At 29.5% G+C, this 122,788-nt stretch overlaps 10 protein-coding genes across 18 annotated transcripts in view; 6 read left to right on the top strand and 4 right to left on the bottom strand.

Moving 5' to 3' along the window:
* LOC124830741 (FACT complex subunit SPT16-like) overlaps nucleotides 1-819 on the top strand; it is a 5,236-nt gene extending 4,417 nt beyond the window's left edge. Inside the window, exon 2 of the mRNA XM_088116621.1 lies at nucleotides 1-819. This exon is cut by the window's left edge and continues 2,596 nt beyond it. Within this exon, the coding sequence (XP_087972747.1) occupies nucleotides 1-625 (625 nt within the window). The 3' untranslated portion in view covers nucleotides 626-819.
* An 8,074-nt stretch (nucleotides 820-8,893) lies between these two features.
* LOC124830740 (F-box protein At5g07610-like) lies at nucleotides 8,894-11,363 on the top strand. Of its 2 annotated transcripts, none has more exons than XM_088115297.1 (2): nucleotides 8,894-8,970; nucleotides 9,859-11,363. In XM_088115297.1, the coding sequence occupies exon 2, from the start codon at nucleotides 10,106-10,108 to the stop codon at nucleotides 11,213-11,215; it is 1,110 nt and encodes a 369-aa protein (XP_087971423.1). In that variant the 5' UTR covers nucleotides 8,894-8,970; nucleotides 9,859-10,105; the 3' UTR covers nucleotides 11,216-11,363. The 2 variants fall into 2 exon arrangements, with proteins under 2 accessions (XP_087971423.1, XP_047160494.1); XM_047304538.2 differs by lacking the exon at nucleotides 8,894-8,970 and adding an exon at nucleotides 9,135-9,487.
* Nucleotides 11,364-47,610: 36,247 nt separating this feature from the next.
* LOC124830738 (trans-cinnamate:CoA ligase, peroxisomal-like) lies at nucleotides 47,611-50,324 on the top strand. The gene is made up of 2 exons (XM_047304537.2): nucleotides 47,611-47,907; nucleotides 48,548-50,324. The coding sequence occupies exons 1-2, from the start codon at nucleotides 47,710-47,712 to the stop codon at nucleotides 50,156-50,158; spliced, it is 1,809 nt and encodes a 602-aa protein (XP_047160493.2). The 5' UTR covers nucleotides 47,611-47,709; the 3' UTR covers nucleotides 50,159-50,324.
* A 3,297-nt stretch (nucleotides 50,325-53,621) lies between these two features.
* LOC124830737 (ras-related protein RHN1) lies at nucleotides 53,622-58,581 on the bottom strand. 2 transcript variants are annotated; one of them, XM_047304536.2, is made up of 7 exons: nucleotides 58,333-58,579; nucleotides 58,168-58,245; nucleotides 57,501-57,668; nucleotides 55,547-55,595; nucleotides 54,666-54,739; nucleotides 54,070-54,163; nucleotides 53,622-53,901 (listed from the first exon to the last, which is right to left on the bottom strand). In XM_047304536.2, exons 1-7 carry the CDS (start codon nucleotides 58,369-58,371, stop codon nucleotides 53,801-53,803), a joined length of 603 nt encoding a protein of 200 aa, XP_047160492.1. In that variant the 5' UTR covers nucleotides 58,372-58,579; the 3' UTR covers nucleotides 53,622-53,800. The 2 variants fall into 2 exon arrangements, with proteins under 2 accessions (XP_047160492.1, XP_047160491.1); XM_047304535.2 differs by having other exon boundaries at nucleotides 58,168-58,581.
* A 1,948-nt stretch (nucleotides 58,582-60,529) lies between these two features.
* On the bottom strand, nucleotides 60,530-66,272 carry PAO4 (polyamine oxidase 4). Its single transcript, XM_047304534.2, has 10 exons — nucleotides 65,773-66,272; nucleotides 64,507-64,622; nucleotides 64,308-64,396; nucleotides 63,976-64,089; nucleotides 63,212-63,299; nucleotides 63,026-63,111; nucleotides 62,836-62,938; nucleotides 62,152-62,249; nucleotides 61,210-61,639; nucleotides 60,530-61,107 (listed from the first exon to the last, which is right to left on the bottom strand). Exons 1-10 carry the CDS (start codon nucleotides 65,810-65,812, stop codon nucleotides 60,793-60,795), a joined length of 1,479 nt encoding a protein of 492 aa, XP_047160490.1. The 5' UTR covers nucleotides 65,813-66,272; the 3' UTR covers nucleotides 60,530-60,792.
* Nucleotides 66,273-82,931: 16,659 nt separating this feature from the next.
* LOC124830735 (uncharacterized) lies at nucleotides 82,932-84,257 on the bottom strand. Its single transcript, XM_047304532.2, has 2 exons — nucleotides 83,816-84,257; nucleotides 82,932-83,479 (listed from the first exon to the last, which is right to left on the bottom strand). The coding sequence occupies exons 1-2, from the start codon at nucleotides 84,091-84,093 to the stop codon at nucleotides 83,143-83,145; spliced, it is 615 nt and encodes a 204-aa protein (XP_047160488.1). The 5' UTR covers nucleotides 84,094-84,257; the 3' UTR covers nucleotides 82,932-83,142.
* Nucleotides 84,258-89,464: 5,207 nt separating this feature from the next.
* Nucleotides 89,465-91,964, top strand: LOC124830734 (CASP-like protein 2A2). Its single transcript, XM_047304531.2, has 3 exons — nucleotides 89,465-89,739; nucleotides 90,512-90,629; nucleotides 91,548-91,964. The coding sequence occupies exons 1-3, from the start codon at nucleotides 89,525-89,527 to the stop codon at nucleotides 91,821-91,823; spliced, it is 609 nt and encodes a 202-aa protein (XP_047160487.1). The 5' UTR covers nucleotides 89,465-89,524; the 3' UTR covers nucleotides 91,824-91,964.
* A 4,609-nt stretch (nucleotides 91,965-96,573) lies between these two features.
* Nucleotides 96,574-111,097, top strand: LOC124838519 (uncharacterized protein At5g08430-like). Of its 2 annotated transcripts, XM_088115476.1 has the most exons (12): nucleotides 96,574-96,691; nucleotides 96,770-96,913; nucleotides 97,528-97,607; nucleotides 97,993-98,180; nucleotides 100,756-101,647; nucleotides 102,456-102,568; nucleotides 103,425-103,484; nucleotides 104,748-104,798; nucleotides 105,195-105,266; nucleotides 105,520-105,772; nucleotides 109,335-109,455; nucleotides 109,563-111,097. In XM_088115476.1, exons 2-12 carry the CDS (start codon nucleotides 96,822-96,824, stop codon nucleotides 109,954-109,956), a joined length of 2,316 nt encoding a protein of 771 aa, XP_087971602.1. In that variant the 5' UTR covers nucleotides 96,574-96,691; nucleotides 96,770-96,821; the 3' UTR covers nucleotides 109,957-111,097. The 2 variants fall into 2 exon arrangements, with proteins under 2 accessions (XP_087971602.1, XP_087971601.1); XM_088115475.1 differs by having other exon boundaries at nucleotides 96,583-96,913.
* A 203-nt stretch (nucleotides 111,098-111,300) lies between these two features.
* On the bottom strand, nucleotides 111,301-112,763 carry LOC124838520 (Cytochrome c oxidase biogenesis protein Cmc1-like protein). Of its 4 annotated transcripts, none has more exons than XM_047314147.2 (4): nucleotides 112,635-112,763; nucleotides 112,306-112,385; nucleotides 111,604-111,708; nucleotides 111,301-111,535 (listed from the first exon to the last, which is right to left on the bottom strand). In XM_047314147.2, exons 2-4 carry the CDS (start codon nucleotides 112,348-112,350, stop codon nucleotides 111,437-111,439), a joined length of 249 nt encoding a protein of 82 aa, XP_047170103.1. In that variant the 5' UTR covers nucleotides 112,351-112,385; nucleotides 112,635-112,763; the 3' UTR covers nucleotides 111,301-111,436. The 4 variants fall into 4 exon arrangements, with proteins under 4 accessions (XP_047170103.1, XP_047170102.1, XP_047170104.1 ...); XM_047314146.2 differs by having other exon boundaries at nucleotides 112,306-112,415; nucleotides 112,635-112,757; XM_047314148.2 differs by having other exon boundaries at nucleotides 112,306-112,436; nucleotides 112,635-112,745.
* Nucleotides 112,764-114,587: 1,824 nt separating this feature from the next.
* Nucleotides 114,588-121,275, top strand: LOC124838511 (uncharacterized). Of its 3 annotated transcripts, XM_088116729.1 has the most exons (11): nucleotides 114,588-114,721; nucleotides 114,804-114,897; nucleotides 115,970-116,545; nucleotides 116,745-118,112; nucleotides 118,247-118,571; nucleotides 118,716-118,977; nucleotides 119,061-119,277; nucleotides 119,593-119,957; nucleotides 120,054-120,185; nucleotides 120,272-120,363; nucleotides 120,694-121,275. In XM_088116729.1, the coding sequence occupies exons 2-9, from the start codon at nucleotides 114,814-114,816 to the stop codon at nucleotides 120,175-120,177; spliced, it is 3,321 nt and encodes a 1,106-aa protein (XP_087972855.1). In that variant the 5' UTR covers nucleotides 114,588-114,721; nucleotides 114,804-114,813; the 3' UTR covers nucleotides 120,178-120,185; nucleotides 120,272-120,363; nucleotides 120,694-121,275. The 3 variants fall into 3 exon arrangements, with proteins under 3 accessions (XP_087972855.1, XP_087972854.1, XP_087972856.1); XM_088116728.1 differs by having other exon boundaries at nucleotides 120,054-120,363; XM_088116730.1 differs by lacking the exons at nucleotides 114,588-114,721; nucleotides 114,804-114,897 and having other exon boundaries at nucleotides 116,408-116,606; nucleotides 120,054-120,363.
* The last annotated feature ends 1,513 nt before the right edge of the window (nucleotides 121,276-122,788 follow it).

The following is a 122,788-nucleotide window of genomic DNA, read 5'->3' as shown; positions in this document are numbered from 1 at the left end:
TGTTGTCTCGCTTAGTGAGATTGAGATTGTGAATCTTGAGAGAGTTGGGCTTGGGCAGAAGAATTTTGATATGACAATAGTGTTTAAGGACTTTAAGCGTGATGTACTGAGGATTGATTCTATCCCTTCTACATCACTGGATGGAATCAAGGAATGGCTTGACACTACCGACATTAAGTATTACGAGAGCAGGCTGAATCTGAACTGGCGTCAGATCCTTAAGACAATCACGGATGACCCTCAGAGCTTTATTGAAGGAGGTGGTTGGGAGTTTCTGAATTTGGAGGCTACTGATTCAGAGTCTGAGAACTCAGAGGAGTCAGACAAAGGTTACGAACCTTCTGACGTGGAACCTGAATCTGATTCCGAGGATGAAGCCTCTGACAGTGAATCACTTGTTGAGTCTGAGGATGATGACGAAGATGAGGATTCTGACGAGGACTCAGAGGAAGAAAAGGGAAAGACGTGGGAAGAACTGGAAAGGGAAGCGAGCAATGCAGACAGGGAAAAAGGAAACGAGTCTGACAGCGAAGAAGATAGAAAAAGAAGAAAGGCAAAAAGCTTCGGTAAGTCTAGAGGTACTAATCTAAGCAGTAGCATGCCAAAGCGGGCTAAGTTAAGATAGATTTTTGGGTTTTATTGTTAGCCGGATTAAGGTTTAGTTCAGTTTGTTTTATGCTGTTGCTGCGGTTAGCGTAGCAGGTTGTGTTTGGACTTTGGAGTTGTCCTATCGATGTAACTAAATATTTTTCTCCCAGTTAGTTCAGCCATTTGATAGGAATGTATGTCCTTATTGTTTACGTAATTTTCTTCATTCAATGATTGCTTTCATTTATTTATTTCTAAATATTAGTTCTCTCTTTCACTAAGGCAACAGGCTACAGAACCACCATGAATGTTGCCAGAGACCCAGGCTTAACCGAACTTCCAAACAATTCCCAGATTTTGCCTTGCTTTAATGGTCAGGTTTTATGTTAGGTTATGGATAAATTAATTGAGTCAATCACATTAACCACCAACGAGGTTTTATGAAATTACTACAACTTTTATCATTTTTACCTTACTTTTACATCACCAATATTTTATGTATTTTTAAAACATTACGGTGTGGATTCATTGAAGGAATTATGTGAGTATTAAAATAGAAATGTAGGTTATATAATTTTATAAAGTTTTAAGATTTGATTAGAGTACTTTTCTCTAAAATACCGAGTATTTTTACTTTGAGTACATAGGATGAATTTTAAATTTTGGCGAGAAATTAATGAAAATGAAATACATTGAGGCTTATTTAAGACTACAAACTAATTTGGCAAATAAAAAGAAAAGTTTTATGGTGTGATTATCAACTTTGTTATATTTTATAAACGTGAATGTGGGACTTTAAAGGCATAAATTAAAAAATTAGGGTAATAAAAAACGAGTGTTGAAAATGAAGGAGTGATTATTAAAAAAAAGATTAAATAAGATATAACAATAGATAAAATGCGACAATTATTGTGTAGATGACAAAATAGTTAGTTAAGGTAATATAAACATTTGAACCGGTAACTCGCGGATAATTACTACGATTTTATCATTGTGAAAATTAGTGTTGAGACAAAACACTTATAATTTTTCATGTAACGTTATTCTATTTTTTTTTATATCATTAGCCAATTGAAAAGAGTATTAATATATTGAGAATAACTTCCTTTTAAAATACCACCTCTTAACACTTTTATTTATTAATATAATAATAATGATAAACATAGAAGTTTAAAAATATTATCATTATTAACTATTATTATTATTATGATTATTATTAATATTAAAGAAATTATAATTAAACATTCTAAATTCGTGGAGATAGGAAGAACTCATATGAAAAAGATTGATGTTTTTGAGAAATATGGTGTCCAAGGGACATACCAAGTTCTGACAAAAGCATTTAGAGGGGTTAAAAATCTTCATAATGCATGTATGATGAAGAAGAATACCCAGTGGAGTGACGGATGAAAGTGATGCAGAAGAAGAAAAGAAAATTCCTAATCTATTTTTTTAATATAAACCAATTAAATTTTGTGTCACATTAAAAACTCTTCATTTAAATAAAAATTTCATATAATAAAACAATGTTACATCAACATATTAATTGTGCAACACGTCAGCATCAGTTAACACCGTCTATCAACACTTAACGGAAAATGGCTTAATTGACTCAATTTTTTCAAAATTTAAGACCCAATTATACTATTTTCAACAAAAGAATCCACTTGAAATTCTACTACAAATACAAGATCCGATAATTAAACCTTATTTTAAATAATTTTAAATAAGTTTAAATACTTTTAAATATTTTGATCTTCCCTGACTTTATTTAGGATCAACAAGGAAATCATATTTTGACCCATTAAAAATTAAAAGTAAAATACATAATTTTAATTTAAGTAATTTTAATGAAACTAATTTTTTTTAGATATAATATTTCGGAATATAGATGATAATATAGACATATGATCTGACAAAATATATTTTGTTTAATATTTTTGTTATAAAATATTTTGTATTTAAATATGGTATCTATATTATTATATAAAGAGATTCGCGTATACATGTTTTTTTTTCAATTCCATTTTTTAATTTTTTTTAAAATTAAAATAATTATTTTATAATTTTACTTTTTAAGTGATTTTTTTAATTTAATCATTCCTTTTATTTAACCTTTTTAATTATTTTTATTAAAAAAAGTATCTAAAAATATACATTAACTATAGTAGAATTATAAAAATTATTTAAATTTACTTTTATAATTCTAATAATAATAATTTTATTATTTTTATTATAAACATTCATATGTATTTTTACTGGTTATTTTATAAAATGAATTTATGAACTTACTGTTGGAATCGGTCACTTATACAGCAAATTAAACGGGGTGAATAAAAAAATTCATTTGGTTTATGTCTTAATATTTTACTTCAATCTAATCTATTTGGTAGATTTTTAAACTGAGTTATTGTGTTATTAACATCTCTAGTTATAATTTAAAGAAACCCACCTTAACAATGTACAATCCAATCATCCTTAAAAAGTTAATTCTTTTGCCTTAAAAAGTTAATTATTGAACATAACCAAATTCATTTTCCAAATAAATAAACTTCCAACACTTAGATTTTCAACATGTTAACAGGTTAAAAAAAATCATCAAATAATTCCAACTTATTTTGATAATCTAAGATCTATCATAAAGAAATAAAAATAAACATTCAAAATAGTTTTAAATTCAACATAATAGTTGTATCAATAGCTTGAGCAACTCTTCAATCCAACAACAATTTGACAATATAAATTAATTATTCTCAGCAACCTTTCCAATATCAAAAATCAAAATGTATCTATCAAAACTATCATATTCATATATTTATATTTTCAAAACATATAAAAACCATTCATGCACATCAAAATTACCATCCCTACATAAAACATAATTATTGTGACAATTAAAAAGTAAGATATTCTACCATAGGATTATGTCAAACTTTTACATAAAAGATTTTCATCAACAAGAATCCATATATGTTATATTCTTCTACTAATAAAGATTTATCTTTATTCTAAAAATCTTATATGCAAACTCTTATGAACAAGACATCCTTCTCATAAAGTCAACTCATGAAAAATATAAAAAAAAAACTTAATAATTTCTAATCCAATATAAATATTTTATTTTTCAACATAATTTTTAAAGTGAATTCAAATTTAGAAAGAATGAACAACTATTTTAATCATTAAAAAGAAATATAAATAAAAAATATATTTATAAAGAGATAGTAATTTTTAAAGAATAATATTGACATATTTTATATTCATAAACTTTTTACATAAATAATAAAATATGCATATTTTATGTTACTTAAGTCACACTATTCTTAAGTTAAATTAACTCAATTCTTATTTTTAGAATACAATCTCCAACCTTTCAATTGTAAAATTCAATGTATTGATAAAAAAATAAAATTTACAAGAGAAGAAAATAGATGTATTAAGCATGAAGTAATTTTCACCAAAATAAAAATTGTTAGACTATGATAAATGATTTATAATTTATAGTATGATCCAAAAAATTTGTTGCTTACGAATAGTTTGTTTAAAAAATAAAATCTAATTTAAAAAGTAAAGATGAAATAATAACTTTAAATTGATAAAAGAATATTTTTTTAGAAACACTACTATGTATTCTATTCTTTATTTTTTTTATATAAAAGTATTTTCTAAGTTATTTAGTATTTTCATAAACAGTGCATTTAAAATATTTTAATAAAAACATAACATAATTTAATTTTATTAAATTGGTTGCATTTTATATAATTTTAACCTTAAAACATACATTCATTTATCCACATATTATATATATATACATATATATATATATATATATATATTATATATATATATATATATATATATATATATATATATATATATATATTCTTTTAAAAGAAAGATAATAAGAGATTATTTAACGTAAATGGTATTGATGAAAATAAAGGTCCACTCATATGTATCCTAACTTCACTCTCGGTGTTGCTCCCTCCACCACCACACCTTTCTCTCTCCACTTTCCCTTTATTATTTTGCCCTTCAGTAAAATTTTATTTTAAGGTTATTATTTTTTAATTTTATCCATTCACAACCTATTTCACTAATAACCTATTCTAGTCTCGTACATGAGTAAAATAATTTTCTTTCATTTTAACATTATATTTCTTCCTCTCTTTCTTTCGTCGTTGTAAGATACTACAAGTTGCAAAGGTTGGTGGTGGTGGAAAGAATTATCAAGCAGTCTCCCTCTCGTGGTGCAGTGTCACTCTCGTGGTGCAGTGCATGGAGTGGTGCAGTATGTGTCGTGCTTCCTCGTATTCGAATAAACCTTGAAATAAAACCCTAAAATGAAAAACGTAAACGGAGGTGACATCCTTCAACGGATGTCAACATCCTTCAACGGATGTCAACATCCTTCAACGGATGTCAACATCCGTTTTACCTTCAACGGATGTCAACATCCGTTTTACCTTCAACGGATGTCAACATCCGTTTTACCTTAAACGGATGTTGACATCCGTTGAAGATGTCACCTCCAAGGTTACTTTTTTATTTTAGAGTTTGTTTTATTAGGGGACATCCGTCGAAGGATGTCACCTCCGTTGATGTATACTTTCTCACGTTGGTTGATGCTCTGGACGCTCCTCGATGTTCCTCCACACCATGACGGCGACGCTCCTTCAGACCACGGCGCCAATGGAAGCTTTCAAACCAAAAAAAAAAACTGGGAAGAAAAAGGAATGGAAGTGCGGGAGGTGAAACGAAAATGGGAAAAGGGGAAGAGAGTTCCGTGGGTGGGTGCTGGAAAAGTAAAATTAGAGTTTCAAATTATTTAAAATAGGATAAAAGTAAAAATCTTTTTAACTTAAGGATATAATTGTATTTAAAATAATGTGGGGAAGTGGAGGAAGTATAGGGTGGTGGTGGAGGGAGCAACACCCCTTCACTCTTCTAAGAAGTCCATTTCTTGTGTGGCCCACTCAAGATGTGGATGACCAATAATTCAACAACCTTTCTCCCTGTAACTCACTAATATCATCATGCACCTCCCATTTGACATATTTACCCTTCATTTATTAAACTCTTCAATTATGGTTTAATAATCATTTGTTTATTGTTGAGTTGTTCTTTGTTTGTGTAAGAGCTTGGCTTATATAGTTGTGCTATGGTGATACAGTGTTTTAGTGTGTAATTATTTGGACATTGGTAGTGGTTCGTGGAGGAGAAAGATGGTGCAAGACATTCGTGTGGTGAAAAATAGTTGAGGTTAGCAGTTGATAGCTTAAATACCTTTAACCGACGTTGAAACTGCACTTAAAGGAGTGTCGTTGTTGGAACGCCGACTAGAACTTATTACATTTTGAAGTTCGACAGTCCTCAACCGAATTTCGAAGTTCGGTTAAAAGGGGTGCACTTCAATATATTTTTAATGTATTTCAAACACGGTTTTCATTGTTTTATGTTTTTTTCGTTTATTTAATACTTATTATGTTTTATATATATATATATATATATATATATATATATATATATATATATATATATATTTTTTTTTTTTTATTAGTTTAATACTTTTACGTTTTTTATTTGTTTATAATATATTATTGTTTTATATACATTATTTAATTTGTAATATTTATGTGTTAATAAATATGTTGTTATTTTTTTATTATTTCGTTTTTAATATTTTTTTGTTATTTATGATGTATTAATTAATTTTGTAGATGCTAATTTTTATGTAGTAGTTAATTTTTTGTTATTAAATTTTTTTATTTATTATTAAGTTTTTAATGTTTTATACGTTTTAATTATTTTAAGTTTTATTTAGTTTTGAATAAATTTTTGTTTTTTTATTCAGTATTTAGGCCGATCATGTTTTACGCAGTGGTTATTGTTGATAATCATAATTTACATAGAAAGATTGTCGGCAGATAATCATGTTTTGAAAGTTAATGGTTCTTTAAGATCGTATCTTATTTTCAAATGCGGTATTTGATATATTTTATAATTATAAGTTTGGCGGTGAAAGTGTATTTCATGCAGTTTGAGGAAGAATTCGGAAGGTAGGATGCAAATGAGAATGAAATGCGGAGAGCTTTGAAGTATAAGGAGAAACTCTCTGAAATGCGGCAACCAAAATAAGAGGAAGGAAGGGTGGTGTAGGGTTTATTTGGAAATAAATGATTGTATTAAGCACTCAAAAATTCTTTCTGAAAAATCTGTACAAATTCTGACAGGGATAAAGTAGGAAAATTCATAAAAGTTGGAGGTGCAATCTCATATAGGTAAGCTGCAGGGAGAAACCCTCATAATTCAATAAGTCAACTTATCAAGATTGTGACTCAATCAACTTAATTATTACAAGTCAATTTAACTACATTAGAGACCAACAAAATTTCAATAATTAAATATGATATATTATATGGATCGAAAAAAAAAACTGAATTGCTCTAATCAATTTATTTTATTATAATTAATTTCAAGGAATTGTTTTTGTAACAATGCTTTTGGTCGGTTTTTTATAAATAAATAGAGACTTGGAAACAAAGCCTAGTATATTAGACGAGGGCAATAGGGTTTCGAACATAGAAGAAGAGAAGAAAAATTGGAGATTTCATTGATAACCAAGTCAGAGTTGAAAATCAATTTTTCTTTGACAGCGAATGCGTATGTGTTGAATTGGGGATTAGGGTTTAGAAAAAACAATAATCTTATGAATTGAGGATTCCTATAACGAAGAAGAGAAGCGATTTTACAGTATTTCGCAGATCCTCTAGTAGGAAAAGTCAATTTGCCAAAAAGATTATTGTCAATCTGTTTAAAATCACCAAGCGAGTTCGCTCTAGGAAAGAGAGGTTGAGATTTACTTGAAAAATAAAACATGCCAGCAATAGTAGCAGCTCTTGAACGACCAAAAGGAGAGAGTCTACCTAGCTACTTAATTTCATTAAAGTAAGTATACCTACTTGATTCATTAGTCCATTTTGTACTTTGATCATACTTGTCTGGTGATGCAACTCTTGAGCTTGATTGTCATCATTCTCTCCCACTTTTTCTATTTTACAAATTTACGTTCTCTGTCACAGTATATTTTATAGCTAAAAGAATATGATGTGTTTGAGGATCTAAAATTATTTGCAACATTAGCGTCATTTCCCAATTGTTGTTAATTTGTGGACTTTTCAAGGAAAGAGTTGGGGTTGGAGTTGGGACAATTGACGTCTATATAGGAGGTTGAGGTTGTGATCTATTATAATCTTTCGCCATTCTCAAAGAACACCGTTATACAATATATTTATACATTTTTACCTATAACAAATGCATTTTGTCACAATACCACACAATTAATGTTGTTTTTGAAAAATTAAAAGAATGAACTTGATTGATGTAGATTAGGAGAATTGTGTACGAAGATGACATTTTTTTTAAAGCAAGAAGTAAGTAAATACAATACCCTACGAATGGAGATCACCCGAGCAATTAAATCTTTATTTTATTCCCTCATAGTTTTCCGATAAACATACATCACTTTTGTACCAATGTCATGCACTTCTTTATGTTGCAATCATTCTATAATTAACATCTAATTCATTTGTTTGTTCTTTTATTTGATGTTACATTTTCTTTTTGGTTAACATTATAATTTTAGTTTCACATGCATTCAATTTTTCTCATTTTTAACTTAATTTAATTATATATTTTTTTCTTCATTTTTATTTTTATTTGTAGACATTCAAATACTCCTAAACATCTTCATTTATTTGTAGTTATTGGATTCAATTTAATTGAACGTTTTAGAATTTAATATTTTTATTTACTTTAGTAGTTTTATTTAATTTCTCGTAATTATTATAAATTAATGCTTGTTTTAAATTATTTAAAGTATTAGTTTTCTTTATTTAATAAATTGTAACTATTTAATTTTTTATTATTTTGTTTCAGATTATTTATCATTATTTTGTTTTATAATTATAAAAATAAAAAATAAAAAAAATTAGTTATTTTTCATTATTTTGTTTCAATTTATTTATTACACTTTGTTTTATAATTATTTTGTTTAGTTTTACAATTATTAATTTATTGTCAAATAAATTCTTTTCTTTAATGGTTCTTTTAGTGATAATAATGTTTAATAATAAATACATTTCCATAATTTTATTTTTCTGAGATTCAACATAAATTACTTACATTACATTACATTAAATTTAGTTAACTTATTAAATTCACAAAGGGCTACTCAAATGTTGTTTTCACACTCATTAAAATATATCTTTGAAATTACTTTATTAAAAGGAGGTTGTAACTTCTCATGAACCTCAAAATCTCCTTTACGAAATTTTTGGAGATCGATGTCGGAAGATTAACACAAAAACTTGAACTTGTGAGGTATGTGATTGTTTCTCTTTCGTGCTTCTTACATCCGAATCAGAACAAGGGTTAAAATAAAAAGGGTTCAGCTTTTAAATTCAAAGCCATTCCAAAGTTCTCATTTTTCTTTTAATTAGATAATCATTTCCAACGTAACTCTGATATTTTCTTCCCCAAGAAACTGCTTTTGCTTTCTGACCAAAAGGAATATATTTTAATTAATTCTATTACAGCGCAAGTTTTAGAGGGTGAACCAATTAACGGGGTTGACAAAGAAGTCAAAAAAAAAAAAAAAAAAAAAAAAACAGACATTACTTAAGGGGCAAGTCGGAGAAAAGCTCAAATAGTAATAGATTTCTGTTCATGATTCTCTTGTCTTGTTCTTTTTCAGTCGTGTCGAGTGTCTCCAAGCCCTTTTGTCCTTGTTTTGTTATCTCTGCTTAACGAAACAGAGGAAGTGATCTTCTGTCGTATGTTTTATTGATTCTAATGAAATTTAACTCACTCCTTTTCACGTTCTAGGCAGCAAGTCAAGGTATTGTTCTCCCTTTAGTCTACTCGATTACTTTGTTCAACTGGGGTTTTCATTTTATGCTACGGTTATCATCCTTTGTATATTGAATTATGTTTCCCTATATCATGTTTATTCATTGTTTTCTGTTTACTTCATTTTGTTAGTATTACTATTACTATTGTTCTTGTTGTTACTTTGGTCTAGGAGAGTAGACATAACTATACTGATTCATTTTTGGGTTTTGGGTTAGTTTTTTTGTCTCTGTTTTTCTAATTTCATGAATATATTGTATCTTTTGTGTCTATTCTTTATATCCTAGTAATGAATATAAGGTTGGCATAGAAAAAACTTCGTCTAATTTTGCCTTTTTCTTGGCTGGGGTTCATTTCTAGGGAGACTTCTTTGCTTGTTTCCACATAACTTTTGAGAAAGCTGTTTCCAAGGAAGGCCACAAGAAGTTTCTTTCAAGCTTCTGAATTGTACGAAGTCATGAAGCCAACCCGATTTGAAAGGCGTTGACGTGATTCCTCCTTCCTAGAATTCTTCCTTTTGAAAAACAAACTCCACTATCCAAAACCAAGTTCCCACAGATCTGATTCATCTTTTGTGTCTTGTGTTGGGAAGCAGCTGTTTGCATCAATGAGTATTACGAGAAAGGGAAGTTACAAAACTGTTGGCTCAACCTCAGTAGATACTAGTGTTGGTCTTGTTTGCCACTATCAATTTGAAAATGGGTCATCTCAGTTTGTGTTCATGGATATTGAAAGCGGAAAAGGAGCTTCCCTTAACCACTGGCTCTGCTTCTCCACCGAAAACTTTGTGCAGACCCTTGCTTCGAGCAATGGTTTAATTCTCATGTCAGGTTTTAGTGAGGAGCAGTTCTGTTATCATGTGTTCAACCCCCTCACCATGCACAAGTTCACAATCCCTCAAACTAGAATCCAAGAGCATGTTACCGGAGTTGGATTAGCCTTTGATGGATGCCAGTTTGAGGTTGTGGTGGTTGAAGCATGTTCTTCCCAATCCAATCAACTAAAAGTTCATGTTTTCTCTTCTGACACTGGCAAATGGAGGAGCCACCACCCCATCAACATAACTGCTCCTTCTTTGCCAGAATTTGAGTTCCAAGAACATGGCACACCTCCTCTTTACTCAAACGGGTCAATTCATTGGGAAATTGGTGGACACTTGTTGGTGTATCAAGTCCAAGAACGCCATTGTGAGCTATATGAACTACCAAACTATTCCAAGGATTTGTCTTGGCAACCAACATTGGCTTTTCGCCGTCGTTTGTGTGAATCAGGAGGCAGGATTTACTATTGCTACACTGATTTTGATGGCTTCCACATTTGGAAACTTCTCAACGAGCATGAGCATGAAGGGTTCCTGTATCTTTGGGATTACAAAACGTTTCCTTGGAGTTTAGTCCATAGTGTTGAGCCTGAAGTGTTCATGTCTAAACTCCAAAACTTTTGTGACGTCTTCTTCTATGATTGGGACCCTTTCAAGATTGCACCCATTGCCTTTGGTGAACAAGCACAAATCATATATTTGCAGCTTCCAGGATCTGTTGTTTCTTACAATCTTGACACAGGAACTCTGAAATCAATCTGCACCTACTCTTTTTCAGACATGAACTTCAATTGCTGCTCCTTCTTTTCTTCAACTTCTCACAATGCACTCAGTGACACCATTGGAGAAACAGAGCTCAATCTACCCATTGCAGAATTAGAAAAGTTAGCCCTCTAAATTACCTTTTGTTTCAGCCATGACTATTGGGTTCATGTGTCATTGAACTCCATAATTCTAGTACTAGTTTTTGACGTTTTGCTTATGTATGTGTGTAGAAGATACTTGAATGCTTATTCATATAAATAATTATCGTTTATCATTTGTATATATGTGTATGTGACCCACATGCACATTTTCATTTTACTAATAGATTAAGAGAATGTTTAAATAAATTTCTTGGATAACATTTTTGACACAAGAAAAAAATTAGTCAACTTGTTCAAAAATTCTAATTAATTTATATATTAAATAATTTTTAGATGTTATCTTACCTTAAATTCTTCTAAAAATTTAATTTCAACCTAAATTTTAATATTTAAAAATATTTTCTAATTTTTTTCTTTTATGAAAAGGGTTTCCAAGCCGATTCTTTTTAATAAATGTTATTCTTATTTATAACAAACCCAGTTTAGAACTTATGTTTTCTTTTTTTAAAAATAACTCAACCTATAAGTTTTGTTGTGTTAATTATATTTAGACTGAAATATTTTTTATTAAATCAACGAGAAAGAGAAACAAATATTATCGAGGAGTAATTTTGAAAATTGATTAAGATATATATTTGTTTTTATAGATTAAATCAACTACTGCTATTTTTTTTTTCTCTTTTTAATATGAATTAGATAGCCACGTCTTATATTGGGATGAGGTCACATAACTAAGAGTGCGTTTACAAAAAAGTACGTAACAATAGACAGTTACAAAATATCACTATACATATTGATATCTACTGTTTAAAACTAATTATTGTGAAAATAAGCTGTCATTAATAGAAAGGTCAGATAGACTGGGCCCGAATCCGCAGGCCTTCCATTTGGGCTTTCTGTGACCCAACCTGGGAGCAACTTTTACAGCGTTATTTGTTTCGGTGTTGCTCCCTCCACCACCACAGTCTTCTCCCTCCACCTCTCCTTTACTATTTTACCCCTCAGTAAAATTTTATTTTTAGAATTATTGTTTTTTAATTTTACTCATTTATAACATATTTCACTGATAACCTACGTAGTTCCTTGTATGAGTAAAATATTTTTCTGCAAAGCTCAGTGATCGTGAAAAGAATTATCAAGCAATCTTCCTCTTGCTTTCGGTGCAGTACGTGGTGTAGTGTGCTTGTCGTGGTTCCTCTCCAGGTACGTAGTCATAATCCTTCCAATAATCTTAAACCCTAAACCCTAAACCCTTCCAATAATCCTTCCAATTTCCAATAATCTTTCCAATAATCCTTTAACCCTAAAACGTAAAATGAAAACGAAGCCTAAACGGATGACATCCTTCAACGCATGTCAACATCCGTTTAAGGCGAAACGGATCCGTTTCGCCTTAAACGGATGTTGACATGCGTTGAAGGATGTCATCCGTTTAAGCTTTGTTTTAATTTTATGTTTCTGTTATTATTTTATTAGATATTTTAATATTTTGATTTATTATTTTTGAATATCTTTTTAATGTATTTTAATAATGTATATTTATATTAGTTTATATTTAAATATTAAAATATTAAAATAATAAAATAATAAAAGTAAAAAATTTTAACTTAGGGAGAAGGCTGTGGAGGTGAAGGGAGCAACACCCTATTTGTTTTCACCCCTATACTTTTCATGTGCAACCCATGGTGTTATCAAAAGACCAATATAACCCTGTGACCGTGACCCCTTGATGCTGCTGCCCCTTGTTATCGTCCCCTTCGTTGTATCATGAATAAAATCAAGGAAGAAATTGTTTTATATCGTACAATTTAAAATTTCTTTTATGAAGATAAAGATTATAGATTAAGTAATTTATTTATTTTCAAATTGAACGATTCAGAAAAACTTATAAATTATACAATGAAAAGCTTTTAATATATTTTTAAATACGTTTAATGAGAACGAAGATTTTAATACTAAAATATATTAAAATATATGATGAGTCGGTTCAAATTATAAAAAAATTTAATAGGAGCAGGAGTAGGTCAAATAAAATTAATACTAAATTTTTGAAAAAAAAATCTTTACAAATTAAAATGTTTTTTTGGAATATAAGAAGATTGATTTTTTAATATGTTCAAAAATATATTTTTTCTATAGTTCAAAGTATGAATGATTTTTTAGAAGAAATTATGAGTTTTTTTTATAATAGGTATTTTTTTTTACGTGTAAGATGTAATTTTATCATGGATTTTGTGTGGTCTTCTATTTTTTTTTAATAAAATCTCTAAATGATGTCTTAGCTTGGAAATGTTTTTTCTCATAGAAAATGGATTTGGGGTTGTTTAGTTCGGAAGTTTTTTCTCATATAGAAAATAATTTTTGGATTGCACAATATTGAAGAAATTTTTTACAAATCATAAGCTTTTTTTTTTTATGAAAAAATGAATTTTAAATTTCCCAATTCAATAATAAAAAAATATTTTAGATTACACAGTAAAAAAAAAATTCTCAAGCATAGTAAAAAAGTAAAACATGACTTTCGTTTTATGTATTGTAAAAACAATATTTTATCACAAAATAAGAAGTAAAAGAAGTTTCTTACTAGAGTTGTCAAAACGGGTCACCTGATCCGACCCACTATGGGTTAGTCACTTAGTGAGTCAACCCAACCCGGTTCATTTATTAAGGAGTCAGAAAAATTCGAATCGAGCCTGACCCATCACGGGTTGGTAGGTAAACGGGTTGGCTCACTGACTCACTTAATTACAATTTTTTTAAATAAAAAAAATTACAAACTTTCTATAATTCAAATCTAAAGAAATTTCACTTCCAAATTTCACTCCTAACGTGGGTGTTTAATTAATTTTGAAAATAAGAAACTTAAATAATTTTTTCAAGAAAAACAAAATAATAAATATTTTTTGTAAAATTAAAATTAAATTTTAATAAAATAAAATTAGGTAAGTGGGTTGGTGGGTCAACCTGGCCCACCACGGGTTCAACCCCATGAGCCAGGTTAAAATCTGACCCGCATAAAAAAAATACAATTTTTTCAAATCCAATCCGACTCAAACCCATGTAGACTGGATTGAACCGCGGGTTGTGACTCATTTTGACAACTCTATTTCTTACACAAAGTAAAAGATGATTTTCTGTTGTTCAATCTGGAAGGATTTCTATACTAAAAGTTAGTTTCGGACTTTATAATCTAAAAGTAATTTTTTAACAATAAAATATAAATTTTCTAATTAGGAATGTTTAAAAGAAAAATATGGAGTGAAGAAAGAAATCTCCTTTTAGAGTTGGGCTTCTGGCGCACTTTAAAACATTTGCCGAAAATGGGTTTTCAATATCCCCAGCTTTGGGCGACCTTCATAATTGTTTACATTGGAATGATGAAAATGAATTCATACACTTTCGAAAATGTAATGGGGAATCTTGTAAAAAAATATTGAATTACATAATTCGAATATTTTACGAAAAAAAGTTATGATTTACAGTATGAAATGTGTAATCCAAAATTAATTTTTAATTAATCTGGATAATATAACTACAAAATAAAATTTTCATAATTGTTTAAAAATACTCCATAATATTCTCGCAGAAAATATAAAAGTACAACTTTTTCAGAGTTTAGTGACTCAGATTATCTAACTCTTCCATATATCAAGTAAAAATCTAAAAAATAGTCTAAGAATAGCTGTGTTTTAAAAAAAATGACACTATACTATTTTAATTATAAAATGTTTAAATCTGAAGTTCATTTTATTAAAATTTACTATTTTTCTAAACTTTCTTTTTTAAACTTTATTTCTACTCTCTAGATTTATGATTTTTATATTCACCTTTTTTAAATTGTAGGATTCTTACCTGTGAAAGTTCTATACATTCATCCTATCAAAGTAAAAACTTGGTGTGATTCCTCAACTCACTCTCTCTCTCTCTCTCTCTCTCTCTCTCTCTCTCTATATATATATATATATATATATATATATATATATATATATATATTTATAAAATAACAAATTTAATTTTAAATTACATTAAAAGGAATTATAAAATAGTTTTTATTTTATTCCTTCTTTTAAAATAACTAAAACTTCAATTTGATATTTTTCATTAATTATTTTATATTATTTTTTCATAATTTTAATTTTTTATTTATTTTTCCTTCTTATTCTAGAAAAATAAAAAATAAAATAGATATATTTAGAAAAATAATATTCCAATATATTTGAGAAAATAATATTTCAAAAGGTCCAATTAAAAAACAATCTTTATAAGAGGATTATTTTGGAAAAAACAAATCCCTTAATATTCAGGCCTCAATCTATAATTTTGTTTTTTGGTTTTAAAAGCTATATAAACTAATAAAATCTATTTTCTGCTTTTAGTTGTTATTTTCTCAATCTTTGAACTTACTCTTCTTCTTTTTTTCTTTTCTTTTCTTTTTTCAAAATTCAAAGAGACAATACTATCCTCTTATTCAAATTGAAAACCATAAATCGGATTATCGAGTTGGGCACTAAGCACCTTACATATTTTATCATCACAACTGCAATGTGGATTGGACATAGTACAAGAAAAATATCTTTTACAAAAGTCCAATTATAGGGTTATCGGGTGTGAAAGATGTAAATGATGAAGACAAAAATACAATAGTATAATAATAATAATAATACTCACATGTCAAGTTATTCACACAGTTATTATTTATCAAGACATTTTTTTATTAAGTACATCCTTAATTTATAATTTTATGAAATTATAAAAATATAAATCTATAAGATTATAGAATAAAGTCATAAAATAACAAGATAACACATTATAAGATTATAAAAAATAAAAATATAAAACTTTTAAATTATAATACAAGGAGAACTAAATCAAGTTAACAACCAAATCACATCAACACGACTCAAAATTTAATGAAACATATTTATTAATATGATTAAACACAACACACATAACCCAGTATGCACGGATTCAAACTAATTTATCTATAATACAACGATTAACATTAATTAAGTTATAGTAAGTTCACATGCATTGAAATTCCAATTATTCCTATCCTTTGATTTAGATATTGAAATGGAAGTATATTTTTTTATATTATTTTTAATAGAAAAATATTGTGGTCCTGGACGGTTATTGAAGTCCTTGGGTGTGTTTGAAAAGGAAATATATAACAAACAGACATTTGGTTCTAGTAATTCCACTTACACAAGACATGTTTTGATTGAAGTGTGAAAGAACAATATTCAATTTAAAGTATGTTTGTAGACTTATGCTATTATGTTTGAAAGCTTTTTGCTTATAATTATACAATATTTTAGAAATGTTACTGTAAATTTAAATTTAATTTTAGAATTTTAGTAAAGTCTAAAGTTTTTTTAAAAATAATATTAAAATTATTCAAAATTTATGTTAAAAAATTTATTATTTATTAAATATATAATATCACCTACTATCAAAATATTAATATCTAGTTCAGATTCAAAATATATATACATTAACTTAAAATAGTATGTTTAAGACTTTACATTGACTAAAAATATAATAAATATACAAATATATAAACAAATATCTCACATTTCAACCTAATTTTACCGTGTGAAATTAAACTTAAGATTTACACTTTAACAGTAATTAAATATATATTTAATTTAATATTATATTTAATTGATAGGATATCTATTATATTTCTTTTTTAAATTTTTGATTGAATATTTAAATTAAGATTAAAAAAATCTTAGATAAAATGCTATATAATAAATAAAATAAATATTATTAAAATATTGAATAATTTTAATAAGTGAGCTAGTGTTTAGTTTAATTTCAAAATATTATTTTTTTAAAATAAGATTATATATATATATATATATATATTATAATTTCTCTATATTTAACTCGTAGTAATTAAAAAAAAAAACTTCCGTAGTTGTTGTGTGAAATGAATAGGGAGAAGGGAAGAATGTAAGTCTGTATGAACATAGTAACTGGGTCAATGCAAATTAAATGCATAAAATATTGTTTAGTTAGTTAAAAGAAAAAGAGAGAGAGAATGTGGTTAGGTATAGTATATATGCAACAGTCATAAGAATTGGAAGTTGTGAGAGAAAATGGTCTATGATTTCAAATGAGTCATTATCAAATCTTGACTTAGTCACTACACAGTCTACCATTTTTATGTATTCAAACATGACTACATTCCAAATACAAGTTTGTTAAGAAATATTTGCAAATCTTTTATATTAACAATTTTATCTTTTGATAAATTATGAGAAAGTAAACAGTAGCAAAAAAATGATGAGAAAGAAGGACACGTGGCAAACAGAGAAGGTAGGGATCCTACATTCATGTCTTTATACAGACAACACACAGAATCATTTCATCTTTTAGCCTCCAATTATTCATTTTACATATTCTCCATTCATTTCTCCATCCCATCAACCATTTTATATTATTTCTTTTGTGGCCTCTATTTAAGATCCTCCTTTTCTCTTCTGTGGTAAGTTTTAAGCAACTAATCAATATCATCATTTTCATTTTTAATTAATTCTTAATTCTTATGTGTGGTTTAAAGATTTTTAATATCTGATAGTGCATTAAATCTAAAGTTAAATTATGTTTTAATTATATTATTAATATAAAAATAAAAAAATCTTGTATGATTCTCACTAATAAATTCCTTTTTATTTTATTTTATGGGTTCATAACAAAATAATAAACAACAGTCTTTTTATATATGAAATTTTATTTTTTATATATAAACATTAATTATAATTAAAAATACAATTACTTTAATTTGGAACAGTAAATATCATTATATTTTTTATAAGATACCATGCATCTTTATCACATTAATGTATGTTATCCTTTGTAACTAACACAATTGTTCTTTTACTTATTACTAACAAAACAGAATAAAAATATATATTTCTTCAGAATATTTTGACATGGAAAATATATCAATTTTAATATGTTTATAATTTTTCTTACTAAATAAAATTACGAAACCATTTAATCTCTTTGTAACAATAATGATGTTAGTTAAGTAAGTTCTTAATTTTTTAAAATAATCTTCTTTTTTGTTTGTTAGTGTCATAAGCACGATTAACAGTATTTCATAAGCAATTAACGGTTGGACAATCTGCAACTTTGAAAAAGGTAAAGTGGACTTAAGCACACCTTTGTTTCAAATTATTATCATCTAATAACTTTAACTTATTTCAATTGAACAAGAATCCAAAAGTACTTTTAGGCGTTGTTCTTCAAAGAAGTAATTATTATGTCTTCAATGATAAAATAATAATTGACTCTAAATACTGTTTAAATTGTTGACTTTCTTTACTTTTCCAATACTCATACTAGATTCCAAAAACCTTTATTTCTATTATTTTATTTAGAAAATAATATGTCACAAAATAAGCTAACAACTCCCAATTGGATTAAATAAAAACCATGTTTACACATCATGGAATATTTTTTTCCTGATGACTCACATAACGAATACAATTAAGAATTAAAGAAAAATATTTTTCTTCTTTTATGATGTATGTAATGAAACTCTTAAAACTATTTGGCCAAAATTATTCATAAGACAGTGACAACTTTAATATGATTGACATAATCTTGTGTTATCATATCAAATTTTTAAAATGTCTTATATTAAAAAAATATTGTAAGAATTTTAAAAATACTTAATGGTAGAAAAGATTTTATAGGTAGAGTTTAATTATTTTATTATTCAAAACTTAAGTCATAAATAGAAAATTAGTCAATTTTATAAAAACTATAATCTTTCTGAACGTTTTTTTTACTTTTTTTTAAAATTTTGATTAATCTATTCATCTGTTTAGAGATTGAAATATATTATAAGAGTTTCAAAATAAAGGACATAAATTTAAATTTTTTATTATTATAAAGTATGATATTAATCATTTAAATATTTATTTTTATTTTATTAATGATAATGATTGAATATATAAATTTTAAATGCGTTTTTTTTTTATTTTAAAAATTATTAGTCAAGATTCATTATTAAGTGTAATTGATAGGGGTCTTGATATGTGAGAAATACTTGATTTTTAGGATTAGGTAGAGTTAGGAATTAGGTCATAATTTGATAAGATGTCATATGATAAGTGTAAAATCTTTTTTGAGTCTAAATTATTATAATGTATTTTGAAAGTAAGAAATGTTGTCATTCATGATTTTCTTTATATTAGTTGAATGACTTTATTGGGAATAAATGAAATATAAGATTCTAACTTATTTTTTATTTAAAATTATGTTTATTTATTTTTTATTTAAAATTATGTTTATTTTTTTATAAATATACACTAGTGTAGTCAAGGAAACGATAACAGTTATTTTCGTTTATAAGCATATACAAGTGAGGCAAAAAGGGATAAATTTTTTGCCTCGGTTTACAACCGAGGTAAAAAGTGGTAGCTTTTCGCCTTGGTTCCTTCTGAACCGAGGCAATATCTCGGACTCTACTACCTCAGTTGGGACCTGAACCGAGACAATAGAGTGTTTTTTATTTTATTTCTTTTAATTTCGGTTTCGCCAGCTTTTTCGCCTCTCGCGAGACCGATCGGTTGTGACCTGCGTCCACCATCTAGGTTGCTTTTTCGCTTGCATTGTCGAGACGCTTGATCATAAGGTGTCCATCAATCTTCAACACTACATTCTCACATCGGACCACCACCCAAAAATTGTGCAACCTATACCGGACCACCATAGGCCACCACGCAAAGTCTTCTTCTCCAACTGGCGCAACCATCAACAACCCTCACGGACCAGAACAGCGTGAACGGATCCCCAGAAAGAAATTTCCCAAACTCAAAACCCTAACTTTCTCAATCTAAACTTTAACCTCAATATTGCAACAATATCGGGCCAACAAGAACAACAACGCCAATGGCAGATGAAGAACGGTCCCAATCACGGCAGTGGTGCAGCCTAGAGAGAAATCCAGGTAGCCTAAAAATAAATGGAGGTGGACGCTTCGTTCACGAAATGCAGGCAGCGAGATGGAAGCACCGGCGAAGGTAGCACCGGCGACACCAATGGCGCGACAACAACGGAGGTGGTAGCAATGAACGCCGATGGCGATGACCTACGTAAACGGAGCGACAAAGGTACAAGGTCACACGAATCGCGAGGTATGAGCGAGTCCTCGCGAGGGAGGAGCGAAGGAGGCAGTCCGACAGCGGCCACAGAGGCGAGGCGAGAATGGCGACGGAGACTCGACGAACGCGGAGGGGAAGGCGCGAGCAGTGGGCAGTGTGGAGAGCAGTGTTTGCTTAGAGGAAGAAGAAAGATCGTGTGAAGAAAATTGTTCGCGAAAGTGGAGGTATTGTGCCATAAATGCTCTATTACCTCGGTTCCTCCACTTAATCGAAACAGAAACACCCTACTGACTCGGTCGTTCGGTCAACCGATGCGTAATAGTTTCAGTGAATGGCATTTTTTAAAATAATTTAAACCTATACACTTCGGTTAGGCGCTCAACCGAAGTCTTTCGGTCAACTAGTACCTTGGTTCTGAAAAAAAGCGAGGTCGTTCGGTCTCTTCAGTCTGTACATTACAGTGGCAACAGAGGGATTTGCAGGGAAGACAAGACTAAGTGCCTCGATTAGGCGCTTAACCGAGGTCGTTTGGTCAACTACTGTCTCGGTTTTGCAAACAAGCAGGTCATTCGGTCTGTTCAATCTACACTATAATGGCAACAGAGGGATTTGCAGGGATAACAAGACTAAATGCTTCGATTAGACGCTCAACCGAGGCCGTTTGGTCAACTACTGTCTCGATTCTGCAAACAAGCGAGGCCGTTTAGTCTGTACATTACAGTGGCAGCGAGGCCCTTCGGTCTCTTCAGTCTATACATTACGGTGGCAACAAAGGGATTCGTTGGGATGACAAGACTAAATGCCTCGGTTAGGCGCTCAACCGAGACCGTTCGGTCAACTACTGCCTTAGTTATGCAAACAAGTGAGGTCGTTCGGTCTCTTCAGTCTATACATTACAGTAGCAGCGAGGTCGTTCGGTTAACTACTGTCTCGGTCACTTAAACAATTGAGGCAATATTCTCTTTAGACATCAGTTCATTAATAACCGAAACATATAAGATAGTTAAAATTGTGGTATTGTCGCTGCGTTTTGATACGCATGTACGAATTAAAATACGCTTGTTTTACTAGTGATGATAAGTTACTAGCTTTTATGATTTTGATTTTCGTATGAAATGATTATGTGTTACACAAAACAAGAATATTGCAAATAGGAGTGTTCAATAATGGAAAAACTAAAAATAGTCTATTAAACAGTTATTATATTGTAGAAATGATATATATATATATATATATATATATATATATATATATATATTCCTTTAATGATGCATAAATTTTATTTTGAAAATTCTATTGAGAGGAGAATTGTAGACATAGTTATACTTATATAAAGTATTTGATGAGTGTAAGATGATTACTACAATAATGAATAATAATGTTACAACCATCATTATTGTTATAATTTTTTATTTAAATATTTGAAAATCCAAGTTATACTTACTAAAACATTTTATAATTACACATATTCTAACTAAAACTTGCCTCTAATGCCCTTTCTCTTTCATAATTTCTTTTTATATTTATGAATTGTTTGATTCTTATGTAATCTTACTTGCAATTTATTCCAAGTATTATATGTTAAAATTTATTACCATGTTTTTTGAGTTTTTCATTGATATATCTATAATATCTGTGAGCCTTCACTTGTTAACAAATTTCTTGTTATTTCATATACAAAAATAATATATTTTGTCAACATATTCTAAGTAAATAAACCATTTCTTTCACTAATTTCGCTAATTTCTCTAATTTTATTTCGATAATAATAAGCTGATGAAAATGTCTAGAAAAAAAAGTATCTTAAACACTATTCATTTCTCTTATGAGTCCCTTTTCAACTAAAATGGCTCTTGCATTATTATCTAGATCTCAAATCTAGAATTATAATAACAATCTAAGTATATAAAAACACTTTTCATTGTCAATGCCTAACTTTTCATTATTATATGAATTTGTCAAATCATTAGAGTCACTTAAATCCTAAATATTATCACTCCTAGCCTAACTTTAGCTGATTTTCATTATAAGAACATGTTTCATGAACAAATTTATCAATAGTTTTTTTGTTGTGATTTTATTAACATTCCCTCTCGTTATTTTTTCACTTCAAGATAAATATTTTGTAGGCTAACATCTTATAAAATAAATCAAATAATAAATAAACACACAAATAAAAGAACAATTACACTTGAAGTACAAGTCGAACTTGAATATCTTATCCCAAATTTTCTAATTCCAAATTCTAACTTCTGACATAATAAATATATGCCAAAATTAATTTAATAAAAAATTAACCACAAAAATAAATTAAACTTCTTCTATAAACAAGAAACGGTATTTACATGCATTTATGTAAATTAATATTATAAATATTAAAAATAACCCTTTCAAATTTATACAAGACCTACAACAGACTCTTAAATAAGCCATTATCACACGTTAACATAACATTCAATCTCATTAAAAGGCAAAAAGAGAAAAAAAAAATCAACAAATTAAACCATGATGCGAGTATTTCCTTTAATTCATGCATGTTATTGTGTTATTGAAAATTAAACACATCGAGAATGAGATAAATTTATTAAAATAAAAGAAAGATTAATATGATTATTAAAACTAATAAAATATGAATATAATTTACCATGTACATAAGTCAGTTTTTGCTTTTTAAGTTTTCTTGTTTTTCTTTTTAGGTTTTTTTATGTCATCTTCTTTAATATTAATAAGTAAAGTAATAATTTTATATTATAAAAGTAATAATTTTTACATTATAGAAAATTAGTATGATGTTAAATCTATGTAACATAATCAATCATATATGTTTAATTTAGGTTTTAATTTTATTTGAGAATGTACTTTGCTCATAATTGAATATAGTTTGACTAAAAGTAAAAACTTTAATAAAAATTTTTATTAATCAAGAATGAACTTTAATTAATTAACCTTTTAATTGATTTAGAGGTAAAAAAATAAACATAAATACTACGAATAATTTATAAATTTTTTGCTTTTAATCGAGAATATATTTTGTTCATAATGAAAATCTCAACAAATTAATTGAGAAATTATATTAATTAATTTTAAAAAAATTAAAATAATAATTGAACGGTAATACTTAGATACCCAATAAATAATTCTATTTAAAAAAACAAAAAAATTAACCTATCTTCTTTATTATTATTGTTTTTTATCTATTTTTATCTTTTTACAATTTTCTTTTTTTTCTTTCTCTTATCATTTTATTTATTTTTTTTTTCTTATTATGTTTATCTTATTTGAGTAAGTCTTTTGTATATTTTTTATAACAACTAACATGTTAAGAATTAATCTCATGTTGGTTGAGAAACAACTTAGAGTTAATCTTAACCTTACTAATTTTTTTCATTACTTTCTCTTTAATACTAAAAATGTTATAAATAAACAATATTAATTTGATCACATCAACAATAATGTTATCAAATTTGGCATCGTTGTCAAAAATACGATAAGGATTTTTATCTTGATTCTTATTTTATATTTTATATTTTTATTTTATTTTTGTTTATTATTAACTTTTTTTTCTATTGTTTCTATCATTTAATTTACTTTATTTTATTTTTATTTATTTAAATTTGATAAAAAAAATTAATCATAATTTTTGTTTGAGAAATTTTGTTGAAAAACGTGTGAAATTAGTTGTACATTAAGATATTCTTTTATTTTCTGGAAATCTACTCAAGAAACTCTCAACTTATTTATTTTCAAAAAAGCCTCTTTAAAAACATAATTTCTCATTTAAAAATAATCAACAATATAATTTTCATATTTAAAAAAAAACCTCTTTAAAAACATAATTTCTCATTTAAACTAATCAACAATATAATTTTCATATGGATTATAATTATTATTCACAACAAATACATAATTTATATAATTATCAATAAAAAAATTAAAAATGGTCACACCTACTGTTGATTAATATTCCTGTCCATGTGGTCTTGGAAAATATGTCTACATATCTCAAATTCATGAAAGGCAAATCTCTGAACAAGAGACACTTGAATAAGAAGTTGGTTTTAATGCAATTATAAAAAAGCTTTACCAAATTTAATAAAAACATTTTAATGAACTATGTTTGATTAATTTATAAGTTTATTTTACTAAGCAAAGATGTTTGACAAACGATCATATTTTACTACATGTAGTACTTCTAATAAGCTATTTGAATTAGGTTATTTTATTAAAACTGATTAACAGATGTTCATCTAAGTTCTTTAGCAAAATTTCTAATAAACGGCCCCTTTTGATATTGCAATATTTACAATGAATGTTTTCCGATTCATCCAAAGGTGAGCTATTTAAATAGTTTCACGTGATAAATAATAACCTCGACATTCACACTTCTGTTAGGTTTCTTTAAATATTAAATATAATGTTTTCTAAAACGAGAACCAGCTGCGAACCCTCCAAATGAAAATAGTGTGGTCCCAGGTATTCGAACAAGATGAACAACATTGCGAAGAAGACATACCTCAAAAACCACCCACCATTACTTTTGTCAACAAAAGAACTTTGCTTAATCAATGAAGAAATTCCACCGGCCAACAAAAAACTTAAGCCCTCTTCCTTTTTCATCATATACGAAACCCTAATCCTCAACTCAAATGTCTTTTAGAAACCACTTTTAAGTTTTCATCTCAGTTTCGTTTAAGTTGTCACGTATATAAAAAACTTATATCTCATTCAATAGTAACTCATTTGAACAGTGTGTCATTAACGATTTAGACGTTATCATAAAAAATAATCATATTGAACAAAAATTATAAAATTTAGAATCACCCTTTGAATAAAACTGACGAAAATAAAGACCAAAATAACTATTAAGAAAAAAAAACTACTTAATATAATAAATCTAACTCATTTATTCGAAAGTTTATCACACGAACTACACAAGATAAATTTAATTCATTTTGTCGTTCACAAATATGTTAGGACATGATACATTTTTTTTAAATGAAGGAGAGTTTTTAGTTTTTAGGAGATTATGAGTGATTCAAATGCTTCTTTGTCGATGACTGCAATACGAAAAAAAATGAACACTCTTCACGTAAACGAGACTTGTTAAACTTTTCAAAGATCATAATGTTATTGATTAAAATTAAATAATATCATACTGATTCGTAGTAGTGTAACTTTTTTTTAAATATATTAAGCGTGTGAAAAGAGAAATAAAGTATAATAAATATAACAACTCATTAACAAGAAAAATACATATAAATGAGAGTAAACTCATTGCATAGACTCTTCATATATATATATAAGATGATGAATATAAATTATGTATATCAAACCTATTATAAATATATTAATTTTAGGCCTTTGTAATGATTTAACAAATATGTATATTAGTTTATTGCAAAATTTTCTTGACATAATATTTTTTCAAATAGAATCACAATCCATTTTTATATGTTTGATTATTTCATTAAAGATAAAATTTAAACTAATATGAATAACAAACTTATTGTGACATGTTATTTGAGTCACCTCTACATGTCGTCTTACTGTGGTATGTCTTCAAAAACTTCTTAAATAAAACAATATATTTAACTTTAGTAATAATCTAAATGAAGTAGATTAAGATATTAGGTATTAAAAAATTGAAAAATGTTTACACCGTTATCTATATAGATTTTATGTAAACAACTGTCAAACATGTTTAGTACATGTTTTTGGAAAAACGTCAAACATGTTTAGTACGTTGATTTCATAAAGTAGACATTTGTATACTAAAATTCTTAATAATTATTTTAAGCATAATATGTGAGAGGATAAATATTGTAATAGATGTGACCGATTTAAATTAGTTCACTCTTATGTATTTATATAACAATTCATAAATAAATTTAAATTTTACCTTGTTTATCCATACTATTAACTGATTATATTTCATTCATTTCAAGTTTTATTTATGACAACTTTCACGTTACAGAAAGTCTTTAAAAAAATGTAATTTAAAAGAAATAATAGATGACTGCAAATAAAGCTACAGAATTTTTTTTTTAACATTTGAGAATACGTAAAGTAAAATAAATAAAAACAGTAAGAAAAACTAATAAAAAAATGAAAGAGAAAAAAACTCCTATTAATTTTAATTAATTTAAGGACTTAGAAAATAGTTTAAGAGTCTTAAAAGTTTTAATGATATATATACTCGATTATTTTATTCATAAGAAATTTAACTATAAATATAGATTGTTTATTGATTGAGTTTCATCTCATAACAACTATAATATTTTAAACCTTTTTTTGTGTTCTCTTTATATCTTTGACTCTACTCTTTATTTGTTTGAAGATCGAAGTACATCAAGACTCCTAACATTGCGATCTACAATCTTACACAATCAAAATTTTGAATAAAGTACGTTTATCTTTTGTCATTTTTTTTTGTGTTTTAAAAATTTGTTGCATGTGGGATAATTTGGACTTGCATGTGGCGCTTAAGGGTTCAAGATGAATTTTTGTTCAGTTATGATTGTTAGAATATTGTCTATATATCAAAGTTTTCCATGTGCAATTAGAGTAATCTATGTGAGGTGGAGTCTATGGGGAACACTTTTGGAGTCTAGGAGTAATATGATAGGATTAGTATGATGAATAAAAAGTAATTGAATGTGAAATATGTGTTACATGTTAACTTGATCTTTTATGTGTGAAATTTGAATTAAAACTATAAATGGTATCTTTGGCTACTGAAAGTTCATTTTATACGAACTGATATTGTTTTTACCTTAAGAAAGGATGGTGACACTCATTTAAGCCAAATGTATCCTTTGTTATATTTTTGGGTGTGTGGGTTATGAAGACTAAAAAATTGCCCCATGAGCGAGTGCCAAAATTAAGTTTGGCTGAGAGACAAGGGAGACTTTTCTCGTTGAGAGAACTATCTCTCGCTAGGTGAGCTAATGTTTCCTCTTATAAGTCATCTTGGGGAAATTGATATTTTCACTTTGTTAACCATGAGATTGAGTTGAAATTTTGATTCTTATTCTTTGAAATTAGATATTTAAGGTAATTATTTTTGTTGTCTTGATGTACTTAATGAAAATATTGTATTTGAATATTATGCTAATGCAATAGAAAATAAAAGATGAATTACTAACACATAAATTAAAATAAATTATAGATAAGTAATTCTATGAGATGAGTTTGGATTGAAGTAAAATACATATAGATCACATGGTGTGATAATTTAAGATTGTAAGAGAATGCGATGAATGAACTATGTCTAATATGTTGTGATTTTACTATTTTTCTTGTGATTATGTTTACCAATTTAGTAATTATTACTGTCAATTAATATAAATATGATGAGTTGGTTTTGTGTGGGGTGTATTGAGGATAAGGATTGGATTGGAATCATATAGATGAAAATAATTAGTTGGGAGAGTCAAGGAAGGTTCTTATAAAATTTGTCCTACCATATTATGTGGATCGGGATATAGCTCCCGAGAGGCAAGAGTGATTGATTAATGGTAAATGCAAGGTGAACGGGTTCTAGTGAATACATCATTCCTCTAGAAGTTATGTCGGTGGTTCATTGTTTATGAATGGTGTAACATCCCAAAAATATAGATGTAAATTATATTTAAGAGTACTTACATTTACAATAAAGTAGAACGGTTACAAGAAATAAAATTAACTTACAGTTATCCTAAAATAACCATAAATTTAAAACTTACTAAAATCCTACACTGAAAACAAACCATAAGAGCAAACCGAATGGTCATACAAAAGATGTATCAACCAAACGGTCCTAGCCTAAGAGGTTGAAGACTCCTCGCTTAGCACCTGCTCTAGAGAAAGCCTCTTTACACTTTGCTCACACCCACAGGGTGATCATTGCAAGGACACATACGATCGAACAGATAACATGACAAGACAGGAAAATAAGGGTAAGCTAGTGTGATTTAATTAATCATGTTAACATGCAATTCAAACAAACATATTATACAATAATACATGTACAGAAATCATACAATCATGTTATAACCGACCACTTGATTTTGACTGTCCGGACTAGTATGAATATGTAGCTATGGCCATTCTTGCACCCGTGGAAAGGTAAACTAAAAACCTCACGAATACCATAGCTGGAAACCCAAGTCGCCACACGGGGTTAGCCCTTCATCCCTCACTATAACTGGAAACCCAAGCTACAACATGAGTTTAGTCCGTTAGCTGGAACCCCAAGCTAAACGCGACCAGGCCTCCTGCTATTCTCACCACATGCATCATCATTCTCTACTTGAGACTCGGTGACCATTAGAATGTCAGGATGAACGCCAACTTAGCACATATCCATATTCATACTTTACAAATCAATAACCTTGCACGAGATATTCCTCCTTGGAATACTCTTTCATATCCATATTACACATATCATAGTATGGATTTCAATACCATCATACTTCCTCATCCATAACGTCTTTAAATAGAAATCACACCGAACAATAAAACAAATCCCACCCTTGAACACGACCGAACAGAAAAGATCAACACAACTTATGGACAAGGTCGCAAGGGAGAACACTCCCTATATGAGAACATGATCTAACGATCATTTAGAGAATATGACTCAAGCATGAGTCGAACACTTAAATCTTATACCGAACACATATAGCTTAGGCTGAACACTATTGGCTTAGGTCGAACACTATTGGCTGAGAACGAACACTTTGGTCTTAGACCGAAAACTATTGGCTTAGGCCAAACGCTAACTCTATCATAACTGCTAGTATAATACCGAGCACTACCAAGAATGAGCGCTAGTAAGGCCGAGCGCTAGTAAGGCCGAGCGCTAACAGTAGCATAACTGCTAGTACAATACCGAGCACTAACACTAGCATAACTGCTAGTACAAGACCGAATGCTAACAAGACAGTACATGACCGAACGGTCATTAACAATTAGGTCATATAACAGACTAAACGTAGTTTAAAATCAAAATCCATGACTAAACAGAATGTTATATTCAATTGAATAATAACACCAGACTGATCGGTCATTAACTGAAAATCCACAATAACAGAACTCAGTTAAGACCGAGCACCAAAGAAAAGTCGAACGGTCAATGAAATACCTTCAGCGAACTGCATAATTCTGTAGAATGAATGCAAAATTATGATGAACACCAATTCTTACCAATTTCACTACATTCACCCAACTTCTAATCCTCCAAACTTATATCATATACATCCTTACACATTAATTAAGAATATCTAAGTCTTTCTAACATCATTAAGAGAGTTTCATCACAGATTTAGCAGTCCATTCTGCAGAATCACAAACTCAATGACCGAGAATCAGATTTCCTAGTTTTGGGTACAATTTGAGTGACTTAAAGGTTCTAACAAGTCTTATATAACTTATCCAGATTTTCCATACAAACCAAACTCACAAAAGACATAGTTTCCCCATTTTCACTACCACACTTCCTCACATTCACTCGGTCAATGAACTAGAATTCTGCAGAAAGACATTCAACATGAACACATAACACACCAACCATGCCGAACATACAATCATTCAATCTCACATACATGCAAAAAACATCAATCAATATTTTCATACATAGTAAAACATAATTAAATTAGCTAGCTTCCCTTACCTCTTTGACCGAACCGAAGCTCAACAACTACAAACTCGATCACCAACAGAAATTCCTATGAACACCTACAGTTCACTGATTGGTGAGAAAAGACCACCAATGGACCAAAATGGAGTTAGAAAGGAGAAGAGAAGGTTGAAGAACACATGCAACCAGTAGTCTACCTTGCATGTAACAGAATTTTCCAGATTTTATCAAAACTCAAGAAATGAAACTTACCCGTTCAAAACACAAGTTTGATCGGTGAGAATGGAAGTCCTTGACACTAGGATAACTTACGCACAATCTGATTGTAGATCATATGAGGTGAGATGAGAGATTTTTAGAAAAAATTTGTAGAGAGAAGGAGGAGAAAAGAGAGATCAGAAGGTTGGAGAGAGAGTTTGTGCATGCAAAAAATGAGACAAATATTTTTGAGATGTTCATTTATATATGACTCTGAAACTGAACGGTCAAATCATGTGCATACACTTGTCTTCTCCAATTTCTTAAATTTTTCGATCGTTACAAATGGACTATGAGAATCTTTATGTTTAAAACTTGTACGTTTCTAATTATCTAATGTATCATGTTTTCTATGTGTTATAATTGTGGTTTATCCAATGTAATGATTATATGTTATATGAGTAGAACATAAATTATGTGATACTTTATGAGTGATATATACAAAGATCACATATGTACTTCATTTTATTTTATTACAAATTTTCTCTAATCTAAAATATATTTATGTTTTTGTGCAAATCTTATTAGGTAACTTATGAGAATATTATGATACATAAATCATATTCGTACTATTAATTAAATCTATTTCATTCTTTATAAGTTTTATTTAACAACTTCAACTTTTTATATAAAGTTTTAAAGAAAATACTGCCGACAATTTTTTTGAAAAAAACTTGAGAATATATATGTAAAGTAAAATAAATAAGAAAAGTAAAAAAAAAGAAAAGAAAAGAAACTAATAGAAAAAGGAAAGAGAGAAAAACAACTATTAATTTTAATTAAATATGTATATATATAACATTCCATAAATTAATTTTATTTTTACCTTATTTATCAATTCTGTTAATTAAATGTATTTTATTCATTTCCAGTTTTATTTATAATAAATTTCCTTTTTTATATAATTTCTTGAAAACGTGAAACACATTCGATCTCTGTAATAAATGAATGATGTTACCTACGTGAAACACATTCGAACTGTAAGAATATATATAGATAAAAAGTAAAATAAATAAAAGAGTAGAAAAAAAAAATCCAAAGAGGGTGGAAAAACAAAAGAAAGGCACCAACACCAATTTCCATGGAAAACTTTGTCACCTTCTAGATTTTGGAAACTACAAACAAATTTCGTCCAAGTTCAACCATCATTATATTTGATAATCCACCCAGCCTTTTTTAAAAGGTTAGACAAATAGTCTTCTATTTTTTCAAACTTTTTCACATCGATATTGCTGAGATGGTGTCCATTATGCACAACACGATGAGGACAATTTCCTAGCATCACCAACAGTCACACTCCAAATTCAACAAGACTGGAGCAAAAGGTAAGGAATTTTTCATTTTTCAAGAGTTCCACTCCAATTTATTTTCTTTTCTCAGACAATTTCCTCGAAATTTTGTGTCACGAGCTTTGGAATTCATTTTATTATAGTTGAATTGTGGAAACATGAATAATATTCAACAAGACTAGACCAAAGACATTTGAAAAATTTTAGGTTGGAAGGAAAAACTTTGAAGTTTGAATAAGGTGGAAAATGGAAAGTAATTTACATTAATTGCTCTCTCTCTCTCTCTCTCTCATTTTGGCATTGTAACTATCATTGAGTTGTTCCAGTGAAAATATTAATAGAAAGGAAACCATGATGGGATATGTTTATTTATGTTGTTTTTAATTGTTCCACCAAAGTCATGTAAGATGTAACTTTCTGTGGACTAAGAATATTTAATATAATGTATAAAATTTCCTTAAAGTAGAAACCTAAAATGATAAGTATAAAGTACAAGTTGTTGATAACTTTTATTTATTTAGGTTAATTAAAAATGGAAATTATCCAATTTAAACTAAAAAGACATTAGAGACTATAAAACAATGAGACACAAAGATTATGAATAGAAATAGTACGATCAATTAGAGACTGCAACATAGAAATAGTACCAAAAAAATGAAGTACTTAATGAAAGAGTATGAATAGTACGATCAATAATTGTAATAATACAGGTTGTGGTTGAGAATAATAAATTGATGGAAATAGGATGATAGCAGAAGAGATTGGTGGTGCTGGTGGAAGATATATAAATATCGGAATAATCATACTTTGACAATATTTTTTTGACAATATTTTAACATCATTTATGTATCATTCTATTATTGATTCATATTGGTGTTTATGGTTATTATTATTGATTGTAGAATAATTTTGGACCAATCACAGAATGACACGTAGAGGGTGTTAAAATATTGTCAAAAAAATGTTGTTAAAGTATCATTATCCTAAATACATAGACCACTTTAAAAAGAAAAAAGTAACGAGCTTTTAGGTGGGTCTATTAGTATATATAAAGTTAGCTATTTAAAATTTATTTCAAATATGGTTAAATATATGTTTTTGTTCAGCTAAGTAAAAATTGGAAATAATTCTTTTTCAGAACTTTGATTTAATTAAGTTCTTCGATTTTAAAAATATGTGAATTTAATCATTTTAACTAAATTTTATTAGATTTATTTGAAGTTTCAAATATATTTCAAGATAGCATTTGAGTTATTTATCCTATTTGAAATATTTTCATTTCAATGTTAACTGAAAAACGCGTTTGAAACATACTTAACAAAATTTGATTAAAAAGATTAAATTCATGTCGTTCTAAAGATGGAAAACTAAATTAGTCTAAAACTTCCAAGAAAGAACAATTTCAATTTTCACTTTAAGTTAAGAACTAAAAACATATTTAATTCTTAAAAATACTTTCTTTATTTTTTCATTTTTTTTCTAAATTTCTAAGAGAAGCCTATATTCATGTGATCAAGAATTAAGCTCTAATTATTCTATAATTGGTGTTTATAATTGTATATATAATTTCAAAAATGTCACATCATTTTTAAAAGACTTGATCTTAGTGTTAAAGTATAGATTTTGATTTTAAGTTAATTTGAAACCTATATCCTAAATGTATGAGTATAGAATTGGAAGCTTAAGTTTGAGTAAACAAGTTTTAACAATTATAAAATATTAGTTAAATTTTTATACTTTAGGTTAAATCATGTAAATTTGGGTGTGGTGTAGTTATAATATTTGATTTTATATAAGGTTTATGTTTTTCGAACGTTGGATGTTTGGTAACATGTTGATTTTAGTAATGAATAGTTGGATTATTTAAATTAATTAAATTTGGTTCAAAATATTATTATTTTGGAACAAGACATTTTATGTTAGATATAAAAGATAAAAGAAAACCTTAATTTGAACCAATTAAGAAATTAGATGAATTAATTGAAGGCTAGATTGGTTAATTCAAAATCTTAAGATTATTTTCCTTAATAAAAAAATAGAAAATATATATATTTAAGTGAATTTTGGAGGTAAATGAGAGTGGATTTGGAAGTAATTGTTTTTAATCGGTCACATCAATCAAATTCTGCACTAATACAAACTTTACTTCCAAATCCACTTTCACTTACTTTCAAAATCCACTCAAATAAACAATAAAAAATTTAACTTCAAATCCTTTCAAATCCATTCAATTACCTTCTCAAATCCATTCAAGTAAACAAAAAAGAGATATAACTTGAGTTGACTTAAGAATTATCATGAAGTCAATTAATTATATTAAATCATAAGCTTTTCTTAAAACACAGATAAATCACCTCTCAAAACTAGTAAAGTTTTATCTGTGTTGTAAAAAAAAATTACTTTGAGGCTTTAAAAAAGTTTTAGAACATAGTTAACTATCCCTTATTATAATTTAACATGCTTTTCATATATAAATACATATATTATTAACTATTCCTTTTATATAAAAATTTACCTTTTATATAAAAAGTTGTTTTTTATTTTGAGATTGAAATATTTCACAAGAGTTTAACTCTTTTGTTTCGTTCTAAGCTCTCTGTTTCATCTCTTTGTTTGAGATGTCTTATTTTTATGTCATTATTTGATTTTATTTAATTTTTATATTTTAAGTAATATGAGATGTTATATGTTTATTATTAAATAAATTTTACATTACCTAATAAATAACATTTTTTATATAACTTTTCATTTAGACTTTTATCAGGTTTTAATTAAGATATGTCATCTCTATTTTAGAAATGTTTAGAAGGTCAATATTTCATTTCATTAATTTCCATATCATAACGTTAATTTATTGTATCATTAACTTTAAATGCATATCATGTGGCTGTTCTAGTACAACATACTTTAGGTCAAGGTCATGGATTGTTCACTAATTGTCTAGACTCACAATTATACCTTTTAAGTTGCATCAAGAATCTTAGTTTAATCATAGATTGAGAAAATACCAACACAACATTATTCCAATAACATGTTTGGCATACTTCTACATATTCAAACATTTTATTAATACTTCTTAACTTAGGAAAGAAAATTTTCTTTTTATATCTCACATTTTTCCATGACACGTGATATTGTGTAGCACAATAACGTATATTACAATTCAATCATTATATATATATATATATATATATATATATATATATATATATATATATATATATATATATATATATATATATATATATATATATATAATATGCCGTGATAGAGGAAATTTTGTTCATGCTATATTTATAGGTAAATTTTGAATTGATTTCATAATAAAAAAATCTTATAAGAATAGATGGTAAATGTTAGAAAAATGTTAAAAGTATGTTTAATACCTATTTTGGTCTCTCGGTTTGTAGGGTGTGTTCAAAGTTGTCCTCCTTTTTTTCAAAAGTCCATTATCGTCCTATATTCTGCAAAAACGGTTCACGTTAGTCTTTTTTGCTTATGGCGTTAAAAAGGTTAACGACAGACTTGTTCCGTGACAAAAACTTGATGACTTGTATAATTATTGTTGACGTGACACTGTGAGGTCATTTGAGGTCAATAAGAAGATGCCACATGGCAGATCCCTTTTCACCCAAAGTTAGGGTTTAACAATTGCAGAATGGGCAAGGGCTTTCTCTACGTCGTCATGAGAACTAGAGGTTCTACCACGAATTGCTGTGGAAGCGTGATTTAGGTATTCACAACGACAGAGCGATTGTTGCGCAAAGGAGAACGTCATGGCACTACGATTTGGTCCTCGCGATGTAAAAGAGTTTCTGGTTCTATTTTGGATGCAGGTTGATGGTGGCACTTGCGAGGAGAATGGGTTTTGTGCACTTGTAAGTTGCGCGAGAACGATGAACTCGCGAGGAAGAAGATGCGATTTAGGGTTTATGTTTCTGGATTTTTGTGTTTAATTTTGCTCTCACTTTTTAACAGAGCAAGGAAAGAGGGTCTTGTGTTTTTCTCTATAGTTAGTGTCTTTATTCCCCCATTATTCTCCTGTTTTCACTGTGTTGTAGGTTGTGGCAGCTGTTCTCACAACCTTGCAACTACTAGTCTAGAAAATCTTTGTAGTCTGGGTCTGCTTACCCTTACTATTAAAGTAAATCTCACCAGTTGAGATCTTAGGGAGCAATTTGTGCTCTATGTAGTATCCTACATCACACAGATCCATAATATCTTTAGGAATCTTCTTGAATGGTTGAGGGACAGAGAATGATGCTTTGAGTGGTTGAGAGATGGAAATAGGGGCAAAGTTAGTTACATAAGTGTGGTGCAATTATTAGGTAATGCAGGCAAAGTAGAAAGTCCTTTGGGTGAAAATTAAACATGTTTATTTTGGGTGGGGGCAGTAGTTCTTTGTAGGAGCTTGGCGGTTGTTGTAGAAGGGTTTATCCACTATAATTTTGTTCTTTACAGAAACAATACCCATCATTTTCTTCATTTCATTTAGTGATTTCTATGTTATTATCTATACCGCTTCTTGATTTCATCAAACTTTTCCCATCTACTGGATATGTTAAGAGGGAAAGTTTGGAGGAAAGGGATCAGAATTTTAGGAAAGGGGTAGATGAAGGTCGCATTAAAAAATGGATGCTAAGATTGCCATTTTGGAGAATGAAATGACAAACCTCAAGACAAAAATGGATGCCTCTCATTCCAAGTGCTGACACATATCATTTGTGAGCTAGGGTTCATGGCGGCGGCGCTCGTGAGCTAGGGTTCATGGCAGCGGCGCGATTGGGTTGCCCTGGTATGCGATTTCGGAGTTCAAAAATTGGAAATTTTTCTGGGTTTTGTTGTGTCTGAATCGCGAGGAAGAAGATGGTGTTGATGGAAATTCCACATCATTTTAACCCTGAATGTAATTAACACCTCAAACGACCTCACAATGTCACGTCAACAACAATTGTACAAGTCATCAAGTTTTTGCCAGCGGGGCAAGTCTGTCGTTAGCCTTTTTAACACTGTAAGCAAAAAAAACTAACATGAACCGTTTTTGCAAAATATAAGACCTTATTGAACTTTTGAAGAAAAGGAAGACAACTTTGAACACACCTTACAAACTAAGGACTAAAATAGATATTAAACCTTAAAATATTAAAAAAAATTGTGTGACAGAATAAAATTTATGGTCTTTGGTTTTTATATATTGGCATAAAATATTCCTCCAAAATACTTGAATTTTGGAGACACGATTTTAGTAAAAAAGAAAAAGATTATGCTAATAAAATTCATGAAAATTATTAGAACTGAGTCCCATTAGAATAAATTTAATAATATTTGATAGGAGACCACACTTATGTTCTAGGTCGTGTACAGTGCATATCTTGATAACATTTCATTCTCACTAAAACTACAATCTCTTCTAGAAACCTATGTAAAATTATTACGACATATCCATCTTACAGTTAAAATAAGTTGTATTTCAAGTGGGAAATTTATGAAACATTATATATATATATATATATATATATATATATATACATATATATATATATATATATATATATATGAGTTTGTTAACGTGTGTACGTTTGTTTTTTAGTCAGTACATTTTAGTAATGTGTACCGAGTTTTAGCAGACAAAAATACCCTTATATATCATAGATTCTAAGTTTTAATGTTAACGGTATTTTAATAATTTTCATTCTCAAAACTAAAGAAAAAAAACCCAAACCCTTACTCACCTCTCTGATTCCTCTCAATCATTTTCCTTTCATCTCTCTCACTCCAACCTTTTCTCTGTCATTCCTACTGTAGTTCCAATTGAAAAAATCAGAAACACTTGTCGTTAAACAATTAGTCTTTGTAAAGAGTTGAGTCATTGACATGTTCTCCTTTAGGCAAATGTTCATTCAAGATCTCTTCAATTTCACAATCTTCACTAACCTCTCTAATTTATCATCTGCATATGTTGAATCATCATCTCTAAAAAAACCCTCCAGATCAATTACCAATTCCTTCGGATGTCATTATGCTTCTGAAAATTAGATAAAATTATATAAGACAAAAATTATAGAATGAAAACTCATTATAAAATCATTTTTTGTAAGAAATTGATTAACAACGAGTGTTTCTGATTTTTTTCCAAGTCAATTACCAATTCCTTTGATGTCATTATGCTTGTGAAAATCAGATAAAATTAGATAAGATAAAAATTATAAAATGAAAACTCATTATAAAATCATTTTTTTGTAAGAAATTGTTTAACACCGAGTATTTCTCATGTTTTTTTCCAGGTCAATTACCAATGCCTTTATGCTTGTGAAAATTAGATAAGACAAAAATTATAAAATGAAAACTTATTATAAAATCATTTTTTGTAAGATTATTTAACAGCCAGTGTTTCTGATTTTTTTCAGTTGAGACTACCATAGGATGATAGAGAAAATGTTGGAGTGAGAGGGATGAAAGAGAAAGGGTTGAAAGGAACGAGGGAGGTGAGCAAGGGTTTGGAGTTTCTTTTTTTTTTTTAGTTTTGAGAATGAAAATTATTAAAATATCCTTAACCCTAAAACATAGAATTCATGATATATAAGAATATTTTTGTCTACTAAAACCCGGTACACATTGCTAAAATGTACCAACTGAAAAATAGGCGTACGCGCGTTAGCAAACCCCATATATATATATATATATATATATATATATATATATATATATATATATATATATATATATATGTAATATGACAACTTTAACTCTTTTTTTAGGTTTAAATATTATTTTGGTTCCTATTTTCATTTATTTTATTCAAAATAAGATTTTTTTTTTCGGATGCTCAATATAGTTTGTATTTGGGTAATTTATGTTTGATTTGGATGAGGTATGCGATTTTTCGCTGACATGACGAGTCTAATATAGCATGGGACATTGTTTGTAGTTTATTGTTGCTTTCGTCTCATGGTGATTCGATTCTGAATTTGTATTAGGTGGGCTTTGCAATTAGGAGTTTCGAGAAGATGGATTCATATTATTTGTTGAAAACTGACAATGGTTCGTAGTGCAGGTAGAGAAGATAGCATAAAGACGCTGGTGGCGTGAAGTGGTTTATATGGATTCTTTTAGCTGGTGTTGCACTTGCGATTGTGGTGGAATCTGATGCATTACGATGGTGGAGGAACGAAGTTGCTCTAATTGTGGCTCCAATAGTTGACAACATTTTTCGCATGGTCAAGCTCCTGTGGTCGAGTTTATATGGTCTAGTTTCTATTGTCGAGCTATGTTGGACTGACCATGTTAGCAAAAGATTGCACACCTCATTCAAACATTGCCAACGTATACAGTCTCTTATTAACAATTTAGACGAAATCATAAAAATGACAAAATTGAACATAAATTATAAAATTTGGAACAACAATGAACATAAAAAAATCCCATTTTAAATAAAAAATAAAGAAAAATAAAAGTATTTAAGCTCTTTTTATACAACAATCAACAAATCACAGAGAATTTAATTAACAAATTCTCTTTATATCATGGTCTTAAAATATTAGTGTGATTTTTATCATACTAAAGGGACTTAATACTATTTAGTAAAAAGGTTGTATCAGTACATTTCTTAAATATAAGAATAAAACAAAATTAAAATTTCAATTAGAAATGAATAAAAATTATAATTAATCTTTATTTCTTTATATATATATATATATTCAGAAATGAGATAGACCAGCGCTATAATCGAGCCAACGAAAGTGGTTATTTAACTTATCTCCTGCCTCTAGTTTTTTTTTGTTTTTCTATTTTAAATCATTCTTTTTGTAAATAGAATATTTAACTTATTTAGTCTGCTAAAACTATGCCATTATTATCACGTCTCTTTTAAAATTATGTTGCTTTATATTTTTATTTTATTTCTTTCATTTTTACATGACACGTAATAATTTTCTTGGAAAAATAAAATGTGTATTGAATTAAAAAATTTGACGTTAATATAATATAAAAAAAATCTTGAATCTAAGATTTGTAAAACAGTGACAGTGGAGGGACAAATTTGTATGATTAAAATTAAAATTAAAATTTGTATAAAAAAAATTAAAGTTAAAAAATAGACGTAAAAAGGAGCAAATAGTCTTGTCTAAGGATTGGAAAAGCTAACTTTATTAATATATGAGTGTTTCATCTACACCTCCAAGATCTCATCTGCACCTCCAAAAATTTCACTTTTAATTTTTTGATATCTCATCATTATCTTGTACCTCCAACTTTTTCAAAACTTTATTTTTAACTTTAATAAATATTTTTTCATTTTTTTTTTATTAAAAATAATCTTCACTACTTTAATAATAATTTAATTTATTTTATTTTAAAATTTAAATATTATTTAAAATAATTTTGTATTTTAATAATTATTAAAATATAATTTATATTATAATAACAGTTATATTAAAAACATAAAAATAAAATAATAATAATAATAATAATAAATAATAATAAAAATAAATTTGATTTAATATATTCAAATATATTAAATTATAATAGAATATTAAAATAAATTAAATAATTATTAAATTTTAAATAAAAATAAAAATTTAAAAAAGCTTATTTATATATTAAAATCTATAAAATACGTTAATACTTTGCTTTTTATTTAAAATTTAATAAATATTAAACTTAAATAAAAATTATAATATTACTTATTATATTTTTATATTTTAATAATTAATAAAATATAATTTATATTTTTAAAATAGTTTTATTAAGAAAATTGAAAAATAATAACTAAAATAAAAATAAAAATAAAAATAAAAATAATACTTAAAATCATATTTAATATATTTAAATATATTAAATATATTTAAATATATTAAATTATATTAAAATATTAAATTAAATTTAATAATTATTAAAATTTTAAAGAAACAAAATTTTGAAAAATTTGTTAATTGAATATAAATATCCGATGAGTTATAAATCGGATAGATAAAGAATGGTTTTTAAAATTTTATTTTATATATAATTTTTAATAATTATTTAATTTAATTTAATATTTTAATATAATTTCGTATATTTAAATATTTTATTTAATATAATTTTATTTGTTATTTGATAAATAACCGTTTTAAATAACTGTTTTAAATTTTGTTCATTATTTAAATTTTAATAATTATTTAATTTAATTTAATATTTTATTTAATATAACTTACTTTTTTGTTATTATTTTTATTTTTAATTATTTTATTTTTATATTTTTAATATAATTATTATTATAACATAAATCATATTTTGATAATTATTAAAATATAAAATTATATTAAATAATATTTGAATTTTAAATTTAGTTATTATTAAGGTGATATAGAGTCTTTTTAACAAGAAAAAAAATAAAAATATATTTATTAAAATTAAAAATAAAATTTTCTATAAAGTTAAAGGTGTAGGATAATGATGAGATGTCAGAAGGTTAAAAGTAGAATTTTTGAAGGTGCAGAATGACATCTTGGAGGTGTAGGATGAAATACTCTTAATATATTATAGGCCAGTTAGCTTGGCCCAAAATCACATCCTAATTTTCTTTTATATATTTTTGTTAAAATTTAATGCGAAGTGTTGAGATTTATATGATAGTGGGAATCATATTTTATAAATGTATTTGACAGATAGATGTAAAGATTAATGGTTTAATAGGTTCGGAGGTCCCTATATTTGCGAGTTTGTTTCAATTGGGTTCTCCAATTTTGAAAGTGATCAATTGAGTCCCTAATTTAGTCAATCTGATTCAATAATAGGATCGTCGTTAAATAGAGTTAACGATGTTAACTTTGTTATGAAGTGGCAAGCTGAGACATCCAGGTGGCATTCTTTTGATCTGTATAGGTGGATTTATATCATTTTTATATTATTCACAAATAAAATAAAAGCTAAATGAAAGCTAAATGAATTTTCGTGGTTTAATTATAAATCATTAAACCAAACCAAAACAGTGTTTCCCCAATTTCGTAGATTTGCCCAACTTTGAAGACACGAGCTACCTGACCCCAACTTCAACTTCATCTTCCAACTATCAAAAACCCCAAAGCCATCTTCATTTTTTTCACGGAGACAAAAAAACATTGGATAATCATCTTTAACACACAAAAGTTGATTCCTCTCTATTCTCACCACAACCATTTCTTACCCACACAGAAAAACACCTCCCTCAGTATCAATTCATCTTTCATTCTCTCCTCCATCATGTTCAACACCTGAAAAACAGAGAAGAATTCACTCGGCTCCTAACCTCAACCATGTTTCCCATCACATAAATTCATCCTAACGCCCAAAACAGAAAATAGATATCAGAGGGTATGGGAACAATTGTCGGCAGCAAGTTCTAATTTCAAACTAAGGAGGGCAACTGTCGGAGTTAGGTTATGGCAGTGTTGTGTGAAAAATAAAGGGGAAAGGGATTTCCTCCTTGCAAGCGAAGAAGAGAAAGAGGGAGAGAGAAAGAGTGGTGCACGCCGGTGACGGTGGTTAGGGGCTGCACCGGCGCGAGTAGGGTCCAACGGAGACGCTGGCAGAACCTCTGGTGGTGGCTGTCTCAAGGTGGAAGGCAAAACAGCGTGCCCCAAGTTGGAGGGAGGACCCGTCTCACAGAAAACGAAGAAGGGAGCAGTACAACTGGCTTTAGGTAGCGCCATTGGCTCTAGACAATGCTGGCGGCAGGCTCGATAGTGGCGGCGACGCGGTGATGGCGGAGAAGAGCGAAGAAGGAGAAGGTCACGTTGACGCTGGTAAATCTTCCTCCTATGGTGACCGTCATCGCCGGTGGCAGTCCTAGCTTGACGGAGCGTGGTCGCGCAACGGTCGCTCGACTGGAGATCTCGAGGGGTCGCGACGGTTGTGGACGCTGGTGCAGGAGTGCTTTGCCCGAAGTGAAGCGGGGCGCTGGGAGAAGCCCTGGTGGTAATCGGCGTCGTCGCCGACGGTCCTGATAGCGAATAGCATCGTGACCTAAGGCAGGGGGTTGGGAAACATTGTTTTGGTTTGGTTTAATGATTTATAATTAAACCACGAAAATTCATTTAGTTTTTATTTTATTTGTGAATAATATAAAAATGATATAAATCCACCTATACAGCTCAAAAGGATGCCAGTTGGATACCTCAGCTTGCCACTTCATAACAAAGTTAACATCGTTAACTCTATTTAACGACGATCCTATTATTGAATCAGATTGACTAAATTAGGGACTCAATTGATCACTTTCAAAATTAGAGGACCCAATTGAAACAAACCCGCAAATATAAGGACCTCCGAACCTATTAAACCAAGATTAATTGTGTTCATTTGAGGCTGCAAATTTACAATAAATTTTTACTATTTTTATCTCATAATTCGCCATTATATTACCATGAATATAATTATAAGGAAAAAATTATAATATTATATTTTATATTAAAATAATTTTTTATTCTATTTTTTATAAACCTCATTCTCAAATTCATTCACTTTTATCTCTAAATCTCTTAGAAAAAATACAAAAATTTTATCCTAAAATTCATTCATCCACTCACCCTAATTAGTTTCGACCTTCTAACTCGCATGATATACTTCGATTTTAAAGAAACTAAAACATATAATGATGTAGTGAAATTTTTGAAAATTTAGTTAATTAATAAGTTTCGGTTGCAAAGAAACTAAAGCGATATATATCTTTTAGATTCGATTTAACATAGAATCGAAGTTTAAAAATGTGTCAAAATTTTTAAAACAATTTCATAAACCCTACTATTTATTTATTTATTTATTTTTGAAAAGGACATATGGCTTCGGGTTCCATAGAACCAAAGCATATGCATTTTTTATCTTAATTTTAAGAACAATTGAGGCTATATATTATTTTAGATTTTCAAAATTACCACTCTAATATAGCCATGATCAGATACACAACTCAATCAAGAAGGAATACAACACGCCCAAGGTTGGATACAGCTCGGCCAAAGTCGACACGCTCAATCAAAGTCAGTTACAACATTTTTTTTTTCTGAACAAGAGATATGACTCATGTTATTTGTCCAACTGATGCCATATCTTCTTTCTGCTTCAATTTTCTGAACAACCGAGGCAAGAAGATTTATGAAAATTTCAAAATTGTCACTAAAATGTATAGTTTTAATTTTATTACCAACATTTAGGTTTCAGTTTTATGAACAATAGAAGCCATAGGGTGCATATCGCTTTGATTATACGAATAATCGCGATCATGTCTTCCGTGAGTTAAATTCGCAAAAGAAATACAGGTTACACTTCTACAACTTTCTTGTTCCTTCCTTCTACTACAAACCTCTATGAACCAATGCACAACTCCATCGTCCATTGCTCGACTCATTTCGTCTCCGAATCCGAACGCCATCATCATTGCTCTATCGCTGTCACTACTTCATAATCACTAATGTTGTCACGTTGCATTTATTCCTCGCTGTCAAATTCGCACTACGTTCGTCTCCGTCGTTAGGTGAGCGCGATTGTCATAGTTTTTTTTGTGTTTTTAAGCTTGCATTCATTCCTCAGATTAATATGTTGTTAATATTTGTGTCCAGGTATTGTAGCATTATGGTGGGACTATATAGCCCTTCAAAATGCAGGTATTTGCTTTATCCTTTTCCAATGTTCCTTGTCGTTCACATTCCCAGGTTCTTATTATTATTTTGAAAATTTATTTTTAATATGAGCCTATAATTTTCTAGTATGTTATTTATTTTTTTTATGTTGGATATGTGATTAATTATATGCTCAAGTATATTGGTGTATTGAGTTAGTCTTACTTTCCCTTTGAGATTCAATACAAAAATTATTTAGTGTCTCCAAGCTTTTTGAAGAAATGTATTTTTAAAAAAAAAATGAATATAAGAGGAGGAAGTATTAAGAACTTTTAAGTATTGAATCTTAAATTGTGTGGTTGGACAATTTAAAAAGATTAATCATTTTTTCATAGTTTATTAGTGCATATAAATTTTAATATATATGTCTTAAAATTCACGAATATTTGTTAACTGTGTTTTGTATTGATGCTTGAGTGCATATTGCATTATGGTTTATAATCACTTTCATTTCGTGTAACCTGAAGATCAATGTCAAATGCTAGCAAAATTTCCTAAAATTTAAGATATGTTGTTTAAAATTGATATGTACAATAAACTAAACAAAATGAATTTTCTTGAATGGGATAAGGTCAAACCTTAAATACAAAAGCAATTGAAGTGATCATTCATTTAAAGATTACATAAATTGTGTAATTTTAGTATATATACGTATGAATCGAGATTCAATTAATTCACCACACATTAGTGCTGATTAAGAGAGAGGAGTAGAAGAATTTATATAATTTGTGCAACGTAACGAGGGTATAGTTGATGATAAAGTGAAATTTAGATGTCTTTGTGTCAACGGTTTGAATGAGAGAAAGTTGAACATAACCAAAATTAGGAAACACCTTATCTGTGGTAGTTTCTTTCAAAATTATACAATATGGACATGGCACGACGAATTAATAGACTTTTCAATTGTCTCCCAAACTAAACATGTTTTCTATTCCACCATGGAAAATCTATTAGAAGAAAACAAATTAGAGACATGATTTGCGATGTTGGCGCATAAGCTTTTGCCCAATTGCATGTATAAGACAATGTCCACTGATGCAAAGACTCATTTGTATGTCGATTTAACTAAGTTCACACGATTGTCAGTAATGTTAAAGCTCATGAGTTTAAAGGCAACAAATTGATGAACTGATAAAAGTTTGCACCATTAATGACTTCTTAGCTTACATTAGTTTGTCAAAGTTCAGTGTTAAGGGTCATTGTAAGACCTCGAAAAATTAAATAAATATCTAAAACAGTGGTATGGGTGTGAATGACATTAGTTAATATAATAAAGGGTTAAATATGTTTTTAGTCCCTCAACTATCAAGCGATTTTGTTTTTCGTCCCTATTTCAAACTTTGTACGATTTGATCCCTCTCCTTAAAGAAATCATAATTTTTGGTCCTCCAAAACAAACGGCGTTAAAAATTAGCTGAGGTGGCTAACGGTGTATGCCAAGTATATTTTTTTTTTCTGACACTCACTGAATCTTTCTCACCTTTTCTCTCTCTTTCACGGTGTATTGCTCTTTCTGGCGTAGGAGCAAAATCTGTTTTTGAGAAGGCAGATTTACCAGGATAGAGGAAAGGTAGAGCCAGGGAAGAAAACCACTTGGAGATCTATCCAATGCAGGGAACCTCATCAACCAATTTGATGGAAAGAAAGTCCTTGATGGTTCATTGAACATTGGCAAACCCTTTGTTAATCAGGCGCCCAAGTTGCAGAAGTCTAACAATCTTGAAACTGAAAAAAGAATCACCAACAAAGCTTCTGGAAAATCACTTACTGGTAGAAGAAAGTACTTTCTGACATTTCAAACTCTGGGAAATGATGAGCACAGTTGAACAAGGTGGTGTCACTGTTGGGAGTTGGGGAGGTTTAGCTTCGTCGTCGTCGTCTTCCCTTGCTGCGAAAGCTATCAGAGCTTCTTCGGCGTGTCGCAACTCTTCGCTATCCTAGATCTCTCCTCCACTTCTTCTCCGACAGCTCCTTATTCGCCATGAAGGAGCCCCTTGCAGCGTTTGAGGTGTCATCCTCGTCGATTGTGGATGAGAGAATGGCGGTGGAGACCCAGAAGAAACAGTGGACGACCTCCTAGGAAACAAAAAAATACCAACGTGGCAAACGACACGTGGCTAGACGTTAGCCACCTCACCCGACTTTTAACTCCGTTTGTTTTAGAGGACCAAAAATTATGGTTTCCTTAAGGAGAGGGATTAAATCGTACAAAGTTTGAAATAGGGACGAAAAACAAAATCGCTTGATAGTTGAGGGACTAAAAACATATTTAACCCTATAATAAATGATAAGTTGTATTAAAGTAAAGTGTAGCACACTTGATTAGAATTCTTTGTTATGGGTTCGAGGTCATGTGTTTAATTATTTCTAACTCTTCCTCAAATTTATCTTTAACCTGAACTCATTTTAGTTTTATTTGAATAATTCATATAATAAAATGTATCAATATATAATATTAATGTGCAATTTTAAATTTAACTAAATACAACACAAATAATATTTATCCAGTATCTAAATATTTATATTTGTTTTGTATTTATATTTGTGTTTCTTAAATATCTATCCACTATCTAAATCCGAAATTATTCTTTTACTTCGACCAGTTTACAATAACCTTCCACATTAATTAATTAATTATAAGATTAATTTAATCTATATAACAATGCATCATCTTATAAGTTATAGGTCAATTTCATAAAATTGAAACTTAAATTACATATACTTAGCAAGGAGATTGATGTAAAATTAAATTAATCATTGGCTTGTATTTGTGTATATATTTAAACCCAATATTAATTTTAAATAAATGTATGGTTCAAATGCAGTCTTCTTTTTGTGCACCCATATCAGAATATAATTGAATCCAGGTAATCTGAATATACTGAAATAGGACATTCTTGCAAAAACTGTGCAAGTAAGTTGAACGGGGAAGCTAGCACGCAAGTTAAGCCCAGCAAATATCTAATGTGACAAGTAATGGTTGGTTGATGTCCAAACTAAAAGCATATGATAGTGACTTCACCTTTTGAAAGTGTGATTTCCATTCATTAATTATTGCCTTATTGCAATTAATTAGTACTAATAAGAGGAAATAACAACCCACTGTTACTCACTTCATGTGGGCCACTATCTTTCTAAAAAATTTCAATCCACTTTTTTTGTTAAAAATATTCTATTTTTAATATTTTATTTAGTGTTGAAACATGTTTGGAGAAATTTGAAGAAGAAAAATAAAAAATAAATGATAAAGCAAGAAAGTAAGAGAACAACAATAAATTTTGAAAAAATGTGTTTAGACTCTAAAATGATCGAAGGAGTATCAAAGCAACTTCCTAGCATATGAACTTCCACACCCAAGTTTCACTGCATCTTCTTCTTCGTTTCACTTACTCGATGTGGGCCTAACAACCCTTCACAAATAACGTGGCCTTCTAACAAACCTTCTAGTCTAGTCATGTTCATCTTCAATGAAACTTTTCCTTTATAAATATATTCTCACTCTCATTCCCAAACTCAACAACCCTCAATTCAACCTTTTCTTTCTTTCTCTCTCTCTCTCTCTCTCTCTCTCCCTAATCTCTTTAGCAACATACATCATAGCCTTGAACATGGATAACCTTCAAAAATGTGAAGCAAACTACACCGCACTCACCCCTTTGACGTTTCTGTCAAGAGCTTCTGCATGCTATGCAAACAGAGCTTCTGTGATTCACGAAGGAACCTCTTTCACATGGGCACAGACTTATGACCGATGCCGTCGCCTTGCTTCCTCTCTCCGAGCCCTCAACGTTGCTAGGACCGATGTTGTAAGTCTACCAACTTTTCTTTTCTTCTCCTACCTCCACTTTCTTCTACTTCTTTTAAAAAATAAAAATAAAAAATCCCTGCAGTGTTTACAACATGGTGTGAAGTTCTATCATCCTCTTTTTCGTGTTCGCATAATGCTCTCTCAGGATCAAACCTTCTTTTTTATTGTCTCTCTGCTGAATCAAAACATCATAAAATATGTTGAAGACACGTAGACATGACCAAAGAAACTCAACAATAAACTAAATTCAAAAAATACCGTACAAGTTGTCCTAAATTTTGTCGTAAGAAGAACTTTTCAGAACACAAGCATCGAGACGTTAATTAACCTACAACGGTTAATGATTCGTGTACATGTACTTTTCAAGGTTGTACGTCTCACAAACTTCTGCATTGGTTTATAAAAACTACAAATTTATAAATGAGTATTACAGTGATGCTAATGGTACGGACACAAAGTGACATATTTTACACATATAATAAAATAATTATGAAAAAGTAAATGTAAAACATAGGTGTGAAAATATTATTATTCTTTTGTTTTATATATATTGAGGGTTGATGAATGCTCTGAAGGATTGACTCAGTGGAGAACACGTGTAATGATAATTGATTTGACATTTTTGCTTTATGCAACAGGTATCAGTGCTGGCACCGAACATCCCAGCAATGTATGAGATGCATTTTGCAGTGCCTATGGCAGGTTTGGTGCTGAACACCATAAACACCCGTCTTGATGCCAAGAACATAGCCACTATTCTTCGTCACTCTGAAGCCAAATTGTTCTTTGTCGACTACGAATATGTTTCAAAGGCACGAGACGCTCTTAGAATGCTCATGGACGACAACAACAACAGCCAACAGAAGGGAAATAATGGTGCCAAACCAACAAATCAACAATACGGGGCATTCTCCCTCCCACTGGTCATTGTCATTGATGACATAAACTCCCCCACTGGGATCCGTCTAGGTGAGCTAGAATATGAGCAAATGGTTCGTCATGGTAATCCAAACTATGTTCCTGAGATAATCCAAGACGAGTGGACTCCAATAGCGTTGAACTACACATCAGGAACAACTTCGGAGCCAAAGGGTGTGGTTTACAGCCACAGAGGTGCATATCTAAGCACCCTGAGCCTGATATTGGGATGGGAAATGGGCAGTGAACCTGTTTACCTTTGGACACTGCCTATGTTCCATTGCAACGGGTGGACCTTCACCTGGGGTGTGGCAGCACGTGGGGGAACAAACGTGTGTCTTCGAACCACAGCCGCACGTGACATATACAGGAACATCGTACTTCACAACGTGACACATATGTGCTGTGCACCGATTGTGTTCAACATACTGATCGATGCAAAAGCAAGTGAGAGGCGTGAGATAAGGCCGAAAGGGAAACCCCCGGTTGAGATTCTGACTGGGGGGGCACCACCGCCGGCATCACTGCTTGAACAAATTGAGTCACTTGGATTTCATGTCACACATGCATATGGGATGACCGAGGCCACAGGACCGGCACTCGTGTGTGAGTGGCAGAAAAAGTGGAACATGTTGCCACAGCAGGAGCAGGCTGAGCTGAAGGCAAGACAAGGGGTGAGTGTGTTGACCATGGCGGATGTTGATGTGAAGAATCTTGAGACAATGGAAAGTGTGGCGAAAGATGGGAAGACGATGGGGGAGATTGTGTTGAAGGGGAGTGGGATAATGATGGGATACTACAAAGATGATGAGGCAAGTTCAAAGGCTTTTGGGAATGGGTGGTTTAGAACTGGGGATGTTGGAGTGATACATCCTGATGGGTATTTGGAGATCAAGGATAGGTCTAAGGATGTGATAATTTCAGGAGGGGAGAATATTTCTAGTGTGGAAATTGAGTCTCTTTTGTATAAGCATCCAAGGGTGTTGGAGGCTGCAGTGGTGGCAATGCCACATCCAAGGTGGGGGGAAAGCCCTTGTGCTTTTCTCGCACTCAACAAAAACAACAACTCCTCACCAAAAAAACAGGTCACTGAATCAGAGATAATTGCCTATTGCAGAAAGAATCTGCCACACTTTATGGTCCCTAAGGTCGTCAAGTTCATGGAGGAGCTGCCAAAGACTTCAACCGGCAAGATTCAGAAGTTTGAACTGAGGCTGATGGCTAAGAGTTTTGTGGTGTCAGAGAATGTGCAGAGCAAGAAGAAGAATAGTAGTAGCCAAGTGGGTCAAAATAGTATTGACCACCAACTTTTGGCCATGTCTCGTCTTTGAGTTAAGTTCACTGATGTAAGTGAGTGTTCTTTTTTTTTTCTATTTGGAAGAAAAGTAAAAATGCACATTATCTGTTGTGAGTAAATATACTACGATGTCTGCTTGAATCTAAATGGTTATGGCTTCGAGAATCCAGCTATAAATTTGCTGCAGTTTAATATTTCAACCACTTCCACCTTCTTGGACAGTGTCACATATATGCTCTGTTCTTTCTTCTAACTATATCAGATTTTTTAAAAGACTTAATTTTTCTTCGTTAACTTATTTTAAGTTATGTTGAAAGTCCTAAATGGAAACCTCGTCTTACAAACCTACGGTTTTGTAGTATTAAATTAAGACTTAAAATTCACTCTTTTAACAAGTTTGAAAACAAAATTGTTCTGAACTAAGTCAATTATGTATTAAATGCCTTTTCCAAGACTATCTTTACTTAGGACAGTGAGCTTGCTACAATTTTATAACATTATGGTACAACAAGACTGTGTTATGACATCGTATTAAACATGGACTGATAAAAGTATAGATCTGACCAGTTAAATTTATAGTTTCTAAGATATTTTGCCAAACTTTTCAATTTTCGAAATGTACAAACTTATTGTTACAAATATAATATTAAATTAATAACAGTACTTTTACATTTCAAAAGGCTATTTTACCATTTTATTTACTTCAGAAATTAATTCAATTCATCATTATAGTTTAGTGACAACACTAACTGTTCGGTCTTTTTCCAGTAACTGTAATCAAGACTTTTCGTTAGTGCTATTCAATTAAATTTCTTAAATTCTCAATATCTTTATTAAATTTATTGAATAATTTTATATTATTTTCTCCTCAAATCTTACCAAGGAAAACATCATAAGTTATAAGCACAAACTTTTGTAAGTATCAAATTTAAGTCATTATACATAATTTTATATATGTTTGGCATATTTCTCCTTCAAGTCAACCAACTCCTCATTATTTTTTTTTTAAGAATATGTTTGAATTTCTTTTTTTCATAATCTTTTATAAATGTTGCAACTTGATGGAATGGGAAAAAAATAAATAATTGAAAAATAGAGCCAACATAATGGTTCACATCAACTTTGAATTTCAGAATCGATTGCACATAAAATAAAGGGTTAAATATGCTTTTAGTCCCTAAACTATTGGTCGTTTCTGGTTTTCGTCCCTCTTTCAAAGTAAGGTACAATTTGGTCCTCATTCTTTTCGAAACGTTCGTTTTAGTCCTCGAAAACTAAATACTGTTTAAAAATTTGGAGGACCAAATTGTACATTACTTTGAAAGAGAAACGAAAACCAGAAACGGCTAATAGTTTAGGGACTAAAAACATATTTAACCCTAAAATAAATTAGTATTCTACCGCATTTCTTCTAATATGATATCTTTAATTAAATATGCAAAACGAATGTGATCTTTCTAAATATTTATTTTCCAAAAAAAATAAGAGAGTACGTAAAAGAAATAAAAATTTATTTTTTAACTTGACTTGAGAAAGATGGATCCCATTCTTACCTATTTTCATTCAGAAATGAAAAATCAGAAGTTCCATAGTTCAAAATGAAAAAGCTATTCGAAAAATAATTTTAGAATATTTTGATAATAATTGATTTAATTATATTTATATTCGTATCTCCATATATAATAGAGAACTACGAATTACACTTAGTTCTTTGACAAAAAAACATATGTAGATATAAAAGTTTTAATATATCATTATTAATTTTAGTATAATATTTTGTAACACCAACATTATGAATCCGGAAAAAAAGATTCCAAATAATTTTAAAACAACTAAATTATAAATGTATACAAATTGATTTTAAAATATTGAAATAAAATACATCCAAAGAATTTAAAATATTGAGATAACCAAATTAAAAATGCATCTAATGTGGTTTTAAATTTGGAAATAACTAAATTAGGAGTGCATCTAAAGTGGTTTTATAATTCGGAAATAACCAAATTAAAAGTGCATCTAAAGACGTTTTAAAATCTCGAAAAGTGATTTAAAATATTGAAATAATCAAATTAGAAATACATCTAGTTTTAAAATATTGAGATAACCAAATTAGAAATGCATCCAAAATGGTTTTAAATTTGAAAATAACCAAATTAGAGTGGTTTAAAAATTTGAAAATAACCAAATTTTTAAGTGATTTTAAAATATTGGAATAATCAAATTAGGAGTGCATTTTAAATCTTAGAATAACCAAGTGCAATAAAATTATTTCAAATATTTAAAAAATTTGTATTATTAATCGCAAAATAACATTTTTAATATTACTTTGAATCATATTTATTTTTATGTTTAATAAAGTTGGCGAACAGTTGAAAATATGAAACGCTAAATAATAATAAAAAGGTAAACGTATGACTCATAGAATAGAAACCTAACCCAAAAAGAACTGAAGTGTAAGTAATGTGGCGGTGCAAATAGTAAATAGAGTGCTAACAACTTGATAGTACAAGTAGTAAAACGTGGGGGTGCGGCTAACAAAATTTGAATAGCAAAACGTGAGGGTGCAACAAGTAGGAATTGAGTCCAAATTAAATCATGGGGGTGGGCGAAGTAGATAAACAATCAACCCAATAAAAATAAAATGAGGTGCGGGTAATATCATGAGGGTGCAAGTAGTCAAAACGTGGGTGTAACCGCTAAAAACCCAATCAACAAAATAAACTAGGCAGACCAAAAACAATTATGGAAAGTAAACATTAAGTACTCCACTTGAATGGTTGGTGGAGAATGATTGAATGGATTTGAGAAGATTTGAAAGTAAATTTTTTTATTGTTTATTTGAGTCAATTTTGGAGGTAAGTGAGAATGAATTTGGAAGTAAATTTTTTTAATCTGTCACATCAATCAAATTCTATACTAATTCTCATAAATTTTACTTCCAAATTCACCCTCACTTATCTCTAAAATCCACTCAAATAAATTATAATTCTGTGTCGTGACAACTTTTTAAATAAATGAGGTTTATTTCTGTTTATATCCAGACAATAAATTTGACACACGTAAAGTAAAATAATTCACTTCACAACACAATTAATATTATAATTTATTGTATTTTATTTTTAATTTAAAATATCAATATATATTATTATATTGTTATAATGTGTCAAGTGGGTGTAATTGTTATTAACGAGTGTCAAAAGATAGTTTTCCTTATCACATTAAAACGAGTGAGTTTATTTCTGTTTAAGAATATATTTAATACATATACACACAACTACAATTTTTACCTCGTGAAAGATCCTAAAGTTACAAGGACAATATTAAAGAAATGAGTTTCAGTTTAATTAACTGGAATTTGTTATTTAATGTATACATATGTTATTAATTAGTGAAGGTGAGAATGGGAAAGAAGAGAAGTAAAATCTAAGGATGAAAAGAATGAGTAATGTTGTGTATAGAAACTTGGTTTTTGAGCTGATATACCAAAACAAATCATATGGGGCGCAAAGAACAGATGGAAAGGATATATTTTGCAGCATGAAGTTGTTTTGTAATTGCAGCCCGTACACTTGTCGTAGCTCCACATAAGAGTGACATAAAAGTGTGTAGTACGTACAAACCACAGAAAACATGATTAATTAAAAAGGGTTGGGGGATGCAAATACAGCTCAAACATTTATGAACAACATGATGCAGCCCTAGTTCCTTCTGCGGGTCTATCAACAAGAACCATCCCTGTTGGGTTCTGAGCTGGCTGGGCCCTTGGTAACCTCTTCGCTGTTCACAAAACCAAAAGAGTCAACCAATGCAAATGCACACAGCAAACACTGATTAAGGTATTACTAATATCATTCAAACACTCATGTACTCTTAACTTTCTTCCAAGCCATTCAATCACAAGATAAAGATAATAAAGACTAAGACAAAAAAGGAATGGAACCAGACCTATTTCATAGAATATATCATTGACGTTGGATGCAGTTTTGGCAGAGGTCTCCATGAAAAACAAACCATTTTCTTCGGCGTATACACGTGCTTCCTGCAATATCGTGTCAAAAACTAATAAACTGATAGGAACAAGAAATGTCATTATAGCATATTGTAAAAATGAAACTCGACAAACGTATGCAAGCTACCAATCTAAACAGAAGAGTCCAACATGCTGCAAACGTAAATTAAACACATTCTTTGTATCAAAATTGAAATTTTACTACTGTGGAAAATTAACAAGAACCCTGCAAAATAAAACTAAATCACAATAGGTACAGCGTTCAAAGCACAAACAGTTCATAGAATTTGCACCTTCAGGATTCACATTAAAAATACTTTCGGATTAAAACCTTGAATTTTATCCCCCGCCTTCATGTTTTAGAAACCTCATTGAAGATTCAAAAGCATCAGAACCGTTGGTTACTAATGAATATAATTGCCAAATGTGCCAAATTTTCTACTGTTTAGGCCCGGAATTCATAAAGCATTGCATTCAAATATTGTTGGATATTATATTAATAAAAGGACTATTAGAAAACATTTTTACTTACTTCAGCTGTCACTTTCCTCTTATCTTCCAAATCAGCTTTGTTACCAGCAAGAGCCATGACCATATTAGGATTTCCTGTAACGAAAAAATAATAATAAAACAGAGAGCATAAGTCGTGAATCTAGATGAGACTACAACTACAACAGACAAAGTATTCCTTGAGGAAACCAAAAGTAGATCAATGTTTAATTTAATAACTCAGAGAGAACCCTCAAAAGAAGATTTATTTTTCAATTAAAGCATTACCCATATTATCTATCTGTTGACCTAGAATTTGATAAATGAGTCAGTAATATTTTTGGAAAATATATTAACATGCCCAGCAGATGTTAGATACTACTTTTGTGAAGGTACGAGGGAGAGTAATTGTATGCACCCTTCCCATTGTGCACGTAAAGATGTTTTTCTCTGGATTTGAGTCATGACCAACTGGTCACTAAGACGCAGCTTTACCATTTTACTATGGCTCTCCCCCATTTCTGGGAACTATAAGTAAATATCCATTTCAATTATTAAATAATTGTTGTCTAGTCAAACAAATTAATTAAATCTCCCAAACTTTTCGAAATGTTCTCTTGCACACACTCTCACACCATATCATGTATAATTCATCCATATCTCCACCATTCCATTATAAAGCATGAGTTAAATTTATTAAATGGTTAATATATAAGTTAATTCCATCAGTTGAAATCCTTATACAAAACAATAAAAACATAAGGAACATTGAAACATTGTGGCAAAATTAATTTACAAATAAGTCTCATCCTTAAGTTTGTAAACAGTTAATAAATAGATTAAATATCCTTTTGTAGTTATAAACTTTAATTGACTTCAGGAAAAAGAAACATATTTAAAACTTTAAAACCAATAGAAAAATACCTTGTTTTTGAAGCTCTTGGACCCACTTCTTAGCTCGAGTAAAGGAGTCCTGTGAAAGGAAGATAGAATAAATCATATTAAATTCGTTAAATAATTACATTAAACGCAGAGTTTCAGCCCCACCAAAAGACAAGCATCTACCAATCAAATGAAAGAAGCCTGCTATGAAATTTGATCTATTATACAAATTTGGGAATATTAAACAAATTCATAATGCAATTTTGATAATTATATTTTGCGCCAATGTCCAACCAATGATCAGCCTACAAATATATATATACTTTGCAAAATTACACAAGGCGTTAATGGATTTTGTTATATGTAGAAATCATTCATTGTCCTTCGTCTAACAACTTAAGATTCTTGGGGAATCCAGTTTTGGCATGAAGTCAGAGCTCCCTTCAATAATAATGAGTTGGATTGGATATGAGATGGGTCAAACAAAATTGAATAAATTTCCCTGTTGATGTTGAAGCAGCATTGTCCAGCGGCCAACTATTCACATATTTAGGTAACTTTTCAGCAACCACCACGTAATCAAACCCAGGCTACGTGATCAGGAGTTTCATCTTTACTACCCCCAATCCTTTCATACTAAAAAGATGAATTCAGTGAAATATAGAAGCACTGATTACATTTCAAGCCCGTAGGACACTTTTGTGAGGGGTGTATTAAATATAAAAACATTCATGAACTCTTCATGTTTTGGAGGAAGTTGGTCATTAACAAACTCTTTTAACTGAACTTATTTTTCACATTCATTAGTTTCATGAAGTGATAGCATGGAGTAGAATAAGTATACCCGTGCATACAAGAATTGCACGGGAACATCTTGTGCAAAGTTTTTTGTTAAAAGGGACCGATCATTTATCCCCTAATGAGAGTGTATAATATCTTAAAAGTAGGAAACGAACACAAATCCATAAAAAGGATTGTTCATGACACAATACACAATTCCCTATTTCCACTTTAAGGTATAATTCACACAATACGTAAATTCCATTTCATTAAAAATGATTTTTGATGCAAACACAACGATGTGATGAAATTAGACAATCACTGAAGACAGTAAGTTTAACATCAGTCCAGAAATATATACACTAGACCTATGAAATGAGGCAAAAGAAGCACTTGCTTATGCACATAACTCAACAGAGCATATAAAAAATTGAGACCAGCCAACCAGGACATGCGGGCCACAATTTTTTCATTGTCCCGCAAAACCAATAATTTTACATATTATATATAAACTGTACAGTTACAAGAAAGAAACAGAAGCATCAAATTAATAAAAAATTAGCAGGTATCCTAGTTATCAATCTAGGATAGTGCTGCATGGCGGTCAACCTTGGAAATGCTAGAATGGAGAAGAATGACCACTGTTTGAAATATTTTAGTACAAACGAAACAGTTTATAGTGTACACATAAATACTCCAAAAACAAAACAAACTCAAAACTATAAAAATATGACAAATAATAAGTCACAAGTTACATACGCAATCAGCATAAATCTATGAGCAATAGAAACGTCAAAATAAAAGATGATGGTTACATCAATAGCAAAAGAACATAAGTAGTTAGCTAAAAATCAACAAGATGTGAACTGGGAAGTCTAAGCGAAGACGAAAGAAAAGAAAACAGGAAAGAAAAATAGTCTGGTAAAGTGTGAAGGATCAGAAGCCAAGCATAGGTAACCTCTGGTGGAATTTTATCCCAAAAAACTGAAGCAATAACATTTCAGGGGTAAAAATTGGTTTTTAGAGCTGATATCGTGATAACACCACAATAACAGACGGAAAGCAACCACCATTAAAAATCACTCCAGTATTTGAATCACATAAGGAACCATGGCCACTCTACTATAGCATGCTATTTAGTATTACGGTCAATGTGTCCCAGATATTGCCAACTTAAATAGTTATTCAGAGATATCTAAAGGCAAAGATATCATACCAAGCTAGTGATGTCATAGACAATGATAGCAGCAGCAGCGCCTCTGTAATACATGGGAGCTAAGCTATGGTACCTCTCTTGTCCTGCCGTGTCCCAAATCTCAAACTTCACCGTTGCATCATTTACTGCCAGTGTCTGCGAAAAGAATGCTGCCCCTATTGTTGATTCCTGTACCACAAAAAACACATAAGTTCGGCAACACAATTTCCATGTTTTCCTACCTTCACACAAAAACAACTTCTCTCAAAAGTCAAAACCTCAAACCACCATCACACCACTAGAAACAGAAGAAAAACACTCTCTCCCACACCACACCACAACTATTTAAGCCCCAGAGTTACACGAAACAAACTAAATGATCACTACCATCATAACCTCTATATGATCAAATCAGATTCTGAATAATAATAATTTGTAATATAAACCATTGGATACAGCACAATCCCATCTCTAGTCCGCCAATTTCAAACTAATCAACATGAAGCAGCTAAACACAACCCATACCCGGGACGGAAAACTTAAAGTTTTGTCAATATCATCATTCTGAACCCCAAATATAAAATTTCAGCACATAAACCAAGGAGACCCTTTAAATTCGGAGAATCGCCCAATCAAAACGAAGAAATCAAATACAAAGTTAAAAAAAAAAACAAGTTAGAAAAACAACCTGAAATTCAAGAAATTGACCCTTCACAAAGCGCAAAACGAGGCTGGATTTCCCAGCACCCATGTCCCCGAGAAGAACCTGAGGAAAGGAAGAGAGGAATAAATCATCGGAAACAAAATTTTGAGAAAGAAACAGAGGAAAACGAAAAGGAGTGGATGGGCCCACCAATTTAGCATTGAGGTTGTTGTGTCCGATCGTAGCCATGGGATGAGAATTGGATCGATCGGAAACGAAGATAGAAACAAGAAGAACCCAATACGCGAAAGATTAGAAATTTGAACTTTGCCGATATACAGATATTGAAGATTGAAATAATCAAATCGCAGAGACAGAAGAAGAGACTCTCTCTCTCTCTCTGAATTCTATTGCTTTTCGCGTACGGTGGCTTTCCTTGCTACCGTCTGCGTCCAAATGCTCTCGTTTTATTTGTTTCTAGTGTCGTTTTTGTCTTTTCATTTGCTTCCTTTATTTTTATTTATTTATTTTTATTATTATGTTGTTATATTATTACTTATTTCTATTATTATTATTATGGTGGTTATTGGTGGCTTGACTTTGACACATACAAATGGGAAATTGCTTTTGCTTAGAAGTTGGGTAAAATGAAAATGAAGTTTCCTCAAAAAGGAACAATCTAAATTTCATTTCTCATTCTCTCAATACTAAAATATAATATTATTTTTAATTTAGTCATAGAAGCCCTTATCAGCAATATTCTATAACCTATTAATCATCTATAACTCATTAATTATATGATATGAAAAAAAAAAAACGTAAGATTAATTTCAATTTTTTAATATGATCAATTTTTTTCCTTGTCAATATTGTTTAAGTTTTTTTGTACTTTTATAATTTATTATTCATATCCCCAATATTTTTTTTATATTTTATGCTTTATACATATTATTTAAAACTTGACTATCAGTTGGCTTAAATAAATATTAGTTTGGTATTTATTCTTTTCCTATATTGAATATGCTACCCTTCTCGCCACGTTAGTATTTTCCATCATAATTCATTAAAATTTATTTGGTTGATGACAAGTATTGTCACATTAAATTTAATAAAAATAACATAATAATTTTATTCACTAAAACATTAATTTAAATTTGAAATTTTTTTATTAAGAGTAAAACACGTGTGTAACACGTCTACAAAAATTAAGTTTGGTTTATTTATTTATAATCAATCCTACATGTCAATATAAATCATAAATTCATAAATTAATTATCACTTAGTATTTAAAATTGTAAACATAAAACAATACAGATATGTTTTTAATAATAATTTTGTATTTGGTCACCCTGTTTAAGTAGTCTGGTTTTACCTTCATCTTAGAGAGACTTTCTTTATAGAAAAACTTAAAGTAGGTATTATTTTCAATAAGCATTATTTTTTTTAATAATACTATTTTTTAAAAAACAAATAAACAAAGTTCTCGATGTTAAATTCTCGGGATCTTAAGAAAAAATCACACACGCATGGGTGAATGAAATAATGCGTATATACATTCAGTAAAAAATGGTAGCATCGTCATATTTATTTAAATTGGTTTTCTTAATTGTTTTAATTTATTTTTAACCTAATAAATGAAAAAGAATCATAATTACAAAAAACACAAGTGGATTCAAAATATTGAGTAATATTTGGCTATAGATTTGAATAACTCTTTCAACGCTCGATCAAACATTTATAAAAAAATATCTAAAATTTTCTTAAAAGGCAATATTAGGATAAAAGTTTACGAAAATGGTTATAGGAGTGAAAAATATAATTTTGAACTCAATTAATAATTTAGACGGTATGAAGATTAAGGACAGCTCATGAATTCCTTAGTGCTATTTTGAATTAAAACGCGTCTAGATATAAAACAAGAAAGATTAAGAGTAGTTGAGCGAACTGTTCTTAAAAGTTAAAATAAGTATTTTATGTTACATTCATGATAAAATTCCGCCTTAGGTAATGGCTGGAGATAGAGAATTGGAGAATGTTCTTTCTTTTTCTCCTACCTTCTTCTTCTTTATTGATGAAGGATCATTTATACTTGCTTAATTAACCTTCCTATTTTCAATTTTAATATTCTAATACGCTGAGTTTCAAGTAATATAATTTCAGAGATGGTAACACATTAACCATACGACACGTCATATCTCTTAGTGTATGAACACAGCTAGGGTAAAGCAAGGGGAGTTGGGGATAAAACCATATATAATTATTTAAGAGAACAGATTTTTCGTGCTTAAAAGATTGTACTAGAAAGGTGGTTATAAATAAAAGTGGGTAATTTGAAGTGGCGCATTAATGATCTGTTTGATTTTGGTCGTCTTTGGGTTTAATGCAAAAACAGAATGAAGAGAAAGGAGAAAGAAACAAGACGTTGATTAAGGAAAATGTTGAGAAGCTACCTACAAGTAGGACATACCCACATTAATTGTCGGGATCACAAGAGTGATGGTCTTACATGTTCTGCGCCTAAAATGGACAAAGGTACATGCATTTTAATAAGCCCAAGACTAAAAAAAAGGTGAACAAAGCTATTCGATTACACGATAAGAAGACCTGGTGCTACTTACGAATTATTCTTCATAATGACCAAGTGGCTTAAACTAACTGAGAAAAAACAAATCACATCCTTGAAATCTGAAGAGGTACAAGAGCTTCAAGCATTTCATGTGTAACAGAAGCTAGACGCAGCTTTTCCACTGGGCCTTGTTTCTCTAAAAGATATTTCTCACAATTTTCTGCAGCCATAACCCCAGCAGAGTAGGCTCCATGCACAGATCCCTGGTTGTCCAAGCTTACAGCTTCTCCCCCAAAGAATAGATTGCCCAAGGGTGCACGAAGCTTGTCATAAACATCAATTGGTTTTCCAACTAAATCATATGAGTAACATCCAAGAGAGTCTGGATCTGTTCCCCATCGAGAAACCAGATACTGAACCTGCAAAAATGCAACAAAACATGAAGTCTGGATCTTCAGCAGGGAAGCCAACTTTTAATAGAATGGGCAGGGTAATGACGATATTCTTAGAGATGGACTTACCGGCTCAGAAGCTTTTGGAAACATCTTCTTGAGCTGTTGCATTACAAATTTTGCTGCTGCCTCATCAGATAGCTTCTCAATGTCATAAGCAAACCTTCCAGCTACCATATAGACAAGAACGGGATGACCAGTTGCTTTGTGAAGATTGAGAAAATAACCACAGGCATAAGAGGTAGGAGCAACGGTGCCCAGGAGTTCTACATTAGGCCAAAATACTTTGTCAAATCTTAGTGCAATCTTATTTTCGTTGCCCACACCAAGATCAGAAATTGCTGAAACCTTCCAATCAGGAAGTTTTGGTTCAAATTCAATTAAATTGGCCTTCAGGATTCCAATAGGAACAGTTATGATGGCAGCATCAGCAACAAAGTTCCTGCCATCCTCGACCGTGACCATTACCTTGTCGTAACCACTGGATATTTTTTTCACCCTACATGGTGAGATTTCACAAAAGGATCAAAATCGGGACAGAAAAATTTGGGAGAGTAATCCTATTTGCAAGCAAAATTAAATGAAATAAAACCAGACTTTGTTTTGTAGTGGCCTACTGCCTGTCAACTCTCAGGTTACAGCAAGAGCAGTTTGGCTTTAATAAAGTTTAAATTAATTGTGGAACATTGTTTTGTTATGGATGGTAAATCAATCAATGAACTACCAAGTACCAACAAATGTTTATTCAATCAATTGAGCCATTTAAACATATAAGTCAGGGGTGTCTGTCCATATTTTAAAAAAAGTACGAGAAAAACTACGGGTATATATGTTTTAAAATTAACATATTTCTAATTAACAGAAATTTAACTTTTAACAACCAAAAAAGTAGTTCCCATGCTTATTATTCTCTGGGATTCAAGCATCCACTTACTTTTCTGCTTTGTTTCTCTATTTAATAAATTTTTTGTCAAATATAATGAAAAATCACCGTGTAGTTATGTCGGGTACCTGTGGTTCAAACGTATGTCAACATTTTTTGCAAGAGCTTTTATAACAGGATCATATCCTTGTACCATGAGTCCATGACCACCCGAGAGGACATGTTCCTACAATCAGGAAGCTAAAAAATGTAAGCAGTAATTTGGATTATTAAATAGTGCTGAGCTGATATTCGACATATAGAACACAACAATAAAAATTGAATCACGCTCAAAAACACTCATCTCCATTCTATGTAAAACAAATGTCTACTTGTGTAGGACGGTTTCAATTTAGTCCTTGAATATTAATAAGTTAAAAATATATCTTTTACATTCATCACTTATTTTAAATAGGCCCTCAAATAGTACCATTAAAATGCAGTTTATATCGATGGACTAAATTTTTAATAACAAAAATGTAAAAGATTAGTTAATTATCATTGATTAGTTTTTTTTTAATAAGTTATAGATATGCTAAATATATAAGAATCAAAATGAAACAATACATAGACCATTTTATATAAATTAGCAATTTTGGATTTCTGCTTATCATACTCATCCGGAGATTCCATCATTTATCTCAACAATAACCCTAGGAAATGGTAGCCAATTAAGATTTTATGAATGAAATCATGTATAAAGCACAGAAACATTTGTTAGAGTTTAGAGGAAAAAAGATATCATATATCCTTCAACTTAGATTGGCACTTGCCTGATCCCAGGTTTTCAGTGAAATCATATCTGCATCAGCAGCAAACCAAGCTTCCATTCTGCATATAAACCATTGCATCACTTCATGGGCAAGTCCTTTTTGCCTGCGGAGAATTTGGGTCAGTTGCAGCTCTAGAATGGAACTATAAGCCTCAGTGTACGCACATAATATTCCCTAATCAATCAAATACCTTAGTTCTGGATGCCTATCTAGCACAACTGAAATAGCTTGGGAAACTGAAATGTCCTCGGGATGCTCATCCCTCACTTTCGCTGTCTGTATTTACAGGTCATTAGATTCAAGATTCAGTTAATCAGAACATCATTTAAGATTGAAAGTACCACGTCATATGATGCTGAGTGAAAAAAGGTCTTACTTTTTCCAAAATTTTCTTAAAGGTGTCTCCAACTTCAATGACCAACTGTTGTGGAACTTGTTTACCGTCGATATTAAAAAGCATATAACTGGAAAAATACAAAATACAGCTATTAAATAAGACACTACCAGTAGAATTGCAAAAGACCCAAATGTTTTATTGTTTCAAACAGAACATCGCATATGGAAGCTAACGCTTCATTTTCAGATATGGCAATGTCGGGCGTCCCAAATCATCTAGCCAGATCAACGAAGTCATGGACCGTGAGTTTGGAAGACCTCCAACAGGAAAAATAACAAGTAATGGGCGCAGGCAGGAAAAATGAAGATTTGAGGAGTGAGTTGGTTAAGCTCATTTTTAGTGACTTCTAGGGAGTAAGAAGGAGGAGGGAATAAGCTTTTTTGAGATTGCAGGTAGTATAGTGAGCTAGGAGTTTCCCTCTGCGGGTATTTGCAAATTTCATCGGTGTGCATTCACCCTTTTTTTTTACAATAATACATCACTTTTTTCCTATTTTTGTTTTGTTCTAACGTTGGTGATTTATAAGCGCTCTATGTATAGAGAGAGAAAAAAGGTTAAGGCCCACAAAGAGTAACCATTTTGGTAAACTTGCAACTAATAATGTAGGTTAGTTTTTCTTCGGTAAAAAACCATGAAGATTAGTTTAAATACTACTAAAATATTAAAAAATATTTCTAAAAATCTGCATCATAAACCTTCAAATACATCAATTTCAATGGAATTGCAGAGTGAAGGATTATTACCTTTCCAAATCATGGTCATATAGGACAGAGTTGTCACCACTGGTACGATATAAAGGAAGCCCCAGGCCCCGTATTAATGGAGCCAATGGATTTTCATTACAAACTCCATGTAGCCTAAAAAGTAATCAAGAAAAAACTAATAGTATGAGAAAGGCACCAATTTTTCACTCATTCAATTGACAATTCTGTACATTAAAAGGATAACATGGGTTGGAGTAAAAACTAGAAGGAACACATTTCACTTGTCAGGACAAAAACAAAGTATCTCACTCTAACCAAAACATCATACTTCTTCGGACAGATAAAATTTCGTTAGAGCAAATTGAACTTACCATGAGGCTCCCATGTCAACTGGACAACCAAATGAGAAGTCCGTATGAATGCGACCACCAAGCCTATCTCGTGACTCCAGTACAGTCACCTAAGCAAATGATGAAATAAGCCAAAGCAAAAAGCACAAAAAATCTTTAAGGGCAGCTAATAAATGAAGCTAAAAAAATTAAGAGGAAACTGTTCATAATGATATGACACCTTAAAAGATGCATCGTATAGACTTCGTGCTGCAGCAATTCCAGATATTCCAGCACCAATCACAATAACGGATGGGTGAGTTCTGTTTTGGTTCTCAACACGTGAGGAAATAGTACCTGATCAATGGACACAAAAACTATCAGGAGAAAAATCCTACTACATAATAATCACAATGAACTACAAAACCACATAAAGCAACATCAATATTCTGTTCTTTTTATCCATCCTTTTTTCAATATATAATATTACAACCATGAGAGTTGTCAGGAAAATGTCACAACCATGAGAATGAACATAACACAACAATGGCCTTATAGTTGCATTGGATATATCAGCACCCAAGGTCCTGAAAAGACCCAAAAGTTGCAAATCTCACAAAATTTCATTCCATTATATAATAATACACTGTAGAAGAAATCACTCCATAACTATGACCGTATGCTACCCACTTACCCTCAATACAGGAATCAAACCATTGTAAATATGATTAAACCCGCGAAAAGCATTTATGTTTACCAAAAACTAAAGGACCACAAAGATCCATATAGGATCCTGCTCAACTAGGAAAAAATAGACCTTAATTATTCCAAAACTTCTTTGACACAGGCCTTCCGACTGGATTGCAATCATAGGCAGGACAACCTACATAAAAAAGACCGTTGTTCCACATAACATCACAGATTTTTTTAACACAAACTAGCAAATCCCTGAACATCAACAAAGAATAACGTATACACAAAAAAAAATGCACCTATCATAAAATTGAAGAGGACAATAAAAATTATACGCACTTCCTTGAGTGTTTTTTTCTCGTTACGTGGTTCTCCAAAGAGAAATTGGGAACGAGTAAAGGCTTATACTAAAACATAAAATAAAAGAAAAAAATTAAATTAGTCCTCTTATAAACTAACATTAATTTATTCATAAGCTAAAATCAGATTTTCAAAAGGCTAGGCTAATAAGAACTAACAGTCTACAAATTGGTTTACAGAACAGCTGATTCTTTTCTTCTCTTATTTTTCTATCTAAAAAATATTTGCAAAGAAGATTCTCCTGGACTAAAACATAAAGAAACAACAAGAGCCTTGCTGCTTGAGGAGAAATCAGCCACTTAGACAGGATGATGTCATTCAGCACATTCAAAAACCAAGATTCATAAATCTAAGAAAATAAAACTGCAAGGAGAATACAAAATCCGAAAAACTGCAATAAAAAGACTTGTTCGACGGAAGGTGAAAAGCAGAGGAGGAGAAAGCACAAACTCACCATCGAGGAAATGCGAGGAGAAGAGTTGATTAGGATCCATTTGCTTGGAGCGAATTGAAAACGAGAGAAAGGGAGTTTTAGAATGAGTATCGGATCGGATCGGATCAGGTCGGAGAGTGTGGTGTTTCGCAGTTTTGTTGCAGAATCAAGGGTGTATAGGAATGGGGAAATTGGAGACTAACTGGAAGGAATTGCAGAAGATTAACAGGAGGATGCCCGCAATGTAGCGGCTAAGGTGAGGAGAAAAACGTAGCTTCTCAAAAAATATCATAATCTTACAATTCTTCCTATCAAAATCCAACCGGAGAACCTTCCTTGCATAAGAAATTCGATTTATGCGCAACCAAAATTCCGATTTCCAATTCGATCGCTTACACAGGAACGAAAAACCCTTTCTCTCTCTCTCTCTCTCTCGCTCGCTCGCTCTCTCTCTCTCTCCTTCTCTCTCTCTCTCTCTGGAAGATTGAATGAATGGAATAGCAGATGATGATTCCTGAATGCTATCACCATAAACACGCTATTTATACTTCACGGAACCACTTTCGCTTTAATATTTAATTAAGAGTATTATTATTTTAATTATTGTATTTTAAGCAAATGGATCTATTTATAACCCTTTTCTATTGGTGGAATAGAATCCATTGGTTTTCCATGTGGTATATGTGAATAACATGTTAATTGAGATTTTGAAGGTTTAAGATTTACTATTTTCACCATTTAAATTATTAATGATTATGCTTATCTTACTTATAAATACTCAGCAATTATGGCCATCAGTTATAAGGAAAACTAAAATAACTTCCCTTTCAGATGTTTATCTTCTGTATGTTTTTACTTTATTAACATTGATTGAGTAGATGTTTAAAGTGATAGAAAAAAAAAAGTGAATGCAGATATATAGTTAAAATTGTGATACATATTAAATTAATATTTTTAATTTATATAATAAACAATATTTTGTTATCTAACTTGAAGATTTGCTCAGTAAATTTTATTTGATTATTTTTTTATTTGAATAATTAAGATAAAATTATAGTGAAAAAAAAATATTATAAAATCGTTTGAATTTTAATTTCATGTGTTTTATTTTTTATTTAAATTTATGATATTGACTAGTTTTTCAAAATTTATATTTTGACACAATTTATTTAAATTTTTTTAGAAATATTGAATTTATTTGTATTAATATTTTATTGAATAATTTGATTTAAAAATTATTTTTTATTTATGTAATATTTTAAATATTAATTGTTAAATAATTTTATTTAAAATTAAAAATATGTATACATGTATATATAAATATTTTTTATATTCGTGATATTTAAAGTATAAATAATCGAACAACATTTTTAAATGGGACAAGAAAATAAATAAATGAACAATTAGGATGATAACGATCTATTTTAATGATGACATACTTTAACACATTTTTAAACCACTTATCTTTTATAGTTTTTTAATCTTATGAAGTGAATTCTAGTACTTTTAAAATAAATTAACAGTACTTAAAAATAAATCTTATATCATTATGATATTATATATTATGAATTTGAAATTTAATGTTCAAGATCCAGAATCTTCTCTATACATTTAATTTTAATTATATAAATAGCCATTTATTTAATATGTCACACCGATTAAAATACCAATTAAAAATTATGGGTAACATTTTCTGAAATTTCAAAAAAATATGGATATTTTTTAATCTGGTAAGAAAAACTTTGAAATGGAAAGGTATCCATATATTAATTTTTAAAGATAAAATAAAATGCTCAGAATTCTAAAATGTCAAATAACACATTTAATAAGTTTATTACTCAAATAACACATTATTTAACTAAATTAATATAAATATTGATTTGCAATTATCGATTATTTTTAAAGAGAATATTCCAATTTTGGAAGGGAAGCTTTTTTGTTTTTTTCTAATCAAGTATTGACCTTTTTAAACGCGAATATTATTGTTTAATTTTGGCGGGAAATTTTTGTCCTTTATGATTATGATCAAGACAGTAACCTAACAAAAGCTGTACTTTATGTTGTCACTTGCGGTGTGGTGGGACAGTTTCGTATTTAGAGAAAATAATATTTATTTAATTTTTTTCCATTTTTTCAAGAACAAGAATAAATAAAAAATAGAATAATTAGTATAACTATTATTATAATTTATTTTTAATATAATATATTATATATTATAATTTTAAAATATTAATTAATTTAAATTTTATTAATATTGATATAATTAAGTACGTATTTACTTTTTAATAATAATTAATCATATGATTTTTTTAATAAGTAAATGTGACCGATCATTACTAAAGACTAAGTATATATTTAATTACATCAAATCAAATTAATATAATTAAAATTAAAATGTTTTAATTTTTTATTATATAAAAATAAAAAATAAACTGTGTTAGTATTTATTATAGTAAACGTTTTTCTCGTAATGAAAAAGAAAATATAATTGACTGGTATGCGCTCATAAATAATAACCTGGTAACTAAATTCATTGAAAAGGCGTATTTGATTAAAATGTTCCAACTCAGATAATTTGTCAAGAATTTACAAAATAAACATAACATTAATTTAATACATAAATATTAAATAATTTTATAAAACTATTATTTTATAGGATTGTGTATTATGAGGAATCAACATCATTTCGGGTATACTGTGTGAAAAATATTTAGAAAATATTGATAATTTATCGGCCACGTACAAAAAGTAATCACATTTTTAATAAGAAAATTCATAATAATAAAAATTCACCACGTTTATATGCATCAAAATTCTATAAATAAGTTAACCATTGTCAGCTTTAATAGTTTTTTTCTGTAACATTCGTTATGCATTAATACTCAGTCATTTAAACATTGGATACTCTTTTGCAAAAGGATAGTTCCCTACCCATCTAGATCCGTATAAGTGCATATTATATTATTGATATAAAATACTTGTTATTTTCATTATTGATTAATCTTAACCAAAAATTTGAGAGATCATATAATTCATTCATAAGACACAAATATAGCGAATATTCAAACATGATTGGAAAGAATCACTCGAAAACTTTACCTTCTTGAGAGTTAAAAAATTGATTTTGTGAACTTTACAAAAACGAATTCAGAGATTTTTTTTATTTTTTTAAAGAAAAAGAAGAATCAGTATTGCATGTGACGGCAAAGTATTGAAAATTCAAGTCTAACTCTAAGTCTCACATTTGATAGAAATAAGAAAGTAGAATACTATATAAAGAAGAAAGATTCATTATCTCACTGTCTTAAGATTTTGGATAGAGAGTGTTGTTAATCTCTTATGGTTTGACTGATATCTCATTGGTAGATATAAAGATGAAAGATTCATTGCCTTAAGGTTTTTTATAGAGAGTGGTGTCGATCTCTTATATGGTTAGATTTATATCTCGTTGGTATTGTGTCTCCCCGATGAACATCCTCCTCGATAGACCTAATACAAAAAACATAAATCGATAGTATTATTAAAGTGTGCTCAAAAGTTTAACCTGTGTAAATTTTGTTTTTTTAAGTAGATATTTTTTGGTAAATGAGCTTTTTGAGATAGTAGTTTACAATCCAATTAAAAAAAAACTAATTATTTTAATTAATTGCATGGTTTTGTTGTGAATGAGTGAATTGACTCATTTATAATATATGTGATGAGATGATAAAAGTATAATTATTGGTTGTGTTATTGTTTTGTTTTTGTTGTTTTATGATGTGAATGAAAATTTGTGTCTGATTGAGGAACCATATAATGGGTCTTTCAGATTGGATTAAATGGACTCATAGAACTAATTCTGAACTAAGTAGCTATCGTGTGGAAATGAGATAAAACACGTTAGGAGATAAAACAGGTATATTCTTTCATAATTTTTATTTTATGGAGATTTGTTAGGGATTCATAAACTGAACTGAGCTTTAAAACAGTTCAGACAAACTGAACTGAACTGTTTTTTGTTTTATCAAACTGGACTGAACTGAAGTATACTAAATTGTACTAAACTACAATATAAACTAAACTGAACTACTAACTATACTAATTTTAAACTGAATTATGCTAATTTTAAACTGAATTGTACTAGTTTTTAAACTGAATTGTATTAGTTTTTAAACTGAATTGTACTAGTTTTTAAACTGAATTGTACTAGTTTTTAAACTGAATAGTATAACAATACATGTTCTTTTTAATTGAAATTTATTTTAATATTTATTTTATTTTATTCATAAGTGTCTTACAAATTAACTTTTTAATATTTGATATTATTATTTTCTATTTTATTTATATTTTTTTTATTACTATATGTGTATGGAAATTATTTTATTATTTATTTATTTATTTTATTTATTTTATTTTTTTATTATATTTATTTTGTCATGACTATTATTTTACTTTTATATTTATTTTTTAAATTTTTTATTTATATTTTTTTGTTTTATATGTGTATATAATTTATTTTATCTTTTTATCTACTTATTTTATTTTAAAATAATTTTTTATTTATATTTATTTTGTTCCCTCGTAAAATTGTTTTATTAATCAATTATTTATTATTTGTATTTTATTATGTAAAAATTAAACAAGTATTTATTAATTATTATAATATAATAAAAGATGATGCTAGAAAAATTACTCTTGATAAACGTTTGTTAATTTTTTTGTCATTTGATATTTCTATAATATTAATTATTTTTGCTACATTACTATTTTTTTATGATATTTCGTTATATATTCATTTAATAAAATTTAACGTTAAAAAATATATTTTATTTTTAGTATGTAAAATACTATCATTTAAAAATAATAATATTGATATTTATTTTAAAGTAAGTTGATTTTTAAAATAAATAGTTATTTTAGTGTGTGTGCTTACACACATTTTAATATCATTAAAAGTTTTTTTAACATATTTTTACATATTTAATAATATGTTAAAGAATATAATATATTTAAAGTATTATTTTTTTATATAGTCTTTTTTTTATGATTTATATTACTTAATCATTTAATAAAATTAAATTTAAAAAAATATATTTTACTTTTATTACTTAAAATAATATTATTTAAAAAGTAATATATGTTTATTGATGAAAAAATATAAAAATTTGTGATAAAAAATTGTCTTAAAAAATTCATTATTAATTTTTTATTTGAACGGTTTCTTTTATTAATATTTTATTATTAAATAACGTTTTCGCAAGACGGAGCAATTGAATGGGAACTAGAGAAAGAAAATAGTAGATACAGTTCTCACAGTTAACTGAACCGAAACTGTTATAAGTTCAGTTTTTAAAAACTAAACCATAAAATATTATACTGAACTTTTAGTAAAAGTGGATCAGTTTTTTTAAGTATAATATAGTATAGTTAACTATAGTACAGTACAGATCAGTTATTTTTGCCCAGTCCTAGTAATGGGTATCCATGGGGTCGGATAGTATAATACTCACACTCGTCCGTTTATAAGCATGTATTAAAATATCAGCAAACCGCAAATAATAAATATCCGCAAGTGCCAACTATTCGTCACAGGTTTTTATCTGCGGACGCAGATTTTTTTCCCCATCCCTAGTAGGTACTATTCGTACTCGACCCGACCCGTTGTTACCCATAAACATGAATCTGTTGTTTTATAAGACTATTGTTTACTCTCGCTAGACGAACTAAAAGGCGTATGGCTAGAGGGAGAGGATTTGGGAAGGGATAATGAGTATTTTTCAAGAGAATAAGTGCGATAGGCTAAGTAAAGCCTATGCAATGACAAAAATTCAATCATTATTATGTATGAGATATGTATGAAGTATTTTCAAAGAGAAAATGCTTTATTATGTGACTTTAGGTGGTGTATTGAATAGAGAATTTTTTGATAAGATTATTCATTGTTAGACATTTTAACTCACATAAAAAAATACCTAAGTGATGAAAGTCGATGAAGGTCCTATAACGAAATTTATTATGGCAAAGTTAAAGTGAATTAACTATATTATATTAAGATATTAGGTTTTTATATATTTTGGACGAAGTAGAACCTGGGTGATAATTATTAAAGTCTACTCAATATTTATGTGATAAGTGTATAATCTCTAATGTGTTATTCAACACAAAAGTTTTTAAAAAATAGTGATATGGTGTCAATCTATTGTAGTTTCATATTTTGAATTAAGACGATGAATTTGATTGATGTGTGTTATGTATGCTTTTATAAATCTTTTAAATATATTAATTTATACTAATTTTTTTTATTCTTGTTTCTATCTACGTGATATTGTGTTGCACGGGATGAATGGATTCTACAAATGAAAAATTCTCATGGACAATTGGGAGAGTTTAAATAAGTAAAGATATTTTGGATATATATAAAAATATATAGAATTTATTTTGGATATATATATATATATATATTATTTTGAAAAAGTTTGTCATAGGAATATGGTAAACTAATTTTATATATACTTATATTAATTTGCTATATGATAATTAGTTGCACGGTTACTAATAATGTACATGTACTTGCTAGTAGGTTCATTACAATTACAATAATTATTAATATTTTTAACTTTTAATGTATTATATTGTGCATAATTTTTTTAATTACAATAATTATTAAACTTTAATTTCCTTTTTAACCGAAACATTCATTACCACTAATTCTCAATCATTTAAACATGATGGCTACTCATTTGCAAGGTGGTCTCCTCCCATCTGGATCCATGTAAATACACATTAAATTATTGATATAAAATATTTATGAATTTCATTAGTGATTAATCTTGACCAGAAAAGTTTGAGGTCATCTAATTCATTCATAAGGACAAACGAAAGACTAATACAGTGAATATTCAAACATCTAACGAATCACTCGAAAACTTTGCTTTCTTGGGGGTTAAAAAATTGATTACGTGAACTTTACAAAAACGTATTCAGAGATTTTTTTGTAATTTTCTTTTAAGAAAAAGAATCTGTATTGTGTGGTTGGGTGGGATTCCAGCTATGTTAATTGGTCCATTGGGGCACAGTGGAAGTCAAAAGACAACCAAGGGAACATGGTCATAACACGTCATCTGATCTCTAAAATTAGAAAAGAATATTTCATTTAATAATGTCGTGTTGTGTTAAAATATTATAAAAATATATATTAATACTATTGTCCCAAAAAATTATCGACGTGAGATTCTTCTTGAAACGTCATTTAACAACTTTTTATAATGATTAAACTTTTAGTTTGTAAACTTAGATAAACTTAAATGTTAAATTAAAATTTCTTTTAAATGTTATAATTATTTTAAATCAATGAGTTAATTTTTGTATGTATCAGATGATATTTTGAGATTATATTAAATATTAATATTTAACACATAAAAGAATGAATATCATTTAATTTAAATGATTATATTTATTTTCAAATTGACATATAATAATAATTAAAGTTTAAAAAAAATAAATAATAATTTCACATTTAGAAAAACATATTTAAGATAGTCCAATATAAAGGAAGTTTGCTAGAAAGTGACTATGAGGTTGGTCTCGTAATAAATATTCCAATTGAGTAGCTGAAATTTGACCTACTTCCCTTTCTTGTTTTTATTCTCGTCACCCCTCAGGAACCAGCCTCCCTAACAAAACAACAACAATATAATAACAACAAAATTCACCAGTTTATTGCTCCATGTCAATTTACAACTTTTTTGTATGTATATACAAGTGTATAATAATTCCAAATATAACTGAAAACATTTACTAAACAATTAAAATATGTAAACACCAATTTTTAAAACATTTTAATCGCACTAAAAGTGACCACAATTTGAGGCAAAGAAGCTTCGAAAACGTGCATAAATACTTTAGCTCACGTTGTAATAATGTTTTAAGACTCTATTTTAATTTAGTAAATAAAAGAAGAAGCTAAGCTAATTTTTTATATATTAATTATTTAAATAAAAATTTTATCCAATTTATATTACTGTATTCTTTGTTAGCATATATATAAAATTTGGTTATGAACAAAAATATTTAAAAAGTTAAAGAAAAAAATGTAATACATATACATAGGAATGATGAGAGTTTTTTTTTTAAAGAAACAAATTATTACTTATACTATATAGACCGATCGGTCAATTATAAAAAATAGTCAATTCTGAAAATTTTAAAACAATGTTATCCAAACGATCACTTGATAATCGTTCAGTGCTCCGCAAATCAAAGATTTTATAATTTGATCAACAATGTACAAAGATGTTTAGATGATATTGGATTTGATCAACTTATCAAAAACACATTTCAAAACCTATAAATATAAAAATAAGTGATTATATTTATTAGACATTTACGCTGTGTTCGATTTAACTGTTCACACAGTTTGCGAGCAAGGAATTAAGCTCGTTATGCGTTCGGTTGAAGTGAAATACACGGACGGATTTGCGATGAAATGCGGGATGGTTGCAATGTTCAGTCACCCGCGGTTGTGATGAGATTTGAGTGGATTGCCGCGGAAAAGTCGTATGTGCCCTCCAATTTAAGCAACGACGAGGGTGGCGTAACCGGTTACAGCAGAGTGTAACCGGTTACAGAAGAATGAAGTTTTGGCTGGCACACACGTAACCGGTTACAGGCTATATATTTTTCAGTTTTTTGTATAATTATTTTAATATTATAATTTAAAAAGATCTACGTCTTAATAAAATTAGGTATATTATATTTTCTAATTTATTAAAAATAAGTTGATTATTTAATTTTTATAATTTTTAAACATTAATTTTATAAATTATTCATAATTTTTTTTTCTTTATAAACATTTTTACAATTAAATATAACATTTATAAATAACATTTTATATTACTTTTATAACTAGGGGTATTTTGATAATCTTTAATTTCTACCAATTAAACTAATTTTTAAAATCTATCACATCAATCAAATTCTACACTAATTCTGACAAACTTTACTTCCAAATCCACTCTCAATTACCCATAAATCCACTCAAAAAAACAACTAAAAAACTATCCTCAAATCCATTCAAATCATATCTCCAAAATCATCTACCCAAAAGATCGAAGCCTTAGTATCAAGAACTTAATTAAGTGAGGTGGTTTAAAGTATGAACCTTACCAACCAAAACATTTGATAATGAAGAAAAAACGTAAAGATAACGTTACATGTTTAAGAGAGAGTAATTAAATTTTGAAGTAAACAATTAAATGAATTTAGGAATTGTAAAGAAAAAATGATAGTATAGGGTTTTGTTATTGTATGATATGTTGTGTTGTGACATAGAAGGTGTGTATTCCACTCTGGACATGGTTGTGGTCCAGCCAAATAATGTTGTTTCGCTGCTGTGCCGACCCTACTACCTCCTCAATTTTGCTTTCTCTTCCCTGCAACTTGCTTTTTTTATCATACATGAATCTTTCTTTCATCATTTTCTTTCATCATTTTCTGTGCTATTCTCTGCATCCATCGTCCTTGAAAATGTAATTATTGTATCATATGATTCACTTATTATAAATTTATTTTTGACCTTTCAGATTGGATTCCTTTTCGTATACCACCTTTTCGAAATTGTCTGCTATCTTTTATGCCATTACATATACTCAACTTTATTAGGCGTTTTATTTTTAGCCAAATCATTATCTTTTTGTTACGAGAAAGCATCACTAGATACCAGTTCACATTACTTAAAAAAATGTTATTTTAATACAAGTTTCATTTATACAAACGGTTTAAAATAATAAATATAGTTTACTTGTAACCGAAAAATATTTTTCTTATAAATAATTTTATGGAAATGTTCGTATATTCAGTAATATTAATGTTCAATAATAATTACTGCTATTATTATGTATTTGAAGTAAGTATGATTTGATTGATATTATTATCATTATCAAGTTACCTTTTTTTATAGCATATAATAACATAAATTATGCAAAAAAGTTGGCATGCAAACATAATTTGTTACTCTGCATGTGCATATGATTTTTTTTTCTCCTCTGCACGATCATTGTGTTCTGTTTCTCCATATACCTTAAATAGTATATATTCTAATAATAATAATTAAAACAAAAGTAATAATAAGAAATGTTTAAATAGACTTTCTAACTACAGTCCTTTCACTATGCTCAATAATCTTATGTCGTGTAAGAGTTAAAGTAACATATATTTTTCTTAATTACAAGAAAATTTTTAAAATAACAATTAATTTGAAGATGAAAATTAGTTAAATGACTATTTTATAAACTATAAATTATTGATATTAAAAATAATCTTTATTATTAATAAAAAAAATTATTCATAGTCTTCGTCTTTAACATTAATCATAATTTTTTTTAATTATTTATTATTATTGAATTTAAATTAGTCTTTAATTAATAAAAAACTAATTTAGAATTAAAATAATAGTAAGTAACTTAGTAGTTTTGATTCACAAACCCATTATAATTTTTCATTAAGAGTAGAGATTATTTTAGTACTAAAAACTTTTATTTATAAAATAGTATCCAATTATTGTTTGCTTCTTAATTAGTAATTATTTAATAATTTTCTAATAAAACTCTTTCTATCTTTTGTGATGTCTTTTAATTATAAACATCTGAATTCTAAAATGATAATATATCAAACGCTATCTTAAAGTGGAAACATTAATATCATATTATTTCTCTCAAACTTTGACTAAATTGGAGATTCAAACTTCAAATCAGACCATACTTATTTATTTAGTTAATTAATAATAAAATTATTTATTTCGTTTTAAGTTAAATAGTCTTTAAAAAATTATTTTCGTTTTCAATTTTTTTAAACCAAGCTATATATTTTAGGTTTCTTCATCTCTCTCCCTCTTTTATAATAATAAGTATATTTTTACTTTTTTTAATACATCTATTTGCTTAAGCTTAGTCTTTTATTTAAAAATAATTCACTACAAAAGTAAGAGACTATGAATTACACAACAAACCATTGATATTCTAAATTTAAACAAAATAAAATAATATATATTTCTTTTCTTTTTTATTTTTTACCAAATTAAATAAATACATGCTTCATAAGCGTTTTCTACCAATAAAATATTTCTCCCCCATACTTTATAATAGTTTTGATGTTTTTGATTCTTTTAATTTCAGTGATACTTAAAAAACAATAGTGTCTTCATTTGGATACAAATGTATTGTGTTGATTGAAACCATATTTAAATCTGAAAAAATTCTACTAGCATAAAAGATTCAAAATACTGAATAGCATTATTATTCTATATTATCTTTCAAAATGAGTTAATTAAGATCAATGAGCTGGTTCTGATTCGATAAGATTAAAGACATAACCTAACTATATATCTAACCTAATTAGTTTTTATAATTAATCGTGGTTCAACCATTATTGCCCCTGCAACCTATAGGGCTAAGGATTTGTTTATAATTTTGAACTTATTATATTCTACTATTAAATTGGGTTTATAATGCAAGAATTAGGTTACCAGACCAAACTTTTTCCTTTTCTTTTTTCTAGTTGGATCACATTCAGTATCCACCACAACTAAAACAAATAAAAAAATAAACTAAAATTACATCATGCTTACAATTGGAAATGCATTTTGAATAATTTGGAATGTGTTTACATATTTCAAAATGTATTTCAAATTCTATTAATTTTAAATATAAATTTTGAATTGTATAAATTTTATACTTCAAATTATATACTTTAGAATATAAAATCTGTATTTAAAATCTATATTTTTTTATACATTTTAAAATGTAATTTTTTATTTTAAATTATAGGTTTAAGAATACAATTTTTTTAAATATATTTTCATTACATAATTCAGAACTAAAACTTATAAATAAAAAGTAGAAAAGAAAAAAAACTTAATGGACCGTCATCAACACACACCACCACTGGCCACGATCCTGAAATACAACATCAACCAGCACAACCAACCTCACACACAACAATACAAACGCTATGACACTATCAATGCCTAAATTTATTTTCAGAAGAGTAAATCTGGTATTTTGAAAGTTATGGGAGCGAAGATTGAGAACATGGGTGCAGGAAGAAGGACCCTTGAGGAAGGAAGAGAAGCACTAATGTCCGTTATACGGCCCAGTTGGAATCATGAGTCTATTTTAGGCTAATAATGTGGGCTTTCTCAATACCCCAAATTAGAGAATTTCTTCCTGCATTACCATACGTTTCTTCGCATTCACATAACTTTTAAAATTGTAATTATACCCTTTGTGAAATTAACAGAGAAACATATTTTCGATTAAGCAATTTCTAAATATTTCAAATTACTGTAAAATAAATTTTTATTCTGAATTATACTGTTTATAATACAAATTTTTAAAAAATTTAAATTGTAAACTATATTTTAAATTATACAATTTGTAATATAAATTTATATTTTGAATAGTAAAATTCATAATATAAATTTAAAAAAGAAATTAAAATATAAATTATTTTTCAAATTAATTATATAACTTGTAATGTAGGTTTATATTTCAAATTCTAAAATTTGCAAGACTAACAATTGTTGATGTTTTAAAAATATTAAAAGTAGGGATGACAAAAATATCCGTATCTAGATAAAGTTCATTATGGATAGTTGGTATTCACAAGTATTAGGTACTTACGGATAGTGGATAATTCAATACCCGCTCATTAATGGGTGTTACTCCCTCCACCACCGCATTTTCTCCCTCCACCTCCCCAATTCTATTACATATTTTTTGAATTACAAAACTAACCTTTTATAATTACAAAAATAACTTTTTTTACTTTTTAATCCTAATTATTTACTTTAACCCTAAAATCTATCTTTCTACCCCTTCTCACCACCTCCCAACTCTCTCATATTCTCATCCAAACTCCATCACATCCGTTTCTCATCTTCCATTTTTCCTCTATATTTGTTTTCTTCCTCCTTCAGCGGTTCAGCGGTGTATACTAATAACAATAAAGATCCTCAAAAATACATTATTAAAATACATCAAAATATATTCAAAAATAATATATCAAAAAATATAAATTATATTATTTAAATATCTTCAAAATTAATATAAAAAAAACAGTAAAATATAAACCGTATAATCTTTAAACGGATGTTGACATCCGTTTAAAGATTATACGGTTTATATTTTAGGGTTTTATTACGCACCTTCACGCCTCTGAACCTTTCACGCCTCTGAACCAGCACCTTGAAGCACCACCACACTCACGGCTGAAGATGAATTGCTTTCCCCACTTTCAATCTTACTAAACACAAAGTCCATCACACTCTCACGTCACAATTCTATAAAAGAGAAGAAGAAGTGGAACATGAGAGACAACCCAAGGGTAGTGGAACGTAAGAGATGACCTGGGAAAAATAATAAAGAGAAAGAGGGAAGAATGATAAAGAGAATGAATGTCCACGTGAGATTTTAAATAATATTAACCCTAAAATTTTAATAAGGGTAAAATAGGAATGAAAAAATAAAGAAAAGGGTAAAAGGGGAATGGGGTGGTGGAGGAAGCAAGTTGTGGTGGTGGAGGGAGTAACACCCCTCATTAATTGGTTGAGTTGAAGTATCATACTACTCATATTCGCGGGTATCCATTATTTATTAAGAAAATAAAATTACATTTTTATCCTTTATTATGTTTAAGTTATTGTTGAGGTTTAATCTAAATATGTATATTTTGTTAGCAATAATTTAAGAAAACATCCCCAATCAATTAAAGATATTTCAGAAAATAGGAACGAAAAATTACATTATTGTAATATTTACATATAAATGTTAGTTACTTATGAAATGTATATAGACTATTGTGTTTTCCCATCAAACTCATTCATGAGTATAAAAATTAGAGAGATGCATATAGACTCTTACGCTTTCCATCAAACTCATCCATTAGATGGTATAAGAATTAGAACATGTTCACATATCTCATGTCTATATATAGTTGTGACCTCTACACTCTGTTTTCAATTTTATCTTCCCCTTTAAAATTCTACCATTTGATGTTTGAAACTTGTTTTGTTTTCTTGTGAGATTATTGTCACTCAAATAATTGTTTCAAGACTTAGTTATGATTTCACTCTTTTCTATTATCTTCATTTCTTACAATTTAATTTGGACCTGATTTAAAAATTCAAAATATTTTTTTTCTAAACGGATACGATTTTCTCATGTAAGTCGGATAGCAAGTAAATATTATTCGTGTCTGACCCAATCCATTGTGATCCCTACTTGGAAGGTGATGTATAGGTTCAAAAATCATATTGGTCACCCTTCAATGGCAGTACTTTTAGTATATCTTCGATATTAGGTAGCTCAAAATTATAAACTGGAGACTGATAAGTGTGAAAAAGAGTTGTTTTTATACTTATAAATGAGCTCAATCTTGTAATTATTCATGTTGTTCCTCATTGAAAAGTTGTAATAGGTAGTAGATTGTTATGTAAAATATTGTACAGGAAATGGTGTATTATTTAGACTCTGTCAACCAATTTTCGCAAAGCGAAAGCCAAAATTCGCACTGCCAGAAGAAGAAAATTCGCATAGCGCACCAGTACATGTGCGCTGAGCGAATTAAAGGCTTTAAAAGACGTGACAAAGCGACAGAAACATCTTCTTCGGACAGAAGTTCCGGACTAAAGAAAGAAACGAAAACATCTCAGGAACTTCCGGAGACTACTTCAAGGCATCAAGACACCATTGTTGCAAGGGACTGCTTCAAATGTGTACGTTTTAGATGACTAGGAGTAGTTAAATTTCTCTTTCGTTGGGATTGGATGTAATGAACTCACTGTGATGCAATTTTCCTGTTCAATATATCGTTGTTCGTTCATATGCCCTTTCTTGAATTTATTATCATTGTATGAAAATATAATGTTATTTGAATGTCTTTGATTACTGGAAAGTAACTTTTAACATGAACGTAGATAGAGCACTTAAGTGATTTGGGATCTAGGGATAGATTCAATAACTTGATCATTCTTAACATCGGACTTAATGCAAATTGTATATTAAATTGACTAAGGTATTATCATTTTAATATATTAATTTAGAACTAGTTGCTAAGGGATTAGGACTAGTATGCCTTGATGTGAATGTTTGAATGAAGTAATGAAATATTGAACAGAGTTTTATATTCATGATTCATGAAACCCAATTCCAACTAAGTTTCTTTTAAATATAATTCCTTGCACACCAACTGTTTGATAAAAATACCAAAAAGAGTTTCTTGTGTTTTTTGTACACTTTGATGTCTAATTGAGTTATAAAAGAAATAATTGTCATGTGTTGCACAAGTTCCTTGGGAGAACGATACTTTGAACTTACTCTATATTACTTGGAACGATTTGGTATACTTGCCAAAAAGTTATCAGAGACATGCTTAAACAACGAAGTTGCAAAATGTTAGGCTATTTTCTTATGTGATGAAGAAATGCAGAAGTTGAGGTGCACGGTGAATAAGTTATGTAGAGTGTGAAAACAAATTATTATGTTTACACTGGATGACCGTCTAGTCAGCTCTTATCCATATAGCCATATGAAACATTACACTTAGGAAACGTCAAAACGTCTTAGCCTTGTTACTCCACCAACCGGTTGGTTAGTTGAATGACCAATCAATCATCTAAATATTTAACCATATGTAATAATCAAGTTTATAAATAAAATGTGTTTATCGGTTATTGAATGATAATTAAACTTATTTTAATTATAAGTCAATCTCAAAACATATAAATACAAGTTTTAGGTAAAAAGATAGATGATCATATAAGAAGATAAATGATCGTATTTATTGTAAATTTTAGATTTTACTATACTAATTGAACGAGTTATATTACTAACTTGAATATCGAAATACATGACTTACGAAATGAGAATGAAAGACTTAAGAAAACTTTACAACAAGAACTATGAAAATAACATTAAAAATTTTAAAAAAAGAAGTGTGACGTGGATTTCATACCACACACACCTGAAATAATATTTATAAAACATTAACACTGTGTTCGTTTGAAGGTATTTCACTGTTTACGTGAAATACCGAAGACGGATTTGATACAGGAATCATGTTCGCTTGCGACGATTTGGACAGAGGGAAAAGCGAAGATTTGCGAGATTTGGACATTATCAGCATCCCGCTAATTTGAGAAGATTTGCGCTGATTTACACGGAAAAGACTGCTTTGCCATGTAATATTATCAAATTTCCAAGCACACCGTTCAGCCATGCTTGGCACAGGAATGGCTGGCAAACGCGTAACCGGTTACGCGTCGCATAACCGGTTATGCAATATATATTTTTCAGTTTTTTTTTTAATTATTTTAATATTATAATTTAAAAAGATGTACATTTTAATAAAATTAGGTATATTATTTTCTAATTTATTAAAAATAAGTTGATTATTTAATTTTTATAATTTTTAAACATTAATTTTATAAATTATTCATAATATTTTTTTTTATAAATATTTTTACAATTAAATATAACATTTTATATTACTTTTATAATTAGGGACATTTTGGTAATCTTTAATTTCTACCAATTAAACTAATTTTTAAAATCTATCACATCAATCAAATCTTACACTAATTCTCACAAACTTTACTTCCAAATCCACTCTCAATTACCCACAAATCCACTAAAAAAACAACTAAAAAATTACCCTCAAATCCATTCAAATCATCTCCCCCAAATCATCTCTCCCAAATTTACCCAAAAGAACACAGCCTAAGACAATATTAGTGTGAAAAAGAAATTACATTTTGTTTTATTTTTTCAGAAAAGAACTGGTGTAAAATAAAAGGTGTTCTTAAATTAAATTGTAAAATTTAAGTCTAAAAATATCTCAGCCTACATCCAAATTTAGTCCAACTAGTGATGCCTTTTAGTTTTATATTTTGTAAAATTGATAAAGTCATATATGGTAAATTTAAAACATTATAAACATTTATTTAAGTATTTTATTTTCATAGCATCTGTAGCAAATAAAAAGCACAAGACTTTTTCTTAATGAGAAGTTAAGTCAGGCATGAGGTATGCTCGATTTAGACAAAATAGCAAAGTAAATCGCTAAGTTTGTGCAAGACATGGCTCTAGATTTAGTATATTTGAGGTTATTTAGAATTTTTGTTAGCTCTACAATGGTAACATTCTGGGAAAAAAAAAATCATCTGCATAAAAATTGTAAACCAAAATTGAACATGTGAAAAAATAAAATAAAATTTAGATTAGTTGTTGCTCTCTTTTTCCATCTCCAACAGTGCTTGCTCTGAAAAGAAACTACTGAATCATCATCCTCACATGGTACCCTCAAAAGTCAAAACAAAAACTCATTCAACAACAGCAAAAGCTTCCTTACAAATCCCTTTCATGCAAACAGCACAGTTTGATTAGGAATGGTGTTAGTGGTGGTTGATCTATGAGGAGGAATCGGTGGTCTACTACCCATGAAGTTAGAAGCACTTCCTTTTCTTGCATTCAAAGAAGAACACGAAGCCCTTGAACTTGCTGAATGCATCATTCCCCTCTTGGAAACAGCCCTTGAAACCCCTTCGTTCTCAGCCAACCCTCCTCCATAGCTCTTGCAAGACTTCAACCTCTTGTTGTAAGGCTTCTCTGGCTTTGCAAGATCCTCCAAGCTCCTCACATTTGTTAATGAAGTGAAAGACTGTGACTTCCCCTGGTAGAATTTTGATAACCCCCTCCTGCACACCACCATCACGACACACAAACTTCAGCAAATTCACACTCAAAAACTTTCATAAGAAATACTTCTTCTTGCTGACACTAATTTTCCCTTTAAAGATTCAAAATTGTTCTTTGAAACCAAGTTTTGTCTACTCACCGAGAGTTAGGATTCAAATACCTGGCTGTCTGGACTAATCACTTAATGTTTACCATGGAAGATTTAAGGGTTTTTTTTTTTATATACAGACTCATTTGTCTGAAAAATCCAAACCCATTTACTAATTTGAGGGTTTAAGAAAAACCAAACAAAATGAAGAAAGTTAAGAACAAGTGAGAGCAATCAAGAAACTTACTTGATGGGGAGTTGTTGAAAGATAGAAGACATGTCACTCAATGGATCAGGCACAACTACAAGTTGACGATGATCAGCCGAGGATGACGATGGAGAAGAAGAGGGAGGGGATGTCACTTCTTCAAAAGAGTCACATTCCAACGACGATGACCCACTAGAAATTTCAGAAACAGAGGGTGATGTTGAAGAGTAAGAAGAAGAAGAAGAGAAAGACCCAACAACATCAAGAACATCATCATGGTACACATGAACTGGTTCTTTCTTCTGGGCTTGCTCCATTGATCTGCAATGCTTTGTGTCTCGTGCTCTTGATCACAAACAAAATTTGACTGGGTATCACTTTATGACTTGTATCACACACAAAGAAACAGAAAATATATATATATATATATATATATATAGCATACACTTTTTCTGTGTGAGAACCATAAATGGAATGGAAGGTTTGAAAAATGTTGAGATGATTTATAAAGAATGTGGTAAGGTGGCGGATAAGATTAAAGGATCTTTTCCACTTTTGTTGTTAATATTCTTCTTTGGAAAGAAACAGTAAGATTCGGCTTTATCCGAATATGATTTCTCATTTTCTCTTGTCCCCCTTACCCTATCATCATGTATCCTTCTACTTTCTCTCTCCCTTACCTAAAATGTACCATTTTTCTTTATCTCTATTCTCCATTCTCACCTCAACACCTATCTCTAGCGCGTGATTTTCTCACATTTCAATGCATATTATATTTAGTTCATCACTTGCTGTTGAATAATATTTATGTCAAAATTCAAATGGGTCAAAGATTTACAAATAGTCATAATTTTTAAAATCACATAACAATTTATTAAACATTAATTTTCACTTAAAATTACCGAGAATGTGTTTACTCGTAGAGAGTTATAAAATAAAGATACGTTGAAAATCTGTTATAAAAAGAATTCAATTAGTACTAATAATCTCTAACTACCTTTAAATGAAAAGGAGTGAAAGCAACGAGTAAAGAAGCGCGTGGAGAGTGAGGTTTGAGAAGGGTTATATGGATAAGGTCGATCGAAGTGGTGACATGGCAATGGGCACGAGTTGAATTGTTAATAAACGGAACGGAATGATGATAAACGGAATGCGCGGCGCCCACTGAGTTGAACAATGTGAAATTAGAAATTTGAAAGAAGGAAGGAAGGCATTGTTTGTTTGGTTGCCTTGTTTTAAGGGAAACGTGGCCCCAGCTTCACCCTTTTCTGTCTGCCTTTCTCTTCACCCAAACAGACACTAGTTCCTCTTTTTGGGTAAAACCTTCTCCACTACTAATTAAATGCATATTCCTTTCGTATTTCTTTTTCATCACATTCTTATCACCATTCTTAAGATGTTAAATTTTTTTTTTAGTTTTCCTTTTTACTCAAAAATCTCAATTATTTTTTTTCTATATATTCCAATTTGATTTTTATTTTGATAAATTTGATGGAATTAGGTTTTTTACATTCGTATTTCTTTTTCTATCACGTTCTTATCACCATTCTTAATCAAATCTTAATAAGGTTAAATTATGTTTTTAGTTTTCATTTTTATTCAAAAATCTCAATTAATTTTTTTTTATATATTTCAATTTGATTCTTATTTTGGTAAATTTAGTGTAAAGATGTATTTCTTAACTTTTTTTTTCAATTTTTAATTAGTTTATCTTTTCAAAAAATTTAATTTTGTTTTTGTTTTCTCTACTTATCTTTTATCTCATTTCAGTCATATTTTCTTTTAAATTAAACAAGTTAATTTAACTTTTATAAGAATAAAAATGTTATACAAATATTTTTACCAGAATTAAATTTAAAATACGGACAACCACGTGAGATAAAATGACAACAACTTCTTTCACTAACGCAATAGTCTCTAATTTTGTTAATATAATACTAAAGGAAAATATGTAATTTATTAAAAATTTTAAAATAGAAAGAAGATGGAATTGCATAAAAAAATAAAGAAAAATATCTAATTGAGATTTTTTAACAAATGAAGGTTAAGAACATAATTTAAGCTTTTAATTATCAGAGTCGGTTTTGATATAACAATTAAGTAAACTATTTATCGATTCATTAGCTATTAGCTTTTCCGTAAAGCAAGTGAATACTTTAAAAATATTTGTTTTCTTATAACCCTCACTGATTTATTATGATATACAACATCCTTGAATATTGCTTCACTCATTTAACAATATATATTATTTCTTTGAAAAGATTGTTCCATGGGAAAATATATATCTTTCTCTCAAGCTTAGTTTTATTATAGCAAGTGATGTTATCTAGAGATAACTCTGTTTGAGGTTTCCTCATATACCGTACAGAATTTATATTGTGATTAGTTATTTGTGGAGAAATAGTCTCTTTTGTAAAACTCGATTCTTATTAGTATTATGCATTTGATAGATTTGACTTTTCTTTTAAAATACACTTAAGAAAATAAAGTGAGGTTGGTTAAGAAATTGGCGATTAAAAATGAATATATATATATAGATAGATAATAAATTCAAAATGAAAAACTATCTTAATCTTTAATTTTTAATTAATAATCATTAATATTATTTATTGTCGTAAAGAACAACTTGAAACAATTTACTATTATCACTTATACCAACAAATTATATTTATTTTTACTGATAGTAAAAGGTTTTTAAAAGTAATTGATGATGATTAATTTTTTTATTGGAGCTAGTGAAAATATACATGTGGAAATGTTTGTTTACATTTTTATTACATTAAAATAATATAATTTTAAAAACATACAATTTTATTTATTTTATGAATAATGAATTAAAATTATGAAAAAATATTTTTAAAAAATATATATAATTTTGCAAACGTAATATAAAAAAAACTATGAACTGATTATTTTTAGAAAAAAAATTTATTAAATTATTTTGAAAAAAGGAGAATTTATTTAGTTATTTATTTTATTTATTAAAAGGTAAAATTATCTAAGTAAAAAATATAATAAAGTTACTCAAAAAATATACCGGACTATATATAATAAATGATTTTTTCTTGTAGGCAGATTTTAATAATATACGAGCAGTACAAGAGACATACAAGTACAACATTAAAAAGAACAGTAAAATTTGAAACAAGGTGATTATGTGTTTAACGTCGTGGAAACTGTAGAACATCCATTGCAAAAGGTATATACATAAAGTAAAAGTTCCAACAACTATGTACTAAACACTCAGAATAATTCCAATGTCTTGAAATATGTCTTCTACCACACCAAATTTCAAATTAAACAAAATAGAGGCACCAACGTGCAATATTTAAGAACTGTAGCTTTGTATTCTTCCCAAAGAGAATTGTATAGCTCTTCCTAATAGAGATACCAGTTAGAACTGCATGCGTATCGTCTAAATCTTGGAAGAACATTAATATTTTTATTTTATTTTTAAGTTTCCTCTTTAAGAAGTAATATAGTTGAAATGTTGTTTCGGATCCCTATATGGTCAAAAATTAGATTTGATTGACCTATATTTGATTTTTTTTTTTAAATCAGCAAACAAATAAATATGTGTATATATAAAATGTACAAGAGTTACCAATAATATTATACATGAATTTTGTAGTATATGGTAAGGTACTTTACACTTAACTTATATTGCATATTGAAAGATATTGTGATGGAATAAAATTTTGATAGGAGATGGGTTAACCTGACTCAAATAACTTTCTTTTTTATAACTTCAACCTAGGTCGTTTGGTGGGTTAAATTTCTTTATAATGTTTTATTTACCTAATTTATTCTATATATTTATTATTGTAATATAATTAGAGTGAATTAACTCAACTAATATAATACATTAAAAATTTACCTATTTTATAAAAAAATGTTATAAAAATAATAGTTGAAATAAAATATCAACTTATATAATAAAAAAATTAAATATTAAAACATTATTAAACAATATTTTAGTTTTTATAAATATCAAATTGTTTTTAACATCTTTAATATTTGTGGATGCAGAGACCTTTATGTGTTATTATTTTATATAGATATTTTTGCTAGAAAACGTATTTCTTATTGCTTGATGTGTATCAAATTTATATGTAAGATCAATCAATATTATTTTTTCAGAATAGTTATTCTAGCTTTTTTTTACAGAGATTAAATTAATTATGTTTTTTAAACTTGTCTATTTATATTTCTTGAAAAGAACTAAAATAAAATAAAATATTTCCATTCAATTAATAGATTAAAACCATATTTAAATTTAATAAAAATTACATAAGTATTCCGACATTAAATATCTCTTTTAACATTATCTTAATTTACTATGTTATACAAATATTTTTCTACCAGTTTCATTTCATTCCAATTAATAATTAACTAATGTCAAAAATAAATGATGGATTTGGTCTTTAAAATTGTATTTTGTTATGACATAAAAAAAATCATAATTTTTTGCATTTTTTGTATCTCTAAAATCAACTAAATATTTAGGTAATAATAATAATAATAATAGTAATAATGACTTATATTTAGGGATTAAGATAAAAACAATAATTCGAAATACTTAAATAAAATCTTATGTTTGAGTTGAAAGAATTCATATAATATTAGGATAAGATATATTTTGATCATATACTTTAAATTTATTGGTTGAACACTCACTTGTGATCTATAGGCACAATGGAGGCATTCCATTCCCCCATGTCTAGGGATTGATTTTGATCCACATACATGGTCAATTCCAAAGGGCTCTTATCCACATATTCATAAAAGAGTCTATATATTACGAGAAGATACTCCTATCAAACAAACACATTAATGTTTAAGGAATGGAATACATGGTGAAGGATACCGATATAACAATGCATGCACGTGTTTTTGTTGTAGATCCATGGAAAGTCTGATTAAGATTTTGGGCATGATTCTATGAATTTCACTTAGGATATTTATCATTAAGATGAATATTTAAGTCTAACTCAACTCTACAAAACCGGTTTGTAAGGTAATATTTACATCTATTTATATACTATAAATTGATTTTATCTCTAATTAATGTGAGATTTCTAACACTTCCTCACGCTGAGTTAGAGTAAGTTAGAGTTAGAATCTATCATATGGATGTTTGTTGGACATGTTATTCCACCCGTCGTCGAGTCAGGATTACTCATTAATGTTTAGTCTCACACTCAAAATATATTTACCTCCACGTAAGGTGTATTCAAAATCCTACATTGACTATATATAAATTTAATTTATAATATATAAACGAATGTAAACATCACTTTACTCATCAATATGGAGTTGAATTAGAATTAAGGTTATTTTTAATATTTATCATCAGTTTTATATATAAGACATATATGTTTCAGCTGGTCACAAAAATGGCATCACGTGAAAAGTAAACCAGAAGCACTCTTACATTCTTTACTCCGTGCTCGGTTGTCTCAAACTTCAGAGAGTGACGGTAATGGGAGGAAAACAATAGAAATGGAAAAGGGAAAAGTGAAAATGAGAGGTTTATGCTATGAGATAGGTTTGGGAAGATGTGGGGTTCCTTAATAATGACAACATTGAATGCAGTTGCAGTTTCCATACCTGCCTCTCCACTCTTTCCTTTAATGCCCTACATGCCTACCCTATCACCACTACCAACTAGTATAACATACTCTTCAAAACCTACCAACACACATAAAAACAAAGCTTTTGTTCATAAGAAATAGTATACAAACAAGGATGGAGAAAACAAATGTTGTGGAAGGTTCAAGATCTCCCATGCAGATGAAGATGGGAGATGAGTTGGAAGGCAACACCAACACCCTTCGCACTGCCGAAACCTTCCTGCGGTTGCTTCCTGTTGCTCTTTGTGTTTCTGCACTCGTTCTCATGCTTAAGAACTCTCAGCAAAATCAATATGGTTCTGTTGATTACACTGACCTTGGAGCTTTCAAGTATGTATATGTTACCAAGTACAGGAAATATATGTCCTTTTTCTTCAAGTTCTTAGAATGCTTTTTAACATATAAGAGATCAAGGGAGACACAAATAAGATGAAATAATGGTATACTTGCTGTGAAACTGTTTGCATCTCCTAACTCTGTCCCTACTGTTGCATTGGTCATCAATTTTATTCTCAGAATTGCCAATTAATCAATCTGTTAACGATTAAAAGTACAGATTAATTAATTCTTAATCAGGGGCACTTCTTTAAAGTTAGTTCTTCAACTCTCTAACTATGTTTTGAAATTGGACTACAGTGTTGTATCAGTGAAGATGCTGATTCAAACTAGGTTTATTTATTGATTCAACTGTTAACTAAATTGTAAATTGATCTGATATTCATACGATAATGTTAATAATTATGTATAGAATAATATAAAAAAAATGTAATACCTTAATCTAATAGTACTAAAAAAAATAACACATTTAATAGGTTTTAATATATTCAAAATACACATAAAAATAAAATATTGGTAGACATTTTCTAATAATATATATACCGACAGATTAGTTAGAAACACTCATGTTTGGATAGTTGATTTTTGAGCTCAGATTGTGTAAGATGAATCTAAATTAGTTTTGGTTTTAGGCTCAAATATTGAAACTGCTATAATGTTAACATACAAAATAACCCTTATTAATTTTGTGCATATTAGTTATTGTGAAATTTTTAGATCTGAATCAGAATATATACGAAAAGGATGACAAAGATTCGTATTGCAGGTATCTGGTGCATGCGAATGGCATTTGCGCAGGTTACTCTCTATTTTCAGCTGTTATTGCTGCTATGCCACGACCTTCTACTATGCCTCGTGCTTGGACTTTCTTTTTGCTTGATCAGGTCATCACATCTCACTCAGTCTTAATTTCTTCCTGCAATAAAGTGTTAAGAGATTATAAATGCTCCAAATAATGATGGTCAAATAGAACTAGATGGAATATCTCTGCCACCACAATAACAAAGGATGTGATTGTGGTCGTGGCTTCATCGACAATGGTGCTGTTATTTGACACTCTTTTAACTTGTGTAAATATTCTCAGCATTGCTTCAGTTTAAGTGGCACCAGTAATCCAAGCCTGTGAATAAAAAAGTACAGATAAGGATTAAATTTAAGCTTTCAAAATGAAGTTCAAACTTATGAAAAAGCAATATTTGTAGCCTAAACCAGAATCAAATTTGAGTTTTTAAAACTTTAAGTCTCACATAATCAGAACTAGCAAATGGGCAGTTAAACCAAAACACCACTTTATCTTCTGGCATGCTTTGCATCATTCATTGACCTGTTTTGCCACTTGGTATTACTTTTGAAAATCCAAGTACGAGATCAAGTCTCCTGAATAAAAATGGATAAAAATAAAAAAGTAAAATATTATATAATAAAAAAAGTAGAGTGAGTTTTAGACAAAAAAAATGATGTCAATTTTTTTATAAACTTTTTTTTAAACATAAAAAAAATATTAAATTCTTAAAATATATTATTAGACTTCATGCTAGTCCATCTCGACGTTACCTTTTGGAAAATCCATCTCGACCTTTTGAATAGACTTGTGTCGACTTTCAGCAAAATCAGACATAATTAATCTTCGGTTTGAACCAATCCTTCTCAATTTTCGATTTAAGCCAACCTATTTCAAACTTTAGTCCGTTAAAGTTAGAATCAACTTTCCCGGATCGTTTAAACTTTTGGACTGGGTTTATGATGTTAATCCTAATGTTAACTATGCATATACTGAAAACGTTTTGAATTTGCATTGGTAGGTGCTAACATACATAGTTCTAGCTGCTGGAGCAGTGTCAACTGAGGTTTTGTACCTAGCTGAGAATGGCAACACTGCCACAACATGGAGCTCAGCTTGTGGATCATTTGGTCGATTCTGTAACAAGGTGACAGCATCAATTACGATCACATTTGTGGCAGTGCTTTGCTATGTGTTGCTTTCTCTCATTTCCTCTTACAAGCTCTTCACCAAGTATGATGCACCAGCAGCATGCAGACCAACTTCACCCATTGAGGTTGCTGCTTTCCCTGGCTAAATCAACCCTTATGTATAACAGTGTGCTTCATGCATGTGTCTGCTTAATTACTTCCAATCAATAATGTAATGACATGCTGTTGTGTTAATTAGGACCTTAATTGTGAGTTTATAATTAATATATAACCTTTGACCTCCTTAACACTGTGCATCTGCCTTTGGCTTGTTTTGCTGGTGCTTGATTTTACCTTAAGTACAAACTTTGCTTCCACCTTCTTTTTTAAAAGTGTTTTTGTGAAGTTATAGAGGGATCAGTTGATGATCTTTAGTTTAAGAACATGTTCTTTAAATATATTATTATTTTTTAACTATAATTTGTTATTTATGAAATGTAGTAAACATTTTGAACTCTGAGAAAAATATATATTTTGGAATGTTTTGTATATGATTGATGAATTGCTCGCATGGTAAACAAATGTGTGATGAATTTATTTTGTAGTCATGTTATGGCAAGAACGGGTTACACAATTAACAATGACAATAAGATAAATCTTTTGTGAAAGATTAATAAGATGTATTTAACTTCGTGTTCAGCAAAAGTTGATAGATTTAAGTATAATCCTAAAAAACTTCCTTAGAAAAAGTTAAATTTACTTTCTAATTTATTTATTTAAAATAAGATATTTTACGAATAAATTGATATTATTTTACCTAGATGGTTTTAGTTTATATAAAATTCAAAAAAGTTAAACGTTAAATTAATGTACATATAATAATTAGTATTATCTTAGATTTTTTGTAATGCATTAAAATCATATATTTATTTATCTTTCTTGATTTCTAATCATGCTGGCCTTTATAAGATGCCAACTTTATAATACACAAAGATAACTTTATACATTGTTTAAAGGTTTTATCTTCACAAAATAATTTTTCAAATAAGAAATTTATGCTATTTTTATTGCTATAAAATTTGAACACTAAAAATGATAAATGAGTTAATTATGTAGTAAAATAAATGTTTTAAAAATCTAAGTCCTTATGTATTATTTTACAACAAAATGGTTTTAAAATTATTATCTAACTTCAAAACTTTAATATCCTAAATTAATATAAAAATTATATATTTTATTTGACAAATTTTTGACCACATATATAATGCTTAATAAAAATAAAAATAAGACAGTACACTGTATGTATTAATCCGCATATGGACCAAAATTAAATCGATCACAAAATTAGTGTTCTTAAAATAGGCACGGTCTATCCCGGTCTGAAATATCACATGTTGACTATTCAGTGAGTCAATTTAACTCGGCTTATTTATTAACGGATCGAAAAACCGACCTCATCCACTATGGATTAATGGATTAAAGAGATTGACTCACTAACTCATTCAATTACAAAGTTTGTTTTTAATCTAAAAAAAGTACAATTTTTTTGTAATTCAAATTTAAATAATTTTACTTTAAAATGATGTTAAATTTTAAAGACAATTCAAAATAAAAAATTTAACATATAATTTAAATGTAATCCAAAAATAAACTCAAAAAAAAAAAAAGTTTATAATATTGGTAATTTTTGTGTTACTTATTTAGAGTCTTGAATGTATAAATTTATAATATTTTATTTTCTTTAAATATCTTTTGTTTTATTTTCATTTACAATATAATAAAAAGATGTTACTAATAATATTTAAATACAAAATAAAATATAATTAAATTAAATTAAGTAAATTTGTTAAAAAATTATAAGTTTTGACTAGAATGACATTTACATTGACATTAAATCCAACTATTATAAGTAATGAAAAAATTAAAATTGTGTTATGGAAAACATAAATTATGGCTAATTATTAGAGTCTCCTTCTCGATTATTCCACAACATTCTATGAATAATAATTGAACACACGTATATGAATGTGAGAAATATTTTCATTTCTTTTTTACTTTGAAATATGTTTTCTATGTGACCACATACCAACACTTTTTTTATGAGCTTGACTGTATGATGTTTATGCTCTATCTATCAATGAGAGTTGCTCCCTCCACCACCGCCAACCGCTCCTGCACCTCCCCATATCTTATTTGCCCTTCTATAAAACGGATGTCAACATCCGTTTCACCTTCAACGGATGTTGACATCCATTTACATATTTTATATTTTAGTTTATTATTTTTATTTAAAAGAAAAAAACTTCAACGGATGTGGTCACATCCGTTAACGGATGTGCCACATCCGTTTAATATATTTTTAAAAAGTTTTTTATTTATTATTTAAATAATAATATATAAATTCAAATAATTATTATTATTTTATTAAATAAAATAAAATTAATTTATAAATAATTAAATAATAATTTTTAAAAAATTAAATAATATTTATATATTAATTTAAAATATAAAAAATTAAAAAACTAAAAACTAAAAAACAAAAAAAAGCAACGGATGTGGCACATCCGTTTTAATATGTTTATAACAAATTTTTTAATTATTATTTAAATAATAATACATAAATTAAAAGTAATAATAATTATTTTATTAAATAAAATTAAATTAATTTATAAATAATTAAGTAATAATTTTAAAATAATTAAATTATATTTATATATTAATTTAAAACAAAAAAAATAAAAAAACTAAACTATGAAAACAAAAAAGCAACGTGGCACATCCATTTTAATATATTTATAATAAATTTTTTAATTATTATTTAAATAATAATACATAAATTAAAATTAATAATAATTATTTTATTAAATAAAATAAAATTAATTTATAAATAATTAAGTAATAATTTTAAAATAATTAAATAATATTTATATATTAATTTAAAAAAAATAAAAAAACTAAAAACTAAAAAACAAAAAAGGCAACGGATGTCGCCACATCCGTTAACGGATGTAGCACGTTCGTGGAAGAATTTTTTCTTTAACGAATGTTGACATCCGTTGAAGAAAATGGGTGGGGGTGTAGAATATTTTAAACTATAAAGGATAGTTTTGGAATTTTAAAAAAATGTGGTAGTGCAGGGAACAAAGTGGGGTGGTGTAGGGAGTAAAACCCTCTATCAATACATCAACTACTAAAAAATGTTTGCATGATAGATATTGACATCGAAGCAAACACTCCCTTTAATTATTTAACAAAATTAACTCATTTGATAGATAATAACTTGGATGATATCTCATAATTACTATCTGACAAATTTTTACCTTAGAAATTATAAATTCATAAGTTAATTTATTATATTAAAAGTATGGTAAATCAAACTGACAAAATAATTAGCACATATAAAATGACATAAAATAATGTAATCATGTAAATTTTACAGCATAGATAAAGTTTGTGTTTTTTAGATAAAAATAAATTATTATACGATTGTAATCTTAAACTTTTTAATATTTCTACTTAGTTTTTAAAAGTTGTATACACTTGTTTTTATCTTGTTGTGTCATTTTATTTTTATTATGTTAATATAATGATCGTCAGTCAAATTTAACTTTTATTTACTTTTAGATTTTTATTCATTTCTGAATTTAAACTACTAATATATTAAATTATTTTTTTATAATTTTTATTGTGTGTAATTTTCAAGTAAAGCTTGATAAGTAAGAAATTTCAAATGTTTTTAGGTGTTCCATAAATATATTAAAGAATTCGAGTTAACATTGGAGTTTTCCCATATCTATTAGAGCAATGTCTACTTAGTATTATAATTATTATTTATAATGAAGTATAAATACAATTAGTATTTCTTTAAAAAATATTCACATAATATTTATTCAATATCTTATACTCATATTTATTCTACACTCTTAGCAAAAAGAACTTATTTATCTCTTACTTGAGCATAAAGTCTTTTACAGAAAAAACTTATCTAAGTAACAAAAAAATTTCACTCGGACGAGCTTTTAACAAAATAAATTACTTAAATAGTCATTGCATTGCAAATATTAAGAACTTCTCACTTTTGTTTAGATATTCCTCTCAATATATAAAGTATAATATGACAATATATAAAATATAATATAGTACGATGGCATAAAATAATAATATACTATAAATAATAAAAATGATAATTAATAATAAACTATTTTTGAGAAAATAAATAATATAAAAAATATCAATATTAATTAATAATATAGAACTAATTTATTTTACTTTTAATAATATAGTTTCAAAACATTATTTTTTTGTTCATTTGTCTTCAATCAAATAACAAATACTTTTGTTCTACTCTTTTAGGTATTTCTTTTCACCTATTTTCTCTGCATTTATATATATTTTTTTACATCAAACATACCATAAGAATATCAATCTCACTAAATGGGAAAAGACAAGTTTTTCAAAATGAAAAATAAGAAGGAAATGAATTTTTTTGAATGAAAAAAAATAATATCAGACGCTTATGTATACAACAATTTCCAATTTTTTTTCATATACTAACATAGCATAAATGTAAATACATTTTATTTATATGATTTTCCATTATTAAATTAAACAATAGTCAAAATTGTAAAATGGACTAAAATTCATATAATTAAATTTAGTTAAAAAAAGGAGTGTACAAAAATATTCCAAAATTTTAAGTAATTTTTAATAAAAACATAAGAAACATTTTTTTGCAATAATAATAACATTTGACTAAACCGAGTTATTATTAAGTTTATAACACCCAAGAGAAAAAACCCAGCCGAGTTAGAACATCCATAGTTATTGAAATTAATTTGATTTTGAAGATGTAACGTTCCAATTTGTATGTATAGACTCAATGGGTCCCACTAAAATCCTAGTCAGATCCTTTCTTCGTTTTCTGTGCCCTATTTCTCATTCACTTTCTCACTCTGATCACTACCTACACCCATCACTCATGCCTTTAGAATTCACTCACAGCTTTCTTAAAGATTGAAATTTTCATTATACTGCAGTCTGTTTCTATATTCAGTTTATCTTTTTTGTCTTTCTTATTACTGCATTTCCCTTTCTGATTTGTGGTTTCTTTCAGCTACATTTTGCAGTGTTTTTGGAGGGTGTTTATTTTATTTTCGTGACACAAGATGGTGAAGAAGAAGAAGACAAGGACAGAGGATACTGAGGACTGTTGTTTTATTTGCAAGGATGGAGGATTATTAATGGTCTGTGACCATGGGTAAGTTTCACCTCCCAAACAAGTGTTGTATTGATGAAATTTTAATTTTAAAATATAAGAATGAGTTATGAATGGGAAGAAGACGCTGTTTATTCTTGGGACAATTTCGAAATGAATCAGATATAAATTTTCTACAAATCTTTTATATCCTACATTGAGATTTTTTTTTAACCTTTGGTAGTGACAGATAAATCTGTAATTAAAAAACATAAAGTATAATTACTTTATTTTTTAATTATTTTCTTTGGTTTTAATTTGCTACAGAGTGCTGTGACTTTTCACTTGTGTCTTTGTTTTTGTGGGAAAGATGAAGGGTTACATAAATTTGACCCGTGGTAGTTTGAATGGCATCAATTTTTTCATACCTGTTTTCTATTTTATACCAAGAATTTGGCCTTGCAGCAAACATAGAAAATTGTGAGATGGTAAAAAAATAAGTTGTTCATGCTTTAGGTTCTGTTTATTTTACTTGTTGGTAAAATTGTGGTTTAGTTGAAATATTCTTCAATCGTGTGTGTATAATTAACAATGGATCTCAATTTGAAATCTTGTATCATTTTATTCCCTGGAGAAGACTTTCTTTTTGACTGTTAATTAACCCATGTTGATTGAAGGGGTTGCCGGAAAGCTTATCATCCTCATTGCGTGGGTAAAGATGCTTCCTTTTTGGAGAATGGAAGTGAATGGACTTGTAGTAAGCCTGCTTCTGCCTGTCACCCTACCATTTTTGGAAGACAGTAAAATATATTTCGTTTATGCAATTGATTCCACCATGAGATCTAACTGCTCATCTTATATATATCTGGGAATTATGCACAGATGCTTCAGTTGTTCTCTTATACACTATTTGTTGTCAGAATCTATTCTGCTTAATTATCTCAAAACTAAACAAAAAAAAGAACCGTTTATCTGTATTACAACTCCTAAGAAATCTCGTATATGGTCTTTTTATATTTTCACGCATAGATATAAATGTGTCTACCCCCTGTTTCCTATCTGTTCATGTTTAAGAGATCATGTTAGAATGCCTTTTTGATCCTTTTGTTACTGAAGGACTTTTGAATAAATTCCTTTTGCAGGTTCACATGTTTGCTCTCTCTGCCATAAAGTGTCCAAGATTAAGTGCTTTTGCTGCCCAAAAGCTACTTGTGGGAAATGCTTTTATGAGGCTGACTTTGCTACTGTAAAAGCGACCAAAGGATTTTGCCGTCACTGTTTAAAACTTGCTCTTCTAATAGAAGATGATGCTGGTATTGATTCTGATGGGGTAAGATTGTTTTCAATCACGTCTTATATGTAGCAAGGGTAAAAGAAAGAAAAATTGTGACAGTATTTGACATCCTAAATTTGAAAACAAAATGGAAACATTAATGGAAAATTACAAGTTTAATTTTTTTACATGAATTTCCGAAGCTAGTGACAAGATGATAGGTATCCAGATTTTATTACTTCCTCAAAGAACTCCAAGACAGGTTCTTGGATGATCTTACAATGAAACCAGGCAGCTTGGTCTGGACTAGAATGTAGAACTCACACACACAACACCAGGTCTTTCGAGAGGACCTGTATATCCTTTCCCTTTACTATCAACCAATTCTAAAACTAAAGAAAACAACCCCCAAACAGACTTTATAAAAGTTTGACACAGAACAAACCCACCACACAGACAGTTATAACTGTATGTCCTTCTTATTCCTTCTAACATATACTTTCCTCTTGAACCTATTAATACCCCTCCATGAAGTTTCACCTTGTCATCAAGGTGAAAAAGCAGGAAACTCAGTATTGATGGCTGTAGGAGCTTCCCAACTGTTTTAAATCTGAATTTCCTAACTCCTGAATTTCCCAACTGTAGGCAGCAGATTCTCCTAACTCCTGAATTTCCTCCTCCGAAATAAGCAGCATATGGAGCTGTGTATTTTTTGCAAGTATGATTAGGCCCAAACTTCTCATCACACCTGAAGCATAAGCCCTTTTTTATCTTGCAATTCTTCTTGGGACAATTTTCTAAACGGTGCTCCTCTTTGTTGAGTCCCGCAGGAGAACTATTGGTGGTGCTCACACAACCACTGCTCTCTCCACTTCCTCTGTTGGGGTTGGTACAACCACTGAATTCCCGTTCCTTTGAGTAACTACGAGTAGGTGGCAAGTGTTACTTTGAAGCTGCACAGTGAGAGATTCCCCTTGGTGGTGGTGACCCTAACCTTTTCTCCCACCATTTGAGCCTTCATCATTAACTCAGCAAGATTCTTGGGTTTAACCTCAACCTTTATTTCTTCCTTCAAACCATTCAATAATATGCCAATCAAATAATCCTTTTGTATACTTTTCAAGAACCCCGCATATTGTTCAAACTGTTCAATATACTCTCCCACCTGCCAGTTTGGCAACCAATCAAGACTTCAAAAGGATTTTGAAGCATTGTTGGCTGAAACCGTCAAACAACCACTCCTTTGAAAGCCTCCCATGTGGGATTCGGATTGTAGGTTTCCCACCATTGAACCAATTCAGGGCTTTCCCCTCCAAAGCAACCATAACAGCTCGCATCCTCTCCTCCTCATGACTTCTTTCAAACGAAAATACCTCTCCAACCTGTTAGTCCAGCCATAAGCATCCTCTCCTGCAAAAATAGGAATATCTAACTTCCTCCATTTTGCAGAAGTCACGCCTGAACCTCCTCCTTCATTATTTGGGACTGCCCTCCAGCCTCCCTTGGCAACAGAAGCACTACCCTCTGTATGTTTATCAGAGAATGCTAATCTTTCTACCACCACCGTCAGCCCCTTAATCATCTCTTCCAATCTTTGGAACTGTCTTTGATTCTCATGTTCATGTTCTTGCACTATTCTCTCCAGCCCATCCAATTTTGACTCCATTCTCGTATCCACCATGCCCTACAATCCCCACAGCACCACAAAAGAGGCTCTGAATTCCAATTAATAGGTATCCAGATTTTATTACTTCCTCAAAAATCTCCAAGACAGGTTCTTGGATGATCTTACAAGGAAACCAGGCAGCTTGGTTTGCACTAGAATGTAGAACTCACACACACCACTAGGTCTTTCGAGAGGACGTGTCTCTCCCTTCCCTTTACTATCAACCAATTCTAAAACTAAAGAAAACAACCCCCAAACAGACTTTATAATAGTCTGACACACAACAAACCCACCACACAGACAGTTATAACTGTCTATCCCTCTTATTCCTTCTAACATATACTTTCCCCCTGAACCTATCACAAGAATGGCTATTAAAACAACACAGGTTATTAAGCTGGGACAGTAATATTAACAGAGGCACATCTTTTCTGTGTTTTTGCCTGTTTTGTAAAAATAAATATTGTTCTATTTATTTTGAAGAGAAACTTGAAAACACAGCCTGGAACTGTTTTATTGTTATTATTTTAATTAAAGGCAAAAATTGTTTGTGAAAAACACTAAAAGGAACCAAATCTGTATTTCTTACATTCCTATCACTTGTATGAAATGAGACCTGAAAATGAAATCTTACGTTTGTAGAGTTAGTTTTGATGAATTTTAAACAATAAATTGTAATCAGTACTGACATAAGGTCTTTCATGGTTGGATGCTTGATGTATTCTGATGGATGGAGAATATTTCATGACTGGATAAGATTTCAATGTATGCCTAGTTGTAGAATTTTACAATTTAAACTATATGGTCAAGTGTAGTACTTTCGCATTTAACATAAGACATGTTTATATCACCTTTTCTTGATGGGAACTTGGAATTTAGTATAGAACATTTATCTTTCTCTAGGACTATTAAACCAAATTTCTTTTTTTTTATATCATCTTTTTTTTCATGCTTTTTTATTAACAGGAATTGGTAGATTTCAAAGATCAAGCTACATATGAATTCTTATTTTCAGAATATTATAAAAGCATCAAAGAAGAAGAAGGGCTGAATTCTAAACATGTACACTCTGCCCATAGATTTTTTAAGAATGGCAAAAGCAAATGTGACTTGGATCCAGATGAAATAGGTGTAGAGGAAGATGACACTGGCGATTCTGAAGACGTGAGTAACTATATGGTTTCTGATTGTGATGACCTGTGTGACACAGCAGGATCAAAGTCAAGGAGGACAAATAAGGGTATGGGAAAGTTAAAATCAATGAAAGGAAGTGGGAAAGATAAGAAAAAAGAATTTATTGGATGGGGTTCGAGAAGTCTCATAGAATTTCTTGAACATATAGACAAAGACACGAGCAATGAACTTTCTGAACATGATGTCACTTCAATCATTATTGAGTACTGCAGAGAAAAAAATCTTTTTGACCCTAAGAAAAAGAGAAAGATACATTGCGATGCACTGTTGATATCCTTACTGCGGAGGAAATCAGTAAACAAAAACAGGATAAACAATCTTCTGGCGCCACACTTTGCTGAGAATTGTCAAGAAATGGATGATATTAGTAGCAGTTCTGAAGATAGGGATTATAATGAACCATCCAACTTGTCAAGAAAGAGAAAATCGATTTCATGTACAAAATCTCATAATGTGGACATAGTTTCTGAAGGGCATCAAAGCTGTTTTGCAGCCATAGTTAGTTCGAACCTCAAGCTTGTCTACTTGAAGAGGAGTTTAGTGGATGAACTTTCAAAGCAAGCACAAACTTTTGATGGCAAAGTGCTAGGAAGTTTTGTAAGAATCAAAACTGATCCGAATGACTATTTGCAGAAGAATTCACATCTGCTTGTGCAAGTTGTTGGTAATTTATCTCTTGACTTCTTCAAACTACTGAAATAGTACTTGGTAGATTTTTCAATTTTTAATGGAAGTAAAGTAGTTAATTTTTGCTGGCTTCAAAAGGGTTTTCAAATAAACTACTGATAGTGTAATTGTTTGATGATCCTATTTCTGAAATGGGTTCAGAAGTATACAAAAGATTTCTTGGTATGTAATTTGCCTAAAATAAAATTCATGAGATGTAATGAAGAGATAGACATGTCTGTTGCAGCTAGTAGTAAGATATCTTTGTTTTGTATATAGTTAGCATGTGTATAATACATGAGTTGAAGAACTGTAGGTATATAAACTACTTTTGTGATGTAAAATTACAGAGGATACTGTGCAAAATGTTTTGTTATGTCAAATTATATATACTGACTGCCTTTTATTTATTTTTACTCAAAATAAATCTACTGCTTCTTATACTCGATTAAATAATATTATTTCTTTTGACAAGACATGTGAAGGCATTGATTGCATTAAGCTCATCATAACTTTATCCTGAACTTTCATTTTTTTAAAATATTTTAAAAGAATTAGTGGACCATGCGTATAATTTTGACTCTAATTTTCTTGTATTGGAAGAAAAAGATCCCGAGTCATACATTGTATTCAAAACGCATATCTAGAAAATATAAATGAAATATAAAATCTCAAGCATATTGTACTTTGTTCTTTTTTTAGGCGCAGTACATTGCTGTGGAAGGTCAACATGCCTGATGCTGTTGTACTAGCTATCATACTTTTCTTACATGCATAGTTGACAATCTATATCTGCAAAATTACAGGAATAAACAGATCTTTAAACAATGATGAAATCAACAAGGAAATTATGCTTCAACTTTCTAATGTGCCGAAAAATGTACCTATCTCTAAAATTTCAGATGATGACTTTTCTGAGGTATGAATGCTATGGTAATAAGATTTTTCTCTAAGTAAGCAACAATTTTGTTAGATATCTTAAATATTTTAGATATCTTATCTTTTATTTTCTATTTTTCTATTATTATTTGTATTTTTGTGCTTAGACCATATTTTATTTATTATAAATATAGTACCTTATATGTATTTTCTATACAAGGCAGATTAATTATATACCTAGTTTTTCTATTACTCAATATAGTATCAAAGTCATAGGTTAGAACCTATCCAAGCGAGATTTGTTGTTTATCGGACATATTGTTCCACCTGTTATCGGACAATCCATTAATGTCTAGTCTCACGTATGAGATGTATATATCTTGACGTAAGGGGGGTGTATTGGAAGTCCCACATCAATTGGAGATAAGACCAATTCACAACATATAAGTAGGTGCGAACCTCACACATCACAAGCCGGATTTGTATGTAAAATTAAGTTAAAGTTAAAGTCTATTTCTTAACATAGTATACGTTCCAATTATCCTCCATAAAGGTATACATTTTACCTGTAATCCCTCTCCACATTATATTGCTTTGAGTTATCATAGATTATCTTCACCTTTTTATACTTGCCTTTCGTTTATTTCTTTTGTGTCAATTTCTAAATCTGTCTCTAGCCGATCTTGGTTGGTGTTAGGCCATGCTAGATGAACTAAGTATTTTTCAGGATAATGAAACTTGGGAGCTTGTTCTATTACCGTTTGGTAAATCGATTATTATTTGTATTTTGGGCTTAGTCCGTAGTTTTTCTATTATAAATATAGTACCCTATGATCATAGTTGTCTGTATATATATTTTCCATGGATTCATAATTATAACATTTGGTGTTATGCAGGAGGAATGTCGAGATCTGTACCAGAGAATGAGAAACGGTCTGCTCAAACAGCCTACCGTGGTTAGTTTGCTGTATGACTTATGAGTGATTTATTGCATACCATAATAAATACTATGCTCATTGCTCAATGATCTGTAAATTTATTAAGGGCACTGTAAATGTTGAGTTTGATGATAAATTTTAATTAACATTTGCTGCAAAACTTTGTTGGTTATGTTTGAAGTTTTCAGCAAATAAAATGGTGGCAGTCTTTGTTATAGAATAGCAGTAGTAATGCATGTAAGGAAGCCTTTGGAGGGGATTTTAAATATGATTTCTAAATTGTTGTCTCCATTTAATTGATCAGCCAAATAATGATGATAGAGTTTTTTGACATCCATTTTATGAAGCAAAGGGTTGGTCTTTTCTGTTTGAGGAGAGTCTCCAGTCAAGTAACCCAGTTGACCTTTGTCGTTGAAGACTTGAGCTCCTCAAATGTAGTTTCTTCCGATAAGCTTTGTGAATTGTAAACTGTAATTTAGAAACTGAAGTAGAGCATCATTTTAGGTATTGGTCTCAAAGTCTAATTCAATCCCAAAAAAAAAAAAGATTAAAAATGGAGGAAATGTAACCTACCATTATATTTATTTGAAATTTAAATTAATTAACTAAACAGAAGAAAAAAAAAGATAAAATCTATAACAATAACAAGTTCTCTATCTAAAACTTATTCAATTCTAGTAAGGGAAAAGTCTCATTAACACACTCCTTGAGATTTGATGTGTTGAGCTTTAACTCCAGGAACCGGGAGTGCAGTCATTATACCAACAAGTTTTCCTTCAATTTCTTGGCTTAAATCATTGTCATCATAGTCATTTTGTTTAACTTCATATCTTTAAACATGATATTCCAAGATTTGTCATCCCAAATTATCTTGCATGGAATTTAACGACTTCTTTAAGTTGATAGGATCCCAGTCTTTCATGCCAAAACATCACTCATCAATTTTGATAATAGAATCATCAACGTCAACAAAATTAGACTTCAAATTTCTAATCTTTTTAATCTTTGTCATCTGTATTTCATGTTCGTCAGTGATAAAACAATAATTTTCGGTAAAAAGAGACCGTGTATCTATGTGTTGATTTACAACAGTATATCTGTGTCTTCCATTCAAGTTTAGGGCCGTTAAACATATATTTTAGTAAGTCTGGACTATACTGATTAAATGGTCTTTATGTGTTTTATGTGCTATAGTTTGATTTGCAGAATGATATAATTTGTTGGTTAGTCATAGTACAATCATGTGACCAACAGATGACAACCACCTCCTTATGTTGACAGCTGGATCTTGAGCAGAAAGCTAGAAGTCTACATGAAGATATAATAAAGCATGTATGTATGTACTTATGAATTTGGGATTATAAAGATAGAATGCAATTCAGAATACGATTTTCTTGTAGGTTAGCAGTTAAACACGGTCGACATCATAAAATTCAACAACAGCAAAGGCTAACTTATTAATTACTATTTTCCAAAATTCAGTGGTTAGAATTGATAGTATCTTGTAATTATGAAACTCGCTGAAGCACATGTCAGCAGACACTAAACATATTATGCAAAGTAAATTTAAAATCTGCCCTTAAATTATTACTTTAATCCTTTATGCTTAGTACGTCTAATTGCTTGTTAACATTATTGAGCACTTGATTCCTTTAGACTATTAAAGAGCACCACGCGTATAATATATTTTTACTGATATTTTTCTTTATATTTTGCTTTGTGTGACAGTGGATCCCAAGGAAGTTAGTATTATTACAAAACCTGATTGATCGGGCAAATGAAAAGGGATGGAGGAGAGAATATCCTTTCATGATTTACCTTTTTTATTGTTGCCTCAAATTTGTGGCTAATGGTCAAAGTATTTTCAGTTGTTTTCCGTTTTAATGCTTGATCAAGCATATCTATCTCATAATCGATTTAAAGTGAGAGAGAGTTGTAAAATAAGCTGAAAGCTGTTGTTACTTCTTTGATTTTTGATAAATGTTGGCTTATTCTGTGTTTTGGAGTTTGATATATTCTATGAATAGTTTGATCCTTGACCATTTTCCGTACACTTTCTGAGTACTTAGATGAAAAGCTGAAGCTTGAGACACAGTTCGAGCAATCACGTTTGTTAAATGACATTCCAAAAGTAATTCCTGAAATAGTTGATGCCACCCTATCCCCGGACGGTTCCCCAAGAAGAGATAAACTTGAGCAAAGCGGCTTGTCAGAATTAGCCAGTGGACAGACTTGTAACTCTGTCGGACAGTATTCCAAACACATTGGTTTTGCTCATTGCCTAAATAATACAACAGATGCTGCAGGTTTGCCGTGTTTTTTGTCTTTACTTTTTTTTTAGTTTATATATATATATACACATATATATACATATATACATATATATATATATATATATATACATATATATATATATATATGTATATATATATATATATATATATATATATGTTATTTTGAATAGATATCTACCAGTCAATAGTATGTAAATCAGGTTGATGTTTTGCAAGTGTTGTATTTATTTTATGTCTGATAAGTTTGATGTGTCAAATTTATTTTAAAACTTCGTCGATATGGTTGAAAATCAGTTTCATACCTTGTGACAAATAAAAAAAAAACTTTAATAGTTGCCCACAGCGATTACTTTGATAGGAATTCAGTACTGATCTAGTTATCCTAACATTTTGGCTTATCATGTTTGCTAGCATCAATTTATGAGTTAATAAATAAAATCGTACTTCTGTGCTGATTCTGTTGACAGCTATAGACAACTTCAAATCTCTTAACCACGTTAAGATTGTTGACACACAAAAGAAATAGAAGCACTGTTAATTTTCTGTGGTGCTTTCCATTAAACTGCAATGACTTTTAAATAGACGTGTAGATGGGTCTTGGGCCGTTTACAAAAGATAACCACTGCAATTAAATAAAACTGAAAACAGAACTAAAGAATGGGTATATCTACTGAACGAAATAAAGACTGACCGGGTATATCTACTGAACGAAATAATACTGGATCAATTATCGAAATAAAAACTGACCACAGACCAAAAAAATAAAGACTGAAACGAAAATACAAATAAACCCCAAATTTAAGTTTATCTCAACAAAGAATACATGACTAACCCAAAAAAAATCTGGTTGTTATCTTTGTTTATGTACCGAATAAATTTTAGGCCTAAACTTAATCCATTGCTCTTGGTAAAGAAGGATATAACTCTTGTAGCTTTACAAGAAAATGCACACTACGCCAGTGTCTATGTATCCGTTTGGAGAACATTTATTTCTCTTACGGAGGAGATCATGACCAATGAAGATACTTTTCTGCACGAGTTAGGTACCAAGTGGTTCCAAAATTAAGGGCTGGTTTGGTTGGAGGGGAGCTACTGGAAATAGGTGGGATGGATAAAATTAGGTTTGTTTGGTATAACAGAAAAAGGAATGAGAGAATTAGAAAGTTAGTGTGTTTCACTGGAGCATTTTCCCTTTATTTCTCATCTATTTCTATTAATCTATCTATTTATCTCATTATTTCTTTTCTATTTCCCTTCAACCAAATATCTTTACTTTTCCCTTTATTTCTTATTAATATCAGTAGAATCTTCCTAATTAGAAAAAAATATACGTAGAATCTTCTAGTTTATTTTTGAATATATTGTTTTTTTATTTTTTCTTTTTGGAAGATTAGATTGTTACAAATAAGTGTAAGTGTAAGGAGAATGTAATAGAAATGAATGATAATAATAAAATTCATTCTCTTTTCAAGAATTTTCACCCACTTTATTTTTCTACTCAACCAAATGGACCTTAGAAGTATATTCTAGAGAGATTAGGTAATTAAAGGAAGAGTGTTTATGGTTGTTACAAGAGTTATGAGTGGTACTTTTAAATAGAAATGGGGTAGTGAGAGGGACTTTGATAATATGGGGTCCCTACATCATACAATTTTGTCAAAAATATTGTTACTGCTAATATTCACAAAAGAGAGAAATTGCCCTTAAATAGAATGCAGAAAACTTAATTAAGGAAACCCTTAATTTATCATAGACAATATATCCCTATAGTTTAGGATATCCTGTACAATAAATGTAAACTATATGGTCAACCTATCTCCTTATTATAGAATGCAATTAAATTCCTGTGTTGGAATGTAATTAAATTTGAACAAATATTATCTCCAACATATTTCAAGGGATTCTGGCACTCCACTTCAAGTTGGTGAGTGAATATCATCCATTACCAACTTGCTAACAAATAGACCGATGAAACTGATTTATCTCACTATTACAAAGTCAGATCTATCATTTGCAGTTGGAGTGGTTAGTAAATTTATGCAGGTTCTATGTGTTGACCATTGGAATGTTCTCATTCGCATTCTAAGGTATGTCAAAAAAGCTTTCGGACAAGGATTGTTATATAAAGATAAAGGAAGCATTCAGGTCTCTGGGTATTGTGATGCAAACTAAGCAGGTTCGCCTATTGATAGACGGTCTATTACAAAGATATTGTGTTTTTCTGGGAGGAGGAAATATTATTTCATAGAAAAGTAAGAAACATAATGTAGTAGTTCGATCAACAGCTGAACCCGAGTATGAGACAATGGTGTTACTAACATGTGAACTTGTATGGGTGAAACAATTCCTTTAAGAACATAAATTCTGTGACATCCATACTATGAAGTTGTATTGTGACAATCAAGCTGCTTTTTACATTGCATCAAATCTAATGTTTTATGAGAGGACTAAACATATAGAAATTGATTGTCATTTTGTTCGTGAAAAGTTGTTGACTAAAGAAATATGTACTGAGTTTATTGGGTCAAACGATCAACTCGCAGATGTATTGACTAAGTCATTAAGGGTCATCGGATTGAGTTTATTTGTTCCAAGCTATACATACAATTTGTATGCTCCAGCTTGAAGGGGAGTGTTAGGATATTTATACTATTTATCATCATTATATTGTGTAAGGATTCCTATTTATCATGATTATATTGTGTCTAGGATTATTTTATTTATCATGATTATATTGTGTCTAGGGTTACCCTAATTATCATGTACTTTTGTATCAATTTATTCTTATAAATAGAAGATTATGAGAGGGATGAATCAAGTCCTGTAAAATTATTTTCCAGTTTAATTTTCATGTAATTTAAAAATTTTATTGTCAAACATTTTAAGACTTCCACTCCTGCTGCTTAATCATTTCAAGTTACAACTATATCATCTACATAAACAATTAATACATTAAGTCCCCCTGAAGAATTTTCATCTCCCACAAAAATTATGTTCTTGATGTATTTGTTTTGATGCTGACAAAAAATCTACCTCTTGATAGTGTATATCTTTTAGATAAAGTCTAGTAATGTGGAGAAATAAAAAATAAGATAAAGTATCTCTTTCTAGTGTATTAGTTGAATTTCAAGCCCTTCCTCAAGGTATATGTGGAAGATTACGATTGAAAGTCATACTAGATGACCTTAAAATGAAGGTTGGCATCCTGTAGTGATGCCATTAACGGTTAAGAGAACTAAAAGTTCATTATCGTATAGTCACGTTTCTCTTTACTATGTATTAGAAGTTAAATACACAGTTTTAAGTTTTTCTGTTTTAACAACCAAATCCTTGTTTTAGTCTGACAAAGTGTCACTTAGATTCATGATCTTTTACTGTATTTTATGAAACTTTTATTATTTCATTCCTATATTTAACCCACCTTATTATTTCAATCAAGGTTAAACAATCTGATGTGTATGCATTTTACGGTAAAAAGTGACTTTCTTGTTCTGAATTATTATGCGAGGAAATTTATGCAGATAGTATTTGCAAATGTACCTCAATATGCACTGTGTTAATTTTCATGGCTCAGGTCCAAAATCTGCAGTGAAGGAAGACCAAGAGGGCACAACCTTTCCTGTTGCCAGTACTGCTTCCCAAGATAAAGATACTTCTCAAAAGAATATGCCTCAATCTTCTACCTCAAAAGCAAGGTAAGATGATCCTGAGGCCAAGCTCTTTGAAAAATTTAACTATCCAGCAAAACATGATATAGCCAACCGAGGAACACTGAATCTGGTTCTGTTATAATAAATGGCAGAAATCTGTGTGCTACCTTGGATGCTGAACAAACAATAAAGGAGAAGCAAAGCATTTCAGTTGCAAGTGTCAAGGATACATGTACCTCAGCTATTCGAGTGGAAGACATGGAATTGACCATTCCAACTACAGATGTGATCGTTTTAAGTGACGATGATGAACAAGAGGCAAATGTTGGAGACATTTCTAGCGCAAGAAAGGTGAAGGAGAATCCTGATATTTCTATTTGGCATTGTGTAGGTTCCTATGGTGAAACAGGAGGACCCTATACAATGACTGCACTCAAACTATGGACTGAAACTTCTTCAAAACCCTTAGAATTCAAGGTCTGGAAGACTGGCCAGAGTGCAGCAGAGGCAATATCACTCACTGATGCCCTAAAACGATTTTTCTAAGGCACGTAAGTAAACAGAAACGAAGGGAAAATCACTTCCTTAATCTTAAGTACATAGACAGTGTTAATATAGAATTAAGTACGTGGAAAGTTTTAACCAAACAGTTGCTTGGGTGGAATGCTGCCAAGTTAATAGTACTTCCTATGATTTTGTTTTCTTTGGATGTAAATTTCACCTACAGAATTGAAGCACAAAATACGATCTCAACCAGTAAAGCTTTTAAAAGTTGTGGATTTTGCTTATCAAAACTTTTATTCCTTGTTTCTTTTATCTTTTAACCACAAATTTGTCTTTAAGATATCAGCATTCTCTTGGAAAACTCGATCAAAAAGCCAAATAAGGAAAAGTTCACTGCGTGAAACTGAAATTCCAACTCTCTTTTGGATGCTCGTCAATTATGTTTAAGATTCAACATTATATTTGTTTAAATTAAGAAATATCCGTTTCTTATTAATGGATTTAATTACTTAGACTTTATTTATTTAAATGGATTTGAGAAAAAATGTTTGAATGAATTTAAAGGTAAATTTTTTGTTGTTTATTTGAGTGTATTTAAAAATAAATGAGAATGAATTTAGAAGTAAATTTTGAGAAAACAAATTAAAAAAATTTACTTCAAAATTCTTTTTACTTCCTTTTGGTTTTGACTTTTGAATACCTTCACCAAAGAAATAAACTACAATTTGAAAAATCCAGAGAAAATGTAAAATAATTCTGTGTAGGGCGGTAAGCCAACAAAAATAAGAGACTTTAGAAACCATATAAAATTGTTCAGAGGAAATTCTGTGTAGCTTCTATAAAATAAAGTAACTAAAAAATGTAAAATAATTGGACTTTTTTCATCTTCAAATTAAGATACACTAAAATCTTTTAAAAATACACAAGTTAATTTTAACTTGTGAAAAAAAGTTTACATCGTTTTATCTAGAGTATTTCCTTCTCTTATAAATACTAAAAAACATTTATCAAAGATAAGACCTGGGTGCTACAGAGTTAGTAAAAGAAAGAGTTGACAGTCACAGCCATAATGTTCCCAAGGCAAGTAATCTTCAAGCTAAGTTATATTATATACATACCACCTACATCATGCAGGGATATGCACTATAACATTCTGAGTCACTGTCCTCAGTGGAACCCAAACATGTTATGCTTTGTCTAAGTCATAGCAAATTTCGAACCTTAGAAACTAATAACTTTTTATTTCCTGATTCCAAGTTTAGATCCTAATTACATCAGCCAACACACATGTAATATTGACTGGGTAGCATGCATGTAAGTGAGCAGCACGTATAATGAATCAATGATTATTGATTGAGTAGGATAAAGACAGAGCAGGCAGGGGCATAAAAAATACTTCAAACAATATGGTTAATAACCCTCTTTTAAGGCTGTAAGACGTATATCATATCAAGGCCTTGTATAAAATTATAGTTCTAATTTGCAGAGCAGTTTGGCATTTTCTACATCTCAAAAAATCCTTCTATTGACTGCTGCTTGCAGCATTTTCTTTCCTCAAAATTCGCAATTGTTCCTTTAACTTTTTGCTCTCTTCAAAATTAGCCTTCCGCTTCAAAGCTTTCTAGGAGAACAAAACAGAGAGATCCTTAACAAAAAAAAAAAAAAGATGAAAGAAATGAAAAAGGCTACCTCTTCTCTGAAACAGCGATCCAATTTTATTTTCAAATCAGTACATTCGCCAAAGAATTTGGCAATTGGATGTTCTACATGACACTTTTGAAACTGCTCAATAATCTGCATAAACGCACAGTCTAAATTAAAGTTATACTGCTTCACGTTTGCAAGACCAATTACAGGGAAATTCAGGATCAAATGAAAAATTTTGCCCTTATTTTCTATTTTTACTTTATTTCCGGTATTCTAAAGCTTATACAAGGAAAAGTAAAAATAGAAACCAATAAAAACTGTCTTTACTGTACTCATTTTGCCATACAAACTTCTGAAGATAATAAATAATGTAGAAACAAAATCTCAAACTAAATAGTAGCTTAGTAAAACCAGAATTTCTAAAGTCCACCGTGGACTGCAAAGGCAATGAAAGGAGTTTGAAGCTTTTTGAGTATTGTCATCAAAGCTTCATTCTATTCATCCAACATAAAATTCCACATAGCCATTAAAAGTTTACATTGCAAAGGTGATTTACCCAGCGGAATACTGGATTGAGACCAAATATCCTACAGTTAACCGTCATCCCATGGCATAACTATGAACATCAAATTTATAATGACCAACAAGTTTATCAATAACACAACAAGAATATCTATTTAAGAATAAAATAATAATAGTAAATAGTTTGGTCTATTTTTAAACAGAGTGATCGAACAAACTCACTTCAGCGCACATTGGGTGTTTGTGCAATGTTAAAGGAGGGTGCATCTTCCCACAGTCAAGTCTATATGCAACACCTTCTCCTGCGGAGCAACCACTCACTATTATGTTCCCTTCACAGTATCAAACGATAACTACATTCAAAAAATAGAATCGGCCCCAGAAAAAATCCAACGCAAAAGATCATAATTTTGAAACCTAGAAAAGCCATAGATTACAACATAGGAAAAAATAAAGTAATGAAATCGATCAAATTGAAATCCTATGGGAAAAATATAAAAACGGAACTTCGAAATTATTATTAAAGTCTAGAAAGTGGGAAAAGAACTTACGAATTCAAAATTTGAGATCGAAGACTGAAATGGGGTTTCTAAGCTCAGGGCGGTGAAGATTCTGGAATAACGAGGAGGGGAAGACACAACTCATGAATGTTTTTTTTTTCATATGTTGTAATTTAATAAATAATAAAAATATCAAAAAATAATTTTGGGCTTAGACTATTTTTTTTGTGTTGATCGTGATACGCAGTACAAATGGGCCTTTATGTTTCCGCACCCCTCACTGTTGATCATGAAAATTCCTTAAAAACAAAACTCTTAAACTTATTTTAGATTTCACCTTTAAACGTGGAAGACTTGAAGAATTATAAAATGCGAAACTTTAGTTACAGAAAAATACACTATTTACATGACAATACTTTTTATTTAAGATTTCTTTTTTAAAATGCATAGGTTATTTCTACTTGAAAAGTTAAGAAACAATTTATTACTTAAAGATGCTAATAAATAATAGATATTAAGCAAACTAAAATCTTTATATGAGAATAAAAAAAAGAGAAAAAACATTGAAGATAAAAGCAAAATCTAAAAGTGTATTAGGAATGATAAAAACAAAATATCACTTAAATAGACAATTTATTATAGCTGTTATGATTTAAATCAAACAACAATTAGTTTTTAAGGTGAATTATTAGTATTCTGATTTAAGATTGATGTCACTTTAAGTCAAAAAAAATATAAGTGTTCAAAGGCTATGGATACCTTATTATTTATAATTTATAACAAGATTTATTATTTGTAAAAGGTAAGATTGTTGGTTGAATAACAACCTTATAACTACTTTATTATTTATAATAACATTTATAATCTAAATTTATAAATAATTATTCAATTTTATTCTTTAAAAAAATTAAATTAAAATAATTATTTTATCAATTTTATCTTTTAAATGCAATTTATTTAAATTTAATCGTTTTTCCATTCGACTATTTTTAAATTTAATATCTCTTTAATTATAAAATCATCTGTAAAATAAATAAAAACTATTTATGATAATAATAATAATATTTTTATTATTTTTTACTATCAAACAAATAAACACACATATAATCTATACCCACATAGTCCATATGTTTTCACTTGCTTATAATAAGTGAAATGGTTCATTGAATAACAAACAGCTTTTGTTTTCTATTAATTTATTCCAACTTTAAACCAATTTCATATAAAAACTAAAACTGATACTCGAACATTATTTAATACTATGATGGTACAATAACAAATACAATAAATTATAAGAACCAAAACAGAATAAATTTTTTTATGGAAAAATATATAAGAAAATTGTATTAAGATATATAAAGAAAACTTGTATTTCTATAAACATAAAAAGTTATATAAATCTAATTTTCTTTTATAAATAAATAATGAAATATAATATTAATCAATAACTATTAATTAAGAAATCCATTTTTATAACTATTTATCACTGTTGTTTTGGTGTAACATTTTTATTCATTTTACTCTTTATTAACATGACTCATTATATTATTTTAATTTAATTTTTTTTGAATATTCTTTTAATTTCCATTAACTACTTTCAATTAACAATTTCAAAATTTATTATTTTATTTTTAAATTTTGTAAATATATTTTTTACTCATAAACTATTTTTAGTAAAACATTATGCTATAAAACTATAAAAAAATATTTTATAACTATTTTTCATAATATATTTTGTAATAATTATAATAAAACATAATCTTTTACAAGGAAAAAAAAAAGTGAATACAGATCCCTCTCCACTAGTTCTTACACGATGAATACGTGATAAGTCTCTTATCAAAATAACTAACCTACATACTTTTCTTTATACGTGATAAAAGCTATTAAATTTTTAAATCATATTTTACATAAAACACATTAATTTAAGTAAGTAATTTGGATATTCCTTCTTTTATAAAATCTTGAATGCTAGATATATTTTTTTTCTAACCTTTTTCACTAAAAAAATGACGTCTCTATATAAATTTAGCAATTGTCTTGACTGGTGTGTTTTGGTACGTATGAGAGGGTAAAGTTCTGGAATGTTCTCTCTGCAAGGCAGTTGTTTCTTCTCTCCGCACCGGTAAATTCAAAAGGTACATTCCTGTGTATCCGTTTTCCGTCATTGATCATTGAGTTTCTGTATCAGTGAGTGATAATGTGATTGAATTTTTTTAGAAACCAAGTGATGGAAACGAGTGAGGGCTTTTCGAGATTGATATTATCTTGGTCTCTTGAGGATATACTCAACAATGATCTTTACAAAGACAAGGTCAGGTTACTCATGCCCTATCTTTATTCAATGGTCATTCGTTCCTCTGTGACGTTTTATTTTTTCCCGAACTCACCAGTGCTAGTTTTAGGTTAAATTACGCTGTAAGTTCTTGCTTTAAAACTTTGAATTTTCCTCCCATGGAATTTTTCAGTGTATGAATGTTTTTGTAGCTACTGTACAGTTAGGCTGGTAGGCTTTAAGCAACTTGCTGTCTGTCGTATACGTTGAGTTTTATGTGGTATTTACATTGTTCCTTAGTGTTGGTGTAATAACTCAATTTTCCTCTTTACACTGTTTCTTAGTGTAGGTGTTATTCAATTTGTTTGACAACATAAGTGGACTGTCTGATTCTGGATCGTTTGATTTGAGCCCAATATATAGTGATTTCTAGAGGGGAATATGTGTCACATATCCATATCCAGTACTCTAACATTTGCCAGGACTTATTGATGAAGTATCTAATATATGAAGTACTAATACTTTTATGATGATGATAGGTTATAGTTTTTCTTACAATGCCTGAGAAATGTGTTTTTACTTTGCATTCTCGCAATTGCTATTATATATACTTTATGTTCTAAGAATTTTTATAAATTTTAGATATGCAAGTGTCACATATAGTAACCTGGCAATTTAAAAATAAACATATCATATCACCCTATCGGATAATATTTGATACACATATTGTATCCATGCATCATACATCTATCTATAAGTAGGTGTGATCACCGTAATCACGCATACAAGGGCTTTCCGAGTTTTCTTTAGTTCTTAAAATGCTTGAGGATTCTTCATTGAGTATGTTCTTTGATGTGAAAAAATGATCGTTTTTCCTCTTTTTCTTTTTATATTGATTTTTGTACGGAGCAATGAGTTATGTTATGTGTAAGCGAAAATAATTCTTACAGGCTGCATGCAGTTATGGGTTAGTACTGAGGATTTACATCTTTCTAATATGTTGATAAATTCCTGATTGTGTAGTCAACATTCATTGCATACTAGAAGAAGCTCCTTACCTCTTTTGCATATAATTATATTCTAAAGCTGTTATGTTTGTACGTTTTAATAGGTGAAGCAAATTCCAAAGACATTCTTGTCCGTAGCTCACTATTTGAAATCATTTACTTTTCCACTTATTGAGGAAACTCGTACAGATTTATGCTCAAGCATGAAGATGTTGTCAGAGGCTCCAGTGTATGAAATAACCGACATTGCTTTTTCTGAAAATTATAAACCTCCACATGATTTGTTATACCAGATAGAAATGAAAGCATTGGTAGATAGTGATAGAAAAGGGGATATATGTGAGCCTGAGATTGGACAACTTTTTACTTTGACTAAAACAAGGCCAAAATGCATAGATGATTTGAACAAGCGTGGAAATTCCTATCTTACTGGTTTAATTGGGAAGGTTAGAAAGAAAAAAGACGAGGAAGATGTTTATGAGGTTCAAATACTAGCTTCAAAACCCATTAAATTGGAAATGTACTGGCAGGAGGATGGCACATATGTATATGGCATATATGGTTTTGCTGCCTATCTTATTAATATAACAACAAATATGCGTATATGGAATGCACTGAACTCAGATCCAGAAGGTCCAGATATCCATGTGATCAAACAACTGCTCCAACCTGATCCTGCTGTAAGAGCAATGGTTTATTCTCTGCCTTTTACCATATGTGCCTTGCAATGTCTAGTTCATGGTATAACTGTACAACTGGTTAGCAGATGAAGCTAGATCTTTTTTATAATACCCTCTGATTTCGTTCCTCTACCTTGTCAAGATAACCTTATTGATTGGATAGATGATTAAGTACTTTAAATGTTGCATCTTCTTACAGGTTGGGGGAAATTGCGCTCAATGTTTCTCTAGTGAAAGGTACACTATTGATGTGTCAAATATTGGTGCTGTTATTCGATCATTTGATTTGAACAAAGCTCAAGAAGAGGGAGTTTTAAGTTGTTTAGCTGCAAGGGAGTGCTCTCACAAAAATACTGTGAAATTGATTTGGGGCCCTCCAGGGACAGGGAAAACAAAAACAGTTGGCTCATTACTATTTGCCCTCCTCAAAAGGAAATGCAGAACACTTACTTGTGCCCCAACTAATGTGGCTGTGCTGGAAGTGATTTCCAGGTTTCTTAGGCTAGTGATGGACTCCATTGATTATCACACTTATGGTCTTGGAGACATAGTGTTATTTGGCAATAGAAAGCGGATGAGTATTGACGATCGAGATGATCTTCTTGATATATTTCTTGATTACCGTGTAAATATTCTTGCCAGGTGCTTTGCACCCTTGTCTGGTTGGAAACATCATTTAGAACTGGTAATTCGGTTACTTGAAATCCCTGAAGAGCAGTATCATGAATATTTAAAGTGTGAGGAAAAGAGGGATTATGAGATCAAAGGTGATGACTGCTTGAAGGAAGAGAATGATGTAATTGCAAGTCAACAAACAAATCAAGAGAAAATAAATATGTCCCAGGACCCCAAGATTTGGAAGCAAAATGAGTGGATGAAAATAATTAATAGAACTTTAAGAGAAAACAGATTGTCTTTTAAAGAGGCAAACAAAAGCAAATATGATAAGCAGGAGATGAAGGATCTTCTTTTCCATGAGAATAAAATAAAAAGGTTGACATTTCATGATTTTTTCACAAAAAAATTGAATTATATTAGGAGGCGGATGAGGACATTTGCAGTGGATATGTGTACTCATTTGCCAACTTCTTTTATTTCATTAAGAGTGGTCAAAAGTTTATTTGAATGTCTTGACTGGCTTAAAGTCTTTGTAGAAGTGTTATCAAACAATTCCGTTACTGATCACGAATTTAAAGATGCCATTTCTATATCTACTATTGATCAAAGTAGAGCTAGTTGCTGTACTTGGCAGGCTAAGTTGTGTATAACCAGGAAAGAATGCCTTAAAATGCTGAGATCTCTTCTAAATATCTTAGTTCTTCCTGATTTTAGTGATGAATATTCAATCAAAAACTTTTGTCTCAGAAGATCTCGCATGCTTTTTTGTACTGCTGCGAGTTCTGCTAGATTGCATGCAGTAGAACACTGTAGACTAGAAATGTTAGTTATCGATGAAGCTGCTCAACTCAAAGAATGTGAGTCAAATATACCTTTACAACTTCCTGGTATTCGTCATGCTGTACTTATTGGAGACGAGAAACAGTTGCCTGCCCTAGTCAAAAGTGAGGTGTGTTCCAGTCTTGTTAATTCCTGTTTTCCTGACTGTGCAAGCATGTTTGTTATTATGTCTCACTTTTTTTGCTCTGTTATGAAATTCATGGACAAAAATTTCAACATATAGAAATTTTTATGAATATACAGATTTCCGGCAAGGCAGGGTTTGGAAGAAGTTTGTTTGAAAGGCTGGTCCTCCTAGGTCATGAAAAACACCTTCTCAATATTCAGTATAGAATGCATCCATCCATTAGCTTGTTTCCAAATATGGAATTCTATGACAAACAAATTTTGGATTCTCCAAGGGTCAAAGAAAGAAGCTATGGGAAGCATTTTATAGGTGGTGATATGTTTAAGTTCTACTCTTTCATAAATGTTGCTTATGGACAAGATGAATTAGATGAAGGGAATAGCCGAAAAAATAGGGTGGAAGTAGCTGTGGTATCTGAGATTGTTTTTGAGCTCTACAAAGGTAATTTCATTATGTGATCTATACGAGTAAAAGTAACCAATTGAACTCTAAATGTTTGTGATAAGTTCTTCATCATGTAATTTATGAATGGTAACTTTTATTGTAATGTTTGGATTTTAATTATCATCTATTGACTCTTTACAGAATCAGTTTCTAGAACACGGACTGTTAGTGTTGGTGTTATATCTCCATATAAAGCTCAGGTTATTGCCATACAAGATGCTATTGGAAAAAGGATTGGTGGTGATGTTGATCATAACTTTTCTGTGAAGGTTTGTACTGTTGATGGTTTCCAAGGTGGTGAAGAGGATGTGATAATAATATCCACTGTAAGATATAATAACATGGGATTTGTGGGTTTTATTTCTAATCTTCAAAGAACTAATGTTGCTTTAACAAGAGCAAGGTATGATATGTTCCCATTTATTATACACGCTATTTGTTCTACATCTGTTGTAATCATGAATGTCCTGTTCCTTATGTATACAGGTATTGTCTTTGGATAGTAGGTAATGGGGAAACTTTGATGAATAGTGGCTCTATTTGGGAGAGAATAGTCCTTGATGCTAGGTCTCGAGGGTGTTATCATAATGCTGACGAGGATGATAGGTTATCTCATGCTATTACAACTTCCATTATTGATATTGGTCAAGTTGGTGATCTATTGCATTTGAGTTCTCCACTCTTCAGGAAAGCAAGGTGGAAGGTACGGAACTTAGAATTGTTCTCGAGACTCTACTTTTTTTTAATACTGAAAAAGACATAAGAATTCAAGTTAAACTCTCAAAGCATACATAACAAGAGACAGAGAACATTTCCAACTAAAACAAAGTTTCTCACATCATAAATGCATACCAGATCGATTATTGTCCTAAAGTTCAAATTCACACTCCTTAGTAGATGATGGTATTCATGAATTATAGTTCTTTAATCCCCCTATGACTGTCGCAGCAGATTAAAGTCTTCTGACAATTCTCAAACTGCTTTACCTTTTTCATGAACTCCCTTGACTTTATTATAGGTTTGCTTCAATCAAAGTTTTCTAATCTCTATGGCAAGAATTAAGAGCTCTGAGATTTGCCAGAAAATATGTTCCCTGCTGAGGCAACTTTCAAGTGGTTGGCGTCAGCCTAAACGGGAAATAAATCTTGGAGTTGTGGATGATATTTCTTCCCAACTATTGGAGTTGTACAAGGTCAATGAGTCACTTTATCTTGTTTGGACCATCGATGTTATAAAGGACAACTCAAATTATGTTCAAATTTTGAAGATTTGGGATGTTTTGCCATTGTCTGAGGTAACCAATTTGGCAAGGGATATTGACATTTCATACAGGAATTATTCCGCTGATATTCTTAGATTCTGCAAAACCAGATGTTATGATGGGTATAACTCCTAGACTCTGATTAGCTTCACATGGTTAAAAATAGTGGAAAATTTATTTCAAATAGAATCATTAACATATTATATTGGTTACTGCAGGAAATTTGACATTCCAGGGACATGGCTTGCTAGTTCGAATCATCTGACAAATAATAATCTTCCAGATCCTATGCAAGTTCTATGCAACCAATTTTCTTCACTCGGACTGAGGAACATAAATTAGAATCAACAGTATATTACTCTCACCTCACCTTTGTTTTGAAAAAGAATATATAAAAAAATCAAAAAGAGGTGTGTTTTAATGCGTATTTTTTAAGGTGTTTAAACACGGAGGAGGTTAATGTGGTGCAAGTAAAATACAAAAGGGGTCAGAGTAATATACTCAATTTCAACCAGTTAGAAGTTATGGGTAAGTTTTTCTTTTTTTGCCTTATTGGGACTTCATTGTCAGGCCATGCCTTATTTTAGATTGTTGTGGTAGTTCTTCTAAATTCTAAAGTAATCCTTTCCTTTGGTAATCCAAATAAGATATCGATCTTGGTTTCTCACTTTGTATGTCCATCTTTAAACTTATTTAAGAAATAAGCACCATCAAGGTCTCTCTACACTTTTGAAAGTAAGGGCAATTTTGTTTCTGATTTTTCCAATGTGGTTTCTTTGTGAAATTTCAAGTTGTTTATTTCATTTTTTTATTGACGAGCCAGAGATGATGATTCTTTCTTTTTTTCTTGTTTTTCAGAAATATTAGATTTTGGAATCCTATATCAAAGCTGCTTTGGTTTGGAGAGCAATAGTGAGTTTTTTGGGAAAGTATCTGCTTCAACAGCGAGGTCAATAGCAATTGTGTATATACACATATAGAAGAGTATACTCTGTGCATACAGTCATAGGTTATGTAAAAAATAATCCCTCTTTTGGGTTTGCTTTGGCTATATTTCTGACATGATAAGGACGAAGTATGGTTTGTGACTCAAGACAAGTTATATTCTTCTACAGGAATTTAACTCTTCTGGAGTAAGCTTTCACTTTAGAGAGAAAAGTGAAAAATCTTAATAATCATCGATGAAAAAGATCAACAGTTCATATTACTCGAACTTGTCCAACAAGCCATACATTTGTCAAAATCTTGTCTTTTGTCATTAATGATCGAGATGTTTCACATTTCCTTTGTGTAGCGAACAAGAGTAAATTCCTTTCCGAAACATGAATATTTGAGTAGTCTGATTGTATGTGTAAATCAGCCATTAGAATGGTGTAAGGGATGTCCTTTTTGTTACATTACACGTTGAATGTTTCTGATGTACAGTTTCTTTGTGATTTATGTTTTTGTTGTTGTTGATTTTTCTGTTTTTAATGCACTTGCACTTATAAAAACAACATGAACCAACAAAAGTGAATGTAAGAAAGTTTTAGATGGTTAATCAGATTTTTAGTAAGTAAAGTGGTCGTTAGATGTGAGAGGATTTAAGATGTCTATCTGTGCCAATGCTCTTCCAACTTTGAGATTGTAAAGTTCAGTGATTTGTATTTGTAAAAGGAAAAGTTTTTGATTTGATGGAAAAAAAAATCGGTCTCATATGTTATTCAGTCTTGGGCTATTTCTTCCCCCACTTTTATGATTTCTTCATGCATCTTCGTATGGGGGTGGCAGAAAGGTAAATTTCAAATCACACAATTACAAAAATATGTTTTAAATTACCTGTCCGAAATATATTTTCACATTTTATAACTTCAATTTCAAACTATAATTTAGACTATATTTTTAGACTCTAATTTATATTTTGAATTATGTATTTTAAAAATGTGTTTTATATTGTATAATCTGTAATATATTTTTGAGTATATAGAAACATATTCAAAACTTTAAATCCCATGTTCTAAAATATGCTTTTAAGGTGATTTTTTTTTAATTTTAAATTGTACAATTCAGAACAAATTTATGAATTATATAATTGAAAGTGTTTTCGACTAATGGATGATTTGAGTTTTTTTCATACTTATAAAAATTACAGAAAAGTGGTATGGAATGCTAAAAGAAATTAAAGTATACAATACTAAAAGAAATTGCTTGAGTTTGGTGGTGCTTTATAACTAAATTGACATTTGAGCATAATAGAGTTGAATATGAAAAAAATGGCTAAACATAATTTTAAGCTAAAGTTATGATCAGATGAAAATCTTAAAAATAAAAGAGAAGGATCTTACCAATTTTGGATATATATAATAAGAAACTATAATTCACTATTTTTATATTTTTGTTTAGTTATATTTGTATACAAATTCTTTATACCACGTCAATTATAATAGGAAACTTATTATTCAACTAACATATTTTTATTTCTAAATATTTTAGTCATGTGTTTTATATTTGACTACTTAGTTAGGTGGAGTTAGATTACAACTTATAGTTTTTACTCTTATTCATCTTTAGGCTAAATGAATTATAGTAGTAGACTTCTTAATTTGTTGATCATCAATTTTTTCTTGTGTGTACATATTTTAGTCATTTACAAATACTTTGTAGGTAGCTCTACTAGATCAGCAGAGATTAACTTACAATATAAAAAATTAATATCACTTTTTATTTTAATTTTATTTTTAGCAATTAAATGTTATCACCCGCTATAAAAATGTTGCTTCCAAATCATTGGAAATTTGGCCAATTATACAAATTGTTGGAATTCTTTTTACTTGAGAAGACTAGACTGATAAAATTTTCACCTATAAAATATGTGATCTTCCTAGAAGAAACCTATAATAACATTTAATATAAAAATCTTAAAGTTTTGATATTTGTAAGTCTTTTTTTTTCATACATCATTAAATTTTTCTCG

This window comes from Vigna umbellata, chromosome 5 (genome assembly GCF_029865625.1).
Source record: "Vigna umbellata cultivar VRB3 chromosome 5, Vumbellata_1.0, whole genome shotgun sequence".
Taxonomy (NCBI): domain Eukaryota; kingdom Viridiplantae; phylum Streptophyta; class Magnoliopsida; order Fabales; family Fabaceae; genus Vigna; species Vigna umbellata.
The sequence above is the reverse complement of the archived record's forward strand: the minus strand, read 5'-3'. Positions and strand labels throughout refer to the sequence as shown.

Coding starts and splice junctions, on each gene's coding strand:
- LOC124830734 (XM_047304531.2), top strand. CDS start 89,525: ATGGAGAAAACAAATGTTGTGGAAGGTTCAAGATCTCCCATGCAGATG. Junction 89,740..90,511: donor ACTGACCTTGGAGCTTTCAA/GTATGTATATGT, acceptor TTCGTATTGCAG/GTATCTGGTGCATGCGAATG. Junction 90,630..91,547: donor CTTTCTTTTTGCTTGATCAG/GTCATCACATCT, acceptor TTGCATTGGTAG/GTGCTAACATACATAGTTCT.
- LOC124830738 (XM_047304537.2), top strand. CDS start 47,710: ATGGATAACCTTCAAAAATGTGAAGCAAACTACACCGCACTCACCCCT. Junction 47,908..48,547: donor ACGTTGCTAGGACCGATGTT/GTAAGTCTACCA, acceptor TTTATGCAACAG/GTATCAGTGCTGGCACCGAA.
- PAO4 (XM_047304534.2), bottom strand. CDS start 65,812: ATGGATCCTAATCAACTCTTCTCCTCGCATTTCCTCGATG. Junction 64,623..65,772: donor CTCCTCGCATTTCCTCGATG/GTGAGTTTGTGC, acceptor TCCATTGATCAG/GTACTATTTCCTCACGTGTT. Junction 61,640..62,151: donor GACATACGTTTGAACCACAG/GTACCCGACATA, acceptor CTCACCATGTAG/GGTGAAAAAAATATCCAGTG.
- LOC124838511 (XM_088116729.1), top strand. CDS start 114,814: ATGGAAACGAGTGAGGGCTTTTCGAGATTGATATTATCTTGGTCTCTT. Junction 114,898..115,969: donor ATGATCTTTACAAAGACAAG/GTCAGGTTACTC, acceptor ACGTTTTAATAG/GTGAAGCAAATTCCAAAGAC. Junction 119,958..120,053: donor AAAACCAGATGTTATGATGG/GTATAACTCCTA, acceptor TGGTTACTGCAG/GAAATTTGACATTCCAGGGA.
- LOC124838520 (XM_047314147.2), bottom strand. CDS start 112,350: ATGCACCCTCCTTTAACATTGCACAAACACCCAATGTGCGCTGAA. Junction 111,709..112,305: donor AACACCCAATGTGCGCTGAA/GTGAGTTTGTTC, acceptor GCGTTTATGCAG/ATTATTGAGCAGTTTCAAAA. Junction 111,536..111,603: donor ATCGCTGTTTCAGAGAAGAG/GTAGCCTTTTTC, acceptor TTGTTCTCCTAG/AAAGCTTTGAAGCGGAAGGC.
- LOC124838519 (XM_088115476.1), top strand. CDS start 96,822: ATGGTGAAGAAGAAGAAGACAAGGACAGAGGATACTGAGGACTGTTGT. Junction 97,608..97,992: donor TGGAAGTGAATGGACTTGTA/GTAAGCCTGCTT, acceptor TTCCTTTTGCAG/GTTCACATGTTTGCTCTCTC. Junction 101,648..102,455: donor TCTGCTTGTGCAAGTTGTTG/GTAATTTATCTC, acceptor GCAAAATTACAG/GAATAAACAGATCTTTAAAC.
- LOC124830737 (XM_047304535.2), bottom strand. CDS start 58,371: ATGGCTACGATCGGACACAACAACCTCAATGCTAAATTGGTGGGCCCA. Junction 57,669..58,167: donor GTCAATTTCTTGAATTTCAG/GTTGTTTTTCTA, acceptor TTTGTGGTACAG/GAATCAACAATAGGGGCAGC. Junction 53,902..54,069: donor TGATATATTCTATGAAATAG/GTCTGGTTCCAT, acceptor TTTTGTGAACAG/CGAAGAGGTTACCAAGGGCC.
- LOC124830735 (XM_047304532.2), bottom strand. CDS start 84,093: ATGGAGCAAGCCCAGAAGAAAGAACCAGTTCATGTGTACCATGATGAT. Junction 83,480..83,815: donor TTTCAACAACTCCCCATCAA/GTAAGTTTCTTG, acceptor GGTGGTGTGCAG/GAGGGGGTTATCAAAATTCT.
- LOC124830740 (XM_088115297.1), top strand. CDS start 10,106: ATGAGTATTACGAGAAAGGGAAGTTACAAAACTGTTGGCTCAACCTCA.